The sequence below is a fragment of the Platalea leucorodia genome (genome assembly GCF_965183815.1).
Source record: "Platalea leucorodia genome assembly, chromosome: 3".
In the NCBI taxonomy this organism is placed as follows: domain Eukaryota; kingdom Metazoa; phylum Chordata; class Aves; order Pelecaniformes; family Threskiornithidae; genus Platalea; species Platalea leucorodia.
This window is the reverse complement of record NC_138825.1, coordinates 18,487,902-18,631,149: the sequence shown is the minus strand read 5'-3', so window position 1 is coordinate 18,631,149 and position 143,248 is coordinate 18,487,902. Positions and strand designations below refer to the sequence as shown.

Below are 143,248 nucleotides of genomic sequence, written 5' to 3'. Positions count from 1 at the left end.
TTGTCTGCCGCAGTGGGAATGGGATCGCTGTGGAGTTAATTCAGAGTGAATCACACATCCCAGAGACATAGGTGGCTCCATCCTAATGGATGGCATGAGCATCCATGGCAATTGGAGTCTCTGGACTCTTTAGAGTCTCTGGGCCTCACTCCCATAGCAAAAGCACCTTCCTTGCATGTGATGGTGTATCTGCCGGCTTCAGCTTCAGTGGGGGACATTTTGGGTACCCCAAGAAGCAGCAAGGTGTGCCAGGGACTTTGCCTTCCCCCTGCCTTGCACACCCCCAAGCCTGCACCCAAAGCAGCGCTCCCCCCGCCACACCCCTCTGCCCCGTATATTTGCTGTTCTGTGCTCCGTCTGGTGTCACTTGGGCCCTTCACAGTAGCGGGATGTCTGGCCCTTAAAACTTCAAACATTAAAAAACTGCTGGAACAGTTAAAATACAGCACAAAACCACCGTGCTTGCCAGACTGCCCGCTTTTTCCTATTCGGTTCTCCATCACCAGTTCTGTTGTGTGCATTTAGGAAAGAGCTGTTCGTGTCTTCAGCATTAATTGTGGCTGTTAAACACCATTCTTATGTTACTCAATTAGCTCGACAAATTCCTATCCTTAAAACGAGTTGACTGTAGCAGGGTCTGCTAGAGTGCAAACCCACCAGCCACGGGCACCGCTGGGAGCTGCTGCTGAATGAAGTGACGTAGGCGGTCGGCTCTACGTGCAGTACTTGGAAGCGATCATTTTTGCTAATCAAATATAAGGTGTTCAGGCTGATTGTTAGGTTTCATCTGATCACAAGGCAGGCTGTTATTAATCCCTTATCAATGTAGTGCTTTTGATTGAAATCTGTCTCTCTCTTTTTTTTTTTTTTTTTTTTTTTTCCTCTCCCCCCCTTTTCCTCACTGGACATAAAAGACAATGGAAGGGATAGGGCCAAACTGCTCTTCTGCAGACAAGAAGCTAATTGTCTAAAAACAACACGTCATTCAAGACCATGGGAGACTGAGGACAGTGGCAGGAGCATGAATATACAAAAGCGCCTACTGTTAAGGCCACAGCTTTAAGTGTTCAAATTCAAATCACATTCCCATTTGAGGTTCAAATTTATAGCAAGAACGTACACACAAGGGTTTCAGTGTTTTATATAAATTTCATCCGACTTCTCTGGGTATTCCTGATGGCAGCACATCAGAGCTGAGTGCAAGGGAGACTCGCTTTCCTTGCTGTATGAAGCAAAAATATTGAAGTACGTTATTTTGGTTTGGTTTGGTTTTATGTGCTCTGTGTTAGTAAATATAGCAGCCTGTCATATCTAGGCTCTGGTTTTTCTATTGTGAGCTTAGTTCTTGGCTTGAAACGCTATTGTTCTTGGACCTTTGCCTTGAGCTGAAGGGCTCAGATGTGGGGAGGAAGAGGAGGAAACAAGCTAAAAATAAAGTGAAAGAAAATGCTGTTTATTGCTGTGGAGTAGATAATGCTTTCCTAGATGTCTCTGCAGTCCCATCCTTGCAGGCAGCGTAGACTGGCACAGTTTGCTTTCACATGCAAGAGGTGAATATCTGTATCCCCTACCACCTTCCTAATATTTTGCTCTGTGCTCTAACAGTGTTTGCTCATGCCGGTCACAGCAACAGCAAGAGAAACAGACTCCACGTTCCATTACATGTCAAGCAAAGAACATTTGCATCGCAGATGGAAGAGGCAGGTCAAGTTCCTTCGCTCCTTCGTGTCCCTCCGTGCGACCCCCCGGTGCCTGCTCCTGCCATGGCCCTATACTGATGGGAAATGCCGAGAGCCATGTGGGGTTTTTGGTAGACTGTGGCATGCAATACCTGTGCATACATGTGCGTGCTCTGCCCAATACCTGGACTGAAAGCACTCTCTGTCTCTATTTATCCACCTCCACAACTGGGCACTCCATGAAGCACTGAAGTCTGCTGATGTAAGGTGGTATTTCTGCACCCAGGGCTGCAGCACTCGCTGCGACAAGACTTGGTGCACGCAGGAGCTGAGCAGATGTTAGATTGCTTATGGGAACAATGAGAATATCCCCAATTACATCAGATGAGCTGTAAACTAGATGTGAGGCAACTGCCAATAGTCAGGATTTAGAAGAAAGCTGCTTTTGGACAGGACATTCCCTCCTTGCCATTTTCAGGCTTTGAGTACGTGCCGCTAACCCCTCTGCTATCAAACCCTGTTGGTGTTGGGTACAAGGCTAAAAGTGTAGGATTCAATCAGTGCACAAATTACCCTGCTTCAGTATAGATACCACAGAGGCAGGTAAAATATTCAGACATTTAAATATTTTCTGTGAAAATCTCTCAGCTGTGGTTACCTTTGACTAGTATATCAACATCCACCATCACGTGGATAAACAGTAGCCGAGGAAAGATCATGGAGGCCACACCTTCTGCCTCTCCAGCCACGCTGCTCTTGCACTGATAAAACATTCCTGCAGCTTTACAAGCTCAGAGAAACGGATAAAGAGTTTCTCTCAGTGATACGGTTTAATCAATTGTTGTGAATGGTTTATGTGCAGTATCAAGAGCATGAGGTGCTCAATTTCTTGAAATAGTTGAACAAGCAGAACATCAAAAGTGTTTAAAGTTCGGGGCTTAATGTCTCAGTAACAAGGCACAGTGCATTTTTAGACATTTTAAAGACCTATTAATAATAATATTTCTCTGTGTGAGTAAAACACACAGCACTTATGATGCCTCTGGGGTCCTTTCCCTACACGTACAGCTCGTGCTCGTGAAGTGGGCCAGTTGCTATCTCCGGAGGACCCAATCAGGGTATCCACACAGAAAATTCCCAGGTCTGGCATTCAAGTTTGGGTGTATTATTAGCACATCCTGTTTCTTCTTTTAGGGCAGTTAATTGAGAAGCCGCAGCAAAGCTGCTTTGTCCTGAATCCCTAAAACCTTGGGGGTACCTTTCCCTTTGCAGCAGTAACTGATAACATGTAGTCAGATGGCCTCTGAGAGCAGTGCGTTATTAAAAAGCAGGCACTCGAGTACTGGTTTTGTGAGGTGGAGTGATGCTAAAGGGCAGACAGGCAAGTCCCCTGTGCAGAAACCTCAGGCTGGGCATGACTGCCCTGTTGCCAAAGGCAGCCATTTTGCTTTCACAGCTAAAATATGGGCGTGTTTCAGTATCTTGCTGTAAAGTCCAGGAAAAGGGCTTGTGCACCCAAAGCGATGGATGATTTTCTTCCTGAGTGGGTGTGCTCTAATAAAAGATATAATCTCTTCTTACAAACTTTGTCTCGTTTAGTGGAGAAAATGCAACAGTAGTTCTACTGTCATGTGGGTGGGTAAAGTGCAGGAATTGTCCATCTACATCCCAGTCCTGTGTCTGTGCCTTCCCTCTCTAGGAAATGGGTGGTGGAAAAAAAGACCCCTGAAGCAACCCCTTCCTCCACCTTTTTCAACAATGAAGGCATGTTGTTTCTTTCTGGGGCATTTTGTGCCCTGCTGCTTACTAAACCTTAAACCACTTTCCTCCCCTCAGCTGCTGCGTGTTTCACCTGCGCTGGTAGCAGCAAAGAGCTGCTGGCCAGGTGGGGTTCACGTGTCGGCTCCCTCCCCGCAGCCACTGGAAATGCAGGTCGTTTGCACGTGGTCTGGGGCAACTCTCCAGAGACTCGTCTGGCCGCAGGATCTGGTGAGGATGCGGCTCATGCACTGGCCTTCCTCCCCACTGCTGTCAGGTTGAAGTGACTCACTCTTCCACCCCACCACTACAAGAGAAGTGGTTTTTGGTCAGTCCTAACCTTATCATTTGAGGGTTTTGGGGAAAAAAAAAATATATGAAAGCAGCAGCAAGCCAGCCTAGCAGTGCTGCCTGTGCTGAAGTCTTGCCACCCCTCGCCGGCTGGGATCTGCGCTACAATCTGCAGCCACCAGCTGCTGAAGAAGCTTGTGAGCTCTGGTTTCAATATTAAGGACAGCAAATTACTATCGGAAGGAAAAATCCTGTATGAAACCAACCTCATAAGCCAAAACAGGAATGAGGGTGGCACCTGGAAGCATGTGCTGAGCCTGGGTAAGCTGGACATAAGACACTCAAGCTGAATTGGAGAAAGTCAGCAGTGCTGCCTTGCTTGTGCCAGCTGAAGGTCTGGCCTTATCTGCTCAAAATGCAAGGGCAGATCCATCTCACTCAAAGCCTGCAAGATGTGACTGTTGGGAAAAATAAAGGCAGCAGGCTTCATTCGTTCTGTGAAGTAGCTCAGTGGCTTCATTGAACCTCTGGAGGTACAGCATGGGTGAAGCTGGCTCCTTTGCTTAAAACCTTCACCTTACCATCACAATTATTATAAATCCCAGTCACAAATTAAGTGTTGTATTACTCTTATTCCAATTCTGTCTCCTCAAAGTGGCTGTTTATTAAAAAAAAAATAAATCAATTTTGTCATTACTTTCTTTGCCCCCCTTTTCTCACACAGAATCAAATCAAACTCCTTACTCCGGTTTTATTACCAAGTGCTGTTACAGAAGGTGATTAAGGGTTTTTTAACCGGCAGCTACAGAAGTATCGCTTTCATTGCACAAAATGTGTGATGGATATTGAGAACACTTTCAACCAGTTGTTTGCCTTGTTTGATTTGTGTGGCACAACTAGTGTAATAACATCTTTGCAAATTATGTTAATTATGACTTTCCCTTGTGTTATGGAAACAGAAAGAAGAGCTTTTTTAGAATATAACAGCAGCAATTTCTGATGTCTCATACTTTGCAATGTTCAAACCAATTATCACATCAGTAAAAACATGAAAAACAGTTTCACTGTTACAGCCATTACTGAGAATACATGCTTGTAGTTGCTGCAAATGTGCTATCTACATTAACACATATCTTAACGAATGCCAAAAGAATTTACTTAAAAGAATCTTGTATTTTTCAAGCAACCGCAATGTTACTAATAACCACAGTGGTGATAAAGAAGTGCTCTTGCTTCTGTGGTCATGGCTTAAATTCTGCTTTCAAGATGAATATCTGAATTTGCTCCTGTTGATTGATACAGATTTAAAATCTGTATTGTAAATTTGGCTTAGTAGCTGGGAAACATATTTAAAGCTGGTGAGAAATTAATATGAATAAGAGGATGTGTGAGGAGCTGTTTAAAACTGCTGGGAGCGGAAAGATCAGGTTTCTTTGGTTACTACAAACACTACATTTGCATCCACATCTTATGACAGGGACATGGGAGTGACTAAAGGCTACTGTACAGAAATTATTGTTGGTAGGAGTTTGGCAGCAAAGACCACAGTGGAGAGAGAGTGCCTATAATGATAGCACTAATCTTCCTTGAGAGCTAAAATCCCCCCATCGATGTAATTAATACAGTAAAAAGACTCTACTGCTGCTGTGAGTTGTGCGTGTGCCGGGGACTATTTTGCCAGCATTGCTCCAGCAGTGGGAGAGCCTTTTGCTTGTCCTTGTAGCTCATTGCAGAAGCAGGTCACTGCATCTGCTCAATCGCCCCTTGACAGGGGTGGATTTGAGCAGGCAGAGGCAACCCACAAAGTGCTTGTGGCGAGAGCACCGAGTGGCACAGTATGCTGTGGGGCATCTGTTTGTCCTTGGTGTGATTGCCACGGTGGGTTTTAGCTTTTCAGCTCCAAACTCTGCCTAGTAATGAGAAAGACAAGCTCTTGGTCTGTGATTTCATCAATACTTTAATCCAGCATCATCTGCCACCAAGACAGGCCACTGCCCTCCTGCCTCTGTGCCCTGTGTTTCACAGTGGTTGCATGTTTAGGTCTACGTGGGACCTGATCTAGATCAAAGACAATGATTTGCTCTCAGGCTTTAGTCAGGCTGAGTTTCCCCATCGAGCTCTTTGCTGTGTTAAATTCATCTGAAGAAACTTCAAAGCAGGGGGAAGCCCTGCCAAGCAGGCTCCCCCCGAGCCGTGCTGCCCAGTGCACGTGCTCCACCGAAGACTGGTTTCAAAGTGTGACTTTGACCATGGATGAAAGTCTTCACCTGAGCAGCCTGAAGGTGGCTGGGTGGAGCAGCTGTATGGTCAGGTAACTGGGAGGAAAATTTGGCTGCCTGAAGCCTGCAACATTACTTTAAATGTGATTAAGCGTTAAGCCTTGTTTTAGTTATAAAACTTAATGAAACACTGCTACAGAGGTGTTTCAGGAGTCCTGCTGGCCTCTCTTGTACTTCATAAAGTTCCTAAATGATCGTCTGCCTTGTTTTGGTTTCATTCTCATGGGAAAAGCTTACCCTTTCGGTTTCTTGTAACTCACTACATGCTGACAGCTGGCACAATGTTGTACAAGACATGGGAAAAGAGAGCAGGAAAATTCAGAAGAAATGTAATGGAGGATGCCCCTCCCCCCCGGTAACCAGAAAGCAGCTCTAAGTGGCAAAATCATGGGACTTGCATCAGCCTCATGTTTTCTGGACAAACAAAATTAAGCTAATTTATACTGACGACTAAACTGTGTTGCTGCTGAGTCCAACTGCAAACTTTCCACTTGCCATCAAATTCAGCATCTTGGATTCATATGTGCAATATCCCCTGAAGACGGGGGAGCCAGCTAACTCACAGCAAGGTCAGCCTTATTTTTCTTCGTGAGCCAGCCCGTCGTTTCAGGGTCGCACTTACAGTGGTGCTGATACCAAGGAGGCTGCACTGGCATAGCGATGCTGTCATCCTCCGCCTCGCTGTGGGCTGAAACCAGGCCTGATGCACGTCGATAGTGGTGACACTACGCCTGATTTGTCACATGCAAGTAACTGCCCTGCCCATCCTTGCGTCAGAACGGTCTCTTGGAGTGACATTTCTGGACTCTATTTAATTTTATCATCCATGGAAGGGGTAAACAAAGGAAGCTGGGAAACAGATGTGCAGCGATACAAACACAAATCCTTCTAATTAGCTCAGCGGAGCTGAACTAGTTACATCAGGAGAAAAATTTCCCTTTCTTCCCAGGTCAGAAATTGAGACCTGCAGCCTGGCTCACCCATACTCAGCCTGACTGCTGTCATTTCATAGAATCATAGAATCATAGAATCGTCAAGGTTGGAAGAGACCCTTAAGATCATCGAGTCCAACCGTTAACCTGGCACTGCCAAGTCCATCTATACCATGTCTTTGAACACTGTATCTATCCGTTCTTTAAATACCTCCAGGGATGGAGACTCAACCACTTCCCTGGGCAGCCTGTGCCAGTGCTTGACCACCCTTTCGGTGAAGAAGTTTTTCCTAATATCTAACCTAAACCTCCCCTGGCGCAGCTTGAGGCCGTTTCCTCTCATCCTATCACTCGTTACTAGGGAGAAGAGACCGACCCCCACCTCGCTCCAGCCTCCTTTCAGGCAGTTGTAGAGAGCAATAAGGTCTCCCCTCAGCCTCCTTTTCTCCAGGCTAAACAACCCCAGCTCCCTCAGCCGCTCCTCACCAGACTTGGGCTCCAGACCCTTCACCAGCTTCGTTGCCCTTCTCTGGCCACGCTCCAGCGCCTCGATGTCCTTCTTGTAGTGAGGGGCCCAAAACTGAACACAGTACTCGAGGTGCGGCCTCACCAGTGCCGAGTACAGGGGCACTATCACCTCCCTGGTCCCGCTGGCCACGCTGTTCTTGATACAAGCCAGGATGCCATTGGCCCTCTTGGCCACCTGAGCACACTGCTGGCTCATGTTCAGGCGGCTGTCGACCAACACCCCCAGGTCCTTTTCCACCAGGCAGCTCTCCAGCCACTCCTCCCCCAGCCTGTAGCGTTGCATGGGGTTGTTGTTGTGACCAAAGTGCAGGACTCGGCACTGAACCTTGTTGAACCTCATACAGTTGGCCCCAGCATTGTTCCCAGAAACACAATTTCTGTATTTTCAAAAAGGGCTGGTGGAGGTGCTGGGCCCGAGGGAAGAGCTGGGGACTTGGCTGCCCAGCGGACAGGAGCTTGAGTGCCGAAGAGAGGAACGATGTTTGTTAGCTGCCTTGCTGGCTGCTGGGTTTCTTCCCGGGCACCTGGGTGGCCGGGTGCGGCAGAGCGCCAGGCGCTGACCTGGTCTCCTTGTGTACGGCGAGGATGCGCGTTCGTGACACTGGGAGGTGACGTGCCCCAAAGCCAAGTGCTGCAACGCTGGTGTGCGCAGACGTGGCATGGTACCAGCCAGCAAAAGCCTGGATAGATGTAATCCCGTACATCTGATGGGCCCTCTTCTTAAGAGACACTTTACTTTTTTATTATAGGCAGTAGTAAATAAATAAATTTATACTTTTATATAATCAGCAACAACATAGCTTTAGGGACTTCCTAAAAATCAAAAAATCTGATGCAGAAATAAGCAAAAGGACAACTGCAGTGGTTAAAAACTAAGGCCTGTTCTTTGAACTTTTACCTCATTTTTTAAACAAAGTCATCAGCTGTGATTGCATTCAGTTTGAGATCATTACCATAATTAATTCTAATTAAAGTATATTTAATTTAAACCGTGAAAAGTTTTTTCATGTCATTGCATAGCGCCAATATTCACATATGATAGAACATCACTCACGTGCAATGTTGCGGTTCGATGTTGACTCATACAGCGCCTGCTAGCTTAGCCATGCTTTGAAAATTCAAAATACGCTCTTGCAAGTAGGTTGCAGCGAATGCCAATGCAATGATTACATAAGGCAGAGGAATCTACTGTCATGCGTAGCTGCAATTTTGTGAAATACCACATCACACGTGTCCTCACACGTGCCAATAGGTTTCTATGGCATACTGTGGATTGACTTTTCCGTGCCCTTATCAATCTATTCCATGATGATCTCAGTTTGAGGTGGTGATGCAGCGTGGACAGGGCTTTGATCCAAGCTTCTGGAATCTCTGTAACACTGGCCATTTGACTGGCAAATTTGTCTCCTGCTTCCCCAAATTGGAGCCGTCCTTAGGCAGTTGCTAGCTTCCAGCCCTGACTGCTGTGGCGTTTGCTTTTGGGAAGCCATGAAAAACAATGAATACAGCTACAACTGAGTTGAGAGTCAGAAACATTTGGAATGGGAATAAAAATGTTCCTGGCAGAACAGTAGCAGCCAGCTTAATAGCTAATTGGCTTTATTCTCACCAAGCAGTATCTATACATTTCTTTGGAAACTGGCTGCGGGGTCGAAGCAAGTGATATTATTCGTTTTCTGCGTCGTATAAAGCTGACACAGAAATCAGAAAGCAAGCAAGCATATAAAGGTGTGATGCTATTGATTAGCTTATGAAAATACCATTTGGATTTAGTAGAAAATGAAACAGAAGTATTTATTTTATATATTTGAAACGATCAAACAAATATATGGACAAAGTAAATTATTTACTGTACAAATCTCCATATAAGCAGGTCACTGTGTCTAGGTAAGGCTGCAAATAATATTAATTGAAAAATGTATTGCTTTTCTTCCTGAAATTTACTGCCACCTTGAATTAGTATTCCTCGTGGCAACCGCTTGTCAAGTACACGGCCAGTAAATAACGCGGGTGGTGTAAACACAGCTATGTGATCGGGAAGTTAACAAAGGTTTGGCAATGCCTTTTGGGGGGGATCTTTCTGTTTCCCAGATGAAGAGTTTTTCCTGCCCAAAAAACTCCAAGTTATCTGTACAAGCCTGTGTTGGCTCAGCCAACAGTTCACCTCTGTTCCACAGATTTTAGCCACATGAATCATTTCCAGTTCCGCTTTCCTATTGCTACTGATTTTCAAAAGGGAGCGGGCGCGATCAAGAATATCCAGTGTTACCATTGTTATTGCTAAACCAAATGAGAATAAAGCTGAAAAAGCTCTTGAATGGCCTCCTGGAAGCCAGTGTTTAACTCCTGGTGTTGGGATGAGAAATGCAGATTTTTCTACAGCCTGGGAAGCATCCAATACTAGTCTGCATCAGAATTGCTGAACAGACTGGACTTTGAGATCGAGCCAGAAGATTAATTCCTACTTTCCTGCCACAGCCTCCTTCCTCCTGGAACTGGAAAATGAGCCAAAAACCCCTAAGCAGCATGTCTGGCCTCCGCTGTTGGCTGCCAGGGCCCTGGGTGCACCCGTTGCTTTGCTCCCGGGACCCTCATGCACCCCATTCCCATCCCTGGCTGCTCCTCACTTGCTGGCTGGATGTCCCCATCTGGTCAGGGACCCACGATGCAGGGCCACCTCTCCCATCACCAGGCTGCTTCCTGGCATGGCCACCCGCCTTCCTCTCTTGAGCAATTCATCCTAGCTTCCCTTTGTTAAAAAGCAAAAGCTTGGTTCAGATCATTTGGAGTACTTTAGTTTCAGTGTAATTGGGGAAGTGGCTAGCATTTGTCACATAGATATGGTCTTTACAAAAAAAGATGTTGCAATTTTGTACAATGAACAGGGTGACCTTTACTCAAATGCTGCCAAATTATACGTAGGTAAACAAGTAAACCAGGTTCAAGACAAAAGGAGGTGGTGCTCCATGAAGGAAGCGATGGACCTTAGGAAGTCTTTCCTAAAGGGTGGTGTTTGGATGCAAGATGTTTTCATGAGTTCAAAGGGAAGATGGAAAAGCGCTTGGAGGAGAGACCCTTTGGTTACTAAAAGACAAAGTGCAGCAGGCTCCGGAAGCCCCCGAGCTGAACGTAAGCAGAGGCTGGGAGAATATTAGGGGGCAGAAGGATCACATACGCTTGCACTGCTCCTGCCCTCCCCTCGCTGTCCACTTAAGGCCACGGCTGGGTACAGAATGATGGGCCAGAGGGATCCTTGGTTGGAGTGAGTGTGGCCTCCTTGTCACCTCATCGGTGGCTTTCAGGAGCAAGACATAGCCTCTGAATGGTGGTTTACAGGCAGAAGTTACCCCTTGCTGAAATCCTGCCTCTGCAGAGGACAAGTTATTGCATTTCCATGCTTAATGATTTAGTCTTCAAAATAGTAGGGCTTGGGGCAACACTGCTGCCTCTCATGTGGGTCCTGGGCAACATGAAGTGGTTTGTTGGTGATTGATTTTGATGGATTGCCTTATTGGTGGCTCCAACCTTTGGGTATAGGAACAGTGAATAATAGCAAAAATAATTTTTAACTTTATTTGACTGAGTTTTTGCTTAAACATTAAGTAAATTCATCATCTTAATGAATTAGAAGTGATCTTTCAAAGTTAACAGAGCAAAATTACTTATTGTTGGTGGGTGTACTTGTAGATCTATGAATAAAGATCTACACAAAAGCCTAATCCTACTTCCACTGTAATTTTACTCACGTGCAATGTTTCTTTAGGTTAGAAGTTACACGAAATAATCTTGGTTTGTCTAACATCTTTCATGGGTTCCCAGAATAATCAAATGAACCCTTAAGTAAGGGGTAGCAGTTTCTGTGCTTCATCCCGATCCACTGGAACTCCAAGATCCAAGTTGCAGTAAGGAGAGGAAAAACAACGGCATGGTTCACACCGCCTCAGAGATGCCAGTGGAATAGCCTTCATTTGGTCCGCTTGATGATCTCGTTCCATGTTTCCAGATCAAATCTCATTTGAGCAAGACATCAGTTCAGGGAGAATTAAATGCAGTTTTTGTTTGTCATGATCATTAATTAATTAATTAAAACTTGTATTTCTCTCAGTCAGCTGCGTTTGTCTGAGGTTTTTCTCTCTGGTCCACCAAGGGGGTCAGAGCCAGACCTGATGTCAAGCATACCAATTTAACATGAAATGTTAATGATGATTTGTGTTTTATTTTGTTTCTCTCCACGTTTCTCATCAGGTTCCCGTCTCCCCACTGCCCCTCTCAGGACAAGTGTGTGCTGGAGGCTTTCCTCCACTGCCAGGTTTTGGCCAAGGCAGCTGTGATGGCTCTGCAGAGGAAGGCGAATAATGCAATTTTATTAAAGCAACATCTTTTATGCATGTATTAAATAGTAATAGATGGATCCTCAGCTATGGAAGAGGCTATCCCCATGCAGATGCCAGAAAGTATGAGTCCTCTGGACAGCTGGAATCAGGTCCAGGCCATGATCCTCACCAGTTGTTGCACAGATGTGCCTGTCAGAAGCATTTACACTTTGGGAAACTCAACAAGCACCATCTAAGAAAGTCCTTGTCTCTTTGCCCATGGCACAGCCCCTCCAGTGGGCTGTAGTACCAAACTGTTGATTTCTAACTAACTCTCCAAATAATATAAATCCAAAAGATTTCTGGTGATAAAGTGTAGTGACCTATGGAAGTGAATAGCTGGTGCATGCCCCAGAGCCCAAGTTTGATCTAAGTTACGCTGCTGTAAATCTGGAGTGACTTTGAAAAGACTAAGAGAGGTACGACAGAGAAAGGACACGGGAAGCAACGCACTGAACAGGCAGAGCATGCAGGTTTGCCATCAGGATTGCTAGTAAAAGTGCAGGTGCTCTGCAGAGCGGGGTCACGGTGGTGGTCGCTTCTCTGCAGATGAGCTACGATGGGTTTTATAGCAACTGCTCCTGTGCCAGGGGAGAAAGACCTCTAAACGGTTCTCCGGTAACCATCCTGGGAGCCCAGGCTCAGGCTGGCTGGGAGGAAAGGTGGTGGAGCCTCAACCCCCCTCTGGTCCCTTCTGCCTCCTTGGAAGGGGCAGAGAAAGCCCCCTGCGTCACGCTGGCAGAGGCGGTCCCTGCCGCACCCAGGGAATAGGTGTACAGAAGGCGCTTTTGACTTTGTGCACCCAACCGGAGACGTTCTCACAGACAAGGGAAGAAATTACTCTGGGGCAAATCCTGTCATCCTAAACCAAGCAAGATGCCCAGCAAAATCCTGGAAAGTTTACTCAAATGAGGATTACTGTGATTGAGCCCAGCCATTTCTCACTACTTTTCTTCACCTGCTTGTACTTCCATATACCCCCTCTTTTGCTGGACTCCATGCATGCCTATAACAAAGTAGATTTATATTCAATACTTAGATATAATCTTACAGTTAAATTATATATATACAAAAATATACATATGTATTCACTTACAAAAGATATGTGTGTACACATTGTATATAAATAAATATATATATACACACATGCAATAATCTAAACTTCAAAGGACGAAAAAATTTAGAGGTGGAACACAATCAGTAACTCATGGTGTTTCTGAAAGCCTTATATGAGGATATCCCTGAATATGTAGGACAGTCCAGCTCAGGAACATCAGCTTTGATATTTTGAGTGGCATTTAGAGAAGATTTCTTGCAATGATTAAAGAGTTGTAAACTGCTGCTGAGCAGTAACCAATGCTACATGCAAATGCGGAAATTGCTTGTTAAGTGTAATGTTCAGTGATAAGTGTTTTGATTACAGTCGTTTTAGGGAAGTCTGATATATGGCAGCTGCGAGATGAAAGGAATGTTAATTCCACCTTGGATCATCTCAAACCTTGGGTCTGGTGGGAGACACCTTTCTCTCCTGGATAGCTTTAAGTTTTAGACAATTCTGAATTATTTGGGTTTTTACAGGTGAAAAAAAGATTGGGACATCAAGGCTATTAAAACCTGTGAAAGGCAGAGTGCAGAACCACCCCACCGGCAGGCGCAGGCACGGAGGACCCAGCACCAGCTCTCCAAAACTCAGTGGGCAGCTTCATTGGCTGAACTCTAGTCTTACACCAGAAAAAGCAAATGAAATCCTGGTTGTAAAAAACGACTTTTTCCCAAGGACGTAGATGCAACATTTGTCGTGAAACTATTTTTTCTGAAGACACTGTAGGTTAGATGGGAAGAAATGCCTTCTGACAGGGGACAGATCTGCACAGCTCAGAGAGCAAGCTTGCCAGGGCATGGTGTTGGGTATTCCTCCTTGGCACCGACTCCGTGCAAACCAGCCTCTTAAAAAGGGCTTTGCCTACACATTATGCGCTGGAGGAGTCTCCCCTCACTACAAGAAAGACATTGAGGTGCTGGAGCGTGTCCAGAGAAGGGCAACGAAGCTGGTGAAGGGTCTTGAGCACAAGTCTTATGAGGAGCGGCTGAGGGAGCTGGGGTTGTTTAGCCTGGAGAAGAGGAGGCTGAGGGGAGACCTTATCGCTCTCTACAACTACCTGAAAGGAGGTTGGAGCGAGGTGGGGGTCGGTCTCTTCTCCCAGGTAGAAAGCAACAGGATGAGAGGAGATGGCCTCAAGTTGTGCCAGGGGAGATTTAGATTAGATATTAGGAAAAATTTCTTCACTGAGAGAGTGGTTAGGCATTGGAACAGACTGCCCAGGGAAGTGGTGCAATCACAGTCCCTGGAAGTGTTCAAAAAACGTGTGGATGTGGTGCTTAGGGGCATGGTTTAGAGGTGGACCTGGCAGTTAGGTGAACGGTTGGACTCAATGGTCTCAGAGGTCTTTTCCAACTTAATGATTCTATGATTCTATGATCCTATGTCTCCTCCCACCCTGTCTCTTCTCCCACACTGGATTTGGGGACCCCTCGCTAGGCATATCCCAGTTATCAGATGCATTTGCAGTAATGATCTCTAATTCAGTCCCCTTCCCCCCCCCCCCCCCCCCCCCGATTCATACAAGGACAAAACACTTCATTTTTTAAAAGTACAAATGAAAAGTAAGTAACAGAATGTGGGGAATATTCATTGCTAATTCCTGATGTTTTAATGAACTCTGTGGTCGCATCCTTGCACTGAGCAGCTCCAGTCAAAGCAGCCAGCTTAGGGCAATGCCAGGCTCATACCTGAATCTCATACAATTTTTTCCGCTAATTCTCTCCATTGCGCGTTCAACACAGACTGTGTTCATTGAACAAAGCAAGGAGTTTAAGGACCGTCTTTGACCGCTCACCAACGTTTTATCTGCCCCAAAAGAGAGCCACAATAATAACCTGGGGAAGGAGAGGGAGGAGGACTATGTGAAAGTCTGAAATTGTCCCAGTGTGACTGAAGAGGGAATAGGGCTGAAGAACCAGCTGCATGAGGGAAGACTGATGGAAGACAAGAGGATAGAGCCACAAAAGCAGCAGGGGCAGATGGAGGAGGACGGACCAACAGGAGAGGGGGTGAGGGATGAGATGCGTAACAGCAGCGTGCATGGCACAGCTGGAGCCAAAGCCAAGCTTGGCTTCGATGCTCAGGGGTCCAAAGAACCTCTCTTTCAAAGTGTCACTTTGCTATGGTTCAAACTTTGAAGTCTCTCTTTTGTTATCAGGGTTTCAAGTTGAAATAAATGTGCAGAGTGAAATTCGGTAACATTATTTTGCTTCTATTCTTTGGTTCCTGACTAACACCAGCCTTACATGAGGATCAGGACATTTTCTAGACCTATGTGCACAGACACACGTGACCCTGCACAGAACTGCTTTCTGTCCTTTCCATGTTCAGCCCACCCACCACTTTAGCTGCTTTTTAACAGTTTGTAAATTCCCACTCACATCTGGAAACATCCCTGGGGAGCTTCCACCCGCCGCTCACACTTGGATGCCATGGTGATATAGGTCTAAAAGGCACTACGCTGCACGCCGCTCTGCTGCATGGGGACCCGCCAGCCCTGCTCAAGCTGCGTCAGGTGCCAAAACTACCCAGCTGAAGGGCTGGAGATGCCACTCGAGCATCGCAAGGGTCGTTCCCCAGCAGGAAATATTAGCCTGTGTAGAGGTCTACACCACCAGTCCCAAAGGACGTCATTTTGAGCACGACTACCTCAGATACCCAGCAGATCTGTGATCAACAGGTTTAATGTTGGCAAGCCAGCTGTTGGTGCTTTGATAGTGAAGTGGATTAAAACCTTGATAATCCATGAGCGATGGGTATTGTGAATGTGCCTGAAAGGACTGTCTTTGAGAGAAAAGGCTTCCTGTACTCAACCAGGACCATTACTGGCATAGGGTTTGCTGGCTGCAATAAGTATATGAATGTTTCAACCAAATAAAATGCTGCATGACCATTATGCTGCCCTTAATCAGCTGGAAGGCACCTTCCTGAATGCCACAGAGAAATGCACCAGCTGGTGTTGAATAGTCTTTCTTCTCGCCAAATAAGACTGAAATCAACAGGACATCTGAGTCCAGGCTTATTTTCCAGGGCCTCATCCAGCTCCTTCTCTGATTCACGAGATTATACCCAGTGTCAGTGCACTGAAGAGAATAAGTTTTATTCCATAGCCACGAGTTTCAACACAGTTGATCCTTCAGCCCAGCACATCCTGCCCAGGCAATGAAAGGGTGAAAGAGTATTTTTTGTCTACAGAATAAAGACAATTTCAATCACCCTTCTCTCCCATGCCTCTTATACTCTGAGTGATGGCAAGGTCACAGGTTGATACTTTTATCTACTTGGTATGCCTTCATTTCTTTTCTACACATCAGCCACTCAGAAACAGCTAGCTGGAGTCACGCCAGCCCCCAGACACATGGTGAGAAGGATTTCAGAGTTCATTAGCTGGAAAAGAAGGTTTAGCGAAAATGTGGTTTTGGCTGTTGGAGACAGTGCAGCGACCAGACACAAGGTCTTTGACCATTATCTTTCTAATATTTCCAGCCAGGGAGCCCGTTTAAAATCCTTGGCTGGAACAGGCTGTGAGTTTTCCAGCTTGGTGCTGGAATATCATCCATGTGAGAGTGACTTTTCTTAGCTTGCTTGAAAAGTTCATCTAGAATTGGTTTGCAGGTACCAAACAAGCCATTGCTATTTGCCTCCTTCAAGGACCACATATCTTGAGTTTCTCTTGTATAAAGACATTATCAAGCAACTTCCTTCAGGAATGGAGGGAGATTCAAAGGGTAACTTACCTGCAGAACCAGGCTGCAAAACCATGATTATCAATGCACCGGGAGTCCCAAACCACGTGGGCCCTAGACAGAGAGGATCAGGAACTCAACGCTGTTCTCCTTATGGGCTCTTATCTTATCATGAAGTCACTGGAACTGATAACTTGGACTGCCTGGGTCAACACTTCGACACCAGTGATGGCATAACTCTATGGCAATCTTTTGACATGAAAGTGTTGCACAAAGAGCCTCATGTATAAGGTATATAAGCAATGTCTTTAAGAAATATGCACTCCTGCTTGCACCATCCATAATCCCACTTGTCTTGATTTCTTTCCCCTTTATATAGTTTTGCAAACACTTTGAACTTTCATAAGAATGAAGTGCCAGTTCCATGTGCAATCTTTCTGTCCTGTCTGGAGTCCCTTGAATTATGGGTTATGGGCAATGAGGGAGGAGAGGCAGGAGAGCCAGGGAACTATGCCCGCATGTCTGAGCTATGCCCTTGCTGCCATCAGAGTGCCCGTCACTGCCATTCCTATTGCCTCCGTCTCTTGTCTGAAAACCAACTCATCCAACGCCAAAAGCCGCATATGGAGACTGGCGGCCCTTTCTGCCCCCGGATCTGGGCAGCATCTCTTCGCTTGCCTTTGCAGTACACAAGTAGACTAAACTTGGCAGTTGGTAGGCTGACCATCGTCACCCTTTGTGTTGTGCTAGGTGCTCTTTGGTTTGTAAATGTCCTGTGCAAAAGGGGACATTCAGAGAGCATTTTCTAAAGCTGTCCTCCCAGGAACAGCCTTGGAAAGCTTTGTGCCTTCCTCTTGCCGTTGGGGTAAACATCAGGATGGCATCACCTCAGGCTCACTGGCCTGTGTAAGGCGAGTCCAAAACCATCCGACAGCAGGGCCAAAGCTCTTCCGCACGGTCCCTAATTCAGCCAAAAACATGATGGCAGGATGAAAGCAAATCTCTTCAGGGATTATTTCAGAGTTGGTGAACCCCAGCCGACCACCGTTCATTGATCAGATGCTGTTCACCTCTCAGTCCCTCCCCGTATCAATCCACCTATCTATTAGAGGAGATTATATCAACCCGCTGCCTCAGATGGTGTTTTGAAGCTAAGCACTTGCAAATGCTTGAAGATATTTGGCTTAAAGATAGGCTAAATAAAAGCTGATATGAGAAGTAAAACTTGTAATGTGCAGTAAGACGAGGGGCTAGATTTCAGGTTTTTCATTGGGCTTTAAATCATACCTTTTCTTTTGAATAATAATGTAAAACCATAAAACCTTTGTTACTGAGAGGCACCATAATGAGCATTTTGCATTGAAATCAAAATAGTTTCTTTTAAAAACACTCAAGCTCTCTTTGAACTGCTGAGTCCTTAGTCAGGTATTTAACCCCAGATCAGAACTTGAACTATTGCCATTTGCCTTAACATTTTAAGCATCAGTATAAAAATAAAGCACAAATAAATTCCTTTTGAGTACTGCAGAATACACGGACACAATTTGAAAGCCAATTGTTAAAACAAGCAAGTACTCTCCTAATCATAACAAAAAGAGAGCGCCATAACACAAGGTGAAAATAAGCAGAAAGCAAACAGAACACACCATTGATTGAGTCCTTCATTATCTAGGATAGCTTTTAATGGAGGAACCTGCGTGTGTGTCATTGCTCTTATCTCTCCAAAGGCAGTATGCACACACTGTAAAAATCAGTCTCTTCATTTTCTGCTTGAAAAGATCATTGTGAAAAAAAAGTGTCAGGGAGTGGAGGTCATGCTGATTTATTGGCAATTAAACCTGCAGGATTTCTGCACTCCTTTCAAAACAAAGTATCTCTGGGTAATTCAGCCTGGCAGATTACATAGTGGGCTATCTACTAAAAGACATGAATCTTTTTGTTTGTGCACAACAGAAACAATTGACTTGGTCTTATTTAGGAAATTGCTACTATTTTCTGTAAGGTGTTTGTATTACCCATGAAGAGAAGGAGGTAAGTTATCTATTAAAAATGCAAGATTCTTTCCAATAGTAAAAATGCTGGGTTTATTCCTCATCTCCTGTTGAGGATAGCAAGTCTACAGATAAACTTCCTCCTGCTTAAGAGTAAATAGATGGTGGTGCTAAATAATAATGCAAATGGATTGCTAAGGAATATCGCATTTGGTTTACTCTGTGGCTGATTTATCCATTCTTGAGTAGGTACTTCTGCATGAGCTTTCAAACCAGGCTGCGTCAGCCTGGTCTCTTGGCGATGATTTTCCAGCTGTATCATTTAGAAGTCTGAAAAAAACAGTCACCTTTAAGTGGCATATAGCTAAACTGGCAAAATGTTCACTATTCTGTTTTGGCAGAACCATCTCACGCAGGTTTGGGCTTACATCATTTACTGAGCTAGCATAAGCTATACCAAAAAAACAGATGCAAGTATGATCAATATTCCCACCCAAAGTGTTTCCCAGCATAGCAATAATCTTGAACTCTTTCTAACGCAGATACCTTCTTAACTTTGCAAACAGTTTTGGATATCCAATGTCGTAGAGCCTTAATGCTTTGATGGTGATTCAACATGTGTATTTCAGTTCTTGGACATGCAACATGCGGTGTGGGAAGAATACTGCAACCAGCACTGAACATCTTCCCAGTCAGTGCAGTGACTTTGGTTGTATGGTTGGGAAAGCATCTAATTATTAATTTTGCTGGGTAATATTGCCCCTAAGACTTCCTTTATAGTTACCTGCTTGTCTGAGCTCTGGATCTATACTGCAGAGATATTCAATGTGGAAGAGTGGGTCTCAGGAGATGTTTGCAGACCCTCAATCTTAGGAAGACCTGTTAAGGGGGAAAGAAAAAAGCAGAGAGCGTATTCAGTCCCAAAATGAGGGACTTCGGACCTGTCTGTATATAGCTACAACCAGATCTGAACAAGAACTTCAGCACCAAGTCCCATTTAGGACGTAGCAAGAGATGAGAGAGAGAGCAAATGTGGCAGGCAGCAGGATGGTGGGAGCAGAAATGCTATGAATCACACACTGAACAGTATCCCTCGTGGCTTTGCCTCGGGCGAGGGAAGAGATCAAATGCTAAACTAGCCAGGTGGTAGGAGAGAGCAAAGCGGGAGACATTCCCAGACAGAAACCACAAGCAGAGAGTTATGGTGTGGGAGCTGAGTAGGCAGACACACCAACCTGGAGAAATAGGAAGTCCCTTTGAAGTTATTACTTCAAACAAGCTGCCAAGGCAAATCTAAGATGCTGCTTGCAACAAGAAGTCCTAGAAGAAGCAGGTGTCCAGCCAATGCTGGACTGGCATTTCTCTCATGGCATCCCTGGGCAGAAGCAAAGGTTAGCCAGAGCCTGCGAACAGCACCCTGTTTTGCTCCTCTGGAGGAGACAACGCCATTCCTGAGTGGATTAACCTGACAAACTCTCCTTATGCCGGCTTTCCGCGGGGTGATACACTGGTTGTAGGTCGCTGGGATCAAAGTGCCTGTGGTTTCATCATGCAAAGTGCTGAGGCACTATGAAGCCCGGCTGACCATTCACACGTGTGGCAGAAATCCCAGCACAGTAACTGGGGCTGGCTGGATCTCATACCACACGTCCATGCCACTGGACCCCCACCACTCGCCCTTCTGCTCTTTAGCCGTTCCTTTCTTGCCCTTCCCCTCTCTCCATGCTCTTAGGTCGCACCACTGATCATGCGTTGTACTTTAGATGACAGGATGGGTGACTGGCTTGGGTGAGGAGGTGCTTTCATGGTGCTGGGTGGCACGGATCAGGTCTGGCTGATACGGCCCTTGGAGAGTCCCTGCTGTGCCCTCTCCTCTCAGGGGAGGCAGGTTGCAGCTGCTGGGAGGCAGGTTTCATCTTCCCAGTGGGTTTGTCCTCCACATACCAGGTCTGGATGACCATCCTCTCTGCTGGGGGAAAGCCTTATCCCACGGTGCACGTATAAACGCCACCTACCATCAGCACCTCGAATCGAAATAAGAGAGAAAGCCTGAGGATTTTGACCCTGACATGGGAGAGGTGGAAGGGCCTATTTTCTGCCTAGAGCAGAAAAAAAAAACCCTAAACCGCTCCTTTTTTTTTTCTTTCCCTTGCATTTAACCACTTGTGGCGAGCGCAAGACAAGCAGAGCCGTGACTGTGCCCTGAAGGGGAGAGGGCAGCCAGCCTCTGGCAGAAACAGTGCAGGAGCCGGGAAGGAGAGCTGCAGTGATGGGAGCCGCCTTGGCAAAGCAGGCACGGCGTGTCCTTGAGTGGGCAGTACCTTCAAGGACGGCCCTGGAGCCGGGCCAGGAGGCACCAGCAGCCTCTGCTGAGTCTGACTTGGCCCTCAGCAGGAGGTGACAGGGGCTGGGTGGAGGGCACCTCCTGCCACCTCCTCAGCACCTGCCTCCGCCTCTGCAGCCCATCTCCCCCACGCCTCCCGCCTTGGGGGGCTGCAGGAGGTGCTGCATGGACCTCCTGGGGAGCCGAGCCTGCGGAGACCTGTGGTGTAGCACCATGACTAATGTCTGTCCCACCTATTTTAAAGATCTGTGTTGGGAAATAGCACCGTGTCCTTGTCATATTTATTGGATGAGTTCTGCTTTGCTTGATTGCTGTTTTGCTGTAGGTTTCCTTCAGTAGCTCTGGTGCTTGTCCTGCATGCAGTAGAAAACTGAGACGGAGCGAGAGGTAGACCAAGGCGGCGTGTGGGCTTGGACTGCCAGCAGCTGCAGGCCTCCATTGTGGGACAGGGTAAATTGCAGGAAAGAATGGTTTAGTCCATTCAATCTGAAATTTGGGAACAAGCAGCTTTCAGGGATTTTGCACAAAGCAAAATTTTTTTGCTGAGCGAACATGCGGCGGGACGACACCGGTGGCCTTGGCTCTGTCAGATACCGTTGCTCCCAGCCCTCCATCACCTGCTCCCTCTTGCTCTCATAAATCTCGTGCAGGATTTAGCAGGCAAACTGGATCATGGTAAGGAAGCAGGGATCAAACTCGGCGCAGACACCGAACAGAGACAAACACAGGTTCCTCGATCATCCAGCAGCTGCCTGGGTACTAAGTGAAGGCATCTTGATGCTGGCTGAGGTCGCTAGTCAGGAGCCAGTACAGGCAGGGGCAGGCAGAGCAGGCAAACATCAGGAGTGGTGTGAGTGCCCCCATGATGACCCAAAAAGGCCTGTGGTGGAGGAAGGTCCCTGCCTGTTCATGAAGGGTGCGCACCCTTCTCTCCAGCTCTGTGTTTGGTGGGGACCAGGAGAGTCCGGAGCCCTGGCGTGCCTCGGCTCCTGTGTGAGCTGCAGGCATGGATCTGGGCCACTGCTGAAGACAGGCTGAAAATGAAGCATCGCCCCGAGGTGCAAACAGTGCTCCAGCAGGGACGAACTGGTTTTTGCAGGGCTGCTCCTGGGGGCTTTGGCTGGCGGGAAAGCGAACACCCTTGAAGAGCGACCCCCACCATCGCTGTTAACACTAGGGATGCTGAATCCCATATCCGTGGCATGTGCCTGTCCTGTACCCGCTACCCAACCCGGCAATGCCCGCTCAAAATGCTCTGCGCCCCAACTGAGCCGGGTCAGCTCCGCGTCCTCCAACACTGCATGGACGAGCTGCTGCAGAATTGCAACTACACATGCACCTCTAGAAGACATAATTCTGCCTATGGTGCGTTATTGAGATGAGTATGATTGATACAAGGTGGAAAGCTGAAGCCTTTTTAGGGTTTGTGCTGGGCTTTCTTTTGTCCCTCCTCCCCAAATGCCGGTGGCTCACGGGTAGCAGAAGAGTGAAGGCGACTGGTTGGCATTGGAGGTAAGGGCCCGATGCAGAAGGCACTCCAGAAAGCTTCACATCTTGGTTACTGCCTTTATTGATACGGAGTTGCTGGATTTTTGAACAACATAGTATGGTTTAAAGCCAAAAGAACCTACTGTGGGCATGTTGAGCAGTAGAGAGGACCGAGGGTGATAAAGGTGACAACGCTTTTCAGGAGGTGTAGAAACGTTTTGTTTCATTTGAAGTGGTGTGCTACACCCCGGTTTAAATAAAATCCCGGTTCAAAGGTCAAGTTTTATTTTTTGTTTCCGTGAGGGGGTGGCGACTTCAGGGCACCTTCAGCTTTTATCTTCTTAGGTGTTGTTTGGTTTGGGGTTTCTTTTTCCTTCCACTAAAATATAAAGGGTGAGAGGGCGTACGTTCCTGCTGAACTCAGATGGCATCTTTAAAGGGGTAAATGGAAAAATCTGTGAGCAGCTCCGCTTTAAAGGCCGGGGTGTAAATGCAATCAAGGGGCGAGAATGGGTAGCACCCTCGGTGGCTCACACCAAACCTTTCATGTAATATATTGAAGCCAAATCGATCCGGGATTCAAACGTCTCTCTTTCAGGTTACCTCCCAGCCAGGCAAAAGGCAAAGCAACACACCCCAATTCCACCAGGCAAACGGCGCGCAGCTCGGGCCCCGCTCCTCCCTCCCTCTGAAGCCGCTGAGGTCTGGTAGCTGTCAAGGCAAGCGGCAGCGCACGCTGCCCGGGAGGCGGAGGGACGGGAATTTGGGCAAAAGAGCCTCTTACGGGCAAAGCGGTGCTGGTACCAGCAGTGTGAGGTCTATTTTTAATGGTTTAGGAGCGGAGGGTGCTTTCAGCATTAGATGGCTTTAGGAATACATAATTAATATAAGTGCACTTCCGTTGTCCGCCGAGAGGGTAGGGGGCCTGGATAACTTCTGAAGCTGTACAGAAAAAAAAAAAAAAAAGAAAAGGTTGAATGAATCATAATGTATTCAATCAGTGGAAATTAGGCAGGAGAAAAAATGAAAGTTGCTGAGAACAATTTATTCTGGTCAAAACTGTGCGGCTGGACTCTTTCCGAAGCCAGTCGTGCTTCACGGCGTAGCAGAAGGAGCCTGTACGTGCTGGGCTGAGCCTCCCTGCTGCTGGCTTCAATCCTCTGCCCTCGGGAGAGTATTCTGCCTGCTATAACCCTGGGCCCGATTCATCCTCACTTGTAAAAAACCCAAGAGATTGTTCCCTGAACTGAAGTGATTTCAAATTAAAAAAAGTCCCGACTGGTTCCTGCTAACGTGGAGTTGGGGAATTTCCTTGAAACGCGTTCCCATCCTCCCTTATAAATAAAATTACTGCAATGCATCACGAGGCAGGTGAAAGCCAAGCGTCCTTCAGAAGGCAAGGAAACCTTGGAAGGGCGAATAAACTTTTTTGCAGCAGCAGACAGGCCGCAAAAGAAAATTTCTCCCTGCGAGCGACTTCCCAAGGTCCTCTTTATTATGTTGTAAAACTGCAAGTGTACGCAGGACTGTAAAACCCCGCTAAGCAAACAGCAAAGTTCTCGCCTTGAAAAGCTTAAAGCCGAAGGCACGAGTGGAGGACAATGTGCTACAAGGCAGAGCAAACACGGCGGCGGCTTCATCTTTGTTAAGAGGACCAAAAAAAAAAAATAAAAATAAAGGTTTGATGTCATGGGGGAAATGAGGAAGAAGGAGAAAAATAGGTAAAATACACCAGCAGCCGGGTGATTGTGGATGTGTGAGGGGAGAGGAAAGGGAAACTAAAAGGAGGGGTTTGTTGTAAATTTGGATTTTGGGGGGGGGGGGGGAATGGAAACTTTTCCCAGCCGGCGTGGACGATCGGGGCGGGATGCGGAGCTTGGAAGCCCCTCGCAGCCCGCACCGCCCCGACGGCCCCGGGGTGGCGGCGGTGCCTGCGGCACCGCCGCCACCCCGGGGCCGTCGGGGCGGTCCGGGGAGGCGGTACCGGCGACGGGGGGGGTGTGTGTGGGGGGGGGAGGTTGTTCCCGGTTGCCATGGGGAGGCGGGGAGGGCGGTACCGCCGCCGCTGCGCAGGGAGCAGCTGCTCCCTGACACATCCCCCCGCTGCCATATTGTGTCCGCGCTGCCGGCCGCACGGCTTCATGACCGCGGTGAGTGGAGCCGGCGCTCCACCCCCCCACCCCCCACCCCTTCCCTCTCTATCCCCACACCTGTTTTTGTTGCTTCTACCTCTTTTTTTCGTTTAGTTTTGGGGGTTTTCGGGGTTTGGGGGAATGGGGTTTTTTTGTTTTTAACGCTCTGGAAGGAGGAATGGGAAAGCGCGGGGAGCGGGGCGGCGGGAAGTGCTGGGGGGGGGGTGGCCGGTGCCCCCTTCGGGGATGCTTCGCCCCACGCGTGGAGGCGGAGAAGCGACCCCCCTTCCCCCCACCCCCCTGCGTGGGGACAACGCGCGGTGGCGGCGCTTCCTCTTCAACCGCTCTCGATGACGATGCGTGGGAAGGGGTGCGCGCAGGGTGCGTGGGGACACCCCCCCCCAACGCGGCGGCCGTGCCGGGATCGGGGCCACCCCCCCCACCCCCCCGCAGCTCCTCCTCCCGACGGGGCTCCGCGGAGCTTCCGCCTGTCCGTCCGTCCGTCCGCCCGCGGGTTTTACGCGGATGACCTCCCAGGGCAGCGCAGGCCCGCGCTGCTTACGCGCTTCCGAGTGGGGTGATGGAGACGGGGTCCGCCCGGGGCAGGGAGCCGGCAGCGCGGCCCCGCCGTGCCCCTCGCCTCCGGGTCACCGCCGTAAAACCCTCGAGCCGTTTATTTAACCAAATAAACACCGTTTGGGCGTTATCCCGCTGCGCCCCCTTGGCCCAGAATGGGTGGGAAGCCCCCACGGGTGTGCGCGGGGTCTGTGGTTTCCAGAGGTGAGGGGGGAGCGGGGGGAGGCGTCACGGGGATCCCGCGGTTTTGGGGGTAAAACGCTGGAATCGGCTCCTGAGGTGCGCGAGGCGAGGCTGGGATCGGCACGTGGCCCCTGGGAGCTTCCCGGCGGTTTCGGGGGTTTCTGGTGGAGCTGGGCAGCGGAGCGCGGTGGCGGCTGAGGAGCAGCATCCCACGGCCCGCCTGGCGTACTCCTCCTCAGGCACACCACGGCTCCCGCTCTCCCAGTTTATACGGGAGCAGAAACCGGCTTTTGTTCCTGAAGATTTGGATTCTGACAAGGCCCAAACAAAGAGTAAAGAGGACAAAGAGTAAAACCAGAAAACAAGGAGTAAGCTTGAGCGGGGCCCAGTAAACTCACCTCCCCGCCTCGGTGCCTGCCTGGGGACGGACGTGATGTGCAAAATGTAAAGTTAAAAATGCTGAATTGTGTTGGACTTGAATACTGTGAAGGTAACTTGATTAGGTTTGTGGCCAACCTGTGAAATGAAGATAATTTTGTATTTAATATACTACATATATATACACACACAGACACACTCCAAATCTTGTTATTGGTGCCCTTGCATTTAGATGGACTTTGGTAACGGTTGTGTTGTAATATATTGACACGTGGGTCATCTAACTTCTGTTGTGTTTCTTGGTGTGGGGTCTTTTTTTCCCTCCTAGATGTCTGGTGTGATGCTACATCTATGCAAGAAAAATTAAGCTGGCGTTATCTTATGTCAGAAAACTTGAACTAATTTGCAGTTGGTTTTTTTTTGTTTTTTTATATTTTTTTTTTCCTTGGCAGGTGCCAACTCACATTTCCCAAGCTCTGCAGAAGGTAGTTGGACACATCAACTCTGAACTGAAAGCTATATAGTAGCAATTAACACGGCACAGAGCTTGAGCTGATGAACTTAGCTGAGTGCCAGGGTATGTTATTTCTGAGCTCGGCCACGTGCTGCCGCAGCGGTTCGGCTTCTGCTGGGGTCCAGCTGCATGACTTGAGTTTTGTAGAAGTAGGGAGGAGATGGTGATTCTCACTTTGTATGTTTGAGTTGCCTAAAATACATATAGGACCTTTCTGTGCTCTTAGTCTTTTTTCTTCCTCCCCCCCCCAAATGCCTCATAAACTGAGCGGTGCGGCTGTACACGGTGTTTACGCTTGCAGAGCGCGGTGGAGATGCTGCGGTGGCTCTGGCTGTGGTGCTGCCCTGGGGGGCTGGGGGCTGGGGGCAGCTGGAGGCGCCGACCCCCTGTCGCTTCGGGCGTGCAGCCCTGGGCGCGCTCGGGGACCTTGCTGGAATAAAACTTGATGTCTTCGTTGTCAGCGTCTTGACGGGAGGATGAAGTTGTGACCCCTTTGGGTGCTGCTGCTGAGGCTGTACTGAAGGAGCTCTGCAGGGATTGCTCAGCCTAGAAGTAAGATTTTTTTTTTATCCAAAAGGGACACCAACCAAGGAGCATGCTGCCTCAACAGCTCCAACCGCCACAGGTTTTCTGCTTGAGGAGCCTTCCCGTGTCCTCTGGGGAGCTCAGGATGGAAGGTGCCAGCATTGCCAGCAACTATCTCAGTGTCAGGACATGCCAGTCCAGTAAGTAATGGAGCAGGTACAGGGACGTGTAATGGTCCTGTCGGACTAGAAAAAGGACTGTCTGGCGAGCGACTGTAGTGCCTGGGAAAGAAGACAGAGGCTTAGGGGCATGTCAAGCTCATTTTTACCATCTCTATTAACCATAGGCTCTGCCTGCTCAATGCAGTCGGATTGAAAACCTGACAAGTTGAGCAAAGCCAAACTCTTGGTGAACGAGATAGTTTGGCACCTGAAGATGCTGTGTATGGATTTAGTTTAAACCGATGAGAAAGCGATGCAGTTCTTTCATGGAAGCATTGATTCCCATAAAAACAGTGGAAGTTTTGATGCTGGTTTCACTAGGGTTGTAATTCCACCTTCCTCCCCCGCCATCGTTCCTGGGCTTCTCGTTGTTGGGGTTAAAAGGAGCTGGTATTTATGGGAGGAAATATCCCAGGCACTCAGAAGAGTTTTTCCTAATACAAGTTCGTTTTACCTTATCAGAACGAGCCGGATAGCAGGATTATAGTTGGCGGGGTGACAGAAAGTAGGAGTGCTGGGAGGAGTGACGGCGTGCCCGCAGCCACCGCTGCTGTGCATCTCTTACGCCGTTCCCTTCAACGGGGCAGTCTTACTGCACCGCTGCGGTGCAAAACGAGCTGTGTGAAATACAGCTTTCCTTTCCTGGCTGTAAATCGATGAAAAGCAGCCTTCAGTCGCCGTAAGTAAAGGCCGTCAGCAGTACAGATGCATACTCACTACCTTTTAGCACAGGTGTAAATTGTGTCCGTTTTATTCCATTTGGCTCCTTGAGTTTTCTTTTTATGGCTGTTGCTGTTCCTCTCCCTCCCATTAATGAGGTGTATTGTGTATAAGCTGGTGCATAGGGTATCACTGCACTGATTGTAACTTTTTTGAGGGAAGTAGATGGAGGCGGCGAGTGCCTCATCCTCGCGCGTGTGCCTCGCCGCTCGGCAACTGAAATGGTGTTGGGCAACTTCCTGCGCCGAGACGCTGCTGTCAGCGGCACTCGGTGACTCACGTCAGCACGCGGCTGCGTCTCTCGACAAGTGCACGCTTGCAGACTGCAAAGCTCGTCCACATCCCAGCGCAGCCACTGAAAGGGTCGGTTTGGGTGCTCTGGGTCTCTTCCCAGATCCAGCAGCTTCCTTGGCTCCCAGGGAAGACACTCACAAGTAAAACAAGAAAACCCTGAGATGCTGCTTCACTTTTTGTCTGGCTGGACCTTTATGTGTGATACGTGTTTATTTGTTCCCTTTCATATTACACGTGCTTTCTGACTTGGGGCACGCTGTGTGATGATGAACTCTCCATCCCATCCTTGCCATGCTGGGTAAAAGCACACAGCGACGCTCCGAGGTACTTGCAAAATACAATTTAAGTCAGCAAGTGGGAGACAGCTCGCTCATGCTTTGGTAATAAATTATGTCGTATGGAAGAAGGGCTGTCTGATGCCAGCCAGCGTCTTTCTGACCCCTGGTACTCTGCCTCCTCCCTGTAGAACGTTATGGCTGCGGAAGCACGAGGGTTGGGTCACACTCGCTTTTGGAGAGCGCTGCTGGGTGCTCTTCAGTGCCGAGTGCCCGGAGGTCTGCGCGGTCAGCAACTGGGATGACTAGCTGTTGTGTCTGGGGTAGAAATACCCGTGTTACTGAAGAGTTGCTCGCATACCAGGACCATCTTAAGAGAAGCCTGGAATTTGTGCAGATAAGAAGACTTATACCAAAAGTCAACGATGTGGATTTTGACTTTTTTTTTTCCCCTAGTGTGTTCAAATTTTTTTCTGTTGTGTTCAAATTAGACTTAGAGCTCCCTATTTTTTCCTCAAAGGTTAGGGTATGTTAGGGACTCCAATAAATTGGCTACTGCAGCAGCAGTAGCCAGAAATCACCCCCCCACCCCTGCTCTTCTGCACCCCCTGTAAGGACTAGATTATAAATTGGGAATGTTTTCTCCCAGTTCCCGCTGGCAGAAAACCCTAATACGATTTGCTCGGATCAGCGGTACCCGTGTACGCTGGCTGCCTTGCAGGATGGCAGTTGTGGTCTAAGGTGGCTGACGCCGCTTCTCTGAACTTGCTAATGGGACGGGTTTGAAATGCAGGGCTGGGCTGAGATGGGGTCTACGGCCTCCAGCTGCGGCGCTTATGGCCGTGCGTGGGCCTTCCCCTGCGGCCGGCGACAAACCTGGTCTCTGCATTGCAGCCGCAGACCCGCACGCCTCGATGTCCCTTTGAACGGCATCATTGGGTACCTTCGACTTTATCGGCGTGACCGCGTTTTCCATCTGTTAAGTGCTGGATGGGTGGTACGCAGGTGATGCTGCTCGATCCTTGTGTTACTTTTGCTTATGCATCTGGGCGTCCCAGCAGCGTGCGTCGTATGAATTGCCGTCGCGGTTTTATTGTGGACTTCGTGATGTGTGACCGGACATATTCCCAAAGCCCATCTCCTGGAGCAGCTTATCTTGATACCATGCTCGGGCTTTGTTTCTTCTCTCAGATAGTTTTCAGTGCATTCCTATCTTGCAGCTTGTAGCTACTTTTAGTTTCCCAGCTCACGTGCGGTCCCCCTGCTTGCTTCCTTTTTAACACCCTCACTGGATTGCATTATGCTTAGATTTGGGGCAAGCATACGGTCGCCTAAAAGCTAATTACTGGATATGGAGAGAGCTCAGCCACTGGAAATCTTGCACAAAGTAGAGCTGAGTGGGAGCTGGGACGCTTGCTGCCAAGCAGCAGCAGCAATCACTGATCCCTCATCCTCTGGTCTGTGAGGACCATCACCAGACCAGTTATCAGCCAGTTTGGTTCAGTTTAGGGATGTTGAGTAGTCAAAATTATGAGCTAGTATGCTTTTGGGCTTTTGACCATGCCATATGAGAAGTGTCAGGTGGCATCTTGTACTTTGAGGGTCTAATTTTGCTAGCACGGGTGCCTTTCTTCTGTGTTTAGAGAAACTTGTATCTTCTGTAGCCTTCCATCTGAAGGTGTACCTCAACATACAGACCCTGTACGATTAAACCGGGCCATTTTTCAAGACGAGAAACCTGCTTGGTCCAGTTGTTCCAGTGTGGGGTCACCATATAGAAGACAAGGTAATTTTATGCCACAACCATTATAAGCAGAGGGATTATTCTGATATAAAAGAATTTTGAAACAGAACACCAAGTTCAACAGTTGTGGAGTAAAATTAAGAGCAAGTTGGTCGTGGAGGTCGGCACGGTGAAGAGCATTGCTTTGCTGTGCCTTGGGCTCTGGAGGAAAACTTGGGCTTAGGGAGCAGGAGATGGGAAACAGCAACTAGTGACAGCTTCACGATCACAAAGTTGTACTGGTAACATGGTGGTGGCTTTGTGGTACGGCTCCGACGATGCTTTTAAATTAAATCTTGCATAAGGGTTACTTGGGGCGAAGCTTCAGATTGTTGGTTTTCAGCTGAAAATCGGGAGTTCTGGTACTTTAAGGCTGAAGAAGGCAGAAAAGCTGGATGGAAAAGATAGCATTATGTTTTCTAGTGTTGGTAAATTGGTACTGACACCAGCTGAAATGTAGCTATATTCACTTCTATTTCAAGAGGATGGTAGAGAAACACGTGGAAGGGTTACCCTGGAAAGGGAATTAGCATCAGAATTATTTTGCAAGGCATTTGCTCAAATGGCTCAGTTGTGAACATATCAATGGCTTACATTTTTTTTGCATTTTAGTCCATTTAGCAACCAGTGTACTGAATTTAAGGACCACGACCCGAAGGCATCCTTTGAAAGGTACTTTTGAAAAGCTACTATTGGCAGTAAAGCATTTTTCTTAAAAGTACTCCCCTCCTCCCCCTTCTGTGACACCAAGGGTTTTTCTTAATAGTTTAGATTTCACTGTTGTTTTTTTTAATCACTTCCCAATTTCTCTGTTAGACTGTTTTCATTTGTGTGTTTTAAATCTCAGGCACAGGGAACCCCGTCCAACAGTGACTGCAGCCTTTGGAAAGGCTTCGTGATTGCAAAGTCTCTGCAGGCAGCCCTGGAATAAATGGCCCAGAGGCTCTGGGCTGTGCACAGGGTCTGGGCATGACCGAGTTTACCTATCATTTTCGTTTCAGATATTTATTTCAATCACAAACCCACTTGTGTGTGTACTTAATAAAAAAATCAAAACTTTTTTCATACAAGTTAGATCTCAGATGAAATCTCTTTCTCTCACTGCCTGCCCTTACCCGAACTACGATAAGGGTTTTATTCCCTTCCCTTTTAAAATTTTGCAGCATTTCTTAACTTCTCCTAATACTGGACCTTTGGGTTTTGTTATCATGTTTTGGGTTTTTTTTCCCTCGCCTTTAATTAGATCAGAGAATGCGGGAGAATATTGACATTAAAGGGGGGTTAAAATGAGAGAGGCTTGGAAGTATTTCAGCAAATACCTGGAAAACCTCTCTGTTCCTTTGAGCCCACTGATGCCAAGGTTAAAAAGAAACCCCTGAGCTTACGGCTTGTCCAGTCCTTTGGTTGTTTTGTTGGTTTTTTTCAGGCTGGCTTCGAGAAGCTGATAACTACCTTTTTAATGGGTTTTTAAACAATTATTTTTAATTTCCCCCCCTTTGCAAACCAAGAGGAGCGGGAAGGGCCCCTCCTGCCGTGGGTGCTGCCCCGGGAGAGCATCTCTGGGTGCCTTTTGTCACCGGGGGTGCAGCTGCCCGTTCTTCTCCTCTGCAGACAACGGGTCCTGGCTCACCGAAATCTATGGCCGAGAGGCGGTTTTGTCCCTGGGAGACCGTAATGCCTTTAGTTGTCTTGGATACGTGACATCATATAGCGTTGTAATCAAATATAGGCCTTTTACAGGGCTGAGGGGGGGTTCAGGCTGACCTCCAACCTCCCAAGCCGCCCGTGTGAGGTGGGCAGGGGATGGAGCAGGGCAGCCCGAGACAAAGGAGATGAGGGAGGGGGGGAAGGTTAAATTAATGGGGGAGAAATGGTCTGGTGTCATGCTTTTAATGCTCCCGGTCAAGCGGATGTGGTGCTTTTTATCGATGAGTTTTCACTAGTTGTGCCAAGATTTCTTTTTTGCTGCTCTTCCCTCTTAACGCGCAAAAACGTGTAGTTGGTCCTGTGCTGTCTTGAAAGTTTACGATAAACTTGTGTAGGTGAGTGGTGACAGTCATTTATCTGTGTAATTCTTGTGTTGTTTTAGCAACACGATACCTACATTGATGTATTTAAGTCAGGACAATCCCTGGTGTCAGTACACTTCCCGTAAATGCAAGGGAATATGAAAAATCAATAGAAGAGTTTGCTGTTTGTATAGTTGCTTGCAGACAAAGGCACATACCAATCTTTTAAAATATTCTCTCAGAGCATGTGTATGATAGTACGAAAGTTGTGTGTAGAGTACCCAAATTGCCCTGGCTCTGTAACTAAGGCTGCATGCCCTGAGCTTGTTGCAGAGAGCACGGTTGCAGAGCTGCTGTCATTAACGTAAGTGTGATGGCTAAAAATCTCTTCTCCCGGATTAAAATCATATTGTACTCCTCAGACTTAGACAATGCATGGTAAGATTTTTAATTTTTTTTTCTTTTTTTTTTTTTTTTTAAAAAACCTGGAGGGAAGTTACGGCACTGTTAAGCAGGTTCCGGGTCTTCCTGCTGCTAGCAGAGGTGGCCTAATTGCTGGGCTGGTCCTACAGAAATAAATGGGTACATTTAGTTGCAGAGAAGGTTGTCCTAACCTGGGGCACTGATGTTGTGCAGATGCCAAATGGCACCTTTCATCTGACGCCACTGGAGAGTGAAGAAGGGTCAAGCAGCAGCAGCTCTGCTCACACGCTGACTTGTCATGGATGAGGTCTATGGCGTCTTTTAACGAAAAGGCTGAATTCTTTCTCATTGGGTCGATGAGTCCAGCCGTGGTGGCCGTAGTACTAAAAAGATGGCTGTGCACTGTTACCTGCAACGCTACTGGTTTTGGAGAAGGTCACCTTTGGTGTGATGGAGGTATCTACTACGGCTTTGCCCCCTGGACCTGGACTCTGCTGGAGCTGAGACTTCTTCAGGATGGGCTGCTGCAACTAAAGCATGCTTCCCTGCTTGCCTGAGGATATGCCCAAGCAGACTCCCAGCTTTGTTAAAGCAGCTTTGTCTTCATAAAATGCTCATGCAAATATTCATTTCTGTGGCAGAACACAGCGGTGCTCAAGGTCTTCTGTCAAAATGAAGTTGTAGCTGAGGATGTATATGGGGGTGTGCAAACCTGATTTAACCTCAGATGTGCTCCGCTAGGCTGAGGACCTTCCAGCCCCCATAACCTTTCCCAAACTTAGCTCTTCAGTGAGTTTGAGAGAAGATTGCAAAAACTATCTTGTCTCATGACGTTGAGTCTCCTCTGATCTGTTAGGACTTCTCTGAGCCTGACTGCCACCTGAATACACCTGCAGCCTTAATCAGCCCCTTTGGACCTGGGCTGTGCTGTCTGGGTAGCGAGCGGCCTGGAAGAGCAGGACTTCACTGGGCTTCGGGTGCCGGACCGGCATTTATTGTTTCAGCGCGTTCTTGAGCAATGCCAAAATCACAAGACTGCTGGACAGAAGGTCCTCTCTCTCGCCCTAACTTTTATTTGAGCAACCTCAGTTGACTTTGCAGCCTTTTAATCTTCTTAGCCTAGAATCGTAGTCCTTAATTACCATGCAAAATAACGTGCACCTCTGCTGCAGTACTTTATATTTGAGGAGTAGGTGTTTTGGTTGGCTTTTCTTTTGAAGGTGCTTACAGGAGATAGATGCTTGAGTTCCTTAGGGTTTCGATGCATGTTGCTCTTAGGCTTCGAATACTTTGTCTTTCAGTTGCGAGTGTTAATACTAATTAACAGCAGCGTGCTGTGTTACTGTGTACTTATTGGTAGGGCAAAGCACGTGGGACAGAGCGTAAACTGTTGCACATTTTTTAGAGGTGCGCTTAAAGCACATTATTTCTGCATTTGGACGGCTGGAGTTGCCTTCCGGCTCTGCTTGCGGGGCTGTGGCTGTCCCCGTGGGAATTGCAGCAAGTCTCTGGGCATTCAACGTGCCAGCCGGAGACGTCGGTAGAATGGTTGCCATCTGCCATCCTCCTTTGGTAAGAAGTGGCTCTGGGAGAGCGGGAGGAGAGGGACAGGGAGCGTGTCTCAGCAGCTGAGCAGGTGCATGTCATTTGGAGATGGTTTTCTTCCAAGGCTTGTGCTGCCCCTGGAGCAGCTGAAGAGGCAGGGAAGGTGGCAGTTAGAGAATAAAGGAGTGGAAGATAAATTTCACTGAGTGGCCTTGCAACGCTCATGTGTGCTCTTAACCTTGCCTTTCTGCTAGCTTTCCCTCTCCCCTCCCTCCCTGTTTCACATCGGTGCTGCTAATTCAGCTTGGGTGGAAGCACTGTGGAGAGCAAGTCCGAGTGGCTACTTCTAACCTTGTTTGCATCAACCTTTCTAGCAGGTAACAGTGAGAAATGTTAGGAAAAAATCTGAGGGTCCAAGCGTATACAGTTTTATCACGACGTCTGCATTGGAGAGCTTCTTCCGTGCTCTTTTCTTGTCGCGGTCTGCTTTCCTTGCTCTTACTGTGGCATTCCTGCTGGGTCATCCCTGTCCACAAAACCCTGCTAGCTTACAGCAAAGATGGCTTTGGTGAATCGCATGATCTTTAGATAAAATATTAAACCCCAAATACTGGAAGTGGTAATCTTGAAAATGATAGCTTGGAAGCTGTGTTTTCACAGTCCCATCTGCTTATGGCCAAGCAGAGCACACATGGAAAAAAAGAAATTGTGAATTTTGGATGTCGTTAAGGGTCTGCGTGAATGAAGAGGGGCTCTGGAGAGCACGCAAGCTGACCACTGGTGTGCCTTCAGATACACTCCAGTGGCACTGCTGTCGCTCCCCACCAGGCTGCTGCAGGCAGAAAGCAGTGCTGTCTCAGCTGAATAGTTGGAGACGGTCCTGTGGTCTGCATGGCCCTTGGGCGCTTAAGAGGTGAGGAGATCCCGTGGTCCACATGATCCTTGGGTGCTTGAGGGGTGAGGAGATCCTGTGGTCCACATGGCCCTTGGATGCTTGAGTGGTGAGGAGATCCCGTGGTCCACATGGTCCTTGGGTGCTTGAGAGGTGAGGAGATCCCATGGTCCACATGGTCCTTGGGTGCTTGAGAGGTGAGGAGGTCCTATGGCCCTTGGGTGCTTGAGAAGTGAGACGGACATTAACATGTCTGTTAAGGAGCCCATCTGTGAGGTGCCCCGTGGAGCTGCCATGGTTGGTCTTTGTCTAGGGGAAGGGCAACCTTTTGATGGCTTTGCAGTCCTTTGCAGCAGGAAGGCTGCCAGCGTCGGTCATTTCTTCAGACTGACGCAGCAGCAGGCCAGAGTAAACTGGACAGAATGAGAGGCTACAATGTTCTGGGCTGAGATCAAGTGAAGCAGATGTAGGACAGCCAGGTGTAAAGCACGTTATATCGTTGGGGCTGAGGTGATGCAGTCTAGGAGTAGTGGCTATCATCTCCAGAAAGGCAGTGCCAAATTATTAGTTGATTGTTCTTGATGTTACCAGTCTTATTACTGGAGTTAAGTATTACTTTATTAAAATAACTCTTCCTGTTGCATACTCTGCTGTTTCTGTATTTAAATTATCCTTGATGCAGCAGTTTAGACCACTGGAGAAAACCCTTTTTAAACTCCAGTAGTTATGTAACTGTGATTTTTTTTTTTTTCCTTATTTATTAGACGATAATAGTCTAATAATGGCCTTTATAGCTTTCTAGAAAAAATATTTTAGTTACTGCTGATGTGTTTGTGTAGAAGATGTGCGAGGTGGTGAACTAGGCACTAAGAAGGTAATATGAGACGTGGATTTTTGTAATGCATCTACTAAGAGAAACGTGACTCTAGCCTATATTATTTACTGTAAGTATATTGATTGCAAATAATTTTTTTTAAAGTAGGGTATTAATTATTCTAATGATTCTCTGCTAACACATAATAGCGTGCAAACAAATAGTGCATTGATACCACAATACCTACCTGATTTTAAGTGCCAGTTTAATAAGCTAATATGTTTTTCTTCCCGCTGTATTTTTGATAAGCCTGTGAGAGTGCCCAGGCCATATTTGTACTGTAAAACAGACTTTATTGCCCCATTTCACCAAAGGAATAAATACAGTGACCTAAAACTTGCTTGTGGGTGTGTGCATGTGCATGTTCTTGATCTACTGTGCTGACTGAAGATTTGCAAAGGGATATTTCATGCAACATGAACTGAGTGCTAAAATTACTAGGACATGGCTGAGAGGTGTAAGCTAGTACGTAGCTGGCTAAAGAGGCGCTGAACAAGGAGGTAAAGTTACTCATAAGGAAAACGGTGCAACTCAGGTTGTGGCAGGATTTGGGTTTGTTTCGCTTTATGAATTTTATCACTAGCTCTTTGTTGTTTAATTTAAGGAAGGACTGAAAAAGTGACATAAGCATATGTGTATGTTGCTCTGTTTAAAGCCAGCAGTCACCAACTGCCAATATAAATCTGCTCTGATGGCTTGGAGAAGTAAATTGTAGGGAGAGCAAAGCTATTTTTGACCAGCTATTTGAGCAGTGCGCTTTGCTTTAATTTTTTTTTTAATGACTGAGCTGGTAGTTAATCACGCCCGTCCCTGCACGTAAATAGAAAATTTGAGGATGGTTTCCAGCACTGGTACTGGTAAGCATAGGTGCAGGTGTTGCTGTCAAAACAGCTTTGCAATAGCTGGCGCGAAAGCGTATGAGCAGATGAAGAGAAAAGACATTGCTGGTGGGAAACCCAGTGTGTTTTCTGGGGGAGGCACAAATTTTGCACCCCACACCTGCCCGGCGCCGGGCAGGAGCTGGTAGGGCTCTGGCTCCTGTTGGGGAGCATAAAATGGATGTATCCTGTTGCCTTTCTGTGTCGCCACACCACGCCTCCATCGCGCACCTCGCTCCCCTCCTCCAAAATAAGGAGGCTGGGCAAATACATCTCCAGGGAGGTGGGGCAGTGTAATTGCATGGCCACGGTGAGGCTGTCACGTTGGAGCCAGCCTGCGCTGTGGTTTTGTAGGTGGGACAGCCAGGCCGTGTACGCAAGCTGGCCAACTCCTTGCCTCCGCTTTGTAGGAGAAGATGCAAGTGCATGAAGCCATGTGTTTGCTAAAAACTGTTGTAAGGAAATATCCAGTAACTGCATAGAGCTGTCTGGTGATATATGATATGGAAACTGTCCTAGTCTTGCAATTGAGCTCTTGCAGTAGGAGCTGGAGCATGAAACCAGAAGGACAGCACATGTACTGGGGCAGGGAACTGAGTTGTTTTGTTTGGGGTTTTTTTTGTTTTGGTTTGGTTTGGTTTTTTATTTGGGTTTTTTTTTACAGTTTTTTACAGTTAATAGGAACCTCAGCTTTGTTGGTAAACTGCATCCATAGTCAGAGTGCCTTACATTTATAGCAGGCTGGTATAGCCCCTGTATATATACATATATAGATATACATACCACACCTTTAAAGTGGTTTTGTTGGCCTGTACTTCTGGTACAGTTATGTTGGCCAAAGGTGTAGGTGCAGTGAAGCTCTAACATGGTCACACCAGCAGAAAAAACAGCTGTTAGCATAACATAGTTTGCTAGATGACCTCTTTTAAAACTCTGTGAGCAAGAATATGCTTTTTGTTAATGTAATACCTCTAAAGCATGAGTAGCCTGTTAGACCGTGCATTCTGGGTGGCAGTTTTTAATAGATATACTTTTATATTTTATATGTATTTTTTCATTTAGGGAAAAGTTCAAAGTAAGGCGTCAGCCATTATTGCTGCAACAGGTCTGCGCTGCCACCCCAGCGGATGGTCCCTTCCCGTTGGGAGCTGGTCCCACCACCCTCTGCTCTGGGGGGAAGCCCGAGTTAGAGCAGCAAGCCCTTGCGGGAGGGAAAAGGTCTTTCGGACCCGGGCAGCTCCGTGGGACCTAGCTGATGAACCGATGGGCTGGCCAGATCTTTCCCTGGTGAAAACGAGAGGCAGTACTTGGGAACAACTGTGACTTGTAGGGGGTTGTAAAGACTTCATTTGCACTGAGACCCCAAATTGACTTTACGCTGGTTTAAGTTTTGCAACTTATTTTTTACTCTTTGAGCACCAAAGGCAAACACTTCTAAACAGGGTCAATTTACAGTATAATGAGTATAACTAAAGAGTTAATGTGAGAGATCAATGGATTAGATCCTACCTATTAAGGTCTTTTTCAGATTTCAGATGTTGACATCAAAATTGACATTATTTCTGTGTCCAGATTGGCACTTCAAGATAGATACAGCAGTTTCCAAGTGCTTACCGTAAGTTCTGGTTATAAACCAGGGGGAGTTAACATGTGCTCATGAGATTACCGGGGGCCTTGTGTTGGACCCTGGCTCTCATCAGTGACTGCAGTATCCTTGCACAGTGTGGGGATGGTACAGCACTGTGTTTGGATTCGGTGGGCTGCCATTCAGTGTGATTTTGAAGTTTTGCATTGATTTCTGACTGTCTCTTTTGTTGCAGACCAATAAAGCTAAATGGGTCCAGTCACTGGAATGACTCCGGATAAGAAAGCTGAAACGCCAGGAGCAGAAAAAGCTGCAGGACTACGGCAGTGTCATGGGATGGGAAGCTTGCCCGATGCAGGCGATGCCGGCAGGCCGAAGGCCACTGTGGTGGACAGAGATTCAGCAGACGATGAGCTCACGAATTTGAACTGGCTGCATGAAAGTACTAACCTTCTAACAAACTTCAGCCTTGGAAGTGAGGGTCTTCCGATCGTTAGCCCCTTATATGACATTGAGGGCGACAGCGTGCCATCCTTCTCACCATCCTGCTACCAGAACCCCGAAAAAAAATCCTCCACTTCCAAACCCCCTTACTCTTTCAGCCTTCTCATTTACATGGCGATTGAGCATTCCCCCAACAAGAGCTTGCCAGTAAAAGAAATCTACAGCTGGATCCTGGAGCGCTTCCCCTACTTCGCCACGGCACCCACTGGCTGGAAGAACTCGGTCCGACACAACCTGTCCTTGAACAAGTGTTTCCGAAAGGTGGAGAGAAGCCATGGCAAGGTGAGACCTGGTGGGAGGGAGGTGGATCAAGGTTGAAATTCAGGGGGAAATGGAGAGGACTCTGTTGTTCTCAAGGACTTTTTGGGGTGTTCTTTTTCCCCTCCATGTCCTCTAACACTTTATTTGCAGCTGGAGATGGTTTGGAAATGCCACCTCTGACAAATCACAGGATGACAAAAGTCTCTTGGTTTTGTTATTTAGTACTGACCTGGGTAGAACTACCTGTAATCCATCCTTTTTAAAGCTGGCTAGCATGCTATTGCAAAGGATCCTGTTTCCACTTACTTATAATTTTGTTAGCCTGTGATAGCCAGCCTGAAATTTCAGACATCTATCTTAGGATGTCTTTTTGTTGAAGCTTCTTAAACTGGTGCTCTCTCTGTTTTCCCACGCTGAAATTTTGGGGTGTGTTCCTCCTTCCCTGCTTTTCCAGCATGGCCACAGCTACGATTGCACCGGGAAGCAGAAGAGATCGCGAGATGTCAAGCGGCTTTCCCCTTGGCTAGCACGGGCGTTGCCTGTTTGGGTGCTGATGCGGTCTTCTGCAGGGTGCCCTTGCTTGCAGGCACGCTGTATGTACATGGCTGAGCGTTTCTCTGTCTGAAAGCTGTCTTGAATATTAAACTGACTTCTTCACCTGTGATCTTCTCTTACACTTAGCACAGCTCTAGCTTTTGAATAACCATCTTAACTGCTGCACTTAATATACCGTATTTCTTTAACGTCTGTCATAACATATCAGTGTGTCTACGTGGTGCAGACACAAGCTTCACTTCTTGAAGTCAAGGATACTCTTTTCTGTACAAATTCTTTCTTATTCTGATTTGTACGATTTTACTAGTCCTTCTTCCTTCTCTCATTTCCCATCCCATTTCTCAAAGAGCCGGCTCTGACTTAAATAAACCAACAAAGCACATACCAAAAGTCAACAAACAAATCCCGGACCCGTGTGCTTGGGGGTCAGCCTAAGTGGTAACAGGCTTGTTATCAGAAATGCATGCAATGCCTGGCATGCTTGACAGCCTCTTGCTGTAGATAGAGGTCCTGGAGCTGAGTGGGCATCAGGAAGGACTGCCTTGTACTGGTAGGACTGAACGTCAGTTTTTACTGACATTTTACCTGCTTTTACCTTAAATTGTTAGGGTGGTGTTTTCCTGAGCAGCAGCTTTGCTCTGGAAAAAAAAAAGACTTTTTTACTGCTGTGTGGTGAGTCCAGTAACTCGCCCATGGCTGAGTCCTGCCGAGTGTCAGGATGGGCTTTTAATGTGGCTTCAGGTGCTGTAATGGAGTAACTGAGATGCTTCAAGCTGTGCCTGTGTGAAGGACGTGGACCTGAGCAGCGACCACACGCTGCTGCAGATGGCAAAGGTGCCCTTAAAGGACTGGGTGGCTCTGTCCGGGAGAGATGAGTTTCAGAAAAATTGGGGCAGGGAAGGGAAATATCCTAAATTGGTGTACAAGTTCCTGCTGTCTGTGGATCTGCCCTTTAAAGCTCAGCCATTTCCAGCCTGGAAACCCTCGACGTTTAGGAGTTACCAGTCAAACCTCATGTCTTGGCATGTGGGCAGCAGGAGCTTGAGACTGCCCAGTCCTCTGCTTACCCTGCCGACTCCATCAGTATTGCTGGGCTCCGAGCAGCTGAAGGAAAGCCAAAGGATGGTTTGCTGCTAGATGTGACAGCTCTAGTAGGAAAAACAAAATGTAGAGTAAGTAAGTACCACCACTACCACTACGGTGATGCTGATGTGCTCTGTCAGCATTTTCCCAAGGCTCTAGAGACTGCACAACTCTCTAATTCTTAAGAACAGAAACTGCATTTACCAAAAAAAACCTCCCTAAAAAAGCCCCTCCTGAAACTTTGCTGAAGCTTCCCCATTTCCAACACACAGTAGTTAAATCTTTACCCTCTGCCCTGCTTAGAAAAGGACCAGATGAGGGTACTGCTCCAAATTCTTCCTGCAAAATAAGTCCGTGGCGTGCAGTGGCATGCGGAGACTCCATGGGGGATGACAGGAATGCTGCAGACCCCTTTGGATGAGCTCCTCGGGTGTCACTTCTTGCAGCGAGCGGCCTTAGCTTGCAAGCTTGTCTTACTGATTGTGTTGCCTGTAACCATGTGCTGGCAATGCCTCTGGGTGCTTCTCTGAGAGGGCACGATAATTTTGTATTTTCCTCCATTTTTTATTTGTTAATGGCATCTTAACTGTGTCTCGAAGGGAGCCCGTAGTCGGCTTTCTTCTGTCCCTAGTGCCTGTGGAAGCAGAGGTGCCTATGGCATGTTACATGGGAGGAGCATGTTTTATTTTGTAAAGTCAGGGTAAGAAGGGTTTTAAAGCCTTTCAAATGAACTGGGGCTCTCGTATTGGAAGAGTGTGAATGTCTGACAGGAGGGGAGTGTCTGTGCCTCTGCATCCCAGGGCAGGCTGCTTTCTGACACCTCCCTGGCTACTGCTGCCAGCCGTCAGCTACGAAATCATCTCTTGGAGGTCTGGCAGCAAAACCAGGAGGAGTCCTTCCTCATGTTTGCTGTAACGCTAATATTGTTGTTTAGACTTCACGTTTCGAAGTGAATCTCCTGATTTTTCCCCCACTTAACCATGTGAGCTGGCACTGCAGGGCAGTTTCGGGACAAATGAACTGGATTCATTTTGGCTGATGCTAACCTGGAAGAGGTGCCGCAGGAGTGTGCTTGCTGTGTCCTGACTGCTCCCGGACATTGTCCACAAGACCCTGCTGTAGCAGATCCGGAGTAAAAAAACCTCCAAGGCACATGTAGGTGATCCCCTAGCACCAACTCTCTCACTCCGCAGAGCTATTTCCACCGAGCTGTGCCACATCATGCTGCGGATGTACCTGCGGATGGTTCTTCTATTTGCACTTATATTTGTATCAGCCGGCTAAATACCTTTCCCCTGCCTGTCGCAGCAGGCTGCAGGCGTTCGGGAGCCTAGGATGGCATTCAGCAGAGATTGAGGGAAGGCTATCCTTGCTTGGACTGCTGAAAAATGTTGTGCATTATGGTTTTCTTTTAATGAGTTGAAGGGCGCTGAAGGGAAGGTAACTGCTTTGAGATGTCTTATGAGCCAGCACTGCAGTCGAGAGGAGGAACTTCTCGTGCCATGGAAACAGGAAGTATGTACGTCAAATCTCTGCTAAAATATACATTACCCTTTCTGTATGCACATGTTGTGGTGCTGCTGTATCTAAGTGGTTTGTCAAGGTTTACCCCAGGTGATGGACTTAGGAGCTGAAATACCCTTTCTTATTAGAGTTGCAGTTGAGCTCATGTCCGCAGTCATCCAGACAGATGAGGTTTCAGTGGTCCTCTGGTAATGGTGGCTGGGAGCTGGAGCTGATGAAAAGCAAGGGGACAGCGCTGGAGCCAGTCCCTGTGACCCTTGCTTGCCTTCCAGCATACCTGCTGTGGCCCTGATGCCCCTGAAGATGTGGAGGTGTGATTGCGGGCTAGCGATCCTCAGAAGATACTGCTAATGCTCTTTGCATCTTAAGGACTGTCACACAGCCTTGGGGTCGGGGGGAAGGAGGTCTACAGTGGGATATTGCTTTATTTGAGGGAGCAGGGTCTGATATACAGCAAGGGAGGACCTGAAGTGAAAAGTGGTTTGGAGTTGGAAGCCCTGAAGAGTCTCCCTGCTCTTTGCTGGACTTGTTTTTACAATTGTGGGTCTGGGGATTTTTTATTAATCGGTATCACTGGGGAGAAAAGGTGTGAGGAAGCAGGAGTGGCATCTGCATCAAGCATCAACTCGGCATTCCACTGCTCACATGGAGGTGGCCCTGCCACTGTCTCCTCTGGAGGTTGCGGGGGGACAGGGCTTGAATATCTTCCAACAGATCTCCCTTTCTCCTTCTTGGTAGATATGTGTTTTAGGGTTTTTTTTCTTCTTTTAGGGTTTGTCTTTTTTTTTTTTTACAAGAGATGGTGGTAAGCAATCTGTGTCTATTCAAATATTCGGGCAAAGAGCAGGTCCCATCTATAAGCCTGTAGAGATAGAAAAGAGATGTCAGTTATCTGATAAACCTCTTGGTGAATATACCATGTACCTCCATGCACATGCACAATATTTTCCAGTGGTTCACCTAGCTCAAGCGGAAGCAGCTGGTGAGAACTGCCCATACCCGATGGAGCCGGGGCCGCTGCCCAGGGCTGACACTCATGGAGGGCTTTCTGCAGCGTGGGGACGGGTGTCTGCCTCTGCAGCGAGCCCGAGCCACTGATGCCAGCTGAGTTGCTCTGCTTCGGTCACTCCTTGGGCTTTCCTCGCTGATCTGGTCATAGTCGGTGGTCATACTTCACTGCTAGCAGAGGAAGGACTATGGCGGGGCGGTGGTAAAGGTAAAGGACAAGGCTGCACCATGGGGGGCATCTTGTTTCCAACCCATGTTGGTATAATCAAGCCCCAAAATGCTGGGGGAAACTTACTGTTGTTATGAAATAGTCCAATGCTTCAAAATGCAGGAATTATTTTCCTTCCCAATTCTCTTTATTTGGCTAGATAAAATCCTGCAGGTCAAATAAGAAATGTTAGAAAGATGCAGAAGAGATGATAGACCAAAAAATCATCTCAGAACAATTTTAACTGCCTGCTCGTTTTGAGATGGAGAGTCAAAACAGCCTGGTGGCTGCTCTGCACTGACTCTGGAGGGACGTTTCGGTAGGTGGTAAGTAAAAGTTACATCTACATTTCAGCTAGCACATCAACAGTTGCCCCACTGTACACGTGAAATAGTAACCTCCAAAGGCGGTTTAGCATTTTGTATCACCGAGGCTTTGTCTTTGCTAGGAGAAATGGCACAGTCTTTTTTTGTTGCTGTGGTTAGACCGCTGGTGTGTTTTAAAGCTGTATCTGTGTTTTATGGGGTTTTCAGCTCCAGTTGTGCATGGCTTTCCCCTAAAGCATGGCACTAACTTCAGACCTGCGTTGGCTTTCCACTGTGTGTCTTTGCTAAGCAGCAGATGTGAGCACACACGAGCAGCCCCATGGGCATCACCTCTTTTGCTCAATGTCTGCTTTTAGTACAGATAATGGTGGGTGGAAGCGTGGTTTTGCTTTACGCCTAACTCAATCTTACCACCCAAAGAAGAAGTCACCCTGTTTATCGCCTCTTGCATTGGATTGAGTGTGTGTATGGCTTCAGGGTGTGCCCCGCTTCAGCTCGCGGTTGCAATACCCACCCAAAATCAGGGTGTTGTATTATCAGGGCAGCAAGCTGGTGGGAGTAAGTGTCTGGGAAGATGAGAGAGGGAAGCTAACCCCGTTCTGGCTGCAGCCCACAGCTGAACTGAATTAGGTGTCAAGTGGAAGTGCTCACCTAAAGTAGCAGATAAAGTAGCATAGGGCAGTAGTGTGTTGGTTGGGCAAGCCTCAAAGCTACTTAAAAAAAAAAAAAAAAAAAAAAGCTAGAGTTAGGCAGCGTCTTTTACAGGGGAGAAGTAATGAGCCAGCCAGGGAAAGGATCTGTCTCCAAGAGAGGTGTAGGGAAGGGATCAGGGCATTAGTCTGTCATTGAGAGGAAGGATGGAGCCAGTTGGGAGGATACCCCCCGTTAGTACCTAGCTGGCTAAATCATTCTGCCAGTCACCACGGTGAAGGAATTGGCTGTGTAATTAAAGGTAAGCTTCTTGATAGGTGTGTTACAGGCTGTGCTCAGTTTTAGCATGAAAAGATGAGTAGGAGAAAGATTCAGATTAAAAAAATAAATAACTCTGATAGATGCTGCAGCTCAGAGATCTTTATGAAAGGCAGTGGCTTCAACTAAAATTTTGGAGCATCATCTCTCTGTCTCTCAGCTGGAGCTCTCCCTGATTTGATTTTTCACTGTTGATAGCAAAAGATTTCCTCTTGTCAGGAAAAGTCCCATGACTTAAATAGGACCATAGACTTAGATGCTTTGTGGGTTCCTTTTCAGTCTTAAATAAGTCATGGAGTATCCATCCATAAAATGGTATTAATACCCCCTTGATGCTGGCAGGAGGCCAGCTGGTCTCTGTGGGCTCGCAGGAGGTGCTCCACGAAGCTCGGGTTTTTCGTCTGAGACTTTTATCCCAAAAATCCTATAGAAAGATCTTCCCATTCGGGTGTAGAGCTGCCCCATCCTTCTGCCATGTGCATGACCACCCCTGTAACATCTGTTTCCCCCCAAAAAACCCGGCACTGCTACCTGTAGAGCTGTTAGCTGATCTATCAGGTCAGTGATTATAGAATTGTTTTAACTTTTCCTTTTTAATTTTCCTTTTTATGTTCTAAGAACTAGCAGGCTTGAAAAAGCAGGTTTTTTCTTTATATAGTAAATATGTGAAGAAACCCTTGAGAGGAGCAGGAGGTGCTTTATCTTGCTTAACTTTTGGCATATCAAATTTAATATCAAGAATGACTAGCACAGTGGTGCTTACATTGTTAGGTGCATCAAAATACATTAATTAGGTTTTCAGATTTTGAAAAAGTGGGAATAATCCATTTTATAGCTGAGCATCCAGCAAGTTGCTTTGACAGGGTCGTGTAAAGTTAAATTAGTATGTGGCCATATCTAAGCAAAGGGAAAGTTGCTTTGGTTTCTTACTTAGAAACCCGTTAATCAAAAGACTGCTGATTAGTTCAGTGATGCCTGGACACATCCTTAAACTCACAGCTGTATTTACCAAGTGTTTAAATAAGGTTTACAGCTTTCAGTGGACAAATGTGAATGGAAATGGGGCTTTGAGAAGCCATCCCAAGCTGCAAGACGGGTGTTTCCATACCGTATAATGAGGGTTTCGGGACCACATGCTCGGTTTAGGAGCATCTGCTTTTCATGCAGGTGATGTACATCAGCTATACAGCGGTGGATGCCTACATCATTGCATTTTACTGTGTCTTAGGAATATTGAACTAGGAATGACTGTAACGCCCTGGATTTTCTAATTTGCAGTACTTCTTTCTTGCAGGTGAATGGAAAAGGTTCGTTATGGTGCGTTGACCCAGAATATAAACCTAATCTTGTCCAAGCACTGAAAAAGCAGCCTTTTCCTTCAGCACTTGCATTTTATACTCCGCCGGCGTCACCACCAAGGTAGGTGAATTTTCTCATCCAAGCGTGGCGCGCGGTTATGTTACTCCACCTAGCAGAGGAGATGCCCGAGCGGATGCTGACGCGTTGTTACCAGCAGCCACCCAAGAGAAGAATTTGAGTGGGGCTTAGGTGAGACTGGCTGGAGAAGGCGGGGAGATGTAACGAGCTCAGGCTTCTCAGAGAGCAGCTCTGGGGTTTGTGTCCCAGTCGTCTTTGTAACTTGGAGAGTTTAAAAGAAGAAGGTCGGGGCTGTGCTGGGTGCTTACTGGTGAGCCCCATTTCTCTGGAGGGCAAGCAGTCCCAGGAGCTGGAGGAAAATCCTCCTTCAAGCACAGTTCACTGGGATTGATCTAGGGTGCCTGGTGCTGCTAGCTTGGAAGGAGGTGTGTGTCTTCTGTAAGTCACCTGTCTGGTCATAAAATGTATGTGTTCTATGCTGTTGTCAAAAGCAATCAACTTTTCTACAATCTGAAGTGCTTAGAGAGGCTGGTCTAAGAGAGGGGTGTTTTTCTCCAAGGCTGTTAAAAGCATTTTGCAGCAGGGATAGGAAGAACAGCATTTGCTGTAACCATACTCTGAGGTGGAGCATGCAAGACTTCTGAAATCAGGGCTTCCTCATCCGACACATTTTAAGATTAGGCAATAGATTTTGGAGAATTTGAAGTCAACGTCATGCATCCTCAGTAGAGGAAGAGGAAGGGCAGCTGGGTCAGCCTGTAGAGGCAGGACAGAGAGGAGGAGAACAGAAAGCAGAGAGGAATGTGTTGCTGTTGGTGAGCTCAGTTCTTAGGTAGGCACGTGGCCGGTTTATCTAGTTCAGCAAAGAATTTGGGTGAGATAAGAGATAATTAAGATCTGTGTACATTGCCCTATGCCTTAACCTTACCGCGAGGAGTTTCCTTAACAAACAGGAGGAACTGGGATTAGTGGGGCAGGATGTAAAACTGATAACATTAAGCAGACATTTCTAAGGGTCCAACGGGACGTTGACCCTGGGAGCCTGCACCTGCGTGCAAGCCTTACCTGTCCGGCAGCGGCTGAAGATTTGTGTGGCCTGGGCACTTCCAGTTGGGCTTGTAACCCACAAGATGTAACAGTGGTTTCTGACCTGCCATCCATCTTGAGCTGTAAAGGGTCATTTTGGGTTTGAATGAGCCAGGCAGAAGTGTCCTGTTTTCCACCTTTCTGCTGGAATGGAAGCATTACTAAAATAACCCTGAAATATTAAGAAATAGTCAAATCGGAAAGTATGAGATGGCTGATGGTATTGTCCGGCTTTGTTTTATGGGAACAAAAATTATTGAAACTTCTGTAATTGGACTCTAGGTGATAATGTTTTTACAGGCATTAATGTTTCTACGTTTTTTTCAGTACAACTCAAGTGGAGGTTTGGTCCTTGAAAGCTTGGTTAACACTGTGTCTATGTTTACATGGTCAAACTTTAAAATTTAGAGAATAATACAGATGGGAAGGGACCTCTGGATGTTGTCTGTCCAGCCAGAGGAGCAGAGCATCAAGACAGACTCAGCCTAGGGCAGGTCGTTCAGAGCCTTGACCAGTTAAGCTCTTAATATCTCCAAGGTCTTCAAGATTAGTCCAACAATACAAGCATTGAAGTATGATTTACCTAGCTTGTATAAATACAACGTACTGAAACTAGGTGTAGGAGAGATTTTATCTGAACAGTAAAGTACTTGCGAGATCAGGACTTTGATTTGAAGCTGTTGTTTTCAGTAACTTTTTTCCTTCACTGAAGGACGAGTCACGCTTGCCAACAATCACAATTACAAGGATATCCTGGTCCTAATGAAACCACATGGCAAAATTCCCACTGACTTCAATACATGAAGGATTTTGCAAGGCTTATATTTATAAAGACAACAAAATAAAAACAGCATTTGAAGACACCCGACTCCTTCCTAATGAAAGCTGGTTTATTTTCCTTTAATATAAAAAAAATTGTAGCACTTTCACTCATACACAGAAAAACCAGATTTATATTTTTCCCTTCCATGTTTAAAAATTCTTGTATTATATTTAAATTCTGGTTTAAGTTTGGGGAAGGGCCCCCAAGGGGCTGCGTTGTGTGTAGAGATAAAGGGAAAGCCCAGGGGTACAGCTGGAGAGAGGCTGGAAGGACTGTCCAAATTTAACTATAGGGTGATGCTAGAATTCGACTGCGAGAGTCTCTGAATTTTTCTGTGGGAGGGCTTGTGTTCATAATTACTTTACAGTGTGTTAGCTGGGAATATACCTATCATTCAGCAGCATTTTAAAATAAAATTTAAGGTGTTACTTTGAGCAGAAGCTTTCCAAAACTGTAATCTGTGTCTAGTTAAACTGAAACTTATATTATCATAGATGATTGGCATCACTGGTGCATTTTATTCCTGCACGGTGTGTTCAACAAGTCGGTGCAAGGCCCCTAGCTGCATTCTGTTTCTAGTACTACATGTATTATACCCCTGGGCTCTGGGGATGGCCAGGGTCCTCATCTTGCAAATACATTATGCATATGCATAGCTTGTCTTAATCAATACTAAGCATTAATTTGCTGTAGGAAAGCTCTATGTGGATATGATTTTTGAAGGATCTGAGCTCAGGCAAAAGGATGAAGATGTTTAGCATCTCTTTGTACAATTTACCTGCAGACTGCAGAGCCAGCCATGTTGGGGTGGGTCCATTGCTTTTCTTGTGACTTTTTTTTTATTATTTTTGATTTTTTTTTTACCCCCACTTGTGGATCTGTTCCCTTTGCACTCTGTCACCCCCACAAGAAAACATACCAGACAGTGAAGTCAACTTTTGCACATATTTACGTTCAGCTGCACTGGATCTTTCTCCCATCGGTTGCCACACTGGGAGATGGTTAAATATTACTCTCCTTTTCAGTAACTTTGGTTACCAACACCAGGCAGGCTGCAGTGCTGCAAGAGCTCCTTACGTAGTTTGGATGATGCATTTCAAGCCACCTTGTTGCCTTTTTTTTTTTTTTTTTTTTTTTTTTTTTTTTTTTAATCTCCTTGTCATTACCAGCCTGCACTGTGCTAGCCTTTGGAGCTGTTACTAATGGCCAGCTGAGTTTGGGTGCTATGATGGCAAGTCGGGGTATCCCTCATAAACACCTGTGCAGAGCTGATCTCAGGGTTATTAAGATGTGTGCAGCTACAGCACCGGCCAGTGACCCATGAAAAATATTTTGTTCAAAATTCAACTTAAAGAATGAAGATTTTAGTTTTAAAAAGGTATTTTTAGAATGGAAATAATTGTTTTAATTAATGATCTAGACCAATAGTTTAAAAAAAAATACAAAGCACTTAGCAGCTGTGTGATTTTGAGGGGGGATTTGTGGCTGTGCCTTATTTTGGAAAATAGAGCTGCCTATAAATGTGATAAATATAGAAGGTAAACACACCTTAATGATAGAAGTCATCCCGTTAATCCTGTGAGGTTGCTGTTACAGGTTGGGCTTGAAAATTCTGCTCATCACCCTTTGAATTCTTCTAGCAATACTGTAAAAGATGGCACATTGCTATGTTTCATGCAATTTTAATCATTGTGTACTATTTCTGTTGTATTTATTTCTGACAGTTTGCTAGTACCTTTATAATGAACTGAATAACTAGGGCTGGGTGTGTAGCAGAAAACCATGTGAAAGCTTTAACTTCCCCTTTATTCTGGTGCAAAGCTGGTCTGATAATGCAGAAAAGCAGACAGCATCACCAAAACAGGCCAGCTTCAGATAACTTGGTTTGGTTTTGGTTCTTTACTGGCTCTTTGCATGACACTACCTTTCATTTTTGTTCATCTCCCACCACTGTTTTGAAGAGCAGACGGACACAACTGGTCCTTATTTATTCTGTTGCTCCTCGGCTCTAAGCATCCCTGTATAAACTAATGTTTTGATCACATGTAGGTTTTACTTACGGAAAAATACTTCTCTTTATTTAAAATCCAGCTTTTAGGCAGGTGCATAAAATCTGTAGAAATTAGTATCTCCTGCCAACAAGACTTTCACTTAGCGTGTGTGTTTAGGGATGTTTTGCAAATGCTCATGTTCGCTTCATCATGCTACATAAACCATCAACAAATGTGTCAAGCCATCTGCTGAGGGCAATAGAAATTGCTTGCCCACCGAACTGTGGGGATTGGGTTAGTTTTGTTTTTACCTTTCTATGATCATAGTATTGTGTTTACTATACTTTGTACAAATCATTTGGCTAATTGGGGCTTGGCTTTGACTTGTTGAATTTCTTTCCAGTAGGTCAGCGTCCCCTCACTACCTAACTTCAGTCCTTCAGCAGAACCATGGCCGAGCTCTCAAAGGTAAACATTTAATTCTCTTTCGTTCTGCTCCCCGGTTTTTAGTCACGAGCGTGTACTGAAGCCCAGCTGATGTTGTGTATGGACCTGCTCTGAAGGGTCTGCTCGATTACGAAAAAAACCTGATGTAGTAGAATGCTTGCTCATTATATTAGACACTTGTGTATTAAGTTTAAATCTATAAGATGAGTCTCGAGATGTAATAGGAGTTGTCTTGTTCTTCCAGGAAGGTATTTAGCAGACACATCACTCCCAAATATGACCTACTTAAAGAATGAATAGTTCAGTAGAAAACCAGTCTGGAAGCTACATATCTACACTACTTTTATTGGTTACCAAGAACTGAGAACAGAAGGCAGCAAATTTTAATGTATAAAACTTGTGGGATGTGGCCATAGAAGTGCCTTAAAGTTGGTTGTTTGATACAAGTGGCTGGGAGAGCACGACAGGATTTGCAGGGGAATGTGGAACAATTCAGAGGAGTATTTCATAGCTGTGTGGTACTTTTCACTCACTTGCCAGAAAGTTGGGCCAAAGCTGGTGTTACTGCTGGTGTAGTTATGCAGGAAGACCTAAGTTCTGGATATTAACCCAGTTAACAGAATAGCCTCATGATGTCTGTTTAGTTTAAGGCATCACCTTAAAATTTGCAAAATGTTCATTTTAACTCTTGGGACAGAGGAACAGGATGGGTTTAATATACGGACTCCGAATACAGGTCTTGATACCATAGGCTGCAGTGCTGCTCCTCGACATAGTTTATATCCCTCTGTGTTTCCTGCACAAGTTATGAAGTAGGTGGAGGAGAAAACAAGTCATGTCAAAAGCTTTTATGTTGCATAAAGGTTATTTTAACCATAGTCACCAAAACTTGGTGGAGAAAGATTGGATCAGACCGAGTCATGCTCAGGATATTACTGTGGATGAGATTGCCAGTCTGATGCTAACTATTCCAATTTGCTACACCGGAGGTGCCGAAATAATGACGTATATCTGCTCTCCTTTAATTTCTGCATCTCGGTGAACCTGTTCAGCATCTCCCTGGCATTAGAGGAAAGCCATTAACGCTCCCAGGGTCGTATAGGGCAGCTGTTGCGCAGATGAAAGAATTCCTTGTAATAAGGTGCTTCCTCAGCCATTCTGCTGGGGAAGCATAAATTTGGGAAATACTGCTCTATCGAGGAGAGCAATCACAAGTAAAGCCAAAGCACGTTCGTGTTGAAGCAGAGCACTGCTAGGAAGTCACTGCAGAAGTGTCTCTCCTCTTTCTTTGGGAATACTAACATGCAGGAATGCTATTTGCAGGTAGTAATTCTGTGTTGCATTAATGCCTCTGATTGCTTGTCATTTTAACAAGGTGGTGCTTATATATACCAACATCATGTGTTAAAATAAAGTGTCTGTGATACCAAGTAAGGAATGAGAATATTTCACTTTCTGATTATGGTAGTGGAGGAAAGTAACTCTTCATGCTTTTTTTTATTTCTTTTTGTCAGTTGGATACATACGACTTGTAAATTCAGGGGCTCTGTTGCTGCCAAAAAAAGACAAAACGGAATAAAATAAAATAATCTCATGAGTGCAATGGTATAGACCTTAAAGTATGCTGGTTTTAAAATGATAGAAAGTGAAAACAAGGGGGGAATGTGTATGTTTTATAACCTGTGTTGGAAACAGCAGCTCAGTCCCCTTTCCATGTTGGTACAGCATTCCCAAGGTGACATCTTCTTCAAATTTCTCCTTCACCAAGATGAAGTTAGGGACAATTATATAAAATAAGGAAGCCAAATTGACAATTCTGCAGTCCCCCTCCCAACACCAACCCTCCCCTCAAATTCAGTAACATAGTTAATGCATATGATGGGATGAGAAATGAGAAATGCCATCAAGAATGACATTGCTGATGTTTCACTTTGGCAATTCTCACCTCAGTTACAGTTCAGCAGGACTGAGAGCCCATTCTGATCGCTGCCGACGCTTTCCACGCGTTGTCTTCCAGCCCCCCTTCTCCGCTCACCACGTGTATGTACGTATGTACATACGTACACCTCAGATGTGGTCTTTTGCTCCGAGACACCAAGGTTCTTGTGAGAGCTCACAGTCTCTTTGCTCCTCTTTTGCCTGGTTAGTCCACCATATATGAAAAAAAACCCAAAACCCATATATAGTCTTACATATTTGTCTCCCGTGTAAGGAGAGGAATATATAGCCTGTCTCTCCATCATCCATAGCTGAAGTGAGCAAAGGAAGACCTTGGATTTCCTCTTTGTTGAAGTGCATGAGCGTGTCCTGAAATGAGTGGGAAAGGCGTGCTTGTTTCTTTTTCCTTTTCACCTGATTCTGGTTAGAAATGTTGCTCTTTGCCATAATGTTCTCAAGGTGCCCTTTTTGAGATGTAAGCAATACACTGTGTGGGAAAGGATGGAGTTTTACAGCAGTGCTTGTCACCGTAGCTAAAAGCACTGCAGTTCACCTAAATCTTTTAAAGTGCCTATTTATTATTTAGATCCCCATGCTTTCTAGATCGAGCAGTTCACTGCCCTTTCCCGCCTCGTCTTCTTGATTTTTAACGTTTGACTTGTTAGCATGAAAAATACTGCTGGAGGAGAGGTGTGCTGAATTAGTGCCGCGTTAATGGGCGCGTTCGTTCCTCAGCCTTGCAAATTCACATAACCAGGGTATGAAGCTGCTGAGATGCTTTGCTGTGCCATATGCGTAATCTTTCTCTCTCAACCGGTACAAACAAAAGCCACTTGTTGATAAGTATAGCAACAGCATCGTCATACGAATGTCTAATTAATGTCGCTGATTCTTGGCTTCAGCTGTGGTAAGTGCAGTGTGAGAATTCAGCTTTTGAATATCATAGTTAAGATATGAGACTGTTCTGTAACCATATTGCACTGTATAAAAGTCATGCTCTGTCTAAATTCACACATTCCCCCCCCCGCTTTGTTGTAGGCCAATATATGCAGATATATAATCTTTGTATGTTCTAGGGACCTCATTTTGTCAGGCTTAGCTGAGATCTAATGTTTTGCTGCTTCTCCTTCACAGAATCCGATATTGATGCTGCTACCGCGATGATGCTGTTAAATACTTCCATTCAACAAGGGATGTTGGACTGTAAGCATAAGCCATTTTACTCTGTTTTTCTTCTCTACCCAGTAGCTAAATGTTTTCTTTATAAAGTTTCAGGAAACGAGTATGGTCTTGTTTCCAAATAGTAAGAGCAGTCAAGGAGCAATTCTGGGTTGATTATTCTTTCTGCTAGCATTGCAGAGTTTTATAGAACTACCTTCTTTTTTTTTTTCCCCAGTTAATTTTGTTTTTTCTGCAAAGTTCTTCCCCTGCCCTCTTTGTGCTAGATGGTAAGAAGAATTTCTTAGCTACTTCTCTGTTTCTCCAGCTCTTAGCTGTGATTAGCTGAAGACTATTGTCCTCTGCGGATGACAGTAAATGTGCACAAGATATTACGACTTTTAATTGCTCACGTTCAGCTTACTTTGCAGTCAGCTAGCCATAGTGTGCTCATTTTGCAGGTGATCTCATTGGAGTATGAGCTTACTGACGAATCTTGTTTTTAATAGGTGAGAAACCTCAGCCTTTGAAGGCACCTAAGAAGAGGAGTTACGGCAGTGCGTTCAATCCTCCCAGTTCCATAAATTTGCAGGAAAATGATTCTGCGGCCACCAATATCGATCCGAAGGAGGATCACAACTACAGTGCCAGCAGCATGGGTTCCCAGCGCTGTGCATCTAGGTCCAGCGTGTCTTCCTTGTCCTCTCTTGACGAGGTGTATGAATTTATCTCCAAGACCAGCCATGACGGAAGCGATGGCAGCGAAGGATTTCACAGCGAAGTGGATACGGACGTTGACTATGAAGATGATCCTCTTGGAGACAGTGGCTATGCATCACAACCTTGTGTAGATACCTCTGAGGAAAGTCAGCCTAGCAACAAAGCACTCAAGGAGTTATGTCAAGAAATTGATGAGGAGTTGAAAGAAGCAGCGGGGTCTCTGCTCCACCTTGCTGGCATCCAAACGTGCTTGAGTTCCTTAATAAGTACTGCAAAGACCCACTGTCACAAGCAAAGGAAAAAATAGTATGTTTCTCAGTGTTGAATATATACATATATTTTTTTTAATTGTGGCAATACTCTTCTACTTTTACCCTTCACAAGGGAGATCAAAGCCATAAAAGGACTCATTGCTTTTTTATTTTTGGCGCTAACTATAATTTAGCATTTATTTTTAAATCACTGCCTAAAAAGAAAAAAATTATTTAATCTTCTCAAATTAGAAGAGATGCATGACTTGTGAAAACCTGAAAGCATACTTCTTAATGATCACTTAATTTTTTTTTTTTCTTTTTAATAGTCGATTTTATTTTTTTTCCAGAGATATGTTTGTTCAGATGCACATTGTGGATCATATTGACATCTCTGCTGGCCCCATCTGCAGAGGTGAATTTTGCCCTGTCTAAGGGCTCTGACTTCCATATAAAGGATTAAAAACGAGGAGAAAAAGAAAGAAAGGGGGGGAGGGGGGAGGGGTCCTGGCTCGGTTGCCTCCTCCCACCCGTCCTCTCTTCGCTCTTCTGAGACAGGTCCCAGTGGAAATGCTGGTGAAGCAGCTCCGAGTGGCTGGAGTTTTCAGCCCATCTGACACAGCAGCTGAAAACCTGTAGCAGTCCAGGAGCTGCTTTCAGCAAGATGCTAAGTACCCCCTGGAAGAGTGGGGATGAGGGGTAGCTGAGGTGGGTACCACCCGCAGTTTCTTTTTTTTTTTTTTTTTTTTCTTCCTTCCCCCAAATCTGCTGTGTGCGGGTCAGATTCCTGAAGGAAAACAGGTTTGGTTGTTTTTTTCATCTTAAGACAAATTGTCTTTTTGGGGGGGGCGGAGGAGGGTGTCCTTTTCATGCGGATGCACGCATGCATACATGCATCTTAGATGTAGCCAACAGTGAAAGCTGCCACTTGCCAAGTTTGATGTTGTCCTTGTGTTACCACCACTGCTGAATATGTAGTAGCTGTGTAGTCCTGCAACATCTACCCTTCTGCTCCCCTATAAAAGAACCCAGCAGTTGATGGTTGTGACAGCATGGACGAGGTGGAGGCTTTAGGTGGCTCTGTGGTGAACGGCTGCTGAAAAGGGAACGTCTAACCCCCTAATCTGAGACAAAATAGAATAGCTTCCTTTTAGATCAGTGAACCTGAATTGCTTTTGGGGTTTCTGCCCTTCCCCCCAGCTCTCGTTGTTTTTTGTCCCATGGGCAGTCTAGACCTTTTGTTTCCCAGATCACTGTGCCTTGTGCTGTGTGAGTCCTCTCAGCCTCCTGCTGCATACGGGGCATCTAATGGGCAAGGCCAGGCTCTAGCCTTTGGACGTACATGGTAGCTCAGGAGGACCTCTCTCTTTCGGGAACAAATTCCTTCACAATTCATTTTTGCAATAAAAGAATCTCTTTATAGTTCCCAGACATCCTTTGGCCAAAAATGTTTCAGTGGTATGGTGAACTTTTTTCCTCTTTTTTTTTTTGCCTTTTAAAATCAGTGGTGATTGCTTACATATTCTTGTAGATGATGGCTTTTTTTTTTTGTTTTCTGTTCAAAAATGGGTAAGCAGTTCTGTTGGAGTAGGTTTTAACAGTACTGTAAGTATAAGGATGCCTTAAGTATGTTGCAGAATCATATACAACTATCAAAGGTCATCTTTTCTGTTTTCGAAAGGTAGCATGATGTGCCATAAATGTTCTCGCTAACATATGAAGCTATTGCTTCCAGCAGGTTTTGGGCAAGCTGGTTGAAAATTAGGAGCAGAGCCACCTAGGAAACCAATGTCCACTGTTTTGGTTGTTGAAAACAGTGCTGGATTGAGCCAAAAGTTAACCTTTCCCTAATGGGGTATTTTTCTGGCTATTTGGAGGCCTTTCTTTGATCAGTGTGGGTTTTGGGTGTTTTTTTTCCTTATTTGTCAGTCTTTTCATGAATACTGCCATAAACTGTCTACTTTAAATATGAACACAGCCATGCTGCTGAAGGTCTGTTGCTCTGAGGGCCTGTTCCAGTGCCTCTTGAAGACAACGGTGGTGCTCCGGCTGACTCAATGGCTGTTGGATCAAGCCTGAAATATTTGAGGTTCTTTGTGTTTTGGAATTTAAAGCCAACATTTTTTTTTTTTTAAAGCACAAACACTAGGAAAAAAAGTGGTTCATTTCCCCTCCCCCCCAATTATTTCAGTTTTAAGCATGATTTGTTTTATTTCTTGAAAGGGAAGAAATACTCTGCTGCATTCCTGCTTTGTGTGAACACCTGTTAGCCTACACCCGTAACAGGGCAACATGCATGCAGATGGGTATGTCTTCTGGATATCACAAGTGGTGCATTAGCCAATTAGATCTGATATCGGATGTGTTACTGATGGATAGTAGGGGTAAAACTTGCTATTTAAAGGAAAATGAAGTACCTACGCAGTGGTTCTTAAGATTTTGGGATGTGGAGATGTGAATGCTTGGTGGAGCTGCTTTTTGCTCACGGGTTGCTTTTGTACCTTGGATGGAAAACTGCAAAGGGCAGAGTTTGTGTCAATGCAAAAACAAGGATTCAGCTACACAGAAATATTGTTAGCAGTCCGGGATTTTGCTTGGTGCCATGATTTCAGTTGCACGCTGTTGAAGAGGGGTGCTGCCTGGCTCCCGCTGAAGGTGGTTGCAGCTTTTCTGTAGCTTTTAGTGAAAGCTGGACCAAGGTCCAAGTCTTCTGGAAACTGCGGTCATAGTCGGCTCCGTGATTTGGTTTGGTTCTGAATTATTTTTTTGCCTCGGCTAAAATTTGAGAAGGTTAATCCTTACTAGGAGTGTGGCTGTGCCGCTGTTAACCCTGAAGTTGGTGATACTGACTTCAGCATTTCTGAAGGGATGGGGTTGGGATGCTAACAATGCATTTAATTATCATATGCAACGAGCAATAAAACCATACTAATCAGAAGTTAACGGTGAAAGCTGCATCCATCCTTACAGCTTTCATCCTGGGAGAACTGGAATTGTGGAAGGGAGGAAGCGTGGCTGTGCTCTCCACACTTTGCCATCTTCCCTCTCCCCTTTGCGAAGGAGAAGGCAGCTGATCTGTGCCCCTGACCTGTTCCACCACGTTGTCCCATGCCTCTGCCTGCACGTTTTGGCAGGCAAAGGCTGCCAGCTCAGTTGCGAGCACCCCTCGTGGTAGTGGGAGAATAGCTGCTCTCCTTTCGCTTACGTACCTAGCACTGGGTTTGGGTTTGTTTGCCACCTCAGTTAGAGACCCTGGTGTATATAGTATAAATGACGTATAATTAAAAGTTATTTTGATTGTTGGGTTTGGGGTTTGGTTGTTTTTTGTTTTTTTTTTTAGTGACGTATGTAAAATGTTCATGCCAATGGTTGACTCGGATATATTTTGGCAAGAAAAGTATTAATGAACCACATTGAATTCTTTAAATACAGTGAAGAAGTGTATTAGACTCGTGTACAAGGGAGGCTGCTCTGTTCAGGATAAATCTGATGTGAATACTGTACGAACCTGTATTGGCCTTTCAGATTCCAATACGAAATGACTGCTTTTGCAGAAGTCACATCAAATATTTTAAAATCTGACTGTAAAATGGAAGTTGTATGGTTCGCAACTTTTCATCAGCCTGAAAAGTAAGTACAAGCTTTGGTTAAAGCAAAGTACACTCATACACATTAATAATGGTGTAGTCAAAATATTTATTGAAAAGAAAAGGTAGAATATTTTAAATGTTGCACCTGCCATTTTATCTTAAAGCACATTCTTCACACCTAACTGCCAGTGCCATTATCAAGTCTGTTTTATAAATGTACATTTCTTCAAACTAAAAAGTGCATAATTAAAAGTATTATGTTACTGCCATATAGTGATATAAAACATTTTATAATTGCCAATTCATTGTAACTATTATTTATTTAAAAGTGAATTGTAAGAATGCTTTCTGATCAAATGAACCAGAGTTGTTTTTAAACCGTTCCCGTTAGCTTGTTTCTAATGTAGCATAAGCAATGTCCTTGGGTTTGTTTAGAATAACTTTGCCAGTAGGTGACCAATTCTAACCCTTTTTCCTCCAGTTTAGTCCTTTACCCGTTTTAAAGACAATTTACAGAAGTTTAGTTTTTTGTATGCTAATCTCTGTTAATTAAAATGTTTATAAAGTTTATTTTTACCAAAGAGATGCAATTCATTATGACAAAATATTGCAGAATAAACTTTGTTTTATAACATTTGTGACTTTTCTGCCCACATTTTTCATTCAGATGATCAAAGGGGCTTTTCTAAAATAAACAGCATTGCAAACAGAAAGCGCTGTGTTCTCTCTTTATCTACAGACCCTGGTCTCAGATGGTCCCCTACCTCGCCATTTAAATCTCTTCTACAAGACTGGGCTAGTGTAAAAAGCCAAATGTGTCATTCATTGTAGGTCTCAGCTTGGTTAAGACCGTTGCATGCGTGTGCACGTCATCGGTGTAATAACGGAACCCTGTCAATCCGTAGTAGGATTTGCTTACAGTCAGGTTCGTCCATAGCTGGCCTGTAATATTTGAAGATCATCTTAAGGCCAAGATTTCACCCGTTAACCTGGAAGTCGAGGTATGCTTTGACATCTTGGAAATTGCTGAAATACTACTGCATACCTTTTGCCCTCCTGTGCAAAGCATTTGTTTAAATAGAAATAACTTGAATCTTTTTCTGATGAAACATCGGTGATTATTTACAGTTCTGTACCAGTATCACTGCGGCCAAGTTGCTTGTATGATACTCAAAAGGCCAACACCATAGTACAGGACAGGTAATTTTAAAAATGTGTCCCTGGATAAAGCTGCATAGGTCTTGGTTGGTATTTTTTCAGTATTTACTTTTCTTTAGACACGATTTATGGCGTCCGTTGGGTCTTTATACATAAGGCCTTATGGAAAGCATGCAGGTGGGAACAGCCCCCTCTTCATTAGCAGGAATGAAATACTCCCCATCCCACTTTCTGCTTGCCTCAGCTTGCTGCTCCCAGGCCAGCTTTCAAGCGCACGCACACACGTTCCCCCCTTCCAGTGCCTGAGAGGCAGAAGTACCAGAGGAGGGAAACGAGATACGACATGATGCTTCTCTCTCTTAAAAGCAGACATTAGTCCATCTCTTCTATTTATATATTTTTAACTTACTAGTATGACTGAGCTAAGTTTCCTCTGTAGGATCTGAAGGAAATGCAGTTTCTTTTGCAATACTTGAAGTGATATGGCAGATTTTAACAAAGACCTGCCGTCATCACCGTATCAAATAATATTTAAATCACAAATTACAGAATATATATGTGCTATTAATATCTTTGATTTGGTGTTCATATACTGAGAAGAGAACAACTGCTCTAATTAGTTTGGACAAAATCACAGCTATGTATCGTATGTTAATCATATCTTTCTAATTGTTATTCACTATATTGTGCTAAGAAGGGCCTTAAGTTTGTTGTTAAATTTCCCAAGAGTGTTTTCCTCTGTTACAACTTTGCTGGAAACTACCCTCTGTACGGAGCCACAACTCTCGAAATAAAGCATTAGCTGAAGCAATTACCCACTTATACCAGCTGTATTTTAATGGCATTTGTTGAGGAAATACTTAATAGATTACATTTATTTTGCAAAAATGGCTGTCTAAATTTGACACAGAATATGGTTATACTTTCACAGATCTCTAGTTCCCAGGTAGCTGTAAGTATTCTTAGTTGGAGTAGTCTGAGCAAATACATGATCTGGTGTGCTTAGAGGTAATCACATATGAGTATTAGTCCAGCAATATTCCCGTGAACTTTTCCAGCATATTTGGACGTAGAAACTCTCTTCCCTGTTTTTACCTGCGAGAGTCGCTCTTGCACCTGAGACAGCAAAGCAATAGTGCCTCTGCTCAAATTTTGAGTCTTCAGATCAGCTGGGTTTCTTGTTCTCCCTTTTCTTCCCGAAGGCTCTCTGGAAAGCTACCTGCTCTTACAGTTACAAATTACTTGCAGCTAACGTACGGTTATTCACTACCCTCTGCCAGTGTTAGCTTAAACAGCTCTTCGTTAAACATCAGCGTGTTTGTTTTCCTATTGCATCAGTTCAAAAGCAATCATTTCCCTCTTTAGGCTCTTGACTTATTAAACAAACCAAGATTATTTGGTTTCTGTTTGGAAGACATGATCTTCATTCCTCTTAACCACTTTTCCGTACATCAATTCCAGATTGAATTCAGCCTGCTGACATGCGCCTGAGAAGAGCTACAGCCACACCTGCAGAGTGCTGGCGCTTTTTGTAACCTGGCCTTAATCCCTTCCCTGACTTTGCAGCACCACGCTTGCCTGGCATGTCCTAGGCTTGTCATGGCCTTTACCATGGCCACATACAGTCAACTAATCCTGTTACCAACTAGTATGGCCATGTCTTTGTTCTCTTCCCGTCACTGCCAAACAGTGAGGCCCCAGTTGGTGGAAAAAATTGGTAGTTCGTGACCTGGAACTCGATTTAATGAGATCTGTCCTGATCCTGACTCTTTGTGATCTCTCCTGGTAACCTTCCTGTTCACCAGGAACTCCCTTTTGGCACAGCCTGTCCAAATCAAGGAAGAAGGAGAAGAATTCTCAACCATAATACGTATTTCATCAATGCATGTTGCTGTTCAGCTCACTTTGCAGTTCTCTACAGTGTTGGAGGTTTTTGTTTAAAACAGCGGGGGCAGATCAAAGGTGTCTTTGCCTTATGTCTCAAGAGGAGATGCTACGTTTGCCATTGTCACACTTTGTTTCAGTCATCGGAATGACTACCCTCAACCAAGTACTTGTCTGTGCTCTTTCAACGTTCAGAGAAGGACATCCAGTTTCTTAAAACTAGGTATGTCTACCTGAGTGTTGCTTTTATGCTGGTTGCCATAATCTCCATTTCCATAGTATCTTGACTTTCCGAGCCCTAATAGCGTACTAGATTGGACTGAACACTTAATTTCTGTATCCATTCCAAAGACGCTGGTAGCAGGTAAGCACCTGGGTGTTTTCATGCCTAGAGATGCAGGTTGGTCCCTATCAGACCAGCCTCGGAAGCACTCATGTGCTGATGTGCTTTGCAGTTGGCAGGCAGGTGGTCAGGAAAATCTCTGTAGGCGCCTATCCCAACCTTTAGCCAGCATCACTTTTAAAAATAGATTTCGTGCCTCAAAGGCTTTTTTTTTTAAATTTAATTAATTTGGTATCTTGGTTTCTTACTAAGATCCAGTAGGTTCTCAGTTGTTTTAAATGCTAAAATTAGCTCAGCAAACGAAATTTTCAGTTATTTTCAGTAAGGGTACATTTTATTCTCTCTCATAAGCTTTGTGCGTGTTTTCTGAACTGCCGGTGGAGGTTTCCATGCTCTGAATACACAGTCAGACCTCCACAAATTACAGGCGTTTTGCTTTTCTTTTGGCTCTGAGTAATTTGAAAAGATTAAAAATCCACCTGTTGAGTTTGACGATGGTGTGCTGGCTGCAATGACCCGCGGTTTCGCACAGACTCTGCGAGCCCTTCTGCGGGGCAGGTAAGGTGTAGGCAGAACCGAGCCTTTTTAAAAGAAAAGATGTTTCCTTAAATCTCCGAGTGGCTACACAAACCTGGGTATTAATTCGAGCGCGATCGTGTTGTATGCTACCTTAAAAAAAATGATGCCGCTGTGCTGCATGATGTCACCTTGACCCAATCATAACCCATTTTCTGTGAGCATAATGTTAACTCCCCAGAGAAGCATCCGCTGAGTGACAGCAGCATCCCATGCAGCCGTTGCTAAGCGACAAGATTCAGCTTTCAGCACGATCTAATTTTAAAGTATTTAACCCTAGATCTGTCAAGGCTCATTATTTCCGATGTGGTTGTTAATCCCTACTTGTTGGTGTCCAACTTCGCAAACACCCCGGTTCTGGTAGCATCGCTGTTTTATTTATCATATCTAGTGGCTCGTAACGAGGAGAAGCCTAAGCACCCCGGGTAGATCTTGATGCTAAATTTCATTTTAGTGCTGATCTATGCACAGAAATATGGGATGCAATTAGAGATGGGAAATAGTGCATTGTCATTCTGTGAATCTTCCTTTCTTTGCTGGCTCGCCCAAGTGGCTTGCACCTACTTTCTAAGGAATGCTGGTTTTCAAATGAATGAATGCTTATGGATGGATAGCAGGCAATAACAATTAAGCTTCAATTTTTAGTAATATTATGGTCCTTTTACTTCTAGCTGAATTTCATCTAGGTTAAGAAGGTTGTCTTCTTATCTCAAACCATTCCAATAAACTGCTGTCATTTTAAAATAGTTTTTTTTAATACCGGAAAACTTGAACCCCTTTAAATCATTACATAGAAAATTTACAGATCATGATGTTTTACAGAGGGTTGTTTTTTTGGTTTTTTTTTTTTTTGCAAATAGTTTTCTACATTTTATTTCTTTCTGAAGTGTAGAGGCCTGGAAGCCTACTCCTATATTTTACAAAAAAAAAAAAAAAAAAAAAAAAAGGAAAATATTTCTGACCAACTGTGTCATTCCTTGATTAATTACTACACATGTCCCTGTAAGTGCACTCAAGTTCACTGCTAGCTTCTTAAAGGTATGTGATATTTCACTCAGCTGAAATAATGAAATAATGCTGCTTTTACTGGCCAGTATCATAACCACACACACAGAAAAGAAAAAACACTGAGAACTGCACGAAAGCCCCATAAAATGTAATAAAATGCAAAAAAAAAAAAAAAAAGGACCATTCATATTTTTAAAAATGCTAATATAGTCTGTCTCAGCCTCGTAATCCTCCCTAGGATTCTTCCTCCTCCCATTGTTAGGATTCAAAACCAATGCTGCTTTGCTCCTCATGCTGTTTCTCCTTTCCACTTCATACTAATCTGCAAAGACAAACCTGTCTCTGCTAAAGCACTTTTTCCAGCAGTCAGTTTGATCGTAATACTCCCCTGCTGCCTTTCGATCCTCCCGGGGCATCCCCCTTTCCACTGCTTCAAGTTCACGTTTCCTATTGCTGGGCTTGCCATGTACACATAACTGTTTATCGTGCTCTCCTTCCGCGTGGCATGTTGTGCCTTCTCCCCGTGCTCTGTCGGTGAGGAACCCTGCCCCACGTCTCCTCCATCCCTCTTCTTTTTCCACAGCAGTCTTTACACACCAAAGACCTGGCTTTAGCTCATTCCAGGAGTCCAAATAATTTCTGGAGCTGCCACAATCTTTTTTAAAAAAAAGAATAAAAATGCTCATGAACAAGAATAGTTCTTATTAAAATGTTTCCTAAACTACTGGTAAATCTGCCAGATCTCTCTCCTTTCTCTGCTCCTGTGTCTGGCTCTGGAGATTTGAGAAAATGAAGACAAACGTATGCCATCTTTGCTGCAGGTAACAGCTCCTGGTTTGTTGATGTTATTCGCATGGGCGAGCCGGGACTTCTTTCAAAGGCTTGCAGGTCTGTGTCCACAACTGGTGTACATGAAAGAGCATCCACTTCTCACTGGACAATCTTCATAACGCTCCTTCTCAATTCAGTCTCTTATCTTTCTCTGTGAAATCAGACAATTTGTCTCTCGGGATTTAATGTACATTGCTTTTATTTTTCTTTCTCCAGCAAACATGCAAGACCGTAGAACCTGAGCACAGGCAGCCTTACCTGGGCCAACGTTTCTCAGCTATGGCCCCTGAAAGCGTGAAGAGAAGAAAAGCAGGAAAGGAGGCTGTAGAAGATGTGTAGACCTTCAACAAAAGATGGCAGAGCTAGGGAAGAGGTTTCATTTTCCTGGAAGACGGGGAATTCCACATTCAAAAAAAATGGAAGAAACAAACTTTTTCAGCTGTTACTAAGTTCTGCTGTTTTATGGAGCAAGTATCAGTAAGGATTTGCTGTGAAGATACAGAAGTTGCTGCTGTTGCACCAAGGGCTGGTATGTGTTGTACCCGAGTGGAACGTGAGCTGCAAAGTCAACTCTGAATTATCACAGGCAACTGCCTGCTCAGTTTTTCCATCTTCTCGTTCTCAGCAATTTCTTTTTACACAAAGGCACCACTCCCCCGGCCATGCACACGCCCTACAGATGACTCAAGCTATTTATCCTATGGGCTGGGAAGGGACGCGAGAGAGAGAGACTTGTTTTCATTTCTATTTTTAAATGCTACGGAAACACTGAAATTATTATAATGAAGACTACAAATAATTAAAAGAAACTGTTCTGTAAAGTGCATATCTGTACTTTTGTTTTTGAGTACTTGGCTCTTATTTTATCAGAACAATCAGATTTTGAAAGAGGTGAAAGGTTATATATAACAAAGAGTTTGTTACAGAGTCACCATGAGAAATAACAAGCGCATATCGTGAGCACATATCCTGCTGTTCGTACTTGCCGTTGCTAAGATAACAGAAACAAAACACCAGTTTAGGGTGTTTGCAGCTTCCGAGGATGTGGTTTATGCATTGCTGGTGATAGTCTGATGACTGAAGATGGCTCCCTTCCAATCATTTTTTAATTTTTTCTGGATCTTAGAAACCCTTTTGTTGTGAATACTTGTAAGCATGTAAGTGATGACAATGAGGTTTATTTTCCCAAAGCACAGAAATCATCCTGGATGATTCAAACTATATTTGTTTATTTCTCTACCTGCACCTATTCACAGGGTATGTGAGTACAAGTTCTGACTAATCGGACAGAGGGGAAGGCACTGTTTGAGCAGGGAAGGGAGGATAAACGAGCTTGAAAACAGAACATATCAAAACAATCACTGTAATTCTTAAATAAATTATTCGTCTTGAGACAGCATCTAAATTCAACACCCATTATACTAGCTGCTGAGCACAGACATAAGAAAAGGACAGCCTCTGTTCCACTGTATATCCTTTGCTCTCCATTCTCCCCGATGAAAGCCAACAAGCAAAAATGCTGTGACCCTTTTAAGGGATTTCTTTGCTCAACACATCATGTTTTCGCTTGCATCGAGTTTTGCTGCCATAACGTCTACTTATATTCATGTGGGTGGCTTTGCCGAAGGTAGTATTTTGGGGGTCCTGTGGCAACTACCCCACGCTGCTTGGCATTCCACTCACTTGACCTCTCTCACTCGAAACTTCTTATGACAGGATCAGTCCTTTGCAATTACATACTGAGTCACTGACAAGGAAGCATTACGACACCACGCTGCAGCAACACGCATTGTGCGCCTCTCCGGTGCAGTGCTTGGACAACCTTGCTCTCTAGGGAGAGATGACTATTAAGAAAGTGCTTGCGAGGAAACAGCACAATAAAGACATTTTTTCACAGCTGAAAGTAGGGGAAGTAGCACTGTAGCTGCAATGACAAATCAAAAGGATGAATCTGAGAAAAAAAAAAAAAACCAAAACACCAAAAAAACAAGCCACATATATAACTTTTGTCACTTGTATGCTTGGGGAACTTTGAATCAAGTTGTTCACCAAGTACCACTGTGGAACGGTAATAAATTACAACAGTATATGTTCCTAATGTTATAGGGACTCCAGGATCCATGAGAAAGTGGTTAAGAGACAGGACCACTTTAAAATACAAGAGGCTGGCCTGATGCTTGAAATACACTGAAGTAGAGCTGTTCTGATGAGTCTAAAAATCCTGCAGTCAGCTCTCAGCCTTACAGCCTTTAAGCAGTAAAAGCACCCAGCTTTTGATTCACTCCGTCTGCTTGTGCTTTAAGAAACTGGCATTACCTCCTATGATAAATGCCCTATGTAACGTACATTTGGATCTTGCCATTTTGGATGGATAGAGGCAAATAAATTCTGTGTTCCTCCACCCTGAATGCTAGCTGCCCAGTCAGAAACACCGTTGTTGTCAGTGGGAAAGCAATTCATTCTGCTACAACTAGGCACTGTAATTCCCTCAGCTCCCTTTCCCAGCTTTCAGCTGTGAAACCTCTCTGCCAGCATTCACTGCACCAGATAGATACAAGGAGAAAATTTTATCACAAAAGCATCTTTGAACACAGCACAAACCAGGAGTACTGTATTTTGCAAAGTAGGTTCAAAGCATTTCCATCTAACATTTCATGAAAGACATATCCTAGAAAATGCAAACCTAAAAATACAGGCTTAGAATCAATTGTAAAGGCTTTTAATACTTTTCCAGTATAAAATGTACTGCACTGACATGCGAGGACATACCATGCAAGGTATGTTGCTGTTAACCCTGGTGTGCTGAACGGCAATTGCAAACTCCACTTACTTCTTTAAGAACTTCTGTAGGGAATACAAAATGGAGTGGAAGGAGTAGTCTATCATGGCTCTAATGTTAAAAACTAAAGCTTCCTTATTTCTTATTCCAGTATTGCTATTTAAGCTCTTCTGGTCATGCAGAACAGCAGCAAGATCATTTGGATGAATGGTGACAATGTGTTTTGCTTTTTTCCTGTTTTAGACTTCCTAAAAATGTGCAATCTCTGTTCTTGGCAATATGAATCAGTGACATGTCCTCCAACATTAAGACTTCCTGTGGAGATACAAACATATTTACTAATCTGGCCACCATATCATATTTAGTGCTTGCCAACTCCACTACTGCGATAAGCAGAAGAATAGCATGCACCATTAAAGCCTCAAGACGAAGGAAAAGGATTCACTCCCATTACAGGCACCTACTATCTACTCCTGCTTAAGGGAAACAAAGAGAAAAGGAGGTAAGAAAATGATGATTTAGCATCTCTAGCACTACCCGCTACTGAGGAAAGGCTACGAAGTCACCATGCTGAAATCAAGTGGAAAAAAATGATACCATGGAAACTGAACAAAAATAATTTGCTGTTACATCTCTATCCTAAACCAGGAAGCCCTTAACCTGCAAATCACCAGATGCTCTGCACATACTGGTGAAGTATCATCACATTTTCGCCTTATTATTCTTTTCCTTACACGTCTGTTTCATCATTTTCAGAAACAAAATCCTGCATGGGCTGGATATCTGGCAGGACCAAATACACCTATGATGATGTCTTCAGATTCTGCTTAAGGGGTGCTGATGGTACATACACATCTAAATGTCTGGCAAATCTGTGGATAAAGAATAAAAAAATAGGAGATAATTGGCACAGTCTAAGCAGTTTCTAAAGGAGGATGGCTGAATGGTGGAGAAGCTGAAAGCAAGCTCTGAAACAAAGGGACCTACAGGCTGGAGGCCGCAGAGCAGGGTCCCCCCTGGGAACCACAGGGTGCAGATACTCAAAATGACCCCCAAGACTGTGGAATTCGAGTTTCTTCAGCTTGAAAGCAAACGGGGGGCACTGCAGTAACACACAATTTACCCGTGTTCCCCCTCATTAGGATATGGTGGTACCAGAGGTTGACTGCAGTAGGAAGAGCCAAGTGCTGGCACCGACTAATCCCATCCCTGCCACTCACTTGTTGTGAACGATGAGGAATTACTGAACTGCCTTTTGTTTCATTTGGATCTGCGAAAGATGTATCTGCCTCAGCTGCTGCGGGTATTACGTGCGTTATGTCAGAGAGCAGCTGCGGCGCGCTCGGACGGAGCCGTGCCCGGCGCTCCCCGCCGCAGGCAGGTAACAGGCCCCACGCCTGACCCTCTCCGCCGGGCGCCTCCTGAGGCGCAGGCCCGCAAACCAACCGCCCTCACACATCGGCGGCGGGGCCGGCCGGGCCTCCGCGGCCCAGGGTGACCGCCCCTCCGCCGCCGCTCCGCGCCCCGGTGCCGCAGGCCCGGGCCCGGGGCTCCCCCTAGCGACAGCCCTACCTCGGGCGGGGAGCCGCGGGACCGGCCCCGCCACTCTGCCCGCGCAGAGGACGGCGCCGGGGCACCGCCCGCCGCCGCCCGCGTCGCGATCAGCCGACGTGACCCAACCCGCCCCGGGGGGACGCCGCTCCTGCGCGCGGCCGATGCTTTTTGGGCCGGGCGGGGCCCCGTAGCCCGGAGGCCGCGCAGGGCCCGGCGGCGGTCACCATGGCAACAGAGGCGGCCGCGAGCGCCTCGCTGCCGTCACGTGGCCCGGGCCGCCCCCCCCCGTGCGGCCATCTTGGAAGTTGCGTCAAGATGGTGGCGTCGGCGACTTAAGCTCCGCCCTCCCGCCCCTCGGCCTGTTGGGCGGCGTGGTGACGTCATCGCGTTCCCGCCGCCTGAACCCGGAAGTGCGTCTTCCCTTCATGGGCGTGCGGGGCCGGCGGCTGCGTTAACGCCGAGCCGAGCCGGCGGCGGGGGGATGGCGGCGGCCGCGGAGCTGCAGGGGAAGTACCAGAAGCTGGCGCAGGAGTACTCCAAGGTACCGGGCGCCGGAGCCCATCCCCGGTGCTCCGCGAGCGGCGGCCGCCGCCCCCCTGCCGGTGCCGCCCCCCTCCAGCCGCTCCCTGCGCGCGGGCTGCCGGCCGTTATGCGCCTAACGGCCGCCCGGCTGAGGGGAGGGGGCCTTCTCCCCTGGGTCCGCCGGGCTGCCTCGGCCTTCCCTGAGCCTGCCCTGCCCTGGCCGGGGGAGCCGGCTGCTCTGCGCCGGTGCCGCCGTGGGGCGGCGGGGCCCTGAGCTCTCCCGCCCGGCTCGGCTGCTTTCGGCGCTGCGCTCCAGCCGGAGCGGGGGGCTGCTCGGGACTGGAACGCTGATTTTGGTGGCAACGTGAAGCGTTCGGGGCCCGAGGGTTGCCTCTCCTCGAGGGTGAGCTGAAGGCAAACTTGGGCAGGCAGGGGAGGTGCGAGTTTGCAGGTGCCGAGGGAATACAGTGTTGGCTGGGCAAGCCGGCGTGAGGAGGAAGGTGGCCCTGTCTGCAAAGCATCCAGTAGGACAAAAAATGGGTTCAGCTATGCCAGGGAAGTGAAACTAGCAATGCTTTCCCTTGCTTCTCCACTTCCCAGGCAGGCATGAGGCTTAGCTATCTTTTTTCGTGTGAACATTCGTTGAGGTCTTAGTTTTCTGTCTTACCCGTAGACTCTGAGTTTGCTTTTGACTGGTGGATGTGGGAGTTCAGAGGCGTTAGTAGTGCTTGCAGTGGCGTTGCAGTGTCTTGGACGCGAGGACACTTGATTCTGCACTTGCCTTGTGTCTGTTCCCATTCTTCTGCAGCTGCCCTAGGTGACTTTGCTTCCCATTTCTGGTGCTGCTTAACAGAGTATTTGCAAAGACTTCTGGCTCATAGCAGAGAATGCCTTTCTTTTCCAAGGTGCTTGAGATGACTTCTTAAATGGTGGAGCCTTGCTTAATACAAAACTCTTCGTTCTTGTTTCTTCACTAAAAGGAAGAGACGACTGTTGATCTTGAATGGCATAGCTCTTCAATGGCCTTGGGAAAGAAAGCCAGCACTTTGGATTTGTGTAGCCCAGCATCAGAGTGTTTGGCACAAGGCACTTGACTGTATTTGACACCTTTCCGTGGATTACAGAGTGATGCATCTTTAAATACTACTCTCTTTGGAACTGCTATTAAAAAAAAACAAAACAAAAAAAAAAAAACCAAACAAAAAACCTGTAAAGAATCTAAATTGTTCACAGATATTTTTTTTTTTTAATGCTTCCACAAAATCATTTTAAGAAAACTGAATTCACTTTGGGGCTTTGTAGGTCATAGTTCATATTTCTTGTTGCTTTCTACAGTGGCTCTGCTGTACCTTGGAGATTAAAAATGGCTCAGGATAAGGTAATTGAGGGACTTTGCTGCTTGATTCCCAAATGAAACTTTGAAATGTGGACTTTCAACTATAGCTTCTGAAAGTTCCAGCTGCTGGATCCTCTTTCTTTTAGTATCATGGTGTCCAAAAGCTTTCTTTGAACTTTGTCTTGCAACTTCCGGCCTGTGATGTTTCATTGGTTCTATGTGGGAACTATTTTTCAGTCTCATCCCACTTCTTGTGCAAGAACTCCAGGGCATTGTGGGATCCCCTTTGCAGATAATTCTCCTTTTTGTGCAAATGATCAGTTGTTCAGTTGTCTGTTTATTGTGTGCAGGTGGAAATGGAGAGTAGCCCTGGGAAGCTATTTGCCTGTTCACTTAATCGTGTTGTGGACGCCAAGGAGAGAGGTAGACAAGAGCTTGATAGACTCAAGGAGTGCCAAGGGAAGTACCTGCCAAAGGATTGCTTTCCCTTTCAGTTCACAGAGCAGTCCAGAAGAAGGATGTATGTTTTCAGAGTCTCTCCTTCCCCTCAGGTTGCAGCTTCTGGCTCTCTCGCACAACTCTGATGTAGTCAAAAGTAGCAGTCAAAAGGCTCTTTCAACTTGTGACAGCCTTTGGTGGATCACACTTCAGCTTGCGTATCTCAATACAGCACGACTGAGCTAGCTCATTCACTGCAGCTGACATATTCCTGCATTAGTAGCTGTGGCAGGAAAAAGCCATAGAAAACTACTGCACTGCTTTTTCTTGCTAGGAAAACCCTGTGCTTGGAAGTCTTTCTGTGGTGCTCTTGCAAGTTTCTTCTCTTGCCTTTGTGATGCCTGAGCAGCACAGTGGGAATACTGCAGGGCAAAAGCCTGTGCTTAGCAATGTCAACTGACTTTTGACCTTTCAAATATATTCAGTCATCAGACTGAAAAGATTAGCCATTGCTGTTTTACATTGAATCTTGCCTTTTATGCATCTGCCAGAGGTATTCCCAAACACTATACAAACCCTTTTAATTTATATCTGCAACAGCTGGACTCAAACATGTCAAATGAATACAAACTGCCATTGAAGAAACCAGGATTCAAGCAATTATCAAGGAATGGGAAGATGGAACTGTCGGTATCCTCACTGCTGCAGGGTAGAGGTACTCTGTGAAGTGACTGGGAAATAGATTTCCTGAGTATCACTTTTCATCGCAGTGATTTTAGCTCAGATTTATGAGCTATATAAGTAAGTCTTAGAGGGCTTTTTCTTCTACGCTTTTTGTGCGTATTCCAGAAGTGTTTGTCAAGCTATTCTCTCTGGATCATCTGCTGCTACCAGTAATAAATATTTTTGCATTAGAGTATAGTTAAGCTCTTCTTAAATTGATAGAGATTTTTACTTTATTCGGAGCCCTGCTTATGTTCCAGAGCCGGTCATGAACAGTTTTGGGGAGAAAAGGGGAGAGACAGAAGGGGCACTGAATATGAGCAAGAACTTGATTAGTTAAGGAAGATGTTGCAACTTTTCCATCTTTGTTCACTGTTCTTCAAACCTTAACTATATTTAAGTAACTAATCTTCCAAGATATTTATTGACTAAGAATTATGTTTTATTTGACCAAAATATTCAGATGGCAAAGTAGCTTCTTGTTTTTTGGCAATTCAGGATATGAATTGGATAATTTTTCAACTTGATACCACTATCTACCTGAACAGAATACTTCAAAAAGCATGCACATCTGGTGCTCTCATGAGAGAATATGACACTTGATGCACATTCTAGTGAATGGCTTTTGTTTATTCCTTTGTCTTGCATAGTTATTGGCATCTTTTATTTTTCAGCTTCGAGCTCAGAACCAAGTACTGAAAAAAGGGGTTGTAGATGAGCAAGCAAACTCTGCTTCCCTGAAGGTAATCTTTAAACACTGCTGATGTCAGATGTATTAAGCTGTGACAATATAGGTAAATGGGAAGGGTAAGTGGGAATACTTTTTACTCAAAGTATTGTGATTAAAAGAATAAAGAAGGAACTTGATTTAGTAAAAGAATTTCTGTTCTGCAACTAGTCTTAATTGTTCTCTGTAGGTGCTGACTTTGTAAAAGTGGAAGGTTGCTTCTTGATGATTAACTTACAGAATGAAATACCTACTTGAGTGTGATCTGTGGGCAGCTCAAGGAAGTGAAATCTGTTTTTTAGCTTAAAAGCAGTACTTTTAGCCTCTTCAGTGTTCAAATAGTAAAGAAAACAATTTTTAAAGTGTTCTTTTTGTTTAATGTGATACTTTGTATTAAAAGCATATGTGAAAGTAAGTGTGAAAGTGTTAAATTAAACTTTTTGGTCATTCAGGAGCAACTGAAGATGAAGGATCAATCACTGAGAAAACTGCAACAAGAAATGGACAGCTTGACCTTTCGAAATCAGCAACTTGCCAAGCGGGTGGAGTTACTTCAAGATGAACTTGCATTAAGTGAAGCTAGGGGCAAGAAGAACAAGGTATGTGCTAAGGGCAAAAATCCTTGCTTAGCAGGTGTCTGCTCCTCACCTGTCAATGTCTTGTCCTGTTTTCTAGCAGTAGTTGCTGTGTGTGGAGGGTTGAGCTGAATGTTTTTGTCAGAAGTTGTGTTATTAACTGATGTTAGTGAAAATAACCACAAAACAGGTATTGATACATAAATATATGCTGAGTAGTTCTGTACTCATCTTTCTAGTGCATCAACTAACCGACACTGAATTGCTATCTCCCTTTCCAGATATTTATTAAGTGTTCAAACATCTGGGAAAGATCTTGGAGCTCTGTGATTAATCTACTGCTATGAAGAAAACTGATCACCCCTCATTTTCTATCCCTGCCTCCTGGCTTTGTAATTTTGATGTCGATGGTTAACTCTTCAGCTTATGATTGTAGCTTTTCTAGTCAGCTCTTACGTGAATCTTGTCAAATGCTTTGAAATCTAAATTTTTAGCTAATATTCCTTATGTTATTTCAAAATGACAGAACAATTTCAGTACTGTGATCTTTCTTTGCCAAAATGCTTGCTGATTAAACCTGCTTATACCGTGTTCTGTCTAAGATCAGACATATCTTCTGTAGGTAATATCAGAACTCCAGGGGTGGTGTATCTCCACTTAAGTAATTCTCAAGCATCCTTTGCTACCTTCCTTTTATGAGGAAAACCCTCTTAGTTACTGCCATCTTTTCTTTTTGGTTAGCTCCTAAAATGCTGTAGCTATCAAGACTGACCTTAAAAAAATCATTCAACTGATTAGTAATATGATAATCTTCCTTACTTTTTCCTAAACTCTTGTGCGCTTTTTTGCTCTCCAGTTCCTTGACAAACATAGTATCTCTGACTTACATTATTCACGCACCATAGTAGATTGTTCTTCAAAATGCGGTTTGACCCTTCTGTTCTTTTATTTCATGTTATGTAACTTACTGCTTCACTAGACATGTTTCCAGATTTTGAAGGACCTCAGCCTGGCTTGAGTACCTTTGCAAACCATTGCCACTGACTTTCTTTCCTGTTCAGCTGTCAGAATGCACAGTTCTGTATTTTATTTTTTTTAAGAAGTGTTTGTACTACCTTTTAAATACGTTCCCTTTAGTTTTACCTGTAGGGCCTCACTGAGTACTAAGGTTGTATTGAACACACCGCCACTAAATTCCATGCCACCTGTACTTCAGAGACTTGCCATTGGGAAACCATGTAAATCACATCTAAAACTATTTAGATTAAGATTCGGATAGATGAACCATGTCAGACTGCAATCCTTTTAGAAGGAGGAGAACATATGCCCATATCTCGGGTGTTGTAGTTCATAGGCTGACATCAAATGCAGAGCTGGCTTAGCTGTCCTAGCTGTCCCAAGCACTTGAAGTTTGGTGTTAAGTTTAAATGTAAACAGTCTCCCTTCTGTTTGGTACTACTGGTTCAGCAGTGTGGTAGAGCAGAGAAGTGGTGTGGGATTCACTGGTGGTCTCCGAGTCTTTTGAACAAAATGGGTGAAAAATGAGGAAACAATTGGCACAGAGATGTCTGTATTCTCAGGGTAGCTGGTGGACAGTGAAGACCCTGTGTTTTCCAGTGCCAGCTTGTGCTACAGCCTGCCGTGGGATAGTGCACTTTCGGTGATTATTCCTGGTCCCTGCTGAGACCAGACCAGCTTCCACCTGGACACTTGGTGGGGGCAGATGTGCCTTACGCACAGCTACCAAACCAAATAAGCCTGTGTGTGTAGGGTTTCATATTACTGACTGTGTGGAATCATGCAAGATTCAAATGATGTCAAATGGGCACCTGCTCATACGAGCAATTTCATGAGGGTGTGTATGTGACACCTGAGTAGAGGCTTTCCTGAGCCCTTATCGAGTTAGCATTCAACCACTATACAGTAACAATGGCGTGAAAGGAAAAAGTGCTGCTTTTAGGCTCACGCTGTGTGCAATATGCATACCTTTTGATATATTAGTCAATGTAAGAAAGATACATGCTCATGTGCCTCTATTGGGAATTAGCGATGGGAAGTGTTTTCGTATATTTGAGGACAGGCTTTGGGATGCCCCCAGAGACAATGAATGCATTTCCTTTCTTTTAGAAAAGTGCAGAATCCTCGTCTCAGTTGAGTCAAGAACAGAAAAGTGTCTTCAACGAAGATCTTCAGAAGAAGATAGAAGAGAATGAACGACTACATATACTTGTGAGTGAAACTTGTTTAGCCTTTCTTTTCAGTTCAGAAAAGTGGTCACATGAGCAAAGATGGAGAAAGTAAAACGCCACCTGACAGCTAGTGGGTTTAGAAGCTTAGTTGTATGCAAAACAGTACATTAGATCAGATAGCTTGTTTATAAAGATGTTCACTGGGCAAATGAAGTATTTTGACTTCAGATTCTTAAGACAGCATGTGGAATAACTCACACAATAGGTGTTTTTCTCATTTAGATTTTTAACTTTTGGTGACACTGCGCTACTCTACTGAAAACAGCCATATAGTTGGTACTGGGTGGAAACTTCTTTTTAGTTCACTGTTTCAGAATTGCCTTAAAACTTAAAATATTTTCTGCAAGTTGCTATAAATAAGTCGGGAATTAATTTACCAAAATGGAATGCATTTCACTTCAGTTTAGAAAACTTGAGAAAAACCTTATGGCTCAAGTTTAATTTTTCAGGTGTCTGCTATTAATTGGCAATACATTTAAGGAATGCTTAGCACTACAAAACTTTATTAAACACAAAGTACTTTGTTCCTGAATCTTTTCTCTGTAAATATCATCATAAAACTTCTATTTGTCTGAGAACTAGTACTTGTTATTAACCTGGACTGGCTAATTAAATTGGTGTAACTCATAGGACTAGTTTCCATAGTAAAATGAAGCTTTCATATGAGCTGTGCTTTTCTTTTTCTAGTTCTTTGAAGCAGATGAGCAGCACAAACGTTTAGAAGCGGAGCTGAGAACTAGACTTGAAGTTTTGGAAACTGATGCTGCCCAGCATCAAGCTGTGGTGGACGGTTTAACGAGGAAATACACAGATACCATAGAAAAGCTGCAGAATGATAAAGCCAAATTAGAAGTAAGGAGTTTTTCCTCTTACTCGCAAGTTTGAAAAGTTTTGAAATGAAATGTCTTGCTCTGTCAGTACTTACATTGTGGGATTATCTTCTTGCATAAAGATCAAGTCTCAGACACTAGAAAGAGAAGCTAAGGACTGTAGGCTTCGAACCGAGGAATGGTAAGTGTTTTCATTTAATATAATGAAAAATTGATTTAAAGAAATAACTGCCGTAAAAGATTAACCGGATTATTTTTAGAGAATAATACCTTAAAAAAGAAAAAACAAAACAAAATTACTTTAATAAAACTCAAGATACTGGGCAACAGCACATTAACATCAAGACTGTGCAGATCATATTCTCCTTCCCCTTTTCCTTCTCCTGAGGATGTAACTAGGTGATCAGTTCCACATGTTCAGCTTTCAGTAAGAGCAGTTTTGCCGCCAGGCTGTTTTAAGTAGCTGTGGAGTTGATGAAAGCTTCAAGAATTTATTTGCAATGGAATGGTATAAAAAGTAAAGAAGCTACTGAACTTGTGTGAAACAAAGATATTTGAGGTTTTTACAAACTGCTTCTAAAAACAAAGCTTGGATAAGGTATGCTGAGACAACTGAGTGAAGAGAGTTTCAAAAATCCCCCTCCATCCCAAAAGTTTCTTGAACAATTGCTTTTGCTTCAGGTATAACATGCTCAGCTAGAATATTTGAAAGTTTCTGTTGAAGGGTTGTATTGTTAGTTTTGGAACACCTTCATTGTCTTCAAGACAAGTTGTAGAAAACAGGAAGAAGTTGAGGACTGTGGGCCAAATCAATTTAGGGTGTACTTCTCTGAAGTTCATTATTAAGGTGCATTTTTTAAAGATATGTGTGCAGTATAGATCTTTAATGTAATGGATAAAATGCATAGTGAATGATCAGATGAAGAGTTCATTCTTTCAAATGGTAACCTTGAAGTATGAGTTTTAATTATTTTGATAGATGTGAAGATACTTGAATTCTAAAAACTCTCGTCTAATACAAGTCAGGGTTTCACTAAGAATGACTTGCAAAAGAGGATGAAAACTGTGTTTTGCTGCTCTTTGCTTTTTTGTGGTGTTTGAAAAAGTGTAGTCTTAATCTACTACTATTCAGTTCAGAGCTTGTCTGTCATATTCTACAATGACTGGGTAATTAATGTCATTGTAAGAAATTGTTCTTACCACTTGAGAAGGGAGACTTTTAAGAAATAATAAAGCTTGACACTTCTTTATTTTAAACACTGAAATCAGTATCTAATGAACACATGACAGAAGATGTCTTTGAGAGTACTGCTCTTCTGTTTTCCCCACTCTTTCAAGGAAAGGGATGCATTTGCCTCTGACACCCACACTTTATTCAGGAAAGCCAGAGGATATGAGACTTGACAGCCTGCATGCCTTGAGAATTAAAGGGCAGAATGTAAAACAAAACATATCAAACTACTTGTTTGCCATTCCTTTGTAGTACAAGAAGGAAACATCCGTACTTTTGCAGCTTGTCTTTGAGTTTATTTTCTATCATGCCCAATGCTGCTGCAGATCATGCCCAATGCTACTGCAGTTCATGCTGTACAATTTCTATGTGATTTTGGAGCTGCTATTCAAGAAATATGTTTGTTAATGTGCATGAGCTACTTATTGGCCAGTTTCTTCATATCTTGCTTGTCTGTTTTGGATTCCTTGTCCTTATTAGTCCTGATAGATTTCCATGTATCAAATGTTTTTGTAAAAAAGGAAAAAAACTGTCACTTCGAGACCTTCCCCCCTACCCTCCACTATATATGCAGGAGTTCTAGATGTCAAACGGGAAACAAAACAGTGAAGAATTTTGGGTCCTAAGTTGGGTAAGGTGTGGAATTTGGTCTGAATCAATATGCAGTAATCTTTGTTGACATATGTAGAATCTATACTAATGATATTAGTAATCGTAATAACTTAGGTTCACATCTATATATGCAATCAAATGCAAGTGAAGCAGATCTAGAGAAAAATCACTTGAGAATGCATCAGAAACATAATCACCAAGTCTTGTGGGAATGGGCCGTATCATAGTAGTGTTTAAAAACGGAGCTTTGAAAAGCTTGTGAGGTATTTCTAATAGTGATGTGACATAGTTAACTGACTTACCGAGAACTCGCTACTTGCATATTGGAATATTGCATCGGATATATAGTAACTAATTTAAAGACGCTTTTGCATTCCCATTCTAATTCCAGTAGAAAAGAATACCTTCATATAGCTTATACAATAATTGCAGAATTGGAAAATAAGGTAAAGATTAACTCTGAAGTAAGTTGAGCTTCTCAAGAATGGAACTTAGGATTTACAACAATTTATTGCATCTTTCTCTGCATTTGTCAGGGATTAAAATACAATGTCATATATTAAATATGACATAAAGGAGCAAAAATAATTCCTACTGTCTTATTTCTAACTTCTAGAAAGTGACAGATACCTGTACACTCAAGGAATGCTTATGGCGAGCTATGGTGCTGGTGATACAGATTAAATTCTGAAGGTTTACAATGTGTGTGTGTGTGGTTTTTCATTTGTCTTTTTGTTATTTAGCCAGCAACAGTTAAAGAATCTTCAAGCAGCTTTGGGCACTAGACTGGAAGAATCTCTATGCATAATCAATGAAAAAGTACCTTTTAATGACACAAGTACGTATTGCCTTGGTCTGGGTTTCTTGTTTAATTTTGGGTATCCATCTGGAGGAAGTACTCCTTATGAATTAAAATGTATTAGCTGTTAGAAATGTTGGACATCTGGAACAGACACTTAGAGGTAATTGTAATAAGTATTCATAATACTTGTCATAATCTTGTTTAGTGATCTTAAAATATCAACTTTTTATATATATCTAATGAAAATTAAAACTTTTGAAGCCATTTGAGTAATTTTCCACTTGTCTTGCTTAGTGTTGACAGAATATTGTGAAAGATGACGGAACGCTGTCAATTTACTGGTTTCTCCACAAAGATTTCTGTAGTTACTCATCTCAAACAGTATTATTTTTGGCAGGGTATATTCGAGTTACAGTAAGTTAAGATGGGGATAAAGTAGTGGCTACAGAGATGTTGACTTAATAAGGCATTGCATCAATAATGGTCTACACTTAGTATTAGTGGAAAGTCTGTCAGTGTGTCTCATGTCTGATCAGAGAACACCCAGACTAGTTCTTATCCGTGGTTTGTCTCAGACTTGTTCATCTTTTCGGGGGGGGGAACCCTTTGAATTTGGGGACTTTTACCTGAAGCAACCTTTTTTTCTGGTTCCTTTCCAACTGCTACTAGATAAACTGAAATGCAGAGGATACCATGAGGTTAGAAGTGCTCAGCCTTTGCATTGCTTTGGTACAAGAATCAGTTAGTATGTGCCATATCAGTGCTGTGTACTGGGTGCTTTTGTAAATAGCTTGAACACGAGGTTGTACTTGGGGAGGCAGCGATGTGTACTCTTCTGGCAGTGAGACTAGGAGGACCTGGAATAGTGAAAAAGCTAAAAGTAGTGGAGACGGAGCAGAGAAGTGAAAACAGGCTGTTGAATTTCCCGTAGGTTTTATTGGTAGCTTTTGCATTTTTTCTTTCAGTTTAAAACTTGATGACAATGTTTTGAATAGCCATAGGTTCTCTAAAAGCTGACCTGGCTGGGTGATGCAGGAGTGAGCCTTCCAAATTCTCCACTGGGTTGGCAATGCAGTGATTCTTGGCTTAGCAACGCCAGATCATCTTTTTAGGAAATGTTGACTCTCATACAGCAGGTTGCGCTTAAGTGTTGGTGCCTTGAGTTGATACCCTTAGCACTTCTTTCCTCTCACAAAGATCACTTTGCCTGGCATCTGCTGCCTATTTCTACTTCCTAGCTGATTTTTATTACAGGTGGTTATCACTGTAGTGAGAACTTTGATGCAAAGAATTTATCTGCTCACTCAGCTGCCATTACACAATGGTTTTGCTTGCGTAGAAAACACTGCAAATAGCGGACAGATCTTAGTAACAGAATGAGAGAAAGTCAGGAAATGTTTGTCTAGCATGGATTTCAACTGTCTCGCTGTAGGCTCTGCAGTTGGTTTTAAGTGTAACTAGCATGTGGCTTCAGTTTCAGTAACAATAAAATGACTTGTTGACTGCTAAGCATGATTTTGAGAGTAGAAAGATAACAAAGTTTTCTGAAGCATTTACTTACGAGTAGGATTTGGTAATTTTGGACAGAGTTTTTTTCTTCTGAATACAACTACTTCTTCCCATGTGTTAATTGCCAAATGTGAATGATACAAAAGGAATAAGAAGCTGTAAATTTCTTTTTAGTTTAAAATTTCCACACAGTGTTTATTCCATTTAATTGAGTTTGGATGTGATCCCTTTTAAATCTATGAGACTTTGTAAGCTGTTCTCTAGGTACAAATATCCCTCTACCTATTTAAAAATTGTGCCCACTTGTAATTGAATAGTCATTCCAGTTGCTCTGTAACTGGAACAGAATGCTGAAATATGTGGAGAGTACATCTTATTCTAAATTATCAAGAAATCAAGTACATACAGGAGCTTTTCTTTAAACATGCAAACCATTAAAAAAACAACAACAACAAAAAAACCCAAAAAACCCTCAAACATTCCTCTTATTTGACTGTCCCTGGAATGTAACTGAAATTTGAAGATCATCTTGAATTCTTTAAGGGTGTGTTTTAAAGATTTTTTCACTCTTGTTAGTGATGAATACTGTTCTTTTGGGCAAGAGGATTCTGCTCTTACCTATCAAATTCAGGGTGTTCAGATGGTTAAATTTGCTTACAGTCTGAGGCAACTATAGAAGTGCTTTCTCTCCACCTAGTCACAGTAACAGTTTTTAAGTGAGAATGTTTAGGCCTATGTTATTGAAGCTAATTGTATCTTTTTAGTTAATATTACTTACATGAACTGTAATATTACTGCAATGAAATTTGATATTAAAAAATCACTATTTACCAATAAGTGTCTCTTAAAAAAAAACAACCACAATTTAATAAGTGCATATAACTCAACTTTTGTCCTTTTGTAGGATCTAATCGATACAATGCTCTGAATGTACCGTTACACAACAGAAGACATCAGGTAAGCATTTTTTTATGGCTTCATATGTGAAGATGGAACTTTCTACACAGATACTGAATAAAACCAGTCATTTTAGTGACCCAAAATGTCAGAAGATAGCCTATTTTACTGCTGTCATGATATTCCAAGGGAATTTCTGTCCACAGAGCCCCTGCACTTTTCAAAAGGTAGTCTATACTGTTCTTGTGTTGAGGAGTCAAGTTGTCTGCTCACCTCGCTTCACTAGAACTAATCCATTGACTATTGGCTTATGATCACTGTAGGTATTAACTCAGGCACGCCTTTCTAAAAAGAATGGCAAAAAGGCTTAGTATTTGTCTCTTATTAAAGTTATAAGAAATATTCTTTTACTATACCAACCTGCAATAAGTTAGAACTTGAACGTTTCATTTTTAAAGTTGATTAAAACTACGTTAGTTTAGAGGTCTTAAGCTTTTTGTTGAAAAAAGGTAGTTTTGGCATCTTAAATTCCGTGTTCCTCAAACTGAACTTCTTCAGACACATTGCTTGAGCCCCAAAGAATGTTTGCATTTGTAAACTATACATTGGTGTGTACACTAGAATACCATATTAGTTAATATTACTTGTCACTAGTCATAATCCTTTTAAGGAATAAATCATGTATCTTTGAGAACTCTGCATGGTTAATTTACATTTCACTACATACTTCTTGCCAAACACCTCTTACTTGCAGCCAAATCACCCTTATTAATTTAAATATTATTTAAAAAAAAAATGTTTCTGTTCTTTACTGTAACTTCATCAGTCTTGGGAATGTGATTTACTCAGTGTTCAAAAATGAGCATCGGTTTTCTGTGAATAGCTAAATATATTAAGGCTTTTTACAGTAGTAAATCGTAAATTAAAAAAATCGTAAATACTTTGATGCAGTCAAAATTTTCCTGTTTTGCTACCACTGAGTATGGGCACCACAGCACTCTGTTTTTTCTCTTTGCTTGTATGATATGTCTTGAACCTTCAAGTTAGTGCATTCAGATGCCACTGTAGAAAGATTTCAAATAGGCACTTCTGAAGAAATGAGAAAGCAGCTATAAAGAGACCTCGTTCCTAAAATGTCTGCTGTGAGAACAAGTGACCTGCTGTCCAGCTTTGTGATGGAAGTAGCCCTAAATCAACCTGTTGCTGAGTTCTAAGAAAAATCTGAATAACTGTGTTGAGAGTTTCTCCCTTTACTATTTTCTGCTAGCACTATGTCAGCCAGCCTCATGCTTCAAGATCTGCAGTCTTGAAAGGGTTCCAGGACAGATTTTTATGACTGGCTTTGCCAGTGGAGGCAAAATGCTAGTGTACTAGCACAGGCTGCAGTGTTAAAGACAGCAAAGCCGTAATATTGTCTGTTTTCCTTCCTTGCATAGCTAATTAACATACACAAGCTGAGTATAATGACTGCATTAATTACACACCACCATCCCTGATCCATAATCAAGATTCACTTGATTTAACACTTCAGTGAAGCATTAGGAATACATCTCTGAAGGATAAGTCATTCTTGGCTGAAATGTCACTTTAACCTTATTCTGTCCTCCATAAATCACAACAGTGTGTGGTTTTGTTCTTTGTTGCCTTTGCTTTTTCAGAATGTTCCATTTTGGATCCATTTCTTGGATACCTTCCTATTGCACTAAAGCCACAGAACAGCCTTATTCATGAGCAGCAGCTCAGTTCTGTCCAGGTGGGAGAATAAGAATTGAGTGTTACTTGTTAGAGAAGCAGACACCTCTTATTCTGGGAGAAAACCTCATTGTTTTTTACTAATTAAAGTTAGGTTTTGTTACAGCCAGGTGTTACAAATTTCTCACTATCACCACACTGAAAGAACTGAGCTGTTGTCAGCCATTAGTCTATTGGTCTTTAGAAATCTTAATTTCAAAGATGGCTTCTCTAACTGTGCTAACCTATAAGTGTTCTTGTGGCCTGTAGTTTGAGAAACGCAGCAGAGGCAAAGCATCACCTGTTGTATGAAATAAAAATGTACTTTGTTATCATAGAAAAACATGCCCTTCTGTGTGGCATTGTATTTTATTTGTAGACTTTAAAAATTGAGTTGAAGATAATTGCTGCTATGTATTTTAGGCTGAACTGATAACAAGAAAGAAATGATAGCATTATTTTGTCCGACCATAGATATTTTTTTTTCATATTTAAATAAGTACATGTCAAATATAATCATTTTATAACTGTCTTTACAGCTGAAGTTGCGAGACCTTGCTGGCCAGGCGCTGGCTTTTGTTCAAGAACTTGTAACAGCTCTTTTGAACTTCCATACATACACTGAGCAGAAGGTACAGATCTTTCCCATTGATTCTGCAACAGACACTATATCACCGTTAAATCAGAAGGTAAAGCTTACAGATTTCAGCTACAAGTATATTCAATTATGTAGAATTTCATGAGTGAATATCTTAGTTATGCAAGCTTCTACCACTTTTACTGGAATGCTGTGAGTGTGTTCCTGAGAGGCAGCCTCTCCTGCATGAGAAGTCTCTTTCTTTTTGGTGAATTCTCTGAATGTGGGCGAAGGTGTAGCTGCAGAGAATCCTTTTCCCCTGTGCCTCTGCTACAAGAGCAATATCATAGTCAAATCAAGGCTTTGCTTTGTAAGTGCTAAATTAAAGTGCATTTGTCAAAAGTTCAGCTGACTTATTTTAAAATACACAACTATTGCACTGCTAAATAGATGCTTGTCTTAGTTAATGCACTGGGGCATGGGAGATGTTGAGGCAGAAGGTCTTGTGTTTAAAGCGTTTAACTGTAGTGTGAAATAAACTGGATGTAAAGTAGGCTTACAAAGGAGAGAACTTGGACTCTGTTCCCTTGTCAACAAACAACTTTATAACCTGATTTTGGACTGCTTGTGTAAAAACCTTTCCTGTAAGTGTTCTGAAGCTCCAAGTCTGTAAAGCATGTTGAAATTACGACGAGAAACCTGACCTGTCTCTTTCTCTGCGACTCCATGGGAAGACTTTGAGAGTATCATTCAGAGCTGTTAAGCTGCATCTTTTGACTTTCTATGCCATGAGGCATGGAAAAGAACTTTGTGCACAAGGATTTGTGTAGGGATGCATATATGTATGCTTTGGAATAAAATTGCTTTAACATCAGAGTTGTTGACTTCATAGTGCAAGTGGACCTATGTGCATTTAAGTGGCTGGATGACAGTATTATCCGATTCAGACTATAATTTCAATTTAGTAGTTTGTAGGGCTCAGGCTTAAGCTACCAAGATGGATGTGATTTGCATTCATCAAATGGCTGCAATGCATGTAGTGGCAATGTTAACTATCACAAAACTTTCCTGTTCTTGGGGAGACCTCCTTTAATCTCTTTGCAGGCAACAAATATGCTTGTGAGGGCGTTTATCCACTAGAGAAATCCCACTCTATTTACCTTCTCAGTTGTTTCAGCTATTTTAATCAAGAATACACTTTTGCAGAGATTCAGCATAGATCTTAGTTTGAGAACATTTTCTTGCTCCTGCCACCAAACGTACTCAAAATGGCATATCCTTCTTGTGAAAATTATGCGGCCTTGTCATCTCCCAAATTCTTTGGGGCAGGAACTGTGTCTCCTTGTTTATGTGGCCCAGTGTGGTGGTTGAGTTCTACAGATATTACTGCAGTTTACACTAAGGGAATAAAATCAGGTTTCTTAGACATCACTTCTCACGCATTTTTTTTCTTAATGTCCTTGTTAACACTTCTTTGTTGCTGTTCAGCAGAGAAGTGCTTTCACACAGCTGAAACATGCAACTTAATCAGAACTATAATTTGATTCTCCTTTTCTGATAATTGGCTCTGATTCAGTAGTTAAAGCTTTGTTTGTTTTCATAATTATATCTCTTGTAGTCTGCCCCATTGTGTATTCATGACCTAATTGCCTCAGTGCACTGCTACCTCTCAGGGCTTTTGCTGTGACTTTCCAGCAGTGAAGCATCTTTTATCACCCACTGAAGCTGCTGTTGCTCCTGTATTTTTGGTTAATTTATCTGTTTGCTTGGCGAGTGTTCTCAGTGTGATCTTAGCTTCTCCATTGAGTGATTCAAAAACCTCCCCTTAATGTGGTAGAGAAAATGAGACGAGAGTCAGATAGTGGCTTAGCACACTTGCACTGATTTATTTTTCCCCAACTCCAGGTCTTGTCTGGCGCTTTCGAGTTATTTTCCCCACCAAACACTCAAAGTAGATGTGGACAATTCCCTTCCAGGTTCAAGTATTCCTTTTCTCTTTAAGTATTGGATTGCTGGGTTCTGCTGGGTCTTCAGCATCGTGCCAGATAACTCCAGTCCTCTCTCTTGCAACACAAGTCAGGAGCATTCTGCATGTGTTATTTCTTCCTCCTTAGACTTAGGAATTTTCCCTAATTCCATCCAGATTTGTGCATGCATGAATGAGAGCTTGGCATCTCTCTCTTCTTGTTAACACTGTGTTACTGCACTGTAATAATACAAGAAATAATTAAAATTTCTCGTACCTTATTTGCCTGGGATCTTTAGCTACTGTTGTGGTATAAATAATCAAAGGTGAAGGTATCTTTCTGTGGGGTAAAATAAAAACCAGGATCACTTTTGACTACCAATGTCAATCTGTGGAATAAGCTTTCTGTAGTACTGTGATATCAAAATTGAAAGCTGACGGTACGGTTACATTTTGATTGTGTGTACGAGTAAACACCTTTGTTCTCAGGTATACTTTCTTTGAAGGTGAAATTAGCCATAGAATTTACTTAAGCAATGTTAGCAAAGTCAGGCAGTTCTATGAGGCCAGAGTTTCATAATAGCCCAAACCTGTCATAGTTCTTTAAAGTAAGAATTCTCCCTTTGATTAATTACTGCTCCATCCTTTGCATTGGCATAAGCATGCTTTGACCCATGTTGAAAACTGACTGGGATACAGATAAAGATTAAAATGTATCTTTTGCTCTCAGTTTTAACTCGGTTTAGTTCTTCAATACTTTGCACAGCTATGCTGTGCAAATGCTTGTGCTGATGCACAGGACGAGGGCTGAGAGGCAAACAGCTGGGAGGAAGGTAGGATAGTTTATTCTGGTGGCTTAATGGTGCATGGATCTAGCCTTAATTTGGTGGAGTTGAGCAAGGAATGCAAAAACTTAAAAAGCAGGGGTCTGGTGTGCTGTGCATGGCAGTTAAGATAGGGTGCTGTGGCAAAGCCCTAGATGGGGTTTTGCCTGGACTTCCACTGTAGTCTTCACTATTGCTCACTTTCCCTCAAGGTGTGTGTTTGTGTGTCCTGTAGAAGAGGTTGCTGTATATCACTTGACTGTTATCTTATTATTGATGTCCTGGGGATCATTTAAGATGACAGGTGCTTTGCTAAAGTGGACTGTTCAGTTGTTAACTTGGAACAGTTTGCAAGAGCCTTCAGCAAGCACCATTTTAAAATCTCTCTGTACTCAGTTCTCACAGTATCTTCATGAAAATGCTTCGTATGTTCGCCCTCTGGAGGAAGGAATGCTTCACTTGTTTGAGAGTATTACAGAAGATACTGTGACAGTCCTGGTAAGATTTCTTATTTTTAGTATTGAAAAAGATTTTTACAGAGCAAAAATACTTACATGTTGTTTTTCCTTCCAGGAAACAGCTGTGAAACTGAAGGTCTTCTCAGAACATTTAGCTTCCTACTTACGCTTTTTAAGAAAGATTCTTCCTTATCAGTTAAAAAGGTACTTTTGATTTGATAGACCAAATTAAAGGGGCACTAAGTGTCAGGCATGCAGTATTGTCAACATCTACAACTCAAATATTAAGTCAACCCTTAAAGCACCCTGGCTTAAAAGGCGGAACTCTTTTTTTTTACCTACTGTTTTTTGAGCCTTTAGGTTATGCATGTTTTTTCAGCTGGTCATTGGAGCTAAAAACATGTATTTTAAGGCCTTTTTTCCTCCCTCACAGATGAGACTTTAACGAAAGCTGCACAGATTTTTAATGTTTCTCAATGTTGCTCAATAGCATTGATACTATTCAGGTATGATACCCTGAAACTTAATTTCTTGAGCCTGTCTGAAGATCATTTATCATGCAGTAAATATAACAATGTAGTAAAACCTGGCCAGATGCACATCCCTTCTGCAGTGAAAATCTTTGTTCCTGAGTGGGTTGAAGGGAGGTGAATTATTAGTGCAAAGGACTACTTAAAAAGAGGTTTTGAATTAAGAACAAAAAGCTTGTTTTATGCCTTCTTTGTACCTGTTCTGCTCCTTAGGACGCAAAAGGTAAGTTATGTGTAGTGGAGGAGAAAGTCTTTAAATTGATGCAATCAGATCCTTGCCATGAGTGTAAACTATTCCTGGCTTGTGACTGAAGCTGCTAAAAGTGGGCATAGTACATGCACACAGTAATTTTCATGTATTGCTATGTTACTCTGATATGTTAACGTTTCTAAAATAAATTCCTAGTCTGTTGTTGCTTTGGACCGGGGATATAGAGAACGCTAGTTATCTATTCCAAAACTCATGAACTTGTTTTTTAAGATAATTGCTCACTTTTTAAAAAAATGATTCATGTATTCCTAGTTTGGAAGAAGAGTGTGAGTCTTCTCTTTGCACAGCTGCTTTAAGAGCTAGAAATATGGAGCTACACAGAGACATGAAAAGGTTGACTGCAATCTTTGAGAAGCTACATACATACATTAGTCTTCTTGCGTTACCAAGTAAGTGCCAGTTTTGGCTCTGTTGGTTACATTGTGACTGGAAGGTATAGTTTTCCTTTTGGACCAGTTTTAAAAAAAAAAAAACAAAACAACAACAAAAAAACACCCCCAAAACCCCAAACCAACCAGAAACACAACAACAAAAAACCCCAAATAAACCAAACCCCCCAAAACCCCACCACACCGAAAAAAACCACGTGCAAAATCCCGCTTCTATGATAGAGGAAAAGAAGGTTAATGCTACTCTGTAGGTACAGCCTAAACTATAGGGAAAGTGATTTCTACAGTATACTCTGTCATGCTGGATCCTCTTTGATCCAGGCTGGGAGACTGAGTGTTCTGTAGAGTGTTTCTTTAATGCTCTGCACTCTTCCTTCTGGATAGATACGGGCACAGTGCGGGCCTGGAAATGACAAAGCAGTTACATGTACTACATTTTAGATAGTCATAGTTAACTGTAGAGGGAGAGAAATGACTGTAGGTTTTTATAGTACGATTGACAGTACATCTTTTGTCATCTCTTAATCATGAAATTGTTAATAAACTACATTTTATTACTAATTATCACTTCCAGCTCCTTCTGTTCTATTAAACTACAACTCTCGTGATAATGACTAAATAAAGTCAGGTAAAACCTTTGTGTCTATGTGTGTGGGGAAACTATATCCAAATGCATACTGTAAATAATAAGAGGAGACGGTTATTGTATAGCTTTGGGTTATTTCAGCCTTCACTCTTTAGAAGGACCCAGATGGTCCTTCCTACAACAGTGAGCATGTAAATCTTTCTGCATGCATAATTGCTTTTTGAGACCAAAAGAGTTGATATTTGTAAAATCTGAATGAAATTTAGGAAACTTGGAAGTTTTTTACCTGCCTATTCAGGCAAAATTTGGTGTGTATATATATCTAATATTAAAGGAGGGGTAAATTTAAGTAAAGGAATCTGTTACAGTTCTTTAGTTCTAAAGATCATACCCCATGCAAGTGTTTCTAGTACGTGGAAACTGGATGATTTTTCAAAGCTAACTTTTTTTCATTCATGGTTGAATCTTAATTTTTTTTTTCTTTCTATGTGGTAACTTTAGGTACAAAACCAGAAGGACTTCTTAGGACAAATTACAACTTGGTGTTTACAAACATTGCTACAAGTCTTCATGGATTTCATGACATTTTAAAAGGTGAGACTACAGGAATAGTGGTGTGTTTCAGTTCTGCTTTTTTCTGTTTAACATAGCACACATGCATTCTCTCTGTAACAATGTTGAATGTGTAATATGTGATAGATCTGGTTTGTTTTGCCTTTACAAACTAAGTTAAGAAACTAAACCTGCTAACTACTTGTTTTGGACATGCATGCATATTTTGCACTCCTCCATTCTGTTAGCTTTGTTCTTCTAAGTTGCTGGAATATTTAATTGTGGCACTCGATCTTCCTGAGCCGTATCACTTTAGTTACTGAACTTCATTGCTCGAGTGGAACTAGCATACAGAATGGAATGCCATTAAATATACATATCTTCCTCCACTTCTGTACTGTTGACCTAGTACCTGCCTTCAAAGTGGAATATTTTCTGACAGTTTTTAGGTTGATTACTGTTTTTAACATGAATATATAACCAAAGCTTATGAAGAAGTCTGATTTCCTTTTGAAACTGAACTTCCTGCTTGAAAATGGCTTACCTTCCTTTTATCAGAAGGACACGGATATGTTACATTATCAGTGAAGTGATGTTTGGTCAAAACACGGATGTTTCTCTATATCCTAGAATTTCTGTACCATGTAGCAGTTCCCAGGGAGAAAATAATCCATGTAGGTAATTTGTTTTGATACTAGTTAGCTGTTTAAACATTAAGCTTTTATAATTTTAAGCAAAATGTTTTTTATTTCTTCTAGTCTTTTAGTAATAATGTCAATAGCACTGCCCCATTTTGCAGTGTCTTTGTTTAAAAAAAAAAACTCTTAGAGATTGTACCACAAACAAAATGAGACACTAAACCGAATTTTGTAACATAGATAAGTTTATTGATAAATACCTTCTACCTCCTTAATATGGTTACTGTAATGTAAAACCAACCCAACTTATACTTTATCAAAAGAAGAAAAGAAAGTGGAAGAAAAGTACTGAAGAAAACTGTCAGTAGAATTCATTAGCTAGCAACAGAAATGTTGTGCTTAACACCTCACACTCCCATACTCCAGAATGCTTGATTTGTTACTTCTCCCTTCCTTCCCAACCCAAACTAATTTCCATCTGCTTAAGCCTGCCTCGCATTATAACTTCTGGTGGTGATGGCCGAGGATTTCTGCATTCTGTAGCAATAATACTTGATTGTGAAATAGGTGCAAAGTGTTCACTTGTCAAATAATTACTTATTTTTAATGAGGCCAACTTAGGGATGTTTGTTCTTACATGATAAATACTTGAGTTTTTTTTAAATTTTGGTGCTGTTGAAATTAATTAGTGTATTTAAGCTAAGATGTTTTTGTGAATGACTCAAAAAATTTTTGTGGTTTTTTCTTTCTGAAGACTGTTCTGTTGGTTTTGCCTGAAAGAATTTTAGAATATAGGAAGTAACATTCTGAATTTCTGGTAGTCTCTTTAAATTTGCTCTGACAGAATTAAAATACTCTTCCCTTCTAAGTCCTGTAAGCTTAAGACGTGCATATGGAACGTGACTAAAAATTCTGCCTTTAGTGTCCTGATGGAAATATATGGAAATGGAAATTATATTTGTGGAAAGATATGCTAGTTCAATGTGAGCTTGGATCTGCTGTGTAGCTATGATTTTTTGGGATACAGAGTACACTTAAGTATACCCCTTTATTCTGCATTGTGTAACAGGCATAATGTCTATTCCTTATGATCACAAACAGTTGTCTAAGACAGTGTACCAAAGAACTAAGAGTATCCAGAATAAACTTTTGTACAACTTGCTTAAAGAGGGGAAAAGTATTTGAAGCCCGAGGTCATAAGCTGAATTTGAAAATGGTTGCTTAAATAGACAAAAAATGCAATTTGAAATAAACATGTGTTTTCTTTTTCTAGACATTTCCAAGCACTACAGTCAGAAAGCTACTTTAGAACAAGATGTTCCAACTGCCACACAGAAACTCATAACTACAAATGACTGTATCTTATCCTCTGTTGTGGCTTTAACAAATGGAGTGGGCAAGGTAATGGATATTTTTGTTTCAGTATAATGCCCTAACTTGTGCAGGTTTTTTTTAAAAAAACAAAAACAAAAAAAACACCAAAAAAACCCCCAAACAAACAAACAAAAAAACAAACAGAAAAAAAGAAAACCCCCAAAAAACCCAAACAACAAAAAACCCCAAAACTTAGTTGAATGATTTTGGAAAATCTAGGTGGTATTAATTTCTGACATTAATAATCTATAGTATCAGGTTTGTTCTAAGATATTTTCAGGATATGAGATAAAAACAACTGAATGGGTGATATAAGTAGATACTCTGAAGAGGATGCTTTGCCTTAGTAAGGTCTAAGTTATGTGGGAGACCCTGTAGCTTTGAATTTCTTGTTGTGAAGTCCACTTTCACTAAATACTTACCTTTCTTTTGAAACAGTAATTGCTCTCATGAATCTTTCTGGTCAACTTAATTCAAAAAATGGTTTTTCTTGATGTGTCTAGATTGCCTCGTTCTTTAGCAACAACTTGGATCACTTCACTGCTTCATTGAGCTATGGCCCTAAAGGAGGAACAGAGTTCATCAGCCCTCTTTCAGCTGAGTGTATGCTGCAGTACAAGAAAAAAGCGGTTGCTTACATGAAGTCTTTGAAGAAGGTTTGTTCCGCTAGCATGCTTGCATAGAGAAAGGACAATTCAGCTGATAGTTAGTTATGCCAAAGAGAATACAAACTAAGGATTTTCAGTATTTGGAATAGATTTTTTACTCTGAATGAGAATCTTTGGCTGAGGAAATGGAACCCTTAGAGCAATAATGCTATTGAAAAATTTAGAGAGCATAGTTGCTCTCACAACTGAGGATATGCGCCAATTCTGCCATTACCCATTTCCACTAATTATTTCTGTGCCAAGACTCCAAGGAGAAGAGGGTAGCTGCTTATTTAAATTTCCTCTCATATTCACCAGGAATATGGAGTGAATGACATCATATTCTTATACTTGCATTCACTGGAAGACGGGAGAGCAACAGGGGAAAAAAAGCAGCTGAAAAGGAGGAGAAAATGTGCTGAACCAAAGGATTGAACACTGCCAGATCTCCCTGTTGTCTCCATTAAAATTAACAATTAAGTGGTGGTGTACTTAACAGTTATCATTCAGTCACTTAATGTAATGTCTGTAAAGTGGACCTTAAGATGCATTTGATCATTAAGTAACACCTGGAGTTTTCTGAGCTCTTTCTAATCAAGTGTGCATTTTGGGGTGGTATTTCTTGTGAGCTTAAACCATTTTTTTTCTACTGACTAGTAAACACTTGGAAGATGTTTTTCTTCCCTTTATTAAAGTAAGGAGGGCAATAAGAAAATAAATGTAGAATACGTATTTTGATCTACTGTGAAACGTGTTTTGAGGTTTCTTTTATCCTTCTGCAGCCTTGTGCAGATTCAGTGCCTTATGAAGAGGCTTTGGCTAATCGCAGAGTTCTTCTGAGTTCCACAGAAAGTAGAGAAGGTCTTGCACAACAGGTATTCTGGTATAAATTTTACTAAGATGTATGGTAGTGTATTTTATAAAGGTAAAGTAGTATCAAATAGTCGCCACATTTATGTGTGGTTGTTTGTACATATATATGCATATAGTGAAGCTTAATGTAGATGTCTTATTTGTAGAGTTTTGAAAGTAAAACTTATCCTTGTCAGGCTGGGTTATCCAAGACTTGTTCTCCTGTACCTGCAGAATGTACATGTAGCTATAAGAGCCAGGATTATGCCATTGATGTCTTAATTTATAAATACAAGAAGTCGTGCAATCTTTAATAATTCAAATAGATGCAAAATAAAGACAAGAATAAGGCATACTGAAGTATTAATTTCTAATGTTATATACTGTTTTGAGTGCTTTTTTGGACTATGCAGGATTTATTAGCACTGATTAAGAACAATGCTTTTTCTTTTCAGTTAAAGTCTATTAATAGATTACAGTTTATCATTCTTGCAGTGTGCATTTTTTTTTTCTGGAAGGGGAGGGAGAGGGAGGTTAAATGGTATTTAAGACCTATGCAGTTTGCCCATCTCATATGAATGAGACCGGCTGATTAATACTAAAACTTCTTTATTAGTTTGAATAGTCAGACTGTGCTTGAGTCACTGTCATTGAACTTTTACAAAAGAAAGACTTCAGTGGTTTTTTTTGGTTTTTTGGTTGGTGGTTTGTTTGTTTGTTTGTTTTTGTAGTGGCCAATATTCAAAGTGTACTAGTAGAGATGAGATGAATTTCAACAGAAATGTGTGGAGTGATGTGTACTGTTGCATAGTTGATTTCTTATCTGGACAAGTGGGGAGTTCTGTCTGTGTGAGGTGGGGCAGCTGGGAGGGGAGAGACTGATTGTCTTTCTAGCATAGAACAAGACAATGCTAGTGCCAGGCACACACCTTTCAAGTTTTCGTAGAAATTTTTTACTGCTTTGATTTTTCACCTAATACGGTCTTGCTGGTTCTATGAGCTGTAACTTTGTGATGCATGTTTCAGACTAATTAAATAATGCGGTCATTTTTGACACATGACCACAGTTAAGTGTACAGCTCCAGTTGTAGTTGTTTACCTGCTGCATTATTCATTAGCTCACTTATGTAATGGTTTAAAATAATACTGTTCTCAAACATTCCCTGTGTGTGACTCTTCTCCTTTCCTGTTCAGTAACCTGGACTGTAAACTTTCCCTCCTAAAGGTCCAGCAGAGTTTGGAGAAAATTGCAAAACTTGAACAAGAAAAAGAACACTGGATGTTGGAGGCCCAGCTAGCTAAAATAAAGCTGGAGAAAGAAAACCAAAAATTGAAGAACTCTCTTAGTGGACATTTAACTGAAACTATACAAGAGCGTTCTGTTTTGCCAAATGTAGCTGAACAAAAGAAGGAAACTACAGAAAAGAGTCCGAGGGAACCTATTAAAAGTACTAGTCTGGTAAGTGACCTTTTTTCCTTCAATAGGGAAAAAATCCACTTCTTCAGTACTAGTACTGTTTGATCAGTGGAACACTAATAATGAAAGCTTTTTGACTGACTGTGTTGAAATGCATTCACACTTGGACACCTTGTATTTGCAAAGCTGCTTGCTAATACTTTCTGCAGAGTTTGGAACTTCTTGGCTTTTGAGACTTTGTTTGGTATCTTTAGTGTCACGGAGACATTTTTGTAGTTCTGTACATGTATGACTGAGGGGGAAGTAACAGATGCTTAACTTCTAGATTTTTCTGACTCTGTAGTCAGGAAGCCTTGCAAGTATTATATATCTCAGGTGGGCTCTGAGTTTCCAATACTTTTTTAATCTGTAGGTATGCTAAAGCAGACAGAAGTAGGTAATTAGTATTTTTAAATGGGTTGAAAGACTTACTACAAGTTGGTGCAGTATTACTTAATTTTAACTTGAAGCCATTCAAGTTTTCAGTGCTCTCTGGAACACTAATCTTTACGTAACCTTCATAGGCACATACAACTTGGGCTCAAGAATTGCATTTGGATATGGCATGCATTCTGTCCTTGCTCTTCTATGTTGGGTAAATGTCTTCCCTGTTTATTGCTAGTATTTGGAAGAGTTGCCTTTCCTCTGAATTACCACTTCCAAAGTGGTATTAATAGGGATGTCACCTGTAAGAAAGAAACAATCTGCTTAGCTCAGCACTTGATAGAATTCCTCCTTTTTTTTTTTTTTTTTTCCTCCCCACTTTCCTGCTCCAGGATAAAAATGATCTGTGGATTGTTTTGAAATCCCCAGTTTTGAAGTATACTGGCATCTTAAGTTTTTGGTCCTGTATTTGAGTTTGAGGAGAATGGCTTTTTCTAGCCACGCTGCTTACTGTAACTCACAGGTCAAGATACTGTGTAAATATTTCCCATAAACCTAAATCTCTAGTCCTGTTGAGGTCAGAAAAAAAACTCTTGACTCTATGAAGGCATACTTTCCATGAAACTAGTTCTTTGCACATAACTCACTGCTAGAGTTCTGTCAGTGCTTCACACTGAAGTGTCACACTGGAAAGAAAGGAATTCAGAAGGTACTCAAGAAATCCAAGACGCATTTCCTTGCTCTTGAACATGAAGAGTAATGTTTCAGTGTACTAATGTACCTCTGAATTAGTTTCATGTAATCAAGCAGTTGCATAATCATACAAGCTGGCTGCATCTCGTTGCTTCTATTGCTTTTTCCCTGTGTACACCATAAGGCAAAGGATATATTTGGAGAGTTGGTGTCAGTGTTAATTCTGTTCAAGGCATTAATGTATTTTATTACCCTTGTTTATGTTACAGGTGGAAGTACTTAAATTTGGTTTTAGTTTTAACTGTTGCGAGATTTCTTTAAAGTCCTTCTATGACTAAAGCCAAAATGACTTGCTGCTGTAGTATCTATTTTTGCAGTTTTCACTTAAGCATATTTTCTTCCTTGTTCTAGATTGGAATGTTGAGTATAACTACTGATAATGAAAAGGTAATCTGTTTTAAACATTATCAACGTCCATCTGGTAAATACTTCAATTCTGGTTCTCTTGAACTTATTCCAAAGGCCTAATTACCAAGAATATTGTCGTATGATGGCATGAGTCACCAATGTAGTCTGTACACTCTATCTTCAAGTTTCTGAAATCCATGTATTTCTTAACTTCCTTCTTCTGTTTAGTGAACTGTTACCTTTTATTCACGTAAGCAGTTTGGAGCAGTGTGAGCTGTGGTCCAGGTCTGTTCTCTGTAATTTTGAGGAAAGCATTGGTCTGTTTGTACTTCAGTAACCCGAACTGCATTCCAAGCCTCAGCTCTTAACTCTTGAGGAAGGGCTCAAGCTACAAAAAAGTCACTGACTGTAGTGCCTGGTGTTTAACACTGAAGTACAGGCTATTCCAAACCAGAGGTCACACCAAAAGAAACTTTGAACCAGCTGTCAGACTAAATGTTAACTCTTCGTTTGGCTATAGTGTAAGGCTTCCCCCAGCAGGAACTTAGCAGAGTAAGATTCAGTGCTTTCCCTTTTCTGACACTGCAGGGAACTGATGTGTATTTTAGTTTACTCCCCCTTTTCTTCTGAAGATATGATTAAAATGGGGGTGGGAGCCACATCATAACTGATACAAGTTCTTAAAAGCTACTGCGTAGTGCTGAACTTGACGGTCATGTGAAAGCTGCCTCTAGTGGGTTACTCTGTATATTACAGTAAACTGGCGAGTTGTGCGGTTTTTTGTCTTTTCTTTTCTTTTTTTTTAAAAAAGTTCAAATATCTAAACAAACTTCTGGAACATGCAACATAAGAAATAGTTCTGACTGTTGTGAGCTTTTGAAATTTAGTTATGCAAAGGAATTATTCCTTCTTGGGAAAAGCCAGTGAGTTTTTATGTAGGTGAAAGCAGTTCATTTCTCCAGTGGATTTTCACCTTCATCAGGGACTTGATATGTTAAATCAAGCCAACTTCTTACACCTTCAGTCAGCCCTTTGTCCTTTAGGGAAGTCTGACACTAAGAGTCACCATCAGAGTGACCAATTGCAGAGTGACCTGCTGTAATTTCTGTTGTGTTTGGGGAATTTTATTACTTTTGGGTAGAGCAGCCAGGCCTCAGGAGGGAAAAAGAGAAGTCGGTATAGAGGACAATGTTGTGATGCAAGTATTCAGGCTACTAAACATAAATATTTGTCTGCTTAAATTTTTGCTTTGCCAGGCTTCAGATGTTGAGTCTCGTGAAGACCTGATAAAAAACCACTATATGGTAAGGATAGCAGAACTTACATCTCATCTGCAGCTCGCTGACAGCAAATCAGTACACTTTCATGCTGAGGTGAGCATGCAGGCAGTCTTTATACTGAAAACGGTAAATCTCTTTTTGAACTTTCCATGGGCAAGTGTTACGACAGTGAGTTTAAATATATGGAACATAATGTTTCATAAAAATCTGTTCCTGGAATATGTTTTTTGGCTGTGGTCTAGTATGCATAGAAAGAGATACTGTAGAAAGATTTTTTTTTTTGTAAATAAATCCTTTGGTAGTCTTATCTTGGGTGTATTAAGGGGTACAATGTGTATCATATGTACGTTTGTTCATACGAGCTGAAGCAGCTGGCTTTAGTTACCAAGCTAGGTTTGACTTCATCTTGAGGTGATGCTGATGTCATTCAAAAATGTTTGAGTGTATCATGAAGTGATGAAAACAGCTCTCCTCTGAGAAATTCGTTCATAGGCGTAAGTTATACTTCATGAACTAACAAAACGATTCATTGTATCTATGATTTCCTGTTTTCATTTCAAATCATAATTTTTCTTGAAAGTAGTGGCCATTTCAATTTGTGTAATTAACTGATGTGGAATATACCAAAGCTCCAGGTTGACAGAGCAAATCCTTTTAAATATTTTCTTTTTAATAGTAGATGACATAGTATGGAGGAACTATCTTTCTCTGATATTTGAGCAATGTATGAAGTGAATTGTTTTGTGTTGCTTTTTACTTACGAAATATTTCCTAGTAATTATGTGAAAAATATGATATTTAGAGGATTGGCAATATGGTAATTCTGTAAAATGAAACAAAAATCTGATGTTAACTATTACATTACCTTTGCATTTAACAGTGTGCACAAGCTCTGACTAAGTTTCTTGAAATGTAAGAGTTAGAAAGATGGAAACATCCAAAGCAATCAGTTAAAGGTGGCATAAAGCAATACTCTGGAACTAATTTTCCTCCCTTCTACCCTCCCTATCCTGTTCTGATTGACAGTGTCGAGCACTTGCTAAAAGGCTGTCTTTAGCAGAGAAGTCCAAGGAATCACTCACGGAAGAGCTGAAACTAGCTAGCCAAAACATCAGTAGATTACAGGCAAGTAAAATGTTATATAACGTAATAGATGCATATCGTAATTGTATGTAATGGGAAGTTGGAGTAAAGTTACGGCCGTCGAGCGTGGTCATGCCTTCACTAGGTCCTTAGTTACGTGATGTACAGGCTCTAATGGTACGTAGAGAAGAGACTTAAATAATACACTGCAAATCCCAGGTATAAAGTTGAACATGCTTGCAAGGAAAAGGTTAAAGTAGCCAAGGCTGTGTTTTAGCACACTTGATGTCAAGGCTTTTTATGAAAATGTTTTTTTTTAATGTCAAAAGGTGTGGTTGTATGACTGATTTCAGTGGCTCGTTTCCCTCTGCAAGGGGAGGATTACTTTGTGTACAGCCAGCACTTGACTCTACTCCTCAGATGGGATACTGACAAGGCTGGCTACGCGTCACTCCATTTAACTGAGAAACAGGACTAGGAAAGTGACGGAAGTCCAATTTCCTAGATGACACACCGAACTCTTAATCCTTTCTAGCATCTGGGACTGAAAGTCTTAGAAATGCCAGGGTGTGTTTTTGAGATGGATAGCTTAATATTAAGCAAAAATAACTTTGGGGTAATCTTTAGGAAGCCGTTGTTAACAATAGATAGTAAACCCTTATTCCGGATGTCCTGTGAATGTCCTGTCCCTTTGTCCTTCCCCTCCACACAGTTCAGGAAGGAGCCAATAGTAAAGTAAAGTGTATCTATAAATATTCAGTGCTTAAATGCCTTCGTGTTTTCTTCATATTTAGTTCTTATCTTTATTGCTTACCTGTCTGAGATGGTGAGTACATAAAATGCTCCATACAGGCAGTGAATATAACGATATACACTTAAAAGAATTGTTCACGAACACAATGTGCTCTTTTGATTTATTCCTTTAACAAATTCCACAATCAATGTCTAACTCAATGTGAGATGTTCATCTCCATTACATATTAAACTTTCTAAGAAAAGACAGCGGGCGCACCATTTGTATGTTTAATAGCAGACTGCATAATATTGAATCGTAGAATTGTTTAGGTTGGAAGGGCCCTCTGAAGTTAAACTGGTCCCCTCCTTTGGTCAGAGCAGAGAGAGTTCAGATCAAGCTGTTGAATTGGGAGTTTCCTGTACAGCCATGCTGGCCTTCTGCCACAGTTGCTCAGCTTCCTAAGTACTGGACTGTTCTTTGCTCTGTCCTTGATCGTACACCTTTCCTGGGCCCCTTTAACTTCCAGGGCAGTTTTACCTGGGATCTTGCCAAGCAGACCTTGAAAAAGCCAAAATCTACTCTTCTTAAATCTTGGGTTGCTGTAATTCTACTATTCATCTTGCTTGCTTCCCTCAGGATCTTAAATTCCACTAACTCATGGTTGCTGCAGCCAAGGCTACCAGTGGCTGACGAGCTTTTCTTTATTTGTGAGTAGCAGGTCCAGCAGAGAGCCTCTCTTAGGCCTACTGATCACTGGTATCAAGAAGTTCTTTACCACACTGAAGGGAACTCCCAAATTGCTTGTGTCCCACCTTGTTGTCCTTCCAGGAGACATCAGGGTGGTTAAAATCCCTCATGAGGATCAGGGTCTGGAGTTGTGGGATTTCTATCTGCTTGTAGCAAATGCCCCCATATCACCCTTGTTCTCTGATCCCTACCTATGAGATCTTAATTGTCTTCAAACCACTCCTTCACGTAAAGCATGACTTCTCGCCTTCCTACCCTGTCCTTCCTAAAGTGTCTGTATCCCTTCATTGCTGCGTTCTACTCGTGCACACTATCCCACCGTGTCTGTCTAATGCCAGAGAGATCATAGTTCTGCAGCTGTGTGTGGATTGCTGATTCCTTCAGCTTTGTATGCCACGGATGTTCACGTACATGCTCTAACCCTATAAACTTCACTTGTTTCTTGGCTGGAAGCAGTGTTGGAAAACTTAGCTGTTAGTCTTTTATGTAAGCCATAAAATGCAGGGGAAAAAATTATAAAGGAAACGAGCAAAAATAAGGGGAACAGACCATGCATGAGACTTCAGGTAAAAGAAAAACAGATATTGAGTTTCTTTAAGCAAATGACTGACTTTTTTTTTTTTTTTCAGTGATTTAGCTTAATTGCACCCATTCCGCATCAGAAGTGTAGCTGGAGATAGAAGAATAGAAGCGGAGATAGAAGTTGGCTGCTTTGCCAGTTGTCACTAATATTGAGCAAAGGCTTCTGGTTATTTTTTTTTTTCATTAGGATGAATTGATGACAACAAAGAGAAGTTATGAGGATCAGTTAAGTATGATGAGTGACCACCTCTGCAGTATGAATGAAACATTAACTAAACAAAGGGAAGAAATCGATACGCTGAAGATGACTAGTAAGGTAAGTTGCCAGGTGTTGACATTGGGCACTGGCTGCAGCTTGGAGGTCTGTGGGTTGCATTTGGCATTCCTGCAGTACTACCATTTAACAAACCAATTCACAAGCTACAGTTCTTGGCCAGTTGGAAAGAAAACTCCAAACCTGGTCCTGCACATTCCAGTGGAGAAGAAAGTCTTGCAAAACATACATGTGGGAAAGAAGAAACATTTTATGTCACTGCTTCGAAGTAGGCTTTCAAAGTGTACCCTCTGATGGATGATCAGCATCTTGTTTGTTTGTTTGTTTGTTTGTTTGTTTATATCTGGTGAAAAGAGAACTATTTGCAAATCCATCTAGGGATACTGGGTGTTTATGATTAACTTACTGGTAGGAGTGTCCTTCCTGCACTCCTCTCTTGGTTGCAGCATACTCTGTTCTTGACAACTATTCTTTTTCTCTGTTTTATTTGCATATTCTAGCTTTTCTGTTTCTCATATGTAGGAATTAAAAATTTGCCACTTATATTCTTCTGTGAACTTAAAATGCACACTGAATTTTTTTTCCAAGCAAGCAGTCTATGCACTTCCCAGAAACAAGGTTTTGATTTATCTTAATGTTAATGATGAAAAATAGACGTCTGCTGTTTCGCGCAGTTAGTGCTTAAACTATGGTCTATCTTATTCTGATGGTTCTAGGGAGAAACAGATCTTGTGAAGGACTTCACCCTCTACTAGTCTGGCTGCGAAACTAATAAGCTAGCATTATTCTTAATTGTGTAAGGCATGGAAGCAGGTTTCACTGAAGGGTTAAAAAAAAAAAAAATCCATGTTTTGATTAAAGGTCCCATGACAGCAATTTTTGTTAGAGTAGACTCTTCCCTTCATGTACAGAACTGTGTTTCTCCAGATGTCTGCGTGTTTTGACTTGGCATTGCAATCTTTAAAACTACTTTTTGGTGTATAAGCTCTTGTGTTTTTAGAGGGAAGCTCTTGGCTGCATACTGACCATAGCACTTCATGTTTTTATAAAATGTTTTCTGGAATTTTTCACTTGTCATCTTTTTAAGATGTCGAGTGATACTCTGTCTGTAAGGAGGTAGTTCAGAATCTCACAACAGAAGACACAGATTTTCAAATGTTTCCAAATGTAGGAGGCGATTCGGTTGAAATCAAAATGATGCAGTTAAAGCCATTATCACTTGGAGAGAGTTGTTGGTTAGATTAAAAACAAATGTTATCTTAAGGAAATAGGAAGACAGAACTGCCAGCAAGTAACTATTGCACAAAAGTTTATTTAAGCTTCATGTTTGCTTTGTGGAGTTGTTGCAAGTCAAATGTGAGTTGGTTAGCTGTAGAACAAATTCTTTTCTAAACCAGGAATAGTCTGTATAGACCAAGTTAAAGTTGTTTTGGAACAAAATGATAGGGTGGGGGATTGATTTTAATTTGAGGCAATTATCCTATAAGGTTTATATTTGAAATGCAACTTAAGGGTGAATTATGAATTGACTTGCCTGCACTGCTGCTACAATATTCGTGGTGTTAATACAATTTAGTCTCCTGGGACATAACCTGTGGGGAAAAAAAGACGTTTGAATTTCAATTGAAGTAAGGTACTGTTGTGCTTATTTGAAATATCTGGTACTTTCCTCTGTTCTGCCTGTAAAGATAGAGGGGTTGGCGGAGCAAGCAGTTACAAGCTTGCATTATTAAAAGCCTATGGACTGTTTTTATTTTCAGTTTCACTGTTCTTCTTTGTTTGCTATAGGTGTAAATTATCAGGCGTCAGGTTTTATATGTTGTATAGATTTTCTTATCTGAATTATATGTTCTGTTCACTTGTTTCTTGTTGCAGGGAAATTCTAAAAAGAACAAAAATCGATAGCTTACAGCTAATCAACTGTCTTCAGAAGCTGCTGCTGCGCAGGATGCAGTTAGTGAACGTTCGTTGTCCAATTCCTGTTTGTTACAGGAAGCAGAGGTGGTGTTGGGTCTAGTAAAAACTGATTTGGTGCTGTAAATGGCTTTAAAATAGTTAGAACTTGTAACAGATAAAACAACTTAATGTTGGCTCTAAACCAGGAAATACACACTCTGGATAATTTATATAGTAATTACCTTCAGTTTTTACTGTGCACTTTTTAAAACTACGTTTTAATTTCATGTAATAACTTCAGATTTTGTATATTTTCAAATATGATTACGCATTAACAAATTTGGATCAGTGCAGTAGTTGTCTGTCTTTGAGTTATATGTTAAATGGTCAACGTGTACATTCCTTTATTTGTTAATAGTTTAAAAATTAATTTTGAGACTTTTTCGGCCATGCAAGCTGTGCAGTTACTGTAAATGTCTTATTCCTGTTCTCAGCCCTTTTGAATTAATTGGAATTGTGGCTTTAAATGATTTCTATAAATTCACAGAAGTAAATGGGATCACTGTTCTATTTTAGACTGCAATAGTAGAAACTTTTGCTGCTTGTATTTGGCACTTTGGATTTTGAAGTCAAGAGCACAAATAGCTGAATTGGGATACTTCTATGAAATTGCTTTAAGCCCTTACTTAGGCATTTTGTTTACACATAGGTGTATATATATTGGTTGAAATAGCTGTTTAAAGCTAGAGGAAATTGTGATCCTAATTTGCCCCAAAAGAGTGAAGCAATATATGTGCGTAGAATAGATGAGCTTACTGTGCTCTCTTACAGTAAAGAAGAATTTGAAATATGTAGAAGATTTAAACACTGAATTTGCAAAAACTCTTCATGGAATTAAGTCTTGATGGATTCACTGAGGGGATGCACGTGGCTTTTCCTGTGTTTTGGGAAGTTTGTGAACTTTAGGCCTTTCCTGAGATATTTTTTTTTTAAATGAAGTCTAATAACCGTGAGTTTTCACAGCATTGATTTTTTTTTTAATTTTTTTAATCAATGCTGTGCTGCTCCACACTTTACAGTGACCTTCTGTTCCATAATTTGCATTATGGCACTTATTTGTCCCATAAGGGTTTACTCTGATAGCAGCTGTGTTGATATGTATTATTAGTATGTAATAATAAAATCAACTACATGAAACCGGCGTGGCTTTTTTCTTGATTCTGGTTATACCCAGGTTGCGCAGTGTGGTATTGTGGTGAGATGTTAGCAGCTATTCCCGGTGGGGCGAGCTTAAGTCATTACACCAGTCTAGTCACTCTTAGTAGTGCTTCTCTCTGAGCCAGGCTGCCTTTCTGTACCTAATGCTGCTGTGTGCGAAGTACACGGAGTCCACATTAGTATTTCTCACCTCCTCCTCTGCTGAAAGGCAAACAAGCATTGTATCTGTATTGATTGCAGCTGTGGAACTGTTCTGATACAGTTTTTCCTGTTAAAGACAAAATGGATGTGGTCATGAAACTGGAGAGGAGATGGGGAGAGCCTGCATGGCTTCTTACTAGCATCACATTGAATTAAAAACTACATGCTGGTGCTAATGAGGGTTGGGAAGTGTTTACTTTCTCTCTAACAGTTTTATTGAAGGCAGATACAGCTTCAACTGTTTCAGTTAGGGTTGGAAGCTAATTGCTTTCTTCCAATTCCTTTGAAGCTGCCTTTTCTGAGGACTTACATCTTGCAGTGAAGGTACTAATTTATCTTATTTTAATTCTCTGGATCAAATTGCTGAACTTCTTACTGATGTAACTTCTCATAAGTGGCTGCATTCAGAAAAAGGTTTTGCTTATGCCATTTTTGAAAGGCCTAAGTAAAAATATGCTTTGAAGATTGAGTGTTTAAAAATGTGCATTAAAGTAGTTAAACGTATCTGTTATCTCAAACTGTTTTTACAACAGAGCATACCCCCAACATCAAAACTGGAATTAATATGGAATGTACCAGGAATAGCGTGGCCAGCAGGACCAGGGAGGTGATAGTGCCCCTGTACTCAGCACTGGTGAGGCCGCACCTCGAGTGCTGTGTTCAGTGTTGGGCCCCTCACTACAAGAAGGACATTGAGGTGCTGGAGCGTGGCCAGGGGAGGGCAACGAAGCTGGTGAAGGGTGTGGAGCACAAGTCTGGTGAGGAGCGGCTGAGGGAGCTGGGGTTGTTTAGCCTGGAGAAGAGGAGGCTGAGGGGAGACCTTATCGTGCTCTACAACTGCCTGAAAGGAGGCTGTAGCGAGGTGGGGGTCGGTCTCTTCTCCCAAGTAACAAGTGATAGGACAAGAGGAAATGGCCTCAAGCTGCGCCAGGGGAGGTTTAGATCAGATAGTAGGAAAAACTTCTCACCGAAAGGGCAGTCAAGCACTGGCAGAGGCTGCCCAGCGAAGGGGTTGAGTCCCCATCCCTGGAGGTATTTAAAAGCCGTGTAGATATGGTGCTTAGGGACATGGTTTAGTGGTGGACTTGGCAGTGCCGGGTTAACGGTTGGGCTCGATGATCTTAAAGGTCTTTTCAAACCTAAACGATTCTCTGATTCTATGCTCAGGAAGAGATAATTTTGATCACTCAAGCTGCCTTCAGTTTTTCAAGGAAATGTTTTCAAGTAAGTTCCAGACAATTGTAAACTATCGATACACAAAAACAGAATCTTGGGGAAAAAAATTTAAAGCAGTATTTTGGATCCTGTTGTAGTAATGCTGTGAGGGGGCGTAATATGTTACGCTTAACTCAGTGGCATTAGAAACTGGAACAAGCACAAGCTAGTTGGGCCTTTCCACTTACCTGCTAACCAGGTGGTTCTGAATCAGTTTCTGAATATCTCAAATGCTCTTAAATATCTAAACTTACTGAACAATGCTATGCTATTAAAAAAGCTAAAAGCTTTCTTCAACACTGCAGTAGAGAATTCATCTTTGAGACAAAGTCTTCCAGAGTATGACTTTGAGCTACTTTGTCTATATGGAATGGTCTGTGCAGATTACTATGGAATGCACAAAATTTGGGCAAAGAAATTGTACTAATACTGGAATTAATGTTCAAAAATTTACAGTGTGAATATTCGACTTCCTAGTTGATTAATCAGGAAACTAATGACAAACTGTTATGAATTAGGAAAATCTTTAGAACAATACAGTGTAAAACCAGGGTTAAAGAAAAATCCTAATGCTAGTTAATTTTTTTAATGGATAGTTCATTGTAACACACAAGTTTTTAAAGCATTTTTAGAGTGCTTAATTCATTTCTCCATAATGCTGGGCACCTCATGAATAATCTCTCATACTCATGAATAAGTGACCAATTCAGATAACAGCACTTTTTCCTATTAATGGTTTTAATAACTGGATCTTCAAAAATTCTTTCTGAACTTTGTTTTAAACCTATACTAATGCTTTCAGAGACTTCAAAATGTTTAGCTATCCTAGATTTCTGACAATACATCCCCAGTAACTATTCTGTGTGTTCAAAATAAATATTTGCTATAACCAAGAATGAATTTAACTTCAAGATTGGTGTCTTAAGAACTACCGCTTCATGAATTTTGAAAGTACCCAAGAAGCAGCAAACATATGGGCTATTTAAAAGGCCTTAAGCTCTTCTAGGTAAGAGGTTTCTCTGTCTGAAATATTAACTTCTAAAAGAAGAGTCTTAGGCTGACATTGTCATAAGCAGTGCAAGGGTATTATCTCATTGCTGTTCAAATAATGTGATTATTTTGAATCGTTACGTACATAACTATACATCTGTGACTTAAAAACTGATCATCTTAAGTCTTGACTTAAAAATGGTGGCGTGCTTAATGTCTTTTGCTAGTTCCTTCAGATTAAGTCTTAACCAGCTCAATGTTTCAATCATAGTGGTGCCAGGGTCTTCACGCTAGGTGCGACCTAGTAGCGCTCCAAGCAGCACCAGCATCAAAACTGAAACACGTTGCTTTCCCATCTTTGCTGAAACGCACTGACGATTTATACAGGGTATTCTCCCTTTTTACCAAGCCAGCTTCACTTCTAATTTGTACTTGTAATCCTGTTGCTTTCCCTACTCTAGCTTCCATCACTGACACGAGTTGAATGTTTGATGGGGCATGTTTCCTTGATGCTGATTTTGGGCACAGCAGGGGCCTGTCACAGATTGTTCAGACATCCAAGGTATCAGTTGCAAACACGAAAGGAAATAAACTTTTTTTTATCCACATATCGCCTATCATGAGGCTAGAGAAGTTATTTATGTGAATGCTTTTTTTATAGATAAATCCAATGTTATATTAAACTTTGGAGAACCATCTGGCCCTGTAAACTGGGCAAACCTGTTGTTCTTTAATACAGTATGTATGTAAGGTAATTTGAGAGCACCATCTTAGCAACAGCAGGGTCATGATAAAAATAAAGCTTAGTGCAGTAAAAAATGGTAATTGCTACCAGAGGTCTGATTACTTCCTCCCACAAAAGCTAGATGCCACTCTATTAAGAACGCTTGTTCTGTCTTATTCTGTTTTCTGCTTCTGTTACTACTTGCAGTATTACTCAGCAGTGAATTAAAACCATGTTTGTTTAGAAGAGGCCATGTTTGCCCTAATTCATGATTGTTTCTTTTAATCACAGAGTTAAAAACTTGCTTTAACTACACTTGTGTCTGCAGAACGGCTATCTTGGTTACAGATGGGGGGAGAGGAGAGCTTTTGGGGACCTTTATAAACAAGTCTTGACTGGGGCTATGAAATCACCCCATGGAAACTTGCCTGGGGGCAGTTCTCATTGTCTGCCTCTGCTGTGTGTGTAGGCAGCGGTAGCCACGTCAATGCTAATTCCCATTCCCTCTGCTTCTTCCAGAAGCTTCCAGTGCCAATACTTGCATCCCTGCAATAGCGAGGTTACGTAGCTGAGCTGCAAAATAAGAAGCGTGTGATTCTTGTTGGGCTTAATTTGCATGGCAAGCTACCACGCGAACAGCCCTACAAGATTTTTAGTTTTAAACTCTTTATATGTGAAATTGCAGAGATAAACTATGATTTCTGCTGTTATTTGTATTGGTTTTAACTCTAATTCCCCCTCTAAGTCCAAAACTTTATAACCTGATGAGGTCTTACCCAAGGACGTAGCCTTTGGACTCCAGGCCTGGTGTCAAAATTGTATTTATGGTCTTCCATAAGCAACACAGCTTGGTCCTGAGAAGAGTTAAAACCACAAAATTAAAAAGAGTCCAGGTAATTTCCAGTCACTTTAAGCACTATGGACTCTCATGAATTGACGTGGAAGCTGGTCTGTGGTGGCACGTAGCTTCTCGCAGACTTTCTCCATGTAAAGCTTATTGCTTCTGCAATGAGTATGGGAGGCCCTTAAATCTCCACACGTCCCCCTTTCTCCTACAAAAAGGGTCTTCATCCTTGTCTGCCCTCCCACTAAAGCTTCAAGTTTCCTTCCTCCTGGACTTAAAAGGCTTCGATTTGTGCTTAAATAGTAAATGCAGAACACTTTATTCAAGAACAAATATTTTAATGAAGTTATTAGCGTGAAAAAGTCTGAACTGAGAACTTCAGTGCGGCTTCACTAACTGCAGCCTTTGGCATGAGGAACAGCTGTAATGCTGCAATCGGTGCTGCACCCCTTACCTGCCTTCTACTTAATTGACTTTCAAATTGCGTGTCGTATATGGCATGTCAGACACAGCAAATATTCACCTTGGGAGGGGGGGAATCATTTTTACCAAAAGTTTCTTTTGAGATCCAGAAAGTCTGGTTTATTTTCAGTCCAAACAAGTAGAGAACAACAGGTTTCTCTTAGATTACTGGTCTAGCCCAGGAGGTCAAGAGCATTTAAAGCCAACAAGCACTCAATCTCTCACAAAAGGAACAGGAGCATGCTGAATTTCTATAACCAATTTATATGTAATGAATATACAGTACTTAAACAGTGAATATACTAAACTTGTGAGGTTTTTTTAATCATCATAGTACTAAGTGAAAAATGAATTTATTAAATGAGAGGGAGAGAAGAATTTGACGTTTACTTTTGCATTTTGTTTTGAATTCTCAGTTGAGTTTTTTTGCAGAAATTCGTTGCTAAAATAAAAGGCAAAGCAGTAGAGCAAAGAGTTCAAATAAGTCTAGAAATGGAGTGCTCTTCTGTCTCCAATTAAGAATATTTGGTTCTAGGGAGATATGAACTGACAGGTTTCACTTTTGACAAAATAGTCATAAACAGTAAACATTTTATAAAAAGGGTAATATACTGCAAATCATGTTAAGATCAACATAAACATAATCAGCAATGTAAACTGACTTTGTTAGCATTGTAAAATGTTGAATGAGTTTAATAACTGCCTGTAGCAATATATAATACTGTATCTTTATGTGAAATACTCTTCAAACTGTATTTACAGTAGAAATAATTTTAATAGTTCTAATTTGTTCTGCATATGCTATTCACTGAAGTCAAATTATATTAAGGACTTTAAAATCTCAGTATCAGTTAGATTCTCCCCCCCCCGCCCCGCTGCTTGAGTTTATATTGCACTGAATTATTTGGGGGGAAGAGAAAATGATAGCAGAATTTACTGGAAAAGAAAAATCTTGTCTTGAAAATGTATAAAATGTATACACGTGTCTCAGCAAAGGAAAAATCTCATCTGTTTTTAGACAAATGCTGACCTTGATAAAGAGAGAGGAGAAATTTATACCCTTCCCACTTAACTTGAAAACCATTAGAAAGGGCTAATGTGGAAGCTAACAGGCAAAAAGATTTATTGAATGTTGCGCAGGATTACGTGAGGGTCTGAAGGAGTCATTTGGGAGTATGCAGAAAATATTAGAAATTAGAAAGTATTTCTAATTTCCTGGCTTTTTGGCAAAACAGGAGGTATTGATGCTCTGGTTCCCTCTGCCAAGAGCCTGGGTGTGTCCAGGGAGAAGGCAGAAGACTCACTGGGATGGAATTCCGGAGGGAAGAGGTTGGGATCAGGTTCTGGCACCTCCAGGGCTACGTGCTGGGGTGAGGGTGGCATGCGGAGCTGCCTAACCCCGTGCTCGCTAGGGCTGCTGCTTTGCAATCTGAGCCTGGAGGCCTTGGGTTGGCAGTGCTGAAGAAACACATTTAAAGAGAGAAAAATAGCAATATAACGATTCACTGGCTTGCAAGTTACAGATTAAACTATGGTGAAAAAATTCCGGGCTATCAGAAGAAAAGACGGTTACCCTTTCTTTCCACTCTCCTGTCTGTGTAGGAGATCCTCAAATCTTTCCTCTGTGAACCGTTGCCGTCGCTTATGCGATGTTGAGATGGAAATATGAACAGCAGCAAGATTCTGTCAGAAGCTGGCAGGTAACAAGCCCTCAGGTGACATTATGTATTATCCATGTAAAATTCATTGGGAGCCTAATTTTAACCAGTATCTTAGCTGGTTTGAAATGATAAGCACTCATGAACAAAGACCTGGCTAACTATATCGGGCACTGGATTTTTTTTTAATTAAGATAATAAAAATGGAATTTTTGAAACCAAGAATGGCCAATTTTTTTCCTAGTGCAATTCTTGTAATGGCATTAAGCTTAGAGAAGAATTTATTTGTAGGGAAAACTGTATTGAACACTTTTATTGCAAATGCAGACAGCCAGAGCCTGAATAATATTTCCCATGCGTACAGCAAAGAAGTAGGATTGCTTAATTTGCAGAGAAAACATAAGAAAACTTTTCAGAGTGGATAAGTAGGACAAACGAAAGCAATTTACAAAAGCACATCCCTCCTTATTCTCTTTAAAATACAAGGGAAATTTCAACAACACTGAAAAGCAATGGAGCTAAACTGGACAGATGATGCTTTACAAAGAATTTTGGATGCATTACACAAGACACTGGAGCTCACTGCTGCAAGTGAGCTATCACTGGTATCGACAGCTTTTCTTATGGGCAATTTGAGTACCTGCAGTCCCTGGCAGCTCTCCTCCATGCCCCTGGGACCGCTCTGGAGGGTTTTACAGGTCGTTTCCCTCTCTTCCTCTTCCTCCTACCCGTTCTGTCTATGTGTTCTCTCCTTTTAGGAGCAGGCTTTCTGCGTGGCACCTTGTCACCTCTGGTAGCTGCACTAGAGACACCCAGTGTAATGGTTAAAAAGGAATTTCTGTTATTTAAGATAATGTGATTGAATTATCCTGTTGGTAACTGAGCCATTTTCCAAGCCTTGTGCTGTATTTCTTTGCAGGAATTCCTCTCTCCAGAGGAACTCTGAAGCACAAGATAACCTGTCCTGTCTTGGAGCTGGGAGGTGTTTGCTCTGAGAGGGCTCTGCAGAGGGTGAGACCTGGCCTGGACTTGGTCTTCCCATGTTGCAGCTTGGTCTTTCCATAGCTCTGCTGGTTTTTAGGAAGGCTTGGCAATTTTGCTGGCCTATCTTGAAGAAAAAGAAGTGATGCTTTACCGAGATCTGTAGGGTGTTGGAAATGCCGTCCTTCAGCATCAACAGAAATCTTTGCTGCCTCATGCTTTTCAGAGCCACTGCTCATCCCACCTCATGCCATTGAGTTTACTGGAGCCGGCCTCAACTCAATTTCCAGAAGGGCCTGTCTGCTTTGGCATGACTTTCTGACAATATAGGAACTTGTAAAACAGTCTCACCAGCTTCTCACCCCATGGAAAATCAGCCTTGGCTCACCTCTGTCATGTGGCAGTGTCTTGTATCCTCACCGGAGGCTGCCAGTGTGCTTCCTCCAAGCCTGGTCCCCAAGAGGCCTCCACCTCCTTAAAAAAGTGATAGTTCACCTCTGATTCTCTTTCAGAGAGTCTTTGAGTAGCTTGCCCTTCCTCACCCCTCTTTGACGGCAACTGGTACTCTCTTACTCTTGAGGACAATAGTAATGGATTTTTCTGGTTGGTCCTCCACCCATAAAGTTCTTCCCCAAGGGTTGAGTCTCATCTTCACTAAAGCACAGGTAGGGTTTTTTTTGTCTTTGAGGTGTCCCTTTCCTGGGGCATGAACATTTGGCCACCAAGAAATCCTCTGCTGTTTTTTGGACAGTGCTCGCCCTTTTGGAGATAGGAAGACTGACACTGCAGAGAAGGGAATGGCTATTCGTGCACAACTTAGAAGATCACCCTGGCTTAAGATCTTCTAAGAAACCAGCAAGTTGATATATATGATATAAGCTAAACGGCCATGGAGCTCTGCCCGGATTTTCCAGCCAGCATGGTGCTACGAGAGAGGCATCTAGGAAGGGTGCACAACTGAAGAGAGGGATCCTGGAGTCCTTGTCCTCATTAGAGGCATGAGGCTCCTCCAGAGGGAACTCTTTTGGAGAAGGCCGCTCAGGAAGGAAGAAATTGAAGCCCATCCCAGAAGCGTTGTGCTTTGAGCTCTGAACTTTGGGCCATCCAAGATATTGTCTATCCCCGCTCTTGTCCATCTCTGTTTCCTTGCCTCTTGGCTGGTTGAGGGATGAGCTCTGCCCATTCCTAACTCCAGGAAAGGCAGGACAGGCCTATCGATACCCTACGGACAGAGTTATGACCAAATGAATCGTAGAATCATAGAGTTGTTAAGGTTGGAAAAGACCCTTAAGATCATTGAGTCCAACTGTTAACCCAGCACTGCCAAGTCCACCACTAAACCATGTCCCTAAGCACCACATCTACACGGCTTTTAAATACCTCCAGGGATGGGGACTCAACCCCTTCCCTGGGCAGCATCTGCCAGTGCCTGACTGCCCTTTCGGTGAAGACATTTTTCCTAATATCCAACCTAAACCTGCCCTGGCGCAGTTTGAGGCCGTTTCCTCTCATCCTATCACTTGTTACTTGGGAGAAGAGACCGACCCCCACCTCGCTACAGCCTCCTTTCAGGTAGTTGTAGAGAGCAATAAGGTCTCCCCTCAGCCTCCTCTTCTCCAGGCTAAACAACCCCAGTTCCCTCAGCCGCTCCTCACCAGACTTGTGCTCCAGACCCTTCACCAGCCTCGTTGCCCTTCTCTGGCCACGCTCCAGCACCTCGATGTCCTTCTTGTAGTGAGGGGCCCAACACTGAACGCAGCACTCGAGGTGCGGCCTCACCCGTGCCGAATGCACGCACCGCGTTCCCCTAACTGTACTTAGAAGCAAGAAACTTTCCTCTGCTGCCGCAGCTCCCGTCACCAACCGAACGAAATCTCTCATTTTCCGCCCCGCTGCTCCCCCGCGGCGGCTGAGGAAGGGGGCGGGGGCGGGGCGGGGCGGCGGGGCGGGGCTAAGCCCCGCCCCGCCGCCCCGCCCCGCCCCCGCCCCCCCCCCCCCCGCCCGGCCGGTGGCTGTCGCCGCCTCTCCCGGCTGCGGGCGGTCCCCATGGCGGCGGCCAGACGGTGACTTGCGGGTAAGGAGCGGGCCCCTGGGTCAGGGAGCGGGAAGGAGGGGGGGGGGGAGGTCGGCCGGCTCTGCTCCCCCCCCCCCCCCGGGACGGTAACGGTGGAGCGGGGCCCCGGGGCGCGGGGGTGGGGGGGCTCCCTCAAAAGTGGAATTTTCCCGGTCAGTTGAGGCGCAGCCCCGAAGTCCTGGCTTGAAGCGGGACGGTGGATGGGGCTGCTTTGTTTTGGTTTTAGAACAGGATTTAAAAAAAAAAAAAAAAAAAAAAAAAGTGGCTCCTTTTTCTTTCTCTCTTTTTTCTTTCTCTCTTTTTTCTTTCTCTTCTTTCTTTCTCTCTTTTTCTCTTTTTTCTTTTTCTCTTTCCCCCTTTTCCTCTTTTTTCATTCTCTTGCTTTTAAGTTTATTTTTCTTTTCTGTTTCACTTTTCATCTTTTTCTTTTTTCTTTTTATCTTTTTCCCTTTTTTTTTTCTTGTTTCCTTTTTTCTTTTTCTTTTTTCTTTTCCTCTTTTTTCCCTTTCCCTCTTTTCTCTTTCTTTTTCTTTTTCTTTTTTCTATTTTCCTTTTTCTTCCTTTCTCTTTTTTCCCTTCCTTTTTCCCTTTCTTTTTCCCTTCCTTTTCCTTTTCCTTTTCCTTTTCCTTTTCCCTTCCTTTTTCTTTTCCTTTTCCCTTCCTTTTCCTTTTCCTTTTCCTTTTCCTTTTCCTTTTCCTTTTCCTTTTCCTTTTCCTTTTCCTTTTCCTTTTTTTCTTTTTTCTTTTTCTTTTTCTTTTTTCTTTTTCTTCCTTTCTCCTGTTTTTTATTTTAAAGTAGAAGCAGTGAACAGGAGATGGCTTTGCGTGGGGTACCCAGAGCTCTGAACTGCTGCAGAAATCAGTGGGGTTTGGGTGATGGGCATCCTGCAGAGTCAAGTTCCCATGACTTTTGCCTTGTTAGGGAGGAGACTGGGGCGAGTGAGAAGTTTTTTTATTTAATACTTGAAATGAAATGCATTCCTGGAGCCTTTCTCATATTTTCTAGTGGTTCAGCCGATGATGTTAAACTATGCACGTAGGCTCACGGTGTTTGCAATCAGTGCTGCAGAAATCCCTCCCGTACGTACAACGGGGCGCAGGGCTTTGGGAAAACAGCCGGAGCGGATGCAGAAGGATGTGCCTCGCGGGGCTGAAAGGATTAGCCTGCACTTGCCATGTACACCCTTAGCGCGAACTCTAGAGATGGTATTTCAAGCATATTGTAGGTGAGAAAGGCTATCAAAAGTTTGCACTTTCTCGTTTTAAATAAGTACTCACTGAAGGGGTGACTTTCAGTAAGTTGTTTTTCTCTTTTTAAAGATGTAGGTGTTCTGATACTTCTGGCAAATAAGAGCTCTTCTGAAATGTGCTAGGAAGAATGCTGACTAGGGTGTTTTGTAGGAGCCCAGCAAAAGTTAAGTTACAAAAGTCTACAGTTACCTTCCCCAATAGGGATGTTTTTCCTCTGAGGTGGAGCGCACTAGAAACCCTCACTGATTTCTCTGCAAACAGGACTTAGCTTTTTTTGGGAGAGGGCTAACGACTGTCTGGGGAGGCGGGAACAGAAGTTTTGGAGCCTGAGGCTCTTAAGTATGAACTATTCACTTTGCTATTAACTCACTTTTCCTTATCTGGAGGTTGACACTCTGCTCCGTCTGTAAGAGAAGAGGAAAAAAAACAATAGCTGAAGACAAAACATGGAGGTGCCTGGTTTAGTGCACCGAAAGCACACCTGCAGCGAGAAAATGTTACGAGAAAAGATCGGCTGCTTTCTTGACTATATGTATGAGCAGAGGAGAGCTTAGCACTGCACTCTGTAACTGGTTGCAGTTGGGCACAGAAGTAGTTTGTCCAACAGAGAGCGTGGCTGGAGATTATACTTAACCAGTGTTGGAGTTGTAAATCACAGCACTGGGTAACTCGGCCCGAAGGCAGGTATGAGGTCCTTGTTTCATGCTCAGATTTGATTATTCTCCTCCCCGTCTCCTTCTGCACAGAGAAAGAATGTTATTTTCTATTACTGTAAAAATTACTGGGATTTGTAAGCTTAATGGCCCAGCTGTTTGGTATCGCTGCCCAAATTCAGATCTCTAAATAGCAAGTTAATGTGAATTTTTAAGTTTTTCTGTGTGTGAATGTTAACTCCAACATGAAATGCACCCAGTTACATGAATAGTGATGCATTATCACAGACAGTGCTTTACTTCATGCTTGGGTAAACACGATTCCTCCAGTCCACCGCTCCTTTGCTTATGTTTTTGATTGGTATAAATATGAGCTGAAGTCTTTTGCTTCAGAAAGCCAGGCTGCCCACACGTCTACCTTAAAAAGCTTTTGGAGAGGAACCCAAATGAGTTTTTTTTTGGGTGACTGTGTTATGAATTATATTTTCTGATGTGACTGTCATCAGTTGCTATTAAAAATACCTCTATCCAAATAAACAAAGAAGGGTTCAATTGTGACCCTCCTTCTCGTGAGTGCTGGTATTCTTATAAGGCTTTAAGGCAGGGAGAAGGGGAGCATCCCGCAGTCGAGGAGAGAGTTGGTCTGTCAGAAAACATTACTAATAGCTGCCAGGCAGTACTTCTCATGTTTAGAAGAGCTCTACAAATCTTATGTATGTCGTAAGTTAGTCTCCAGGAAAGTACTAGTGCTTGTTTACTGGGCACTAAAGCATGAGGACAATTTTAATGCGGATTTAATAACTGACTCTGAACCAAAAAAAAAAAAAAAAAAAAAGAGTGTATTATGTTGTACAGTGAATATGCTAAATACAGTATTTCCATTAGCTTCCCTACTTTTTATTATTCGCTGCTGAGATTAGCGGCATGAATTTTTGAAGCGTACTTTTGCATCGTGTATTCTTTGTGGCATTTCATCCATCACTTCCCTTGGACACTGCAAACACTAGCAGAGGACCAGGTTTAATTTGTTTCTGACCACGACCAGTTTAATATTTTGATGTGATCTGTGTGCTAAAGTGTTCAGGCCTTTTTTTTTTTTTTTTTTTTTTCCCATCCAGAGGGCTGCTTAATCGTAAAACAAAAAAGGCTGTTGATTTTACAGAAGTGGAACAGCCACCCATAACTGCATTTCTGCTGCTTGATGGCATATTATAAATCTCTGCCTCTGCTCAGGGGGAGGGGAAAGGGAGGGGTTTGGGATGTTAACCTCCTTGCCAGAGCCCTCTGCGGCGCTGCCGTGACCAGAGTACTTTTGTGGGATGTTTGTGCCTTCCTAATAATAACATGTTTCCTAAACATAGTTAAAAATTGCTTCAGTAGATGCAGTAATATTCCATTAACTTAGTGACCTGCAGAAGTACTGTAAATAAAAATAGATTTATTTTCCTGTCTCTTCCAGGCCGGAGCACTGTGCTGAGGGCTTGTTGGCTTTAATTAAAAAAAAACCTCAAGCCTTCTGTACAGTGGAATGTCAGCTAGTGTCAATAAACAGTTTACATGAGACTCTTCTGCAACTGTCCATTGGCTCTCCGAAATCTGCCTAGGGAGCGTAAGTTATGCAGTCGCTATGGTGATGCTGAAGAGGAGCGCGATTCAGGGAGGATAAAGCAGGACTGGCTGAGTGAACTGAATGGGAGCGGGAACAGAAGCACCTTTCAGGGGTGCACCGGCGCTGCTCCCCGCAGCTTGGCAGCCCAGCAACCTCCGCCTCCTCCCCACCCATCTTCTGACTGGGGGGTTTCCTTTGTAGGAAGAAGAAAGGCCCCGTGGAGAGGTGTGTTGTATACACGGGAGAAACATGCATATACACGGTGAAGTGAGTTAAAAATGATTTACACATCTTGTCGAACCAGATAATAGGAAGAAAGAAAACAAGTGATGTGTCTTAGCACTCTGATATCCAGGAAGGAAGAGAATAAAAACACTGAGTAGTTAATATTGATTTGAGCAGGCTTTTTTATGATTTCTTCTAGGCAAAGAGAGTTTTCTTCTGTTAAAGATGTTCAGTATAACATAGAGAACCATTTTGTGGTTCTTAGGGTTTAATCCTGTTCTCACTTGAGTTAGTAAAAAAGCTCCTACTGCCTTTGATAGCAGATTGCGTCCTCTTGAGATTTTTCCTGATCATCCCCTGTTTGCTAGCAAATGGGGCACAAGCATGGGTACACCCCATCCTGCCTTCTCAGTTACCAGCCTGGAGTCCAAAGATGCACAGAAACACGTGCTACCAGATGTACGTCACTTAGACCTGGCATAGTTTTTCACCTTCCGAGATAGGAAATCCACCCCATGAACAGGAAAATGCTGGACATCTGAGGTGGGACTCTTTTCCGACTCTCTTCTGGAGGAACCAAGTGAGAAGTTAGAACAGATGGACCCAAGATGCTTAGACTTGTGTCAAGTACTGATGTTTGCCATTCTTGTGGTTAGACCTGATGTTATACCAGAGATAAGCGCCTTTTTTGTCACTTTTGTTACATTTTTAAAAAATAATAGGTTATAAGTGTACCTGTTTTTGGCTCTTATATACCAGAATTATCCAGAGTTGGTGGTGTGATGCTAGATGTGATTGCATCTCCTCAAAACAAAATAGTTACATGTAGCTGTGGATTCGGAAATTTTTTTTTTTGTAATGTAAGGAAGTGCTCATTGCAAGCCTGTGATCCTTACATGTTTTGTAGCTGGAGATTGGCTTTTGATTGCCTTCTCTGTGCTGTCATATTCATTGATTCATGTGTTTTCTAATGTGCCTGCATACTGGCTAAGTCACAGCAAACTGTATAGGAATTGGTGCAAGTAACTTTATAGTTCCCTTCAGGTGAGCAAGGTGGTCTTAGGGTAAAAGAGGACTAGTGTTGTTTTTTGCAGCTCGGTGCTTGGCTGCGTGCACTGCTGGAGAGACTCTTGAGTAACTTTCAAGAGTGGCTTCAGGTCTCTGTTCCGGTATCTTTTCCAATGACACTTAAATTATGTTTCTATTTTAGTTTATTTTATTTACTTTATTTATTTTTAGTTTATTCTATTTAGTTTATTTTATCCCATTATGAAAGTGACGTTCGTGATAATAAACTCTGCAAAAAAGCCTTGAGAGGAATGGTGGTGCAGATCCCAGGTGACTGTGTTGCAGTGATTTATAAAAAGCTCTCGGTTCCTGTAGAAAGCATCTTCAGCATGTCCCCATAAAATCCTATGGGTACTTCCAGAAAAATGTTATCTCTAGGCTTTCCTGCCTCGACATCTATTCCCAACTAAGAAAATACTGAAGGAGCAAGCTGGTCTGACTCACCGGCGGTGGTGTGATTGCTGGAGCGGGGTGAGGGAGGGTGTGGGAATCGGAGCTTACAGTATATGGGGAGGTCAGTTGAAGCCGATCGTGTTACACAGAAGACCGGTCATGCATGCTGTTTTGTTGTCTTTTTGAGGCAGCTTTGAAATGACTTCACATCTGAGTGTTAGGGAAGGTCTCCTAGAATGGATCTAGACATGAAAAGGAGTTTGTTTACAGTGCATAGCAGCTGAGCTTTGGGTGATTATTTCATGGCAAAGATGGGATTTGTTTTGAACAGCCACACTAGATTTTCATATAAACTGAAAGGTCCTCACCATCTAACCTCATTCTGTTGTGAGCAAGAAGAGGAGCTACTTCTTTGAGGAAGACCCACTTCAACCACAGCCCAGCAGGCTAGAATAGTGATTAGAGATGTGAAGCTGGCAGCACTGCTGCTTTTCTTTTATTTTCTTTTGAGAGCTTCCCATAGGTTTTCCCTTGTGTGTGAATCTCGCATCTGTTTACAGCCTTTAAAGGACAAGATGTGACTCTGAGAGGCAGAGGAGCAGGCGTTTTGTCAGGCGCCTCTGCGTAGCATCCCTTCTGAGCGCTGGATGCTCTCCCGGCACGCAGAGAGCGTTGGTGCTGTAGCCGTCGGTACTTGCCCTTGTGGTAGTGAGTCCCCCACGTCCCAGACTGTGTGACACCACCCTCTCCAGCGGCTGTTTCAGCCTTTGCCGTATCCTTTTCCCCAGCAAGGAAGGCAAGCGTTGTCTCCACTTAGGCGTATACCGTGATATGTGGTGTTGATGCCCTTAAAAACGTTAATTTTTTCATGCTTGCGCGTGCAAATACCAACCACCTTATTTGTAGACTCCCCTTTGACTCAAAGCAGACACAAGTAATAGCGAGAGACGTTTGCATGAGTTATGCCTGCCTTTGCTCTGGGGACGTGTGCGCTGTCAAAAGCTGAAAGCTTTAATTCCTCCAGCTCCCGGGGCCAAGAGTAAGGAATTCCAAATTAAACAGATTAGCTGCGAGCTCCGAACTTCTCCCAGCTGAGCCTATGCCCCAGAGAGCGAGCAATGTAAACAGAAGTTCACGTTACACTTTGAAGTCGGTGTCTATTTTTGACTGTTACACCAGTTCCTTATTTTTGAAAAGTAACGAAATGAGTAATGCAGTGGGAGACTTAACCCACGTATATATCCCAAACACAAGCGAAAGCCAAGAAATTCCTATTTCCCGTCAGTTGCGCCTTTGGCTTATGTTTATTTCAGAGGTATAGGTTGGAGAACTTTTTTTTTTTTTGGTCTAGGAGACATCGAACAGAGTTAAATAAAAGTGCAGCCATATGTAGTCTCAAAAAGAAATTTGAGGCAAATCAACATAAATCAAGCATTATTTTACATAGAAGGTATTCAAGGTTTTTTTTTTTTGCATAGCTAAGTAATAAACAAAACAGTGATACAAAGAATATGGCTGTAAAATATGGAGATAAATCTGCCATATTTTACTTGGATATCACAAGGGCTTACAAGCTTTTAGGGTATTTTATATACCATATGTGCTTTATTGCTTAAACTGCAGAGAATTTTTACTTTCCTATGAGACTATTACACTTTATGGCAAAATGCTTGAAGAGTTGTCTACGTATTTGTACAAGAAACGGTAACAACTCATATGGTATCGTTGTGGGACAGCTTCACCGCAGCGTGCGCAGTATGCAGAGTTTTGTCTTAAATTTCTATATAGCCCATGTGCAACGGACAGTGTTGTTCCTGGAAATATAATTGACGTGTAGTAGCGTATGGGCTCCATAGTCATTCTGGAAGGGTGGAAATATAACGACCAGCCGTTGTCCACAGATGGAGTAGCTCGTGCAAAGAGCTGAGCTTATTTTGAAGGGATTATTTAACTGTTTTGTCACACTGTGTATAGGTAAATCTGCTGGTTTTGAGCTTGAAACAATCCGTGAGGTTGATATTTGCCCAGTAAGACCCTGCCATGGAAGTGGCACATGTAAGATACATGCTCGGGTGTTACAAAGAGAATTTATTCAGAGGATGTATAGCTTAATAGTTTTGAAGCCATAATGGCCTTTGCAGCTAAGGGCAATAAGGAATGTATTTATAAAACTATGTTTTCTGTGTATTTGGGAATGTGAGTACTGTCTATTAAACATTGCGTTTACTTGCCTTATGCTTTGCAGAAGGGAGGGGTTACCGGGCCGCTCTCCATTAGATGACCCTATGCTCCTCCAATATTTAAAAAAGCACCTTTGTGTTTAAATCCACAGGGATGCGCTTGAGGGTTTTAACTGGTGCCAAGCGTTAGGGCGGACCCTGGGAGCGAGATGCTTAGGGGCTGTGGGTGGGCTTCACTCGTGCACTGTGCTGGTTCAGATGCTGCTGCCTCCCTGCCGTGGAGGAGGCGATGCAAGGCCGCTCCATCAGAGTGATGGGGGACATTGCTGGATGACAGACAAGTCAGCATCCTCAGCTAGCTGAGCACCAAGCCGTATCTGGATGACAAGTACCAAAGTCAATACCTTGAATTGCACCTTGGAGCGAGTAGGAAGTTGTTATTACTGTTTCACCATAGGAAGAGATAACAGTATCCCCCCTCAAGGCATAAAAGTTGAGCAGTATTTTTGCTGGAGATTTGATCTGGGATTTTCCAAGCAACAAAGGACCCAGTAATAGCTACAGCCTGTGAAATCTCTCAATAGGATAGGATTTCTCTTCCTTACATCCTCGAGGTATTAAAATGAAGAAATTAAGCTGCAACTACCATTCATTAAATGCTGAGGGACTGGGTTAATCTGATAAATGGGAAGGTGGTTTTCAGATAGAAGAGGATGAATTGAGATGAGCCACAGCTTTTGAGTCCACTGGAATTGATGCATTTAGGATCAACTGTTATTTCAGCCAGCTTTTTTGTTTGCAGTTTCAATATTCTAAAAATGGTATTTCCTGCTGCATATCTGAATGAGATACCACACGTGCTTGTAATTTAAATGTTATGGGCTGCATAACATATGTGGTAATAGAGATCAATAGCATCTTGTATCATTTTCCTCTTCCCCAAAACATTTGGGTTATGTTTAAGTGAGTCTGGTGGGAGCTTTTTGGAGTCAAAACACATCTATCCTAAAGCTTGGGTTTCCTGCCATTTTGAGGAAGAATGCCCTAATTCTTAAGGAGGTATTTGGAGCGCTTTTTAGAACAAAAAAGAACTTGAGAGAAAAGATTAATTTATGGTGTTGTGCAGATGTAAAAGCATCAGAGAACAAGCTACATAAAGTAGCATAAGACTCTAAATTTTTTTTTTCTTTTAAATACTAGATGAATGGTGCTGCCCGTAACACATGCGAGGGTGCATTTCCTTTTATTAGCATGACATTATAAAAACAGCTTTTAAAGATCCATTTGGATGTTTTTCCTCCATTCCTAGTAGTCAGTTTTGGGGATCAGTGAGCAATAGTAGGGGAACTGCTGTCTGTTTCAACACTTACTTCTTGCATGTGTGTTTTTGTTAACATCAGTATAATTTTTTTTTGAAAAACACATTTCTGGAAAAGTAATGAAAGGTGAAAGCTACAGCCTCTGACAGGTATGTGAAGGGTATTGCAACTGCAGATGAGAGCTCCATCTGCCGAAGTGGTTTGCTTCATAGACATTTATTGACTGAAGTTAAATATTTGGCAGGTGAATTTCAAGCATCTTTTTGTTTTGTAACAGGGAAAAAACCTGCCGAATGATCTGTTACATCATGTTTTAAAAAGTGAATAGCAATAGATGTTGGGGAAAAAAAAATGAACATCTGGAAGTAGTAAAGGATGCTGAAAAACTTCATTTTTAATGAGAAAGGGAAACAGGCTGCAGAATGTGTTCTTTACTGTAAACAACATTTGTATTTACTTACCTTCCCATTTTATGTTTTCTTTTTCACTCTCACATCTCAGTGGTTTGTGATGTGCCCCGTCAGCGTGGCTGCGGTCATACCGAATAGCTGCGCCTTGTCAGGCTGCTGAACTCGCCGTCATTTCCACTGAGCTTCACGCCGTATCCCTGCATCATCCCCGGAGCCCCTCCGGAGAGAAAGGCTCTCTCTCCCCTCGCTCAGCGTGGTTTTTTCTCTCGCTGGCGGTCCCTTATCTCTTGTAAATGCTGGAGGAGTTTTTAATGGCAGCCTTTGAGGCTGCTTCCTAATGCTCTCTGTTTACCAGTGCGCCCCACAGTCCTGGCTGTTAGAGAAAAAAGCCATGCTCCGAGTTAGCATCGTGTAAGCTGTCGTTAATAAACGAGGTTTGTTAAGATGAAGGAAGGTCTGAAAACTTTGAAACTTCCCGATCTAGAAATAATCAATATATACTGCAGAAGGAGCAGTGCCGGCGACCAGAGGGAAAGGAGGAGAAGGGTGTGGAATGGGAGGAAAAAATGATGACCAAGTCGGAGACCAAATAGCTGTGATTTTTCTTTCCATTGCTATACTTTCTTTTGATGAAGTGATTGTGTGGGTGAAGGATACACTGGTACTTGTGTGCGTCTGAGCTATGACAGTCATTTGTAACTTGTTTGCTCCCTTTCTCTCTGTAAGTGGAGAGGAGAGTGCTTATAAAATAACTAGCATAGTGCAAATATTTTTACTGAACAAAAAGGTCGAGAGTTCAAAAAATAATGAAGGACCAGAGTCCTCCATTGCGAGCTCTTGTTTGCTCGGCAGCAGAGTGAGCAGGCTGTGCCACAGCTTATGGTATTTTCTTAAAGACTATAAACTGGCCAAAAAATAATGGGGAAATGGTAAAAATAATGACTCACGGCGTAGGATTTCACTTGGCGAACTTTGGCATCTTTAGAAACGAACTGTTCTCTAAACGCTACAGATAAAGAACAGCTTTTGTGGTTACATGATTATATGCTGTAGTGTCGTGCAATTAATACACGGCCTAACTATGGCTGTCCGTGCACGAAGGGGAATAGCTTTAAGTCATCGTTATCTAACCTTAATTAACCAAGTGACGTATGTGCAGGTGGTTTTGTCTATATGAACTCTGCCTTCCTTGTGCTTTCAGGCAAACGTGAATATGTTCTGACATAACAAGAATAACTTTTTTTCAAACGAACAATGTTTATCTATGCCCTGTGGTGCTTTATTGTACTCAATTCCTCCTCAGTCATTAGCAATTTATTGCTAGCTTCTTCATCAGTCAGGAGCAGTGGGGAGGAAAAACTGTGGGGATGACATATATAAGGATATAGTGAGCATTTACATTTCAGTGCGTGATTTAAAACCATGAAGGCAAGATTAATTATTTACTGGTTGCAGTCCTGCTCTGAGGACATCTAGCTGAGCCCTTTACCAAAGATACTTTGTTTGATGAAGTGTAGTTTATTAATTGGTTTAAAGACCTGTACTTTTTCCAGGCCGCCAGCCAATTCAGTGCTTAGCAGATGTGTATGTTTTTACTTGGCCTTGACTTGTGTTTCACCAGTGTTTTATCTCTGGTGGATGCTTGTCGTCTACCCTTCGACAGGGATGTATCGCTCATCCTTAGGGCTAACTCTTTCTTGTTTATAAGTCAAACACTTTTCCACCATGCCTCTAACTTCACTCTGACGTGTCTGGTCCCTAAGAGCGTAAGTCAGGGTTGAAGGAACCGACGGGAAGCGATTCCTGCCAAGGTCTGGAAGGCATCTGGGACCTATCTGCGCATCCCGCTCCTGGCAGGAGGCACCTCAGATAGCAGCATGGAGCAGGTGATGAGTTGCAGGCCAGTTCTGGTGGCTACAATACGCTCCCTGCTGCCTCTCACCTGGGGATGCTCGCGGAACCGCCCTGTTGCCTGTGCCCATTGCATGAGGGGAACGTCTGCCTTTGGAGGGACCTCAGGAACTGGCCATTCATTGCACATGTTATCTTGGTGGGCTGGTTTTGCCCTCATGGCTGTAGTACGTGTGTGTACCTTTGCCATCAGCACTGAGTTGCTACAGCTTTTCAACAACAAAAAAAATATCCCCCCTCATCCTCCTAATTTTGTTCTTGGAAACAGCTGTTAGTAAAACACTGGTTTGTTTAATGGTGGGATGGAGGGGAAACCTCACCTGGAGCAGAGGCCTAGTATGGAAAATCTCTGTCCATATTACAAGCTACAGATAAGTGGTATAGTAGAAAGTATTATGCAAGCGGTCCTGTACAGCTGTGGGACTTTCTGCTCTCTCTGATCTAGAGGCTGCATACATGAGATACTCTGCAGAGTCCATAAAGCTTAAATCTCCCTTAGATCCCCAGCCTGGGAGAACAGTGGGAATTCATGGGGAGTTAATCTGTTTCTACACAGATGTCTCAGATTATACATGTAAAACACAACGTACACTGGATTTGTGAACTGCATGCACATTTTAAGCTTTGTGTGGTTTGAATTTTGTAAGGGTTGGGTTTCTTTGTTTTGTCTTTCAAGACAACTTATTTCCGTTCATGTCTGTTTCTTCGTAGATGGTTTGCGGGTAATGCGTGCGCAAGTGTCTCAAGTTTCTTCTACAAGATGTGTTCCACAAATCCAGCAAATTGGGTCACCTTCGATGACGAGCCACTCTTCCAGTCACCTCAGAAATCGGTTGATAATCAGAGTAGTTGTAAAGCAAATGGCCTTAAACTGAATCTGTCTAGTGTGCATGAGTCTTCAAGTAGATCATCTTCTACAGGCAGCACTCCACTCTCGTCTCCTGTAGTTGACTTCTACCTAAGTCCTGGACCCCCCAGCAACTCTCCACTTACTACGCCTACCAGAGACTACCCAGGAAGTCCGTGCATCCCAAAGCCTGGGATTCACATCCTTTATCCCATCCCTGAGTGGCCATCAAATGTTAATCTTCTTCCATCACCTGGGATTTGCTCATCCCTAACCTCGCAGAAACCGAGCAGCCTTCCTTTGAACACCTTGCCTAATGACCATCCTGTTAAGACTTTGGTCTCCAAATCATCAGACGAAGGAAGCCCTACTCCGCCAGGAAACTGCGATGAGTTAGGAGAGTTGTCATCGGCACAGGGGCGCTTCCCATACTTCCAGAGCGACTGTGCTTTTTCCAGTCCCTTTTGGAAGGACGGATGCTCGCTCAGCACGTCATCAGCTAATGTTAGCACACACAGGAAGGACAAAGCGCTCAACAGGAGCATCTGTCATCCTAAAGACAAAGAAACTTGCCACGATCAGAAAAGCCTTAACCAGGGCTCCTTCAGCTACATCTGCGAGAGGCTTGAGCACCTGCAAGCTGATAGCTGCGATGCCGCAGGAAGCCCGCCCGTCTCCAGCGCTCACGCGTGGCACAAGCTCTCCCCCGCCGTCCCACGCAGCCTCTTCAGGAGCCGGAAGGAGGATGGGTGGCCGTTCATGTTGAGGATTCCCGAAAAGAAGAACATGATGTCATCTCGGCAATGGGGCCCTATTTACCTTAGTGTCCTAGCCGGAGGTGTACTGCAGATGTATTATGAAAAGGGCCTGGAGAAACCTTTCAGGGAGTTCCAGCTGCAGCCACACTGTAAGCTGTCCGAACCCAAATTAGAGAGCTATAATGTCTCAGGAAAAATCCATACTGTGAAGATTGAGTGCGTGTCTTACACAGAGAAAAGGAGGTATCATCCCAAAGTAGAAGTGATCCATGAGCCAGAGGTTGAGCAGATGTTAAAGCTGGGCACCACAGATTATAACGACTTCACCGATTTCCTTGTAACGGTCGAGGAAGAACTTATGAAACTTCCTACTGTTTCTAGACAAAAGAGGAATTATGAAGAGCAAGAAATGACTCTGGAAATAGTGGATAACTTTTGGGGGAAAGTCACTAAGGCAGAAGGAAAACTCGTAGAAAGCGCCGTCATCACGCACATTTACTGCTTGTGTTTTGTGAACGGAAGTGCCGACTGCTTTCTAACCCTGAATGACCTGGAGCTCCAGAAGAGGGACGAGCGTTATTTCGAGAAAGAGGAGGAGAAGAAGAAATGGATCGATATTCTCGATTGCCATTTCCATAACTGTGTCAAAGCGCAGGAATTCGAGCAATCGCGAATTATTAAGTTTACACCCCCGGATGCCTGTAGGCTGGAACTGATGCGTTTCAGGACACGGTATAATGGGCAAGACCTTCCCTTTTCTGTGAAGGCTGCGGTAGTGGTTCAGGGGGCATATGTTGAACTTCAGGCTTTTATAAACATGTCTTCAACTGCTCTGATCCCAACGCGTTTACCCTCTGTGAAATACTGTGAAAATGTTATGATACGCTTTCCCGTTCCCACACAGTGGATCAAAGCACTTTGGACCATGAACCTCCAAAGGCAGAAGTCCCTAAAAGCAAAAATGAATAGGAGAGCGTGCCTTGGCGCTTTACACGAGGTTGAATCTGATCCCGTAATACAAGTCTCGGTTGGAACAGCAAAATACGAGAGTGCCTACAGGGCTGTTGTGTGGAAGATAGACAGGCTTCCAGATAAAAACTCAAGTAAATAATTTGCGCTATAAAATGATGGGCTTGGGTGCACGTCTTCACTGTTTTTATGCTTGTGTACCTCCATCAGCTTCCGTAGTTTGGGTTTTTACCTGTGTGGTGGTATTGGTAGAAGCTGGAGTAACCTTTTAGCAAAAAGAGAATATAGCCTTATTTTTTTTTTTGTTAAAGGACATTTTCCTAATTTATTTGATGGAGGCAGATGTATTACTGTCAGTAAAAATAAGCGTGCAGTATCACGGAAGTGGATCTCATCATTCTGAGTAAACCTCAAGTCTGTAGTAAGAAAGAGGGAAGGGTTTATGCTTCACATATGCCAGCTGGGCAATGGTGGGATGGGAAGCAAACGCCAGGAGGTAAAATAATTTGCCCACCCAATATCACACAATTAACAGAAAAGGTGGTATTGTAACTTTTGGGTCTTGGGAAACGGTAGGTATGATACATAACTAGAAGGCACTGTGGTCAAACTTGCCGTAGGAAGTTGACTGGGCTTTTGCAAAGGCTTATATCTATTACCTCTTTTATGGGTTTGTGCATTAAGATTGTACGTTCATGGCAATAACTGCACCAACAAAAAATGCCTCCCACGTCATTCCTGTTTCTCTCTGGTGGTACCTCACTAAAAACTTGCAGCAATAAAACCAGTTAAGTTTATAGTTGCGCACGTGGAAGTTGTTAATTTTCCACTAGGTAAAATAGTTAATTTACCTTAATTTAATGGAGAAAATATGACTTTTTTTGAGAAGGAAAATATAAATATATAGTTTTAAAATTCCAATTTTTAGTCACGTTACCAGGTTAATAGCCCTATATAGTACTTTTCTAAAGGCATAAAAATTCTTGAGGAATACAGTATTCTGCTTCAAGTTCTGTAGAATGAAGGCATTTGATCCTTTGCTTAGATATGCATTATGTGTATTTGAGGCTTTGGTAATCTGTATAAGACAAGGGCATCTATTAAAGCATTTTGCCTAAAATACCTGTAAAATCTGTACTTCTAAGAATGGGTTAAGTAAGTGTGTAATATTAACAAGTGGATTGGCCTAGACTTGTAGTATCGTAACTGTCTGGACTAACTACCTCTTTAAAATGTCCAGAAAAGATTTAATCTTCTTAAGTCCTGGATTTAGGTATGCTAGTACTAAGCTGACATATCCACTCCCAGGTTCTGACAGCTAGATGTGTGTGCAGTGAGAGTTAACATTCAAACCTATTTAAAAAAAAAAAAGAGTAAAGGCAAAAAAACCTCCAAGGATATTTTTTGTCCTTATTTTTAACTAATTGTAAGTTATATTTAATCTGACCTGTTGTTTAGGTAATTATGAATTTTATTTTCTTTTATTTTTTTACATTTTGATATTTAATATTTGAATTCTGATTGATATTTCAGTGACAGAAGTAACAGATCGACAGAAAAACTGAGGCAGGAGCAAATGAAAAGGGAATATTATCCTGAGCCTATATATGAACTAGATTGCTTTTGGTATTAAAACAGCATTTGAAAGCATCCTACATCAACATGCTAATGTGGCAGTTGTGAGAGTATGAATTACTGCATGGCTACTGGCAGATGAGAGCTAGTATTTTTACTAATGATGTTGCATGGAAATACTGGTCCCTTTTGCATGCAGACTGGGTCTTATTTAGGCGACGAGGTCTATCAAACCTTGAGCAACTGTGCCTTTTGATTTCTGTTGATGCGCACTGTGGGAGGAACAGCACAAACGCCGCTATGGTCAGGTTCAGAAATGATGTCGTGTTAACGCCATCTCTGTTTTTCCCCTTCTTTTGCTTTGGAAGAAGCTGTGGTGGGCTTGGACCTGTGGCTGATGCCATATGGTTCCTCCCGAATTGGCTGAGCCCTCCCTTTTACACGCGGCTCGTTACCTGGGTATCTCACGCTCTGCTCGGAGAGGATGCCGCTGGCTGCCAAGCAATGGGCAGCGGGAGAGCAGAGGAGACGGAGCATCGGCAGATGGGCTAACACAAGGCAGGGAGCCAAGCCAGAATTAAAGGTGGGGGGAGAAAAAAGAGAGAGAGAGGGAAGATGAGGGGAAGCAGTAAGGGAGGGGTTGGGGAGACTGGGACAAAGAAGGGAGGGGAGTTGATAGAGAGATGTAGGAGAACCAGTGGGCAGAAGAAGATTCTTCAAAGGTCTTCAAAATCTGTAGACAGGGGTGTCTTGCACTCCAGGCTTCAAGGATTTGCACCGCGCTGCTGTGGCCCGTGTGTTTTCCCAAGGCTTAAACGGGACTGACTGTTCGGGTAGCTGTTAGTATTCTTTGCTATTTAATGTAGGTTTGCTTCTGCAAAATCAAGTCAGCAATTTAGTCAGGCAATTTTAAAGAAGATTATAAGTCTTCCAGAGTCTTTAATTCCCTGCAGTTCATTCACCTTAAGATTTGATGTGCACAATTAACTTCAGATTTATATTATCTGAAAGTAAGAACTGTTTTTTTGTGGCATTATACAGCTTTACATTATTTTCTACCAGTAGCTTAAACTTTTGACATTTGAATAATTCCTCTGCCTGAGATCTGCAAAATCATTTGTATCCTTGAGCTGTTCATGCATTTGAAAAAACATTTTGGTAGTAATACTGTGTGGTCAAATTTTAAACCTCTTTATCAAGTTTTCTGTATGCAGTTAAGAGTTTAAAAATAGAGTTGTCCCAAGGCATGCCAAAAATCTGGAGGCAGTCAAACTAATAGAAATATGTAAACTTTCATAATACGTTTACTGCAGGGAGAAAAATATGCCGAGGCTTTTGCTTTCAAAAAGCCTTTGTCCGAGGCTTCTTAAAAAAAAAAAAAAAGGGAAAAGGAAAGGTTGCCTACAGTTATATTGTGACTCTGCTTATAGACATTGAAATATGTTAGTGTCCACTGTATTCCACTGAAGTGCTTCCTTGGAAGAGTGCTGGCCAAGCAAAGTCAATGATGTGAGCTGTGAGATACTCCAGATTTTTAAAAGCTGCCTATGCTTATTCAGATATATAAATGGAGAGTTTGGAGCCCGAGTGTCAGCTTTATTTAAAAAAAAAAAAAAAAAAAAAAAGGTTAAAAAGCTGTAAACATTGAAGGGTTGATCCAATGACATTTCTGCAAATTGAGTCTACATTTATGAAATTGGGCCATTGTATAAGGAAATGTAGAACATTTTATGATTTCAGCACGGTGCTGGGGTCAGGCTTTGCACTGGAGAAGCTGTATGCACCTGTGTCACCCAGGGAGCTAGGGAGAGACTAGACGTCAAAACGCTGTGTTTTAAGCTCTTGCTGTGTAAATTTGTGCCCTGCGGTGTTTCCTACTAGGACACCTCCATCCTTGGGCTGTTGTGTAAAGCAACAGTTCTTCAGCTGATTATTTCTCCTTTTCTTCTGCATCGTGGAGCCACACTGAGGAAGCAGTGATTAAGCAACACAAAGAAATGGAGCCAGGGGAGCTTGTGGCTGCTGGCAGCCTTTAGCATCTGAGCATGGACTCAAGTGTGGGAGGCGATGTGGCTCCCAGCAACCTTCAGCTGCCGCTTTTTTGTTTTCTAAACTGCCTAGGTGGAAACTCCAAGCCATGACTTTGTTAGGTGGGCTCCGTCCTGGTCTAGTCACCTCCTTCTGGCATCAGCACCGTTGCAAACTGCTCCTTGGCAGTGGTACCTTCCCACTCCCCTATTTCCTACACATTTCTCCCAGAAGGTTGGATAAATGCACCCATTTAGACATAGCTGCAGGAGTTGTTAACTTCTAACAATCCTAATGTAAATCCGTTCTTAGTAATTGTTGATGTTTTCATGTTCAAAACAAGACTTTTAGAGCTGGATCTATTTTGGCAAAAATAGAATTCCTACTTAACTAAAATAACCAGCACATTTTTTGGCCTAAATTGCTTGGCTTCATGAACCTTTCTTAGATCAAGGTTGCTTGAATGCTACTCATACAGGTTAATAAGGGATAAATAGTGTGAGTAAATGCAGAAAAGTTAAATTATTAATTGTTTGTGAAGTGCTATATGAATGCTAAATGACGGTTTGAATCTAGTTTCATAGTTTTGCTGATCTGTTTGTTTGTTTTGGCATTTTTGTTGTTATTCTTCACAAAAAGAGAGCAAGAATTTGGAACATTTTTAGGAAATAAGAGACAAATTTTGAGATGTAAGACAGGAAAGGCTTAGGTCTCTGAATTCACAAAAGCCTTAACATGTTGCCTAGACACCTAAACCCCAGGGCTTCTGTCTCCTAAGTTAGCTAGTAAAAGCTCAGTTATCTCCCCAAATTATCTGGTCGCCTTTCAGGAGTGATACGATTCCATCAGTCCAGACGGTCATGTCTCCATGATGCCTGATGGGCCACATTTTGGATAGCTGGGCTCACATCTGAATACGTCATCTTAGCTTCCACTGGGCAACTGTGCAGACTTACATCATGCCTGCTTCATCCAACTTCACATCAACATCCACATCAGTACCTTTTCTCTTTTCTGGCTGACATCTTGCTTATTCAGCATTACAGGTTTTTTTGCAAAAGGATCTTGTACATGCAGCCTCTCTTTCTTCTTCTAACTCTAGCATAATACAAGGCCTGGGAAACAATAGTTTGACAGAGCAGAGATGACAAGGACTGGCCAGTTTTAGGTGAAAACTAAGGCAATGCTCACCATCTTCCGAAGTGTTGGTTGTTGTCTGACAGCCGATGGGAAGAAGTTGCTCCAAGCTCCTATCACAGAGCAGCAGTGGGCAGAGGAACCTCTCCGCAAGTGACGTGGTGAGTACCTCCTTCTGACATTGACGTTGGTACAGGAGATGGATGGGCTGGGGGGAATCGTGTGTTTTGGGAGTAGGCAAAAGGGTCCAGAGGAGGCTGCTCCAGAGGACCCAGGACAGTAGCCTCATCCAGATTCCAAAACTAACATCTCTGCCTTTGCAGGTTACCATCTGGGGGAAAGAAAGGACCCCAGAACTCGTCGGATCCCAACACCGAAACCAACTCATGGGTGTGGGTTAGCTGGAATATAAGCACAGAGATTTTTTTTCTAAGGGCTATGTAGTACTGAACCACAACTGTGCCATGTCTAACACAGGAGTCTTTAGCAGCAGGCCAAGAGGAATGGCCCATTTATGCCTGGGCTGAAGTGGACATCTACCATCTGACATTTACCATACCTGTCCAGGAAAATTCCAAGCAGTGGTTATTTCTGGATTCCCTTTCTCAGAACACAAAATAATTTTCCAGACAATTCCCATTGCTACTTGTTTCTCCATAGGCCTCCTTCCCACAACAGGAAGATGGTGAATTTGATCTCCAAAAGCCCTTAGATCTATACCCTTTTCCTACTACCACAAATGGACCCCAAACAAGATGCTGCTGCTCTTGGACAAACCCTTTCTCTTCAGATCCTTGGTCAACCATAGCCCCAGAGGCAGAAACCACTGCCTTCCTGGCCAGGGCATGATGCGCCATCTTAGTGTTGCAACTGCTGCTATGAAGGACCCTTCACTTGTGGCTGACTTTGTGCAGTCTGCGAATCCCAACCCAGTAAACAGCACAAAGACCAGGTCAAGTAAATATGTTGCCAAGCTGCATCCCAGCACCACCACTGGAGAGTGGAGCAGGTCCTGGGAGCCAAGAGGAGCACAGCTTGGGTGGGTTGTGGTACCACAGATGGGATGACATCTCACAGTTTGGCTGTGGAATGGGGTGCTGCTTCTGGTCTCCTTCACTGCTGGTGTTGCTGTCACCAGAGCTGTTGCTGGGATGATGGCAGATTCAAGGATGGAGAGGCCCACCCCAACAGAGCGCTCATTCCGCCATATCCAGGCAGTCTGGAAGAGGGACTATAGACCAAGAGAGTGTTAGTGCAAGAGAAATGGTCTTGGACACAGCAAGAGATGTCCAGCAGCAGATCGTGGACAAGGCCCACATCACAGAGGTATACAGATCTGCCTGTCACTGTGTGCATGAGTGACGAAGCGCCATCTCCTCCTCACACTTGTTTAGTCCTCCTCCAACTTCCTTCTCAAGGAGATGGCAGGTGGTTGTAGTATTTGTTTCTGACTTTGTTCCCTCCTCTATTTCTGTAATAAAGTCCCTAATGTTATAGTTTTACCTGTCTCTGTGTATTCTATTATTGTCCTGAGACTTTAGCCACATGCTGCGTGCCCCTGGCATTGCACTCCTTTGCCTAAGACCTTCACAAGCTTGCAAGCTGGGTATCTTTGTGCTTTAGTGCCTTGAAGGACCCTGTCCTGTAGTGTGCTTCAAGGTGTGAGTAATGTCTCGCACATGCCGGTAGCACTGGTTTAGCACAAATCACAGTCAGTACCTCCTATTCCACCCCCATACCAGCCTTGCCGTATAGCTGCGTGGGTGACTATGAGCCCGATTCATGCGCAAGTGAACTAAGTGGTAGGCTTTTACATAAAAAGGAGGTGACAGTACCGCTCCTTTTGGTCATAGACCATGGTTTGGGTGGTGGTTATCATTTTTTTAACTGTGTGTGGGTTGTAAAGTGTTGTATCGTGACTGGTGAAACAGGTAGGTTGCAAAGTCTGCAAGGAGGGGTGAGGTTTTTCCATCTGATCGCTCCAGCCTGTCCTGCTCGGTTAGGTTTCCTTCCCTCTGTGCTGGCTTTGGTGATGGCCATTGCTGGGCACCTACTTCTCCCCACTCACCTTAAAGATGCTATTGTACTAGACATATTTAGGGGAGCTTCATTCCCCAAACTCAAGACCTACAGTTCTTTTGTTGCAGTAATCCCTACCAGTCCCTTTTATGGATTTGCCCTTGCTCTTATGAGTGCAAGTTGTATTACCTCTTCCTATGATTTCTGTAACCAGTTCCTTAGAAGCATGTATGAGAGCTGTGCTTTGGTAGAAGGAAGCAGCTAGTCCCATTTGGGGAATGGTTGCTGGCTCTCCATCATGATACACATTTCTTTAAAGACTCCTGGGAGACTTCGTGGCCAGTGGCTGATCCTCTTCCATGGTGCAGGACTCTCGTTGGCGTGTATATAGCATTATTTTCTGAAATCCAGTTCAGGTTTTCTTTGAACATTACAAGCAGTTATGTAAAAAAACAGTATTTAGGATAAGGATTGAATGAGATGTACTGCTGGAAGCAAGCCTGCAGGGGATGCTTGTAACTCAGCCATGTACAGAGTGCAGATGGTGAAGGACTGCACTTGCCCAGGACATGCCCCTTGTCCAAAGTGGTGGCTGTAAATGCTGCTGTGTTTCTGTGTGTGTGCCTTTGGGATCAACCAAACAGAGAGAGGAACACTTGCAGTCAGCAAACAGCTTTTTAAGCTACTGGTTATTGTTGTTGCTATTAAACATGGAAAAAAGAAGGGGGGAGAAAAAGAGTTGGAAGCTGCCCCCATCTGGAGTTTAGGGGCTGATAATCCAAAGGACGCTGCCTATTCCTTTCTCCCCTTCCCTCACCTTTTCTTCCAGGTAGTCAAGTTTTAGCTGCGCTGTTGTGTAACAGCAAGGAAAAGGGAGGGAATTATTAATTATACTAATTATGTAATTAGTCAAAAGGAAAACAAAATGTTAAATGATTTAGCGAGTATGATTGAGACAAGCATGAATTTCCTGCTCTTTAAGCCTTGATTTTTGGGGACCCATTGACTTTATGCCAGACTTGGAATGAAATCTGGAGGATGGTTTATTGAATTATGCTTTGTTCTGGTGAAGTCAGAGACACGTGTGTTTGGCAGAACTGCCCATCAAACTGCTCATATGTAATTTATCTCCTAAAATCAGAACTGGCTTGGGCAGGCTGTGAGGCAGGTTGCAGGGAAAACCCGCAGCACAGACCAGAGGATGCACCCAGCCCCAGGCTTCCAGGAGCAATGGAGATGTAGCTTTTTTATTTATTTTTGCCTTACAAAATGCCTATGAGCCTGTGGATGTGGAGTGTTATAGTGATTTTTCCCATGGGATGGATAAAGCTCAGTGTATGTTAACTCCATCTTCATAATTTCCTTCATTCTGATATGAAATTGATTCCTGCCACTGGAGAAAGTGAGTACATAAAGAATGGGACATTTTTGCCTGAACTTTGAGATGCTGTTCAGTATAATGGATGAAAACCAAATACACACTGCCAGGCTTGCCTTTGACAAAATATGGCCAATCCGTTCTCTGCTTTTTTTTTGCCTGCAGCCAAACAGTAGTTAGTTGTCTATGCTGATGCTTAAAATCCTGGAGAGGAAAGGAAATGGAGAATTACTGCTTTTTGCCTTGAAGAATTTGGAGAGGCAGCTGCAACATAAATGATTCTTTTCATTATATTATACTGCTTTCATGCACATAGTGAGCCTGCTGACCTCGGTTTCTTTGGAAAGCAGGCTTTCCACCTCAGTGTTCCTGTGTGCCAGGAGGAGGAGAAATGCTTTCCCTTACCATTGCCACATATAAAAAATGCTAAAGCAAGTGATCCCTAGGATCTAAGGCTGGATTAAAGTAATTTAGGATATGCTGCAGTACATGGGGAGTCGTTCAGGACTCTGCTTTATAATGTGATGGTTACTTTAGTAATACTTTTATTTGGAAGAAACAGAGTATGTTCTTTTCCCATAACAAACCGAGCTAGAAAGGGAATCCAGGTAGCCCTTATCCTGGCAGCTGGAGTATATCTTGTTTGAGCAGCACTCTGAGCTGTGCCTTTATCTTCCTGCCATAGACATACTGTAATAAATGATGTTACACAAGATAGCTGTAGTACTTGAAATAAACACTCCAGTAAAATTCCTACAGCAGAGGGCTCTGGTGAAGGGTGGTTGTTGGACACAGGGAGGCATCTCTGCTTTGGCTAAGCTGTTTTTTATTTTTCTATGAGAGTAAGAAATGTATTTTTAAGTGAAAACTGAGGTTCTTCCCTAATAGTCTGAATCTGGCAACCTATCTCTAAGTTTGTAATACTCTTTTCCTAATCAGAAGCTGTGAGGATCTGGTAAAGCTTGTGCAAATTACTTTGTAAAACTGCAATGATTGTGAAAAGTGTGCTGAAGCAGAGAAAAATGAGTAAGGGGCCGCCTTATGCCCAAGTAGCAAAAGATTATCCATAGAATAATCTCATAACAGCTAAGCATTAATAAAAGATAGAGCTGTGCTCTCTTGCTAACAGATTCACCTTGCACTATAAACAAAGAAAAGATAATTAACTGATGGTATGGTTTGTTTTTTTTTTTTTCTTTTCCAAGGTTCAGATCATCCACACAGCCTGTCTTACAAACTGGAGCTCGGATCAGACCAGGAAATCCCATCTGACTGGTATCCATTTGCTACTGTCCAGTTTGTCGTTCATGATACCTGTGCCTCAGGAACAGAAGTCAAGTCACTGGGCGTAGAGAGCGATGTGCAGCCCCAGAAACATGTGGTTCAGAAAGCTTTTTACAACTGCCAGGTATTTTCAGGGCTATGTTTTAAGTGTTTCCCTCCTCTTCTTCCTCGCCGCTCCTCCATACAGTATCTGCAAGGCGAATGTGCTTTGTATTCTAAACATATCTTGCATGCACTTGTGATAATGACTTCGAGCAAAAGAATCATTAAAAAATAATTCCTTGTCTGATCAAAGATGATGCTGAAAAACAGAACTGCAAATGCAGTGTTGTTTTTCCTCAGTTGAGCTATTTTTGGGAGTAGTGGTTTTGAAATCCGTTGGGTCTGGAAATGTTTTGATTCTGTGTCAAAGCTTTTATTCATGCCGTTGCTGCAGTTCACACTTTCAGGGCCCAATTATTTGTTAATTCTACCTGTTTTTTTTTGTTTTCTAACTACAGGTTGAAATTGAAAAGAAGTGGATTAGGCTTGATGGAGAAGATCCAGATAAGGCTGGCAACTGCCTAATGCAGTAAAAGAGGACAGGAGGCACCGTCATAGGATATTAGTAGGAATCAATTTACATAGGAAATTCTATTGTTAGAAGAAGCGCAGTGACCTAGTTTAGGATAAACATGGTCATTGAGTTTTTCTTTTTTTTTTTTTAGTGCTTTTGGGTTTGATTCTGCAAATCATTACTGGTTTGACTGGCCTGCGTTCAAGTAAACTTCCTGTCATGGGAATAGTGGTATGAATAAGGTCTCCTTGTAAAGAGCTGCAGGATGGGAGCACTTAATTGACTGATTGTAATATATTATTTTCCTGTTGCGTATCTATGACTTTGGAATGATCTCATGCTCCATATTGAAACCTAACGGTACTACTCAAAGAGTTCATGTCACTTGGACATATAATACTCAGCAATAAAAACTGCCAGAGCGCTTATGTGCAGACCAGCATCTGTGTAAGGTCCAGCAGGAGCAATTACATTTTTTAGTGGTGTTTGAAAACCGAAGTCCCCCATGTTTCTACTCCCCTCGATATATGTGAACAGAACAAGTCGTAATATTATTCTCGACAAGAGCCTCAATTAATGAGTTGGAAACCGGGTGATTTCATTGGTAAAATGGGAAAAGTTCCTCAGCAATAATATTCTTTATTTTTCTGTGGCTGCGAGGGTTTCCTCCCCAGCACTTTATAGGTTCACTCAAAGTAATCTCTTGGGCAAAAAACCATATGGCAGATGCAATTGAAGTTTCTGTGCCAGCATTAGACAAATCTTTTTCACTACTGCAGCAAGTGAGGCAAGGGGTGGATCCTCAGGAAGCGTAAATTAGTCCAGGCCCATTTCATTTGATGAAGCTTTGAGAATTTACACCAGCGGAGGGTTTTCCCCACAAACTGAAGAAATGGCTGGTTGCTGCCGTTTGCTGTGGGTCTCCTTTAGGATGCAAGTTCCAGATGTTGGTTTGGAAACTGCAGGAGCTGTTGCTCTGAGTAAGTTTTAAGACAGAGAGCATGTCTTTCCATGTATGGGAAGAGAGATGTTTTCATGCTGCAGGCTCCAAAGGTGTTTTCTGTGGGGAAACAATGCAGGAATGGACTATCACAAGAGAAGTGAACCTGTGATGCTTCAGCAGGCAGCTTGAGCTACCAATGTGCTAACTGTGTTTTGAACAAATGATTGGCATTTAGGGAAAGGTTTTAATGCTTCCCCTCAGCCATTATCCCCTTTGTGATTTTCTGCAGGCTGTAATTCCAGGTCCGAAAAAACCTGATAAATTAAAAAAAAATGCTCCTTACAATTTCTTTTTTCTTTGCTGCAGTTTTCCTAAAATTATCCTTACTTCAAACTGAAATTAGTGGAGAACAAAAATATAGTAATGCACTAAGTCTCACTTTATATTTTGTCACAGCTTGTAACTGTTTATATGAACACTGTGTAAAAATACAGATAAATGTTATTCCCCAAAAGTAGAAATATGTGGGATATGCACTGAGAAAATTACCAGTCTGAGGAAACAGAAGGCCATAATATGAACCTAGTTCATCACGATAAACTTTTCCCCCCATTTGGAAGCTGAGAATGAAATGGGTAATAGATTCTATAGTAAGTCCTGAGGGCAGGTTTTTTATGGGTATTGCATTGCCAAAGCCCCAAAGAGACTATTACGGTATTTTGGCTTCTCTATATATCCCTTTTTATTAGCAGATTATATTATTATAAATCTAAGCGAGCATTTGAGTGTAGTAGTGATCCAAATACGTCTCAGCTGTTGCATCCTCCCTCCATGTTTTGACTTGAGAAGCCATTAGCGCCGTCAATTCATGTTGGGTTTGTTTTATTCATATTTAATTTTGGTTTATATACTTCTCAGCTGAACTAAGGGGCACAGTGTGCGCTAGGGTAAAGTGTTTACACTTAGCATCATGGCAGAGCTCTGCAGTTTGCTGAAGTCCATGGTTATACTAGAGCTACAGTAGCTATTAACCTCTGTGCTCGGTAAGGTAGAGGAAGCAAAATATGCGTTGCAGATACCTGCAATAAACTTTTTCTGAGGCTGACTTGTTTTGATTGGCATTAATACAGCTACTTCAGTACAATCTGTTAGCAGTGGTTATTGTCCAAAGCCTATCTTGCCCAGCTGGCCCCTGTTCTTCTGTTTTTAAGAAGGAGGGACAGCCAGGCTGTGCTGGGACTCTTTCACCTCAGGGTCCCCGTTCGCAGCACTCATCCCCTGGGCATTCGGTACCTGGTGGTGTTACGGGTCCTGCAGAAGCAATGGCTGCTTTTCTTCTGTCAGGTGCCTACTGTATCTCAGGATGTGTTTAAGAAGCCCATGTAGCGTTGACCCCTCAAGATACGGGCTATTGTTTTGAATGGCCTAAGTGATGAACAGCCGCATTACAAGTCATCTTTCCTGCTAGTGAGTCTGTATGATATCTGGTATGGTGCAAATGCTCATTCAGCCTTACTGAACTCGTTAACATAAAAAGGTCAAACTACAGCTTTATCTATGTTGCAGACTCTTGGATTTCCGTCTGAGGCCTGCAAGACTTGCCATTAACTTTAAGCGGAATTGGATCAGGATCACAGGGAATTCATTCCACAGAAATATTGCCACACTGAAAGAAAGTTACTCTGTTTAATGCATGGCTTTCAGTTTAAACCTGACAATTAGTGCAGCCTAAGGCTGAATAATTACCCTGTCCAGTCTCAAACTGATGTTTGTATGCCTTGCTGTCAGAATATTTAAAAATAGGCTGCAGTTTAATGAAAGGAAGTTTGGGTTGTCTGACTTTTTTTTTCCCCCCATCAAATTCTAACTTCCTATTCTACTGCAACATGCCAAAGCAGAAACACCCTGGCTTCCCCTTTCTTCTGCATTGTCTGATGTCCTTTGAGTATAACCTACTGAAAAACATTCTCAAAGTTTAAGACTCATTTGCTAACATTTTCTATGAAGGTTACAGCAGGTGATAGCGAGTAAGCACACTGGTTCTGATTCTTTAGAAATCTGGGCTATAAGTAGTCTAACTGTATTTTGGGAGGGGAATGGAGACGAGGAACAGTTGCTATAAGCTGTTGTGATGCTCAGTGTCCAGTTAGCAGAAGGACTGGAGCTTTAAATAACCATGAGGTGCATTGGCATCGTGCGAGGAACCAGGTTTCACATGTACCTGATCTCTGCTTGCCCACAGCCAGCGCCTGCAGTCACTGAAATGCTTCCAACTGTTTGGATCGCTTAAGATGCTGACACTTCGCTAACATTTACTACAGGGCAGTATTTAGATATTATCTGTGTTTCCTTCACAAAGGACCAGCAGGGTTTGGGATATTTTATATTTTAAGCAGAAATCAATGAGAACAGCTATTTTTGTAATGTGTTTGCCTTATTTACAAAGTGTCGTATTTGCTGAAACCGACAAACTTCATCTTTGCATTCATCTTTCTCATACTAATTGTATTACTGTAGGTAAATGGTACTTGATGTAATTTTGGATTCAAACACCCATTGAAGTCAATGGAAGCCTTTTAACTGACAAAATGGGATCTGCATCAAAGTCTCTAAGAATAAAGGAGAGGCAAAAAAAAAAAAAAGAAGAAAGGAATAGTGGTAATGGGCAGGAAAAAAACCCCACTGTAAAAGATTCTTGATACTAGTAAGTAAGCAACCTGCAATGCTTGCTTATTCCAACCAGAAAAGAGCACAAAAGAGAGGAAAAGGGGTGTTACTGGGTGTCAAAGCTGAAGCTCTGCAGTGATTGGGAACGATGGTCTGGCTGCCCCTGTGTAGCAGCTCTCGAGAAATGAGGATGACGGTGCACTCCATTGAACATGATGCCAAGCCACTGCTATCCTTACGCCCCTTGCTTTTTTTTCTCCAGATTCCATATTAATTGTCCAAAAGTACTTTACATCTGAAAACGTGTCTTCACATGTTGCTTTTAGTTGCATTTATTTTACTTGACGGACTTCTTAGCTGCAGTATTGGTGTCCACACCTCTATTTTACATTTATTTGTCGTCTTGTTGGCTAACACAGTAACTAACTGCTGCAGTTAGTAGTTCTTAGCTATAATTTTGATAACTCTGAAGCAGTGCTGTTATTCTTAATGGAAAATATAATTTTATTTGGGTCTTTTGTCAGTATAAGTATAAACAGATCATGCTGATAATCTTGTAATAACATTTTGTAGATTGCATATCGATTAAAAAAATAAAGTTGTATTTCAAACTAGCAGTTTCTTGTCCCCTCACTAGAAATTTATCAAGCTTGTTTTACATTTACTGTAATTAACTGGTTGATCTCGTATCATCAGGGATTGCAGTTTATTAGAAAGAGCAGTTCTACTCTGTGTGTGAGTGGGGGACATCACTCCTTGTCTTAGATAAAGCTAGTTGCAGAAAGCTGAACGATGCACTATATTCCATGAACGATCATTTATGGCAGCCCCTTTTCCTGCCTTATTTGCATAACAATAGTAAGCCAAAGAATACCTTTTTTTTCCTATTGAGTACTTCCTCCAGTCTCTCTGGGATATTTGAATATAATGTGGTGACAACTCTTTAAGACTTTCCCAAATCTCAAAGTCTGTTCTTGAAATGAGCTGTTACTAGGAAAATAGTGAAACTGCTATGGGGAAATATGGGAATAAGGCAGAGGTTTGGGGGGCAGCATTCAAAGAATGGGCTTAAAGTACAAAATAACCGTGCCAGTCGTCCTATGCTGCTGTCTCTGTAGCAAATCAGTTGGCTATTCTGGGAAACCCTGGGAAATACAGTTGACACCCATTTTCACTTCATTGATGTGCTGTCTTTCAGTGAGCATCTGCAAATGAAAAACAGCTGCCTAGCAGAAGTATAGTCCCCTTCCAGAGCTTAAACAGTCTGCAATGTTTAAAAGTATCAGTGAACAATATGATTCAGGTACATGAAAAAGTGAGATGGTAAATTGCTAGAACACAAGTAAAAACATGAAAACATTTATTTTTTGGACAGTTTCCTAGTATATGCTATGCCTAGTATGTGCTATTTTACAGCCTTGTTCTTTCCTTAGTAAAAACAACCTGTAATTTTTACAATAACAATCATAACATGTTGTGTGATGTTCACGCTCCCTGCTGAAGCCTTATGGATAGAAATAAAAGAAAAAGCATTGGCTCAAATTCTGCTTTTCCATCCCACAAAACGCAGCATGATTAGGGATTTCTGGTTGTGGGTAGGTACAGTCTGGCATTACATTGCATTGTGACGGTCTTTTTGGTTTAATATAGAATAACTTTCACTTCCATTTCCATATTCAACAATAAAAGTCCGAGGGGAAAAAAATCAGAAGCGGGGACATGTCGGGAGTGGAAGGGACCCACGATGAGTGACCGGTGGTGGAGGTAAGAGGGAGGAGGCAGGGAGTGAGCAGGGAGTTGGCAGAAGGACAGGGCAGTGGGCAGAGCTGGTTTGCAAGGGCTAAGGAGAACTGCTGCCTCTTTAAGTCAAGGGGGAAAGTTCACCTATAAAAGGGACTGAAACAGAAAAGCGGTGAGGAACCCATGCAGTGAAGTGCCTTCAAGGGAAGGTATCGAGAACAAAGTTGCGAGTAGCTGCGGGGGCAAAAATGAACTGAATGCTCTCCCTGGGTGGGGAGAAGAAGGAGTTGGGAGCAGCTGAAGAAGGAGGGACATGGGCAGAGCCACTGGAGCCACAGCAAGGTGGCTGTGAGACTGATGGGGCACAGTGAGAGGTGCCCTACCCGAACAAGCCAAGCCGGTGCCTACTTGTGGTGTGCCACAGTTCAGGGCAGCGCCACGCCGTGCAGCTGGCCCTGCTTTCATAGAGTACACGCTGCCATTATGCGCCAAGCAGAAGAACTCGCTCAATCTGTCTTGAGCATCCCTGCATCACATCTGTACAGCTGTCGGTAATGGTAACCTATCCTCCTGGACAGGAAGATCCTGCTCATATAAGGGACTAATGACACAGTCATGCTATAGGAGATGCAACGAAAATATTGAATAAAACCCAGCAGGGGAACAGGGAGGATTTAAAGCAAGAACATAGGTATTACCCTGATGGGGTAATACCCAGAGGTAAGCTACCACTGTAACCTTGTTGGGCTGCTCTCTAAGGAGGGACCTTCCCCTGTCAAGTCATCTGGAATGTTGAGTAGATTTTACTGTCTAAATGTAAGTACGGACACCAGGATTTACATGACAGTTCATCTGAAATGCAGGGAGCCATCCACTGCCTGGAGAGAAAAGGTGAAAGGCTGTTTTAGTCCCCTTCGTGGAAAGCCACAGCATGCTAATTGAAACTGTTTCCACAGAGCCATGGGAATAAGTTACTGAATATTTTTGCTGCTAATTGTGTGGTTAATATTGTCAAAAGGGGTGTGCAGTAGATCTACTCAAAAGTAGAGTTGGGAAAAAAAAAAGAAGAGTGAGAAGGTGTGTACAGTCAAGTATTAGGACAGCGAGAGCCCAACTACATTTGCTCTGAAAGGGAAGCTCAGGAAGATGACCTTGAGCAAATATTGGGGTCCTCACATAAATGCTTCCAAGACCCCATATGGCAATGCAGGTTAGCCTCCATATGTCTGAGTCATTCTTTAGTAGAGTTAAACTGGTATCAATTAGGCAGTAAAAAGGAGAACCTGACTGCTAAGCTATGCTTCAACCTGTCTCTCGAAGTCACTTGCCAGGTGATTTTAGGGGTATGCTTGGTGCAGCAAAATGCACTGCTGGTGAAAGGGGCTCCTGTGGTCGCTCAGCTTTACTCCTCTCCTAATTGCCAAATGCAAAGTTAGACAGAGCAAATTGGCCTTGACCTAAACATGCTGCTCTGCTCCTATTTAACTTCGCACTAAAACTGCTGGACTTCAGCAATCGCCTGCTCGACTATGAACTTCCAGCAGCTAATTCAACTAAGGAGGAATGATGTTTCTGGCATTTACCCTCCCGCTGCACCCTGCCTCTGTGTGGTTCTGCACGCCCCCGTAGCGGCTCCCTCTGCACTGCAGCCAGGGAGCCCAGGAGCAGGTAAGTGGCAATTACAGGCAGGTGAGGAGGGAGTGGGATTTCAGTCACTGATGAAGGGCAGTAAAACAAGATGGCAGGGAAGGGGCTTAGAGAGCAATGAAGGCAAAGGCAGTAGACAAAAGGGGAGGGAGCTGAACCGGGGCTTTTCTTGGGGACACAGGGCAGGAGGTTGGGGTCTCTCTAGGGAAAGAGGGTGCTATAACATCTGTACGTCATACCCAGGGAAACAAGGCAGACAGCAAAGGAGGTGAGGGAACAGGAGACGAGCACTGAGCTGGGCACCAGCAGGAGCGTGGTAGAAAGCAGGGACAAGAATAAGGACAGTGAAATGGCTGGTGGCTGCTGTTTCCCTTTGAGGCTTTCTCTCCACAAAAGGCATATGTACCAGGGTGAGTATATAGGAGAGGCTTATTTCATCCTTAATTAGGCTTACTCATACTACACAAGTCTCTGGGCTTATCAAGGAGCTGAGAGATGCAGTACTATTCAGTGTATTCCATCCATCAGGACTGCCATTTTTAGATAGCAGTTTGTACAGGTCAGAGCCTTTCTTATGCCACCTAATGTCCTGAAAATTTGTCAATAAATTGAATTAAGGGACAGCTCTTTCTACAGTTCCTCTGATAAAGTGGTTTAAATCAGGTAAAAAAGGAGAGGCCCTTGAAGAAACAGGAGTCTCGCATGATAAATGAAAGAGG

General features: G+C 43.1%; 3 protein-coding genes across 21 annotated transcripts; all 3 read left to right on the top strand.

Moving 5' to 3' along the window:
* Positions 1-24,561: 24,561 nt before the first annotated feature.
* FOXN2 (forkhead box N2) lies at positions 24,562-54,560 on the top strand. Its single transcript, XM_082307165.1, is given in 7 exon segments — positions 24,562-24,601; positions 38,494-39,044; positions 45,991-46,115; positions 50,377-50,441; positions 53,493-53,561; positions 54,026-54,455; positions 54,457-54,560. Coding segments are annotated over 6 exon segments (1,260 nt in total). The 5' UTR covers positions 24,562-24,601; positions 38,494-38,507; the 3' UTR covers positions 54,491-54,560.
* A 14,060-nt stretch (positions 54,561-68,620) lies between these two features.
* Positions 68,621-123,774, top strand: PPP1R21 (protein phosphatase 1 regulatory subunit 21). Of its 17 annotated transcripts, XR_014227538.1 has the most exons (24): positions 68,621-68,751; positions 71,904-71,972; positions 72,409-72,555; positions 74,659-74,760; positions 75,468-75,632; positions 75,733-75,791; positions 78,197-78,291; positions 80,669-80,721; positions 82,932-83,081; positions 86,156-86,257; positions 86,333-86,421; positions 87,271-87,407; positions 88,495-88,587; positions 90,457-90,584; positions 91,061-91,213; positions 91,987-92,079; positions 93,282-93,515; positions 95,001-95,036; positions 96,254-96,403; positions 97,304-97,402; positions 99,613-99,741; positions 108,852-108,949; positions 109,827-110,553; positions 110,640-111,187. XR_014227538.1 is itself a non-coding variant. In XM_082305287.1 (23 exons), exons 1-22 carry the CDS (start codon positions 68,692-68,694, stop codon positions 108,903-108,905), a joined length of 2,397 nt encoding a protein of 798 aa, XP_082161413.1. In that variant the 5' UTR covers positions 68,621-68,691; the 3' UTR covers positions 108,906-108,949; positions 109,827-111,188. The 17 variants fall into 17 exon arrangements, 16 of the variants coding, with proteins under 16 accessions (XP_082161413.1, XP_082161415.1, XP_082161414.1 ...); XM_082305287.1 differs by having other exon boundaries at positions 109,827-111,188; XM_082305293.1 differs by lacking the exons at positions 108,852-108,949; positions 109,827-110,553; positions 110,640-111,187 and adding exons at positions 70,419-70,588; positions 71,107-71,221 and having other exon boundaries at positions 68,649-68,751; positions 99,613-101,568.
* STON1 (stonin 1) lies at positions 123,742-136,061 on the top strand (the record flags this gene model as incomplete). Of its 3 annotated transcripts, XR_014227539.1 has the most annotated exons (4): positions 123,742-125,689; positions 130,261-130,456; positions 130,619-131,621; positions 134,898-134,984. XR_014227539.1 is itself a non-coding variant. In XM_082305303.1 (3 exons), the coding sequence occupies 3 exons, from the start codon at positions 123,742-123,744 to the stop codon at positions 135,549-135,551; spliced, it is 2,226 nt and encodes a 741-aa protein (XP_082161429.1). In that variant the 3' UTR covers positions 135,552-136,061. The 3 variants fall into 3 exon arrangements, 1 of the variants encoding a protein (XP_082161429.1); XR_014227540.1 differs by lacking the exon at positions 134,898-134,984 and having other exon boundaries at positions 130,619-131,717; XM_082305303.1 differs by lacking the exons at positions 130,261-130,456; positions 130,619-131,621 and adding an exon at positions 135,477-136,061 and having other exon boundaries at positions 134,898-135,100.
* Positions 136,062-143,248: the final 7,187 nt, after the last annotated feature.

Coding starts and splice junctions, on each gene's coding strand:
- PPP1R21 (XM_082305285.1), top strand. CDS start 68,692: ATGGCGGCGGCCGCGGAGCTGCAGGGGAAGTACCAGAAGCTGGCGCAG. Junction 72,556..74,658: donor CTAGGGGCAAGAAGAACAAG/GTATGTGCTAAG, acceptor CCTTTCTTTTAG/AAAAGTGCAGAATCCTCGTC. Junction 96,404..97,303: donor CAGTCTTTATACTGAAAACG/GTAAATCTCTTT, acceptor TCTGATTGACAG/TGTCGAGCACTTGCTAAAAG.